Source organism: Hemitrygon akajei, chromosome 18 (genome assembly GCF_048418815.1).
Source record: "Hemitrygon akajei chromosome 18, sHemAka1.3, whole genome shotgun sequence".
Classification (NCBI taxonomy): domain Eukaryota; kingdom Metazoa; phylum Chordata; class Chondrichthyes; order Myliobatiformes; family Dasyatidae; genus Hemitrygon; species Hemitrygon akajei.
The window spans coordinates 5,286,092-5,430,270 of NC_133141.1; the positions used below are offsets into that span (position 1 = coordinate 5,286,092).

Genomic DNA, 144,179 nt, shown 5'->3' on the forward strand with positions numbered 1-144,179 from the left:
AAAGTTGAAACTCAGTCAGCGCCATCATCTTTGCATCAGTCTTCACTATGGAAGACTCTAGCAGTGTGCCAGAGGTCTGTGAGTGTCAGGGAGCAGGAGTGAGTGCCATTGTTATTACAAAGGAAAAAGTGCTGGGCAAACTCAAAGGTCTTAAGGTGGATAAATCACCTGGGCCAGATGAACTACATCCCAGAGTCCTGAGAGAGGTTGCTGAAGAGATAACGGATGCATTGGTCATGATCTTTCAAGAATCACTTGAATCTGGCATGGTCCCAGAAGGCTGGAAGATTGCAAATGTCACTCCACTCTTTAAGAGGGAAGGAAGGCAAAAGAAAGGGAATTACAGGCCAGTTAGCCTAACCTCAGTGGTTGGGAAAATGTTGGAGTCCATTATTAAGGATGAAGTTTCAGGGTACTTGGAGACGAATGATAAAATAAGTCAAAGTCAGCATGGTTTCTGTGAAGGGAAATCTTGCCTGACAAATCGGTTAGAGTTCTTCAAGAAAGTAACAAGCAGGGTGGGCAAAGGAGAGATAGTTGACATCATTAATTTGGATTTTCAGAAGGCCTTTGATAAGGTGCCACACATGAGGCTGCTTAACAAGATAAAATGCAGTGGCATTATAGGAAACATGCAGGCATGGTTAGCAGAATGGCTGACAGGCAGGAGACAGCAAGTTGGAATAAAGGGGGCCTTTTCTGGTTGGCTGCCAGTGACTAGTGGTATTCCTCAAGTATCAGCACTGGGAACTGCTGCTTTTCACATTGTTTGCCATTGATTTAGATAATGGAATTGTTGGCTTTGTGGCAACATTTGTGGATAATACGAATATAGGTGGAGGGGTAGGTGGTGCTGAGGAAGCAATGTGATTGAAGCAGGACTTAGACAAATTGGAAGAATGGGAAAAAAAGTGGCAGAAGGAATACAGTGTTGGGAAATGTATGATAATGCATTTTGATAAAAGGAACAGTTGTGTAGACAATTATCTAAATAGGGAAAAGGTTAAAACATCAGAGGTGCAGAGGAACTTAGGGGTCCTCATGCAGGACTTCCAGAAGGTTAATTTACAGGTTGAGTCTGTGGTAAAGAAGGCAAATGTAATGTTGGTATTTATTTCAAAGGGAATAGGATATAAAAGCAAGGAGATAATGCTGAGGCTTTATAAGACACTAGTCAGGCTGCACTTGGAGTATTGTCAACAGTTTTGGGCCTCATATCTCAGAAGGGATATGTTGTCATTGGAGAGAGTCCAGAGGAGGTTCACGAGGATGATTCCGAGAATGAAGGGGTTAACATATGAGGAGCGTTTGGCAGCTTTAGGCCTGTACTCACAGGAATTTAGAAGAATACGGGGTGATCTCATTGAAACCTAGCGAATGTTGAAATCACTAGTTAAGGTGGATGTGGAGTGGATGTTTCCTATGGTGGAGGTATCCAGAACTAGAGGGTACAGCCTCAAAATTGAGGGGTGACCATTTAGAATAAAGTTAAGGAGGAAATTATAGCCAGAAATTAGTGAATTTGTGGAATGCTCAACCGTAGACTGTGGTGGAGGCCATTTCATATTTAAGCCAGAAGTTGATTGTTTCCTAAATGGCAGAGCAGACTCAATGGGCTGAATGGCCTAATTCTGCTCCTATGTCTTACGGTCTCATGGTCTTATGATCATGGGCACTAGCCTGGACCCTCACCACTCAGGAAATGCTCTCTTCCTTCTGCTGTCATCAGGAAGAAGGTGCAGGAGCCTCAGGACCCACATCACCAGGTTCAGGAACAGTTATTACCCCTCAACCATCAGGCTTCAGAACCAGAGGGGAAAACTTCATTCAACTTTACTCGGTCCATCACTGAACTGTTCCCACTATTTAAGGACTCCCTTTCATGGACTTTTCATCCCACATTCTTAATATTTATTGCTTATTAATTTATTATTATTATGATTATTTCCTGTTTACCTTTCTTCTTGTATTTGCACTGTTTGTTGACTTTTGCACATTGTTTGTCTGTCCTGTTGGTGCGATCTTTCAAAGTTCTACGTACGTTTATTATCAAAAGATATATACAACCTTTAGATTCATCTCCGTACAGGCAGCCATAAAACAAGAATTTGCAACAGAACCCATTTTAAAAAATCCAACAAACACCCAATGTGCGGAGAGAGAGAAAAAAAGACAAATTGTGCAATCAATAAAAGCAAGCAAGGGCATTCAGGACCATAAACATGAAGTATGAAGCAGCCAGAACAGGCCCAGAGCCTCAGACTTAGTTCTGAACATAGCAGAGCAAATGTTATGGAGCAGCAAGCAAAACTGTCCTGACCCTTGTCTGCAGTCCTGACACCCTGCCTTTTCAATCCATCTGGCCCGGCGTTTAAATCGTCAAAACACTGGGCCATTCTTCACTCAAAGACCTGCACCCTAACACATCGATACACTTTGGGTCTGAACCCTGCCGCATCATTTTGGCCCAAATTGGCCCGGTACTCAGATTGATCAAACCTCACTCTCAGTTCAGGAGGACAGGCTCCAAAACTCCTCCACTCCACTCCCTCCAACTCCAACCACTTCTCCTTAAGCATGCCTTAACTTTCCAGTCAGCCTCACCTTGGGTTGCCTCTTCATTGTTTGTGGTGATGGCTTAGCATAATTATTTACAGAAAAAAAGTTATTAATAAAGTATTTACTTGTAATTCTTGTCTTGCGAATGCCAATAATTTGTTACCCACCTTCAGCCACACCACCTTACACCATGATTTTATTATGGGTATTGGATTTATTGTGCATGCCCGCAAGGAAATGAATCTCGGGGTTGTATGTGGCAACATATCCAAACTTGGATAATAAATTTACTTTGAACTACTTACTATATATATATATACATATGTATAGTATTTCTTACGTTAATCTATAGTTTTCTTTATAACATCTTGCACAGTACTGCTGCCGTGAAACAACAAATTTCATGACAGATGCCAGTGATGTTAAACCTGATTCTGATTGTGATACAGATATTGTTAGCAATGCCCAAAGCCTAAAAAGATTTCTCTTCAAATTACTCTTATCATTCATTCAAAGGATATTCGGTACCAAGAAGATGTTATCACTTTGGTGTGTATGGCATAATGTTAAAAAGGGCTCGTGATAGATGAGGTTTTTGCAGAGGATGCCTTTAGCTATGAACTCTTTGGTGCGATCCATATGCAAGCGCCACACGCTGATGGTGGGGCCAGAGACAAGGCCTCTCTGTTGCTTCCACCATTTGTGATGGAGACAACTCAAAGAAGTTGTCAGGTAGATTCACAACACTGAGCTTTTCAAGTCTGAGGCCATGCTGTTGGTGTCTTTAAACAGTGTATCATAGTTTCCAGACTTTCTCCACAGCTTTGAACCCCCATGACAATAAAAGGTCATTCTTTGAAATAACAGAAATATGATAACAGAATTGTTTTGAACTAATGGAAAAACAAAGTGTGGCTTTATCACAAGACAGGAAGTGGCTTACTGACAAAGCAGTGTGTTTTTAATAGGACAATGTCACAAAAGTTCTCCTTCTCTCTTAATATCCAACTGTTGTTAAAGTTGTGAATGTTACTCAGCACTGGTACCTGGTCTGCCTGGCCACAGTGAATGAGGGATGACATAGGACTAAAAGGTTTCTACCAGAAACAGGCCTAAAGGAACAAAGAGTGTGTGTGTGTGAATGTGTATTTATGCACACGTGCAACTCTGTATGTGTGTGTGCGCGTTCAAGTCTGTATGGCTGCCTGCATGCATATGTGTGTGTGACTAAGTGTATGTATGAGTGTGCATGTCAGTGTGGTTGTATGTTTGGGTGTTTGAGCATGTTTGATGGTTTGGATACATGACTGTGTGTGTGAATGTATGTGTGAGGGTTTGAGGGAGACTATGCATAAATTACACATCTTCTGATGCAGCCGCATAAATTAGATTGTCAATTATAACAATATTCCTCAGTGACAGCCTACCTCAAACCCTATCTCTACAATGAAGGATAACCTAAAGCAGTTTGAAGAAAAACTTTGGGCATTGGAACCATTTCCAAAAACATTCTGAACTGTTAATGTGCATCAGTGACGTTAAAAGCTTGCGTTCTAAAGAAGTGAAGTCACTTGGCGACGCAGGTCATTTCCCCAATATGGAGACACCAGTCACCACCACAAACACAGAGTCAGAGGTCACTCTCCATACACACAGAGTCAGAGGTCACTCACCATAAACACAGAGTCAGAGGTCACTCACCACAAACACAGAGTCAGAGGTCACTCCCCAAACAGACAGAGTCAGAGGTCACTCACCATAAACACAGAGTCAGAGGTCACTCACCATAAACACAGAGTCAGAGGTCACTCTCCATACACACAGAGTCAGAGGTCACTCACCATAAACACAGAGTCAGAGGTCACTCCCCAAACAGACAGAGTCAGAGGTCACTCACCATAAACACAGAGTCAGAGGTCACTCCCCAAACAGACAGAGTCAGAGGTCACTCACCATAAACACAGAGTCAGAGGTCACTCCCCAAACAGACAGAGTCAGAGGTCACTCTCCATACACACAGAGTCAGAGGTCACTCACCATAAACACAGAGTCAGAGGTCACTCCCCAAACAGACAGAGTCAGAGGTCACTCACCATAAACACAGAGTCAGAGGTCACTCCCCAAACAGACAGAGTCAGAGGTCACTCACCATAAACACAGAGTCAGAGGTCACTCCCCAAACAGACAGAGTCAGAGGTCACTCTCCATACACACAGAGTCAGAGGTCACTCACCATAAACACAGAGTCAGAGGTCACTCTCCATACACACAGAGTCAGAGGTCACTCACCATAAACACAGAGTCAGAGGTCACTCCCCAAACAGACAGAGTCAGAGGTCACTCTCCATACACACAGAGTCAGAGGTCACTCACCATAAACACAGAGTCAGAGGTCACTTACCATACACATGGGGTCAGAGGTCACTCCCCATAAATAGAGACAGCAGTCAGTTTCCAAGTTCACAGACATTCACTACTCACTGCAGACACACACACACAAAGGTCACTCTGCACACACAGAGATTACTGGTCACTCCTCTCTCACACATCAGACACTGGTCACTTTCAATGCACACAGACACTAATCACTCACCATACACATCCCTTTGCCCCCTACTCCCACAACACACAAACATGCTGGCCACCTCCCATGTACAGATCTCTGGTTTGAACATCTCTGATGTGCACTGTATTCCTGTGAGAATCTCTCACTCCACCTCCCTCTCCCCAGCACTAACAGTCATTGGTCAGTTTTACTGTGTTGCCATTCGTCATAACTTCACAAGGAGAATTCTGGCCCTATCCGACACATGAAATCTGGCTCTCCTCTGTCAGTGGGCTATCAGTGGCTCATGCCTGCCACCTGGTGGAATATAGAGGCATTAACCTGATAGTCGCACAGGATCAGAAGCAGTATAGTTGCAAGAAGTCTATCTCATCACTAACATAGGGAAGGATCACTCTGATAAATCTTCAGCAGTTCCAGGGGGGTTCTGAATGTATATGTCCCCCTCACTGCCCTCACCACCTTTTCTGGATGATGATGATTCTTTTCATCTCCATCCTCCGTGGCTAATGCCTTCCTCTGAGCTAATGACCCCGGTTCGACACACCACAGCCAAGGCAATCACCCTCTCTGCATCTACCCTGTCGGTTAATAACAGTTTTGTATGTTTCAATAAGATCTAAACTCAGGAAAGAAGAGTTCCAACTCGCTTCACCTCTCCTGTTAATTATTTTATTTTATTTATTGTGATACAGCACGGAACAGGCCCTTCTGGCCCTTTGAGCCTCGCTGCCCGGCAACCCCTGGTATAATCCTACTCTAATCACAGGACCGCTTACAATGACCATTTAACCTACTGATCAGTACATCTTCGAACTGTGGGAGGAAACCAGAGCACCGGAGAAAACCCACACATTTCACAGGGAGGAAGTACAGACTCCTTAGAGAAGAGGTCAGAACTGAACTCTGAACACCGATGCCCCGCACTGTAATAATGTTGCACTACCACTATGTCACTGTAATGATCATCTGTCAGACAGGGATCAGTCTGGTAAATCTTCACTGCAATCCCTCTATCACAGCTACAGCCTTGTGCAGAGAGATCTTACTTAAGCAGAATAATCAGGGCCAGTCTCATCAAAATAATTACAGGATATTTTTATTTACGAAAGGCTGCTTGACCATTTGCCTTCTGAATTGCCTGTTATACCTGCACTGTAAGTGATTTGTTCAAGTGTGCCTGGGTCCCTCAGAATAACAATGCATTCCATTCTCCTGTCCTTGAAAAATAGACCATGAATGTTGCGTGGTAGCTACCTACATGATAATCATACCAGTACGCAAGCCTGGGCAGGACGATATGGAGAGCAAGTGGTTGCCCATGTAGCAAGCTCCCCCTCTCCACACTTCTGATACAGTTCAGTACCAGCAGCATCACATCGGTTTCCAGTCAGCATTGAACTCAAAGTAGAACTGCCTTAAAGACTCCAGCTTTGGATTTTTTTATTCCCAAAGCCTTCCCCGTTAGTGGGTATAGCCGCAAGGTAGTGGAGGTTTGAGATCATAGAGTTTTCCTTCACCCAGGTGAGCTGCCAACCACAGCTGACGAGCCCCATCTACCCAAAGTGACTGGTTTTAAAGTGCCAGTAACCCGCCTTGGCCCCTTCTCCTGGGACCATTTAATAGGTAGTGGGAGCTTATCCCCACCATCCCGCCCCAGCTGTAATAACCTTAAGAAGCCCCTTGAAAAATAATGTTCTACTTTTCCAGTTTTTTTACGAAAAGGGAGCACCTCACAATCTGCCGCATTACACTCTATTACATTCTGAATCAGGTCCTCGCCATTCATGTCACTCGTCTCATCTCCCTGATTGTACGTGTTCAGCACTGTGCATGGCACTGGATGGAGTTCCAATCATTAATGCCAATCCACTCTTAAATCACTTGTTTTTGACATGATACAAACTGGCATAATAAAACTTACAGTGAACCCCATCAGTTCAAAGGGCATGCAGGAAAGGGGTTTGATGAGTTCATGGGAACTTGGGAAATAGAATCAGGGTGAGTGTAAAGTACTGATTGTACTGAAAATCCCATCAGATTAATATGGCAACAGAGCCCTGTTGTGTCAATGGAACCCGGGTCCCATTGTGTAGAGGGAACCTCAGGAGCTGGAGCCCCAGTATTTTTAAGGAAGGACAGGAAGTGGGGCTTTGGTGTGTAATGAGTGTGTGGGAATCAGGACCCTGATGTGTAGGAACCAATGGGTGTCAGTACCACATGGGACAGATTTCAAACTATCAGCATTTCTGAACAACTGGATGGCAGATTATCAGCTACGAGTTCCCTTAATCTCTCCAAAAAAAAAAGTTACCACTAACATTTATCTATTTACTACACAACTTACTGGGTGGAGATATGTCTCTCCCGAAGGAGGCGTAAAGCGCTCCTTCCCTCTGCTAGCCTGCAGGTCACCATTGAGCAAGTGTAGCACCTGCTTAGCCCCCCCACCCCCCGCCCCTGATGAGGGTCACGTGAAGCCGTGGTAGCAGGTAATGGATGGTCGTATGAGCAGCTGGCACACAACACAAGTCCTGGTTATGTGACCACTGACACCAGACAGACACGAGAATATCTGCAGATGCTGGAAATCCAAAGCAGCGTACACACAATCGACTGACCTGGGAGAAGCAACAGCGGCCGTGCTCAAAAGGATAAGAAACTGTAGAGGATGGCAGCAGTGATAGGGGACTCTATAGTCAGTGGGACAGATAGGCGATTCTGCGGACGCAAAGAAGAAACACAGATGGGCCAGGTGCCAGGGTCCACGAAGTTTCTGATCGCGTCAACAATATCCTGAAAAGGGAAAGTGAACAGCTGGAGGTTGTGGTACATATTGGTACCAACGATATAAGTTAGAAAAAGGGAGGAGGCCCTGAAAACAGACTACAGGGAATTAGGAAGGAAGCTAGGAAGCAGGACCTCAAGTGTAGTAATCTCGGGATTACTGCCTGTGCCATGCGACAGAGAGGATATGAATAGAGTGATGTGGCAGATAAATGCGTGGCTGAAGAATTGGACCAGGGCACAGGGATTCAGATTTCTGGATCATTGGGACCTCTTCCGGGGCAGGTGTGACCTGTACAAAAGGGGTGGATTGCACTTGAATCCAAGGGTGACAAATATTCTTGAGGGCAGATACACTAGAGCTATTGGGAGTGGTTTAAACTAATCTGGCAGGGGGATGGAAACCAGGATGATAGAGCTGAGAATAAGCTAGCAGGTTTACAAGTAGATGATGGGTGTAACATGAATGTAAGGAAGGACAAGCCAATGATTGGGTACAAATGCAAACAGAGCAAAGAGATAAATTGTACCACAGAGGCAAAATTCAAAAGGGTGAAGAACACAGGATTGAAGGTGCTTACTTAAATGTGTGTAGCATTTGGAATAAGGTGGATGTACTCGTGGCGCAGTTACAGATTGGTTGGTATGATGTTGTGGGCATCACTGAGTTGTGGCTGAAAGAAGGTCATAGATAAGAGCTTAACATCAATATACTTTGTATCGAAAGGACAGGCAGGAATGCATGGGCGGTGGTGTGGTTCTGTTGGTAAGAGATGGAATTACGTCTCTAGAAAGAAGTGATACAGGGTCAGAGAATGGTGAATCTTTATGGGTGGAGTTAAGAAAATGCAAGACTGAAAAAAACCATTATGGGAATTATATATAGGCCTCCAAATAGTAGCCATGATGTGGGGTTGAGATTGCAAAGGGAGCTGGAAAGGGCATGTAATAAGGGTAATGACACAATTGTAATGGGGAACTTCAATATGCAAGGGGACTGGGAAAATTACGTTGTTGTCAGATCACAAGAGAGGGAATTTTTTGAATGCCAGTAAGATGGCTTCTTAGATCAGCTTGTACTTGAGCCTATTAGGGGAAAAGCTATCTTAGATTGGGTGTTGTGTAATAATCCAAATTTTATTAGGGAGCTTAATGTAAAGGAACCCTTAGAAGACGGTGACCATAATATGATTGAATTCACACTGCAGAATGAGAGGGAGAAGCATAAGTCAGATGTAAGAGCATCACAATGGAATAAAGGGAATTACAGAGGCATGAGAGACGAGCTTGCCCAGGTAGATTGGGGGAGGATACTGGTGAGGATGATGACAGAACAGAGGTGGCCGAAGTTTCTGGGAATAGTTCACATGGCGCAGGATAGATTTCTCCCACAGAAGAAGCTGTTCTCAAATGGCAGGGGGTAGGCAACTGTGGCTGACAAAGGAAGTTAAGGACTGAATAAAAGCCAAGGAAAGGGCATAGAATGTAGCAAAAGTGAGTGGGAAATTGAATGATTGGGAAGCTTTTAAAATCCAACAGAAGTCAACTAAAAAAGCCATAAGAAGGAAAAAGATGAACTATGAGGGCAGACTAGCCGATAATATAAAGCAGGATACCAAACATTTTTTCAGTTATATAAAGAGTAAAAGGAAGGTGAGAGTTGATATTGGACCACTGAAAAATGATGCTGGTGAGGTAGTAATAGGGGACAAAGAAATGACAGATGAACTTAATGGGTATTTTGCATCTGTCTTCACTGTGGAAGACACTAGCAGTGTGCCAGAGGTCTGTGAGTGTCAGGGAGCAGGAGTGAGTGCCATTGCTATTACAAAGGAAAAAGTGCCAGGCAAACTCAAAGGTCTTAAGGTGGATCGGTCACCCACCTGGACCAGATGGACTACATCCCAGAGTTTTGAGAGAGGATGCTGAAGAGATAATGGATGCATTGGTTATGATCTTTCAAGAATCACTTGCTTCTAGCATGATCCCAAAGGACTGGGAGATTGCAAATGTCGCTCCACACTTTCAGGAGGGAGGAAGGCAAAAGAAAGGAAATTATAGGCCAGTTAGCCTAACCTCAGTGTTTGGGAAAGTGTTGGAGTCCATTATTAAGGATGAGGTTTTGGGTTAGTTGGAGACTATTGATAAAATAAGTCAAAGTCTGCATGGTTTCTGTAAAAGGAAATCTTGTCTGACAAATCTGTTAGAGTTCTTCAAGGAAGAACAAGCATGGTGAACGAAGTAGAGGTGGATGTCATTTACTTGGATTTTCAGAAGGCATTTGATAAGGTGCCACACATGAGGCCACTTAACAAGATAAAATCCCATGGCATTACAGGAAAGACACAGGCATAGATTGAGGAATGGCTGACAGGCAGGAGGCAATGAGTGGGAATAAAAGGGGCCTTTTCTGTTTGGCTACCAGTGGTGTTCCTCAGGGGTCAGTGTTGGGACCACTGCTTTTCACATTGTTTGCCAATGATTTAGATAATAGAATTGATGGCTTTGTGCAAAATTTGCTGATGATACAAAGATAGGTGGAGGGGTAGGTAGTGCTGAGGAAGCAATGCAATTGCAGCAGGACTTAGACATATTGGAAGAATGGGCAAAAAAGTGGCAGATGGAATACAGTGTTGGGAAATGTATGATAATGCATTTTGGTAAAAGGAACAATAGTGCAGATTATTACCTAATTGGGGAGAAAGTTCAAACATCAGAGGTGCGGAGGAACTTTGGAGTCTCCATACAAGACTTCCAGAAAGTTCATTTATAGGTTGCGTCTGTGGTAAAGAAGGCAAATGCAATGTTGGCATTTATTTGAAGGGGAATAGAATATAAAAGCAAGGAGATGATGCTGAGGCTTTATAAGATACTAGTCAGGCTGCACTTGGGAGTATTGTCAACAGTTTTAGGCCCTATATCTCAGAAAGGATGTGTTGTCATTGGAGAGAGTCCAGAGGAGGTTCACAAGGATGATTCCAGGAATGAAGGGGTTAACATACAAGGAGTATTTGGTAGCTTTGGGAATTTAGAAAAATATGGGGGGATCTCATTGAAATCTACCAAATGTTGAAAGGACTAGATAAGATGGATGTGGAGAGGATGTTTCCTCTGGTGGGGGTATCCAGAACTAGAGGGCACATACTCAAAATTGAGGGGTGGCCCTTTAGAACAGAGGAAAGGAGGAATTGTTTTAGCCAGAGAGTGGTAAATCTGTGGAATGCTCTGCCACAGACTGTGGTGGAGGCCAAATCTGTGAGTATATCTGAAGCGGAAGTTGATCATTTCCTGACCAGTCAGGGCATCAAAGGATATGGCGAAAAGGCAGGTGTATGGGTTGAGTGAGGTCTGGGATCAGCCATGATGGAATCGGCTGAATGGCCTAATTCTGCTCTTATGGTCTATAATGGTGGAGCAACTCAGCAGGGCAAGCAGCATCTGTGAAAAAGAGTAACCAAGACCCTTCTTTAAGACAAGCTCTGAAGAGTATTGATAATGGCTGGCTTGTAAAGATACTGCCCAGACGAAGGCAATTGTAAACCACTTCTGTAGAAATATCATGGTCATGAGACCTTCATCACCCACATAATATGGCGCGGCACATAATGATGATGATGACATAAATTACATCAAAGTTTTCTGCTGCTTGCACTTTCTTGGCTCCGCAAAAAGTTCTAATTTTTTGCTGAGCTAAGATCCCTTCCTACAATTCTTTACCTCAGACTCAGAAAAATTACCTCCTCCACTTTGCCTTCTCTTTTAAAAGTTGAGTTCCCTGGAACTTTTATTTCCCAAGCTTGTTAACTTTGTAACTATGCCTCCTTAATACCTATTATTTTGTACTTATTTCACTTTGTGCTCTTATTTCATCTGGTTCCTTTTGAAAGCTATGTCTAGTCAGAGAAAATGCCTTCTATTTTTATCTTTTTACCATGTTCAGGAAGCCTTTATGTTTAACCGGACCACACCTTCCTCCTCACTTGGTCTCATCTGTCACCTGCCAGCTTGTACTGCTTCCCCTGCCTCCACCTTCTTATTCTGGCTACTGCCCTCTTCCAGTCCTGTAGAAGGCTCTCAGCCAAAACATCGCCTGTTTATTCCACTCCACTGGTGCTGTCTGATTTGTTGAGTTCCTCCAGCATTGTGTGTTGCTCAAGATTTCCAGCATGTGTAGAATCCCCTGTGTTTGTGTATATACAACATTGTATGCCTTGTCTCTGAACAGTCTTTAGCCATTAATACCCACTTTGCAACAATCCCTACCACTTTGCGCTTTTTTATTACCTGTGTCTCGACCCAAAACGTTGACTTTCATTTCCCTCTGCTGCTGCTGCCTGACCCATTGAATTCCTCCAGCATTTTGTGTGCTGCTTAAGATTTTCAGCACCTGCAGGACCTCATGTCACTTGTTAGTACTTGCTGTGAGTTCATTAGTCACTGTACTTTCCAAAGCACAAAACTGCTTAATTCTGGATTGCACATTTTTGTAATCAAATCCTTTATTTTCTTTTATTTTGGCCAAAATGTCATTCAGTTACAAGCATTTAAAAGAATCTGCTTGATTGTCTTCTTTTGCATAAATATTCATTAACTGCAGGAAAAAAACATGAGCATTAAAAGGGTCGGATTAACTGTTTCCTTCAATTAAAGGTTATGATTAAATGCAGGTTGCTGTTGTTGATTTGATACAAATGGTGCATTCAGTCCAGCGATCAATGTTGCTCACAAAACAACATCAATCCTTTGCCAACTTTCTATGACTTCCCATGTTGCCATCAATTCAATCACCCATCTACACTAGTGTATTTACAATAGCCAATCAACTCAAAGCCCTTCAGATGTGGGGAAAAACCATATTGTCAGGCCTGCACAGGCAGGCACCTCCCAGTCTCCACTCAGCAAACAGGAGTCACCTGCCACTCATTTCCAGCTTGTCACCTGCAGCCTATTTAAACCTAGCTTTCATCCACAGTCCTTTTTCTCTCACTGAATCAGCCAGAGTATCCATTCTCTCAACATATTCAGCATCCAAAATCACTGCAACTGTGAGGTAGCTGTGGCACTATTGCTGCCCACATTCTTATAACTAAGCAAGAACATCCAGTGAAGATACACATTAGTTTTAGTGCTGTTATGATGTTTTTCCCCGGAATTTATTATTCCCACTGATAAGAGTTAGCTGAATGTAGCTTATGTGCAATATTGTGGGCTGCCTCACAATCACTTACTCAGCAGAGCTGCTGAAATAGTTTCCCTTAGCTTCTATCACTTCACATTTAATATCTTTTCAAAGATATAGCTGACAAAATTTCTAAGGCTGGCTTCATGGTGAAATTTACATCAGTATTTGGTTGCGAGAATAGAGACTGCAGGCCAAATTCCTCTGGCCCTTCCCAACTATTCCAAAGGGAAATGCTTACCATTGACTCATAGAGAGACACAGCATGGAAACAGGCCTGTCTGGTCACCAAGTCTGTGCTATTAACCATCCATTTGCAGTAATCCTCATTTTTATTCTCCCCATGCTGTCAGCAACCTTCCTCAGACTCTATCACCCATGTACATGCTAGGTGCTATTTTAAGTTGCTAATTAATCAACAAACCCACATACCTCACAGTGAGAGAAAACCAGAGCATCCAGAAGAAACCCATGGTCAGAGAGAGAGCAGATAACCCCCACACACTCTGCAATCGAACCCAGGTCTCTTGCACTCTGAAGCAGTGGTTCTAGCAGTTGTACTACAGTCTACAACCTAGACCCAGGAGTGAAAGAATGAAGATATATTTTCAAACCAGGGTGATGCATAAATTCCAGGGGAAAATACAATGGTGGTTTACCAATGAGTCTGACACCCTGGTATTTTCAGGTGGTCATTGGAGAGGTCCCATTGGTCACCCCCAGAAAATAACTGAAATGTGTTTTGCAGCCACTGGAGGGAGGGAGTGTTTTGGACGCATAGCAACTAGGCTGCTTTTCCCTTGATTGTGTTGAGCTTCTTAAGCACAGAGGCAGGGAGAAGGTGCATCATGATAAATGAAGGGAAGTATTTGAGGAGCCAGTTTCATTTTAGGTTCTGGCCGATGGTGAGAATGCTGTCAATGGAGAAGTAGATGGTCAATAAAATTATTATTTCCAAAGGATGTTGAGAAGCAGCTTCTTGGCCACTGGGAAAAGTGGTTGAGGAGAATCCTGGGTGATAAATTCCCCTGTGGCAGGAAGCAGAGACGCCCACAATTAAATGTTTTCTTTCCTGGGGTGCTCAATTTAAAAAATCTGGAGGTCCCCTGGCATGTCCTCCCCTGCTTAGCGTTGGAAGAGGAAGCTATTTGAAGTTTCTCTCCATCCAATTTTAGAATGTGAGCAGGGATGCCATCTTCTTTTGAGACCTTATTGCTTGTCAGTTGAATTTTTCAGCTAATATCAGTCTAAACTGGTGACAAGACTGGGGCAGATGGTACGCTGCGGCATTAAGTCAAGAACACTCAGGAATTCAGGAGGGCGAATTCTACCAGAGCACCAAACTTTACAACAAAACTTGACCTCAAATACCAGAGACAAAATGACAACATCTGATGTTGGCAAAAGCCATTTGATAACTATTTAACTTTACTTGTAAAGTCTCCATAATATTTGACTTTATTGGTGAATTCTGACATAACACTGAATACAAATTGCCCCAAGAACCTTTCTTTACAATGCACAGGTATCATAACATGAGCTCCAGAATGTTAATTATGCAAAAATATACTATGTTAGTAGATATTATGATGCCTGATTAAAACCCTTTCAAAATACAATTGTTTTACAGGTTGAGCACCCCTTATCCAAAAGGCTTGTATTTTGGGATTTAGGAATATATAAAGAGATAGTTTGGGATCGCCATCATTTCCAACTATGAATTTACGTGCTACCAGTAAGCAGTCTTTGTCTTACACTTGTTCATCACACGTATGTACTTAACAGTGTTCAGGGTGTTAGATTTTCATCACTGATGATCTTGGCAAACTTATCAATAAATTTCTCTGCTGCTCTGTGATTAGTAGATACTTTATCACCACAAATCTTTAAAAATTTAATGCCATGCTTATTCTTAAATTTTTGCAACCAGCCTGTGGAATATTCACAATTATCTTCGATTTTCAGTTCGTCGTGATAGCCTTTGCTTGTTTCTTGATCAGCAGACCATTAAGCGGCATGTGTTCACTCTGACAGTGATGAAACCAATCTTTCAATACATGATCGATATCTTCATTGTTTGCTCTATACAACATTTTTCTTTTTTTGTTTATTACACATGGGAGATCATTTCTCAGAATTGTCCATGGTGCGCAGAGATCTGTGCATTGCCTGGGAACTTTACCAGTGCCTGGTGGAACTTTCTATTTGTGACATCATGTCAGCAACTCAAAAAAAATTTGGATTCCAGAGGTTTTTAGATGTTGGAATTACGGAGGGGGTTACTCAACCTGCATCAAGATTTTACAAGCTGAAAGCAAGCAAGTTCTTAACCAAAGCTGCATAGAATATGGTATCAATTTATGCTTAATCATGCAAGGTTTAAGAGTAACTTTATGACATGGGCGGAAGATCACAATTTTGTTATTTGAGTTTTAATGCAAGTCTGTTAAATTAGAAAAGATAGATTTCATTAAAATGTGCAGGGCTCTTAAAAAACTGCAGATATTAGTGGGAGCTTGGAGAATTGGGAAGCTTTTAAAAACTAACAGAAGGCAACTAAAAATTAATTAAGAAGGTAAAGATGGAATATAAAAATAAGCTAGCTAATAATATTAAAGAGGATACCAAAAGTTTCTTCAGATACATAAAGTATAAACGAGAGGCAATGGTGAATATCGGACTGCTGGAAAATGATGCTGGAGCGGTCGTAATGGGGGATAAGGAAATGGTGGATGAACTGAATAAGTATTTTGCATCAGTCCTCACTGTGGAAGATACTGAGAATATGCTGGAAGTTCCAGGTGTCAGGGGTCATGAAGTGTGTGATGTTACAATTACTAGGGAGAAGGTTCTTGGGAAACTGAAAGGTCTGAAGGTAACTTCATCACCTGGACCAAATGGTGTACACCTCAGGGTCCTGAAAGAGGTGGCTTAAGAGATTGTGGAGGCATAAGTAACAATCTTTCAAGAATCACTAGATATTGGAATTGTACTGGAAGACTGGAAAATTGCAAATGTCACTCCACACTTCAAGAAGGGACAGAGGCAGAAGAAAGGAAATTATAGGCCTGTTAGTCTGACCTCAGTGGCTGGGAAGATGTTGGCGTTGATTGTTAAGGGTGTTGTTTCAGGGTATTTGGAGGCACATGATAAAATAGGCCGTAGTCAGCATGGTTTCTTCAGGGGAAAACCTTGCCTGACAAACCTGCTGGAATTCTTTGAGGAAATAACAAGCAGGATAGACAAAGGAGATTCAAATGATGTTGTATACTTGGATTTTCAGAAGACGTTTGACAAGGTGCCACACATGAGGCTGCTTAACAAGCTATGAGTCCATGGTATTACAGGAAAGATTCTAGCATGGATAAAGCAGTGGCTGATTGGCAGGAGGCAAAGAGTGGGAATAAAGGGAGACTTTTCTGGCTGGCTGTCAGTGACTAGTGGTGTTCCACAGGGGTCTGTGTTGGGACTGATTCATTTTACGTTATATGTCAATGATTTGGATGATAAAATTGATGGCTTTGTTGCAAAGTTTGCAGACGATATGAAGATAGGCGGAGGAGCAGGTAGTTTTGAGGAAGTAGAGAGGCTACAGAAGGACTTGGACAGATTAGGAGAATGGACAAAGAAATGGCAGTTGGAATACAGTATCAGGAAGTGTATTGAATCTGTGAAATTCTTTGCGACAGGCAGTTATGGAGGCCATGCCTTTATGTATATTTAAGGCAGAGGTTGATAAGTTCTTGATTGGCCATGGCATGAAGGGATACGGAGAGAAGGCAGGAGACTGGGTCTGAGAGAATAATTGGATCAGCCATGATGAAATTGCATTGCAGACTCAATGGGCCAAATGGCCTAATTCTGTTCCTATTTCTTATGGTCCTGTATGCTATGGAAAATCTGGGGGATCAGAATACAGAATTTTTAGAAATAGTGTTATTTCAATCTAGTAAGAGTAAAATGGAATTCGATGTTGAAAGGGAGCAGCATTGGGTGGTTACATTGTGGATAAGGAACCAGGAGCTGATCCAAAGAAATAATGGTACACAAGTAGACCCCTCAATTCTCCAAAAGCATACGAGGCTTTTCTCAGCAACCGTTAGAGAAAGAGAAACCTCTTTACTGCGGTTTTAAAGATACTAGGCATGTTGCAGACTCCAACGTACAGTAGATATGAAGTCTTCAGCTTATGGGAGCTATTGACTGGTGTCAGTGGTTAAAGATAAAGGCCAAGTTCTAACTGTTCAGAAACAGGATGATTATCTCATATTCTCATCTGCTATGGGGCTGCTGCAGGAAGTGACAGAGCCCAGCAGAGCCCACAACTTGTTGAGATTCCGGTGATGAGATCACTCTGCATAAACTGTTGCGGTATTTGAGTAAGGTTTAACCTTATGATTTCTTCACAGTCCTCTCTCATGTTTTGCCTTAATTTAAGCCATTTCTCTTCACCTTTCTGGATACAGATCTTCAGGCTGAAAGCCAGGTGCAGAGAGCGCCTGCACTAGGATAGACACTGCACACCTGCTTGCTTTTGCCACAACCTTTGCACTCTGCTCACCTAGGCTAAGATCAGGGACTAAACTAAACAGGATACACATCTAGTTTAAAGCAGTAAAAAATTAAAAACATAAAAAAACATTTAAAATGTCTTTTTTCAAAAGATGCATTAGTGCCTCTATGTTGTCCAAAGATGGACCACAGAAGCAGTTGTGTTCACTTTTACCATTTTATTCAATAACTGTTTAAAATATTTTGTGCCTAACTTTTGGAATCATGCCATCAAATGCTTAACCTTCAGCTTCTGTAAATCAAAGGTTAGAGGTGACACAGCAAGAATCTGGCTGCAAGGAACGAGTGAAATGGCTTGAAAGCCTGAAAAGTTAATCCTGTCTGCATTTAATGAGCTCTAATCATGGCTGAGAAACAGCTTATAAAGGCAGCCCTCACACTACAGTGCCTATTCATTCAACACAAACTAAGAACTGAGAAAGCTGAAAGTCTGATTTTCAATCCCTGAAATTTTCATGCTTTGCTGTGGTGTGTACATTGAGGGTCACACCCACCTAACAGTGTTTCCATAACAACCTCTCACCTAAGAGTAATGGTGGGCATTAAAAGTCACCTAGTTGCCTTCTGTCACTGATAACTGCTGCGTGCATTATGATACTGAGGACTGAGTTCTGGGTAGCTGACATATAGTACAATTGTTCATCTCTTGATGCCATGTTTCTATCTGCGATGGACCAGCTCCAGGGGGTAAACAATCAATCTGGCTGAACAAGTCTTCTCACCCAATGCATTCATTGCTTTGCATGTGTAATTCCCAGAGTCTTTCTGAGTGACATTCGTGATGATCAGTGAGCAGGTCCCATCCTCTTGATAGTCTATCTGATAATGTGACGACTCAGTGAGTGGATCTCCATTTTTGTACCAAATCACCTCAGGGTCAGGATAACCTGAATCAGAACAGAAATGGGCAGAGGATGACTTTCAAAGAACCTTTCCCCAGAACTTAATCCAAATGTTGGCGTCTAGTTTAAAGTTCAATCTATAATCACATTACAAAATATTTCTGAATCCCACCCACCCTTTATCTCCCTCCCTAAACCTAGAAGATGCATAAAGTCAAAAAAACTCCAGATGATGGAAATCTGAAGCAAAAACAAAAACAGCAAAAAACATCAAGTAAGTCAACATCTGCGGGGAGAGAAATCTAACATTTTAAATCTGCATACATGGTTAACAAATTGGTTCACTGCCAATTCCATCCAGATGAAGTGATATTATGTAACACAAGAAAAAGGAAACAAGTATTTTAGGAAACATCCCAGAGAATTGCAGCAACTGACGACTTATGAAACCCACTAACTTATGAGAAAAAAGGTGCTGCCATTTTGTGTAAAGTCCCTCTAAATAATGAGAGTTTTCACTTATAATTATGGAAGATAATTATCCAGATGAGCTTTCTGTCATTCTATGGAACAAGCAACAATCAGAATATATAAATAAAAATATCAATGCATTTTTTTGGTTTAAAGCATTAGTTCTTTAATCTGCTCTTTACTGGAATCTAATAGAGTGAAGCTATTTGTTACTTTATGTACAATGTACTGTGTATGTTAATCAAAATGGCTTCTTTGGTTTGCTAGAGTAGGAATGCTTTTATGTTTGATAAGTGTTTTCTCTCGCAGTTGTTTAGCTTTGGACTTGCTGATATGGGGACTGTATTCATTTGTTAACCAATGGGGAATGTTATTTTGTCTTGTGAGGCTGGGAGCTTGGGGGTTTCGCGGTCTTTTCAGGGGAGGCGGGAAGGAGACGCCGAGGAAGGTGGACGTGCGCTGCACTGCTCGGTCGACCACCAGGGGTGGTCCCAGGTGCAAGGACGTGGAGGTCGGAGGAAAGTGACGAGGGGTCGAATGGTTCAATGGTTGAGCTCCCACGATGTGCACTAAACTGACTGAACTTTGATAAGCTGGCGCCTTTTACTTTATTTTCTTTTCCTTCATATATAAAGTATTGCATAGTATTCTTTTAGTTTTAGTAAAATCTTTAAAGTGTATTCTATAACGGTATCTGGTGTGTGTGTGTGCACGCGGCATAAACTTGATTCTCACAGCACCTGCGTGTACGGGAGGTGGGGTTGGTGAGTGGCTGGATCTCCTTTTCCCCTAGACATATACCAGCCTGTTGGGTAAGTGTTACATTTAGAAAAAATAAAATGACTACCAATTTAAAAAGAACATTATATCATCAGCTTTAATCGGGCAGACCACAGTGAAAAGCTCAGAACTAATAAGAGGAAACCCTGAAACACACAGGAGGATTTTCAACTTGCCAGTCAGAATTTCCTAATTACTGAAAACAATGGGAAAGACATTCAGTGACAATTCACCAGTACTAGCTCTAAACCTAGTTAAAATTCTATCTCTATATAATAAAACAAAAAGAGTTCAGCCACAATATCCAATTTGTTTGCAAAAAGGTCTAAACTCGATTCGAGCAATAGCTGAATAGTTATAGAAAGTGAAAGAGTCAACCAAGGGTCAGATTTGTGCCTTCTCAAGATGTAAGAACAAGAAATAGGCACTGATGGTGTACGGAGGGAGGTGCATACTTCAGATGCATCTCATGGTACCATTTTGAAGAGCAAAGCAGTTCCTCTTGGTGTCCTGTTCCTATAGGACTTTCTGGTAATTGTCACATTATCACTTGTGGGTACACACTTTGAACAATTTGCTTGCAACCTTTACTATATCACAACATTAATTGCACATCACTTTCAGTATTTTCCCAATAGGGGAAGCTATGGTAGAGAAGGACTGAGGATATTGGGGATTTGGAGTATGACCCTGAAGGAGAAAGGGGAAGAAGTTAGAAGATTAAAGGAACTGAGAGGGTAGTGATAAGGAGGAAGTCTGAGGTTAGAAAGACAACCAAGAAGGACATCATCATGGAGTACCAATCACAGATTGAGCAGTCTCTACAGGTGTGATTGGGGGAGTTTTTCCAGATGTGGAGCCAACACTGGTGCATATCGTAAGGAATGGTATGATGTTCTGGATCTGTGACAGTACTCCCAGGGAAGGATGGGCCCTTTAATTGACAGGAGTAGGTTTAACCTTCCAGAGCTCTACCTCCTCGGAGCCCACACCATTCATCAGTCCATGTGCAAATTGTAACAATCATGTTGTAAGCACTGCTTGGGAACTGAGAGCTGAGATTGTGAGGGCCTTATATATTTCTTCATCTCTGGACTGCTAACTTTCCAACTGATTCAGCAGATCCAGTTGTGTCAATTACACAGAGGATGAAATTTATAGGTACACACCAAGTATGCACATATGCAGATGCCTTGAAGTGAAGCACCTTTCCTCTAAGTAGTACTACTGTCAACCCATAATTTTGATTTTGCATGGATAGATTTTAATTATCTTTAAGTGCAAGTGCTTAAGCAGTCTGAAGAATTACAACGTAATTGAAAGGGATAAGTTTCAATACAAATTCATCAGTGGTGTAAAGCACTTTCAACATCTTGATATCACAGAAGGTCCATATAAATGCAAGTCCCTCCTTTATACAACTGCAACATATGAACCATCTTCAAACTTGAAAAGAAGCACAAATAAGCTACTGAAGTCTCATCCGACAGAAAGAGGTAGTATCTGCAAATATCATTTGTCGTGAATAGAAACACAACAATACCAAGGCTCTTCTCTATAATTTAGAACTGATAGTTGAAGAAGCACTCACCCTCAATGTGACATTGTAAACAGGATGCGCTGCCTTCAAGCTCTTCCGAATCCTTCAGGGCTTTGGTGAACAATGGTTTCCTCTGAATTTGCTCATCCATGAGAGACAACACCTTCTCGTGTTGAGTTGGACTCAACACTGAAAAACAAAAACGAAAGACAGTGAAGGAAGGATGTTAAGTGACCTCCAGTGTACAATCACGGCCAATAATCACCTTTCCTTGATCCAGGGAGTGGGTGGACTCCTTTATTTTCACTGTCTCCAAGTACATCAGTCTTGGGTGGCGACAGTAAGTAGCAAGGTTAAAGGAACCCACCTAAAGGAAAGCAGGCTCCTTGGACCTTGATAATGGCCTAGGAGATTCTTACATAGATTCTACCCTAATCCCAATTTCCATTTCCAGTGTTTTGTCTATTTAAGTACCCATCCAAATATCCCTTGAAAATAGTAACTGTATCTAATTCCACAATCTTCTCTGGCAGTGTCTGTGTAAAATACATACCACTCAGAACTCCTTTTAAACTCTTTCCTCTCACCTTAAGGATATGCCCACTTGTTTTTGATACCTCAAGCATGGGAAAAAGATTGTGACTACTTTATTTTTGCCTTTCATAACCTTATATATCAGGTCACCTCTCAGCTGTCTCCTCTCTAGTGAAAATAAGTCTCACCTATCCAAACTCTCCCCATAACTGAAGTCTGGTATGGAAACACCAAGGCTCTTGAGTGGAAAATCCTATAAAAGGTAGTGATTACAGCTCAGTCCATCATGGATAGAGCCCTCCCCACCAATGAGCACATCCACAAGGAGTGTTGTTGCAGGAAAGCAGCATCCATCTTCAAGGACCCCCACCACCCAGATCATGCCCTCTCTTTGCCACTGCCATCGGGAAGAAGGTACAACAGCCTCGGGACTCCCACCACCAGGTTCAGTAACAGTTATTACCCCTCAGCCATCAGGTTCCTGAACCAGTGGGAATAACTTCACTCAACTTCACTTACCCCATCACTGAAATGTCCCCACAACCAATGGACTCGCTTTCAAGGACTCTTCTTCTCATGTTCTCGATATTTATTATTTATTTATTTATTTGTTTATTATTATTATTTCTTTCTTTTTGTATTTGCACAGTTTGCAGTCTTCTGCACATTGGCTGAACACTCAAGTTGGTGCAGTCTTTCATTCATCCTATTATGGTTATTATTCTATAGATTTATTGAGTATGCCCACAAGAAAATTAATCTTAGGGTTGTATATGGTGACATATATGTACTTTGATAATAAACTTGTTGTGAATTTTCAAGTCTGCTAATACAGGTAGCATGCTGGTGAATCTCCTCTCCATTTTCTCCAGCACAATCACATCCTTCCTATTGCATGACAACTGAAACTGTAACAGAATGCTATGTTCAACACTTGGGCATTTCACAGATAGAATTTTTCACAAACAAGGTGTTTGACACCACTGTATGTGCTCAATGACATTTTCTGCATTAATGCTTCACACACAAGTGTCAATAATAACCAAGGGGACAGCAAAGAATTGTTTTTCTGGCTATTATGGTCAGGTTTGAAAGTGTTCCCTAGTCTTGAGTTATATTTGGAGATACACGAGAACATACAAATTAGTAGCAGGGATGGACAATATTTTGGGTAACTTAAAAGCAGTTTAAAGTCAAAGTTGTCAATAAGATAAATGTCCTAATGAAGGAACTAAACTAAAGAGTGGAGTCACTGGGGCAGGGAACATCTGACTGATATCTTTTATCCTGGAAACCAGTTAGGAGTGATTGCAAAGACATTTGGTGGATGGATTCCCCACAGGTCCTTCCAAGAGAACCAAAACTTTATCATAGTTTGGAGGTTTGCATACCAATGACCCAGAGAACTATGTTGACTGGAGTCACAGCTTTATGCTTTGGCTCTTGGTAGGGTCACCCGTGCCAAATAGGTCAGAGGCCAGACTATGAGTGGTCCACCAGTCCTCCAGGTTTAGGGGTTCAGCTCAGGGCTAACAACCCCGACTGGTAAAACAAAATTGTTATGGAAATAACAATGAGGAATCCTTCTTCATCTGAGTGTGATGGTATTCCTGAGTCTCCATCAGGGATTGGCATGACTGACAGTAGTGAAAACGGAGCTACTGGCATGTTGAAGGAAACTCCATCGCCATCAGAGATGGAGGATCTTCATTACTGCCCTGAACGCCAGCGGTGTAACAGGCAGTAAGTAGGGAAGTATTCCCCACAGGTCACTGTGAGGTTAGATCATTGCTCAAAGGAGATCAGAAAATAAACAAGGATAAAGAACAAAGTGGTAGCTGCCCTACAGTATGATTGACTTTGAACTGAAACTCATTGGATTACCATTTTTGTCTGGAGAATCAGCCACAGATTCTGCATCATCATGCTTGTTTAATGGGAAAGCCAGTCTTTTGAGAGCAAGTAGTACCTTGCCTGCTTTCTGAAATGATAAAGAAATGCATAACACTTTAAACTTCTCTACAAATAAAAGCACCCTCTTTTTCTAAAAATAGCTACAAAAGCATGGCACAAAATATACCGTATTGAATGGTGCAGTCACAAACAGGAGAAAATCTGCAAATGCTGGAAAAGCAAGCAACACACACAAAATGCCGGGGGAACTCAGCAGGCCAGGCAGCATCTATGGAAATGAGTACAGACGATGTTTCAGGCTGAGGCCCTTTTTCGGGACTGGAGAGAAAAAATGAGATATCAGAGTAAAAAGGTGGGAGGGTGGGAGGAAGAGTACAAGGTAGTAGGTAATAGGTGAAACTGGGAGGGTGAGGGTTGAAGTAAAATTCTTGGAAGTTGATTGGTGAAAGAGATAAAGGTCTGGAGGAGGGGGAGTCTGATAGGCGAGGACAGAAGGCCACGTAGGAAAGGGAAGGGGGAGGAGCACCGGAGGGAGGTGATGGGCAGGTATGGAGATAAGGTGAGAGAGGGAAAAGGAGATAGAGAATTGTGGAACAGTGGGGGCGGGGGAACATTACCAAGAAATCAATGTTCATGCCATCAGGTTGAAGGCTACCCAGACAGAATATAAGGTGCTGTTCCTCCAACCTGAGTGGGGCCTCATCACAACAGTGGAGGAGGTCATGGATTGACATATGGAAAATGGAATTAAAATTCCACTAGGAGATCCCACTTTTTCTGGCAGAGGGAGCATAGGTTTTCGGCAAAGTGATCTCCCAATCTATGTCGGGTCTCATCGATATACAGAAGGCCACAGCACGAGCACCAGATACAGTAAATGACCCCAACAGACTCACAGGTGAAGTGTCGTCTCAGCTAGAAGGAATGTATGGGGCCCTGAATGTTAGTGAGCGAGGAGATGTTGGGGCAGGTACAGCGCCTTTTTTGCTTGCAAGAATAAGTGCCAATGGGGAGGAATGAATGGACAAGGGAGTTGCTAAGGGAGCAATCCCTGCAGAAAACAGAAAGTGGGAGGAGGGAAGGATGTGCTTGGTGTTGGGGTCCCATTGGAGATGGTGGAAATTACGGAGAATTATGTACTGGACATGGAAGCTGTTGGGTAGTAGGAAAGGACAAGAGGAACCCTGTCTCTAGTGGGATGGTGGGAGGATGGGGTGAGGCAGATGTGGGCAAAATGGAATAGATGGGGTTGAGGGCAGCATTAATGGTGGAGGAAGGGAAGCCCCTTTCTTTGAAGGAGGAGGACATCTCCTTAGTTCTGGAATGAAAAGCCTCATTCTAAGAGCAGATGCAGTGGAGACAAAGGAGTTGAGAGAAGGGGATGGCTTTGTTATATGTAACAGGGTCGGAAAATGTATAGTCCAGGTTAGCTGTGAGAGTCAGTGAGTTTATAAAAGACATCAGGAGATAAGCTGTTCCCAGAGGTAGAGACAGAGCGATCAAGAAAGGGGAGGGAGGTGTCGGAAATGGACCAAGTAAATTTGAGGGCAGGATGGAAGTTGGAGGCAAAGTTGATGAAGTTGACGAGCTCCACATGGGTGCAGGAAGCAGCACCAATGCAGTCGTCAATTCAGCATTGGAAAAGTGGGGGATGGACACCAGTGTAAGCTGGGAACATAGACTGTTCCACGTAGCCAACAAAAAGCAGGCATACCCAGGATCCACGCAAATGCCCATGGCTACACCTTTTGTTTGAAGGAAATGGGAGGAGCCAAAGGAGAAATTATTAAGAGTGAGGACCAGTTCTGCCAGACAGAAGAGATTGGTGGTTGAGGGGAACTGATTGGGTCTGATGTCCAAAAAGAAACAGAGAGCTTTGAGGCCTTCCTGGTGGGGGATGGAGGTGTGTAGGGACTGGACATCCATAGTGAACATAAGATGCTCAGGGCCAGGGAACCTGAAATCATTGAAAAGATCCAGAGCGTGTGAAGTGTCACGGATGTAGGTAGGAATGGACTGAACCGGGGGGATAAAACTGAGTCAAAGTCTGCTTCCGCATCCAGCACATTATTCTCCATAACTTCCACCATCTCCAACTGGATCCCATACCTTGTTCAATGGGACAGGGACAAGCTGAAACAATGGGTCTATCTGGACAGGCAGGTTTGTGGATCTTGGGTAGGAGGTAGAAATGGGAGGTGTGGGGTTTGAGAACTATGAGGTTGGTGGCAGTGGATGGGAGATCCCTAGAGTTAATAAGGTCAGTGATAGTGTCGGAGACAATGGCCCGGTGCTCTTTAGTGGGGTCCTGAGAAAGTGATTGCCTTCCAAAGAGTCCCTTCCTTTGTGTTTTCCCCATAACTATGCAAGTAGTTCCATTTTATGTTAGAATTAATTTGCCTTTATAACAGTATTTTTGAATCTGCTTCCTCTCTCCTAGGCATTGAATTTTAGTTGTAAAACCAGTTTTAAAAAAGCATTCTTTCCTTCATCCTATCTGCTTATTTTGCCAATGATCTTAAATGTATGCTTTTTGCTTATGGTTTGTTGCAAGGGAATAAAAAACTTCCTTCATTCCACTCAATCGAAGTCCCTTTTAATTCTAAACACTTTCATTAAATTAAAGAAGAAACCTAGAATAAGGCAGTGCATATTCCCAGATAATCAGGAAAGTAGCTGATGCATTAGAAAATGGTCTTCAGGTAGAATCCAAAAGCCTTTAGGCATGAGAGGGTGCTATCAGGGACATAGATTTCAGTAAGGGTTCTGCTGTAAGCTCTTTTGGAACCAGCAAGATAAAGTGATTACTGATTCCTTTACTTAGACCTTGGCATTACCCTTAAAAGGCAAAGTCAGTAGATCAGATTGATCCTTGGAGGAGTTTCAGGCCATGTTTGTAATTTATATCTCAACATCTGTTTTTTTTTGGTAACCTGTCCCACATTTCTTGCCAGCCTTCATATCAAATAGATTTCCCAAAACCTATTCAGCAGAAACATGGCACACCACACGGTGTTGTTGTTTCACAGCTCCAGGTTTGATCCTGACTTCGGTCACTTGAAAAGTCTCCTTCTTTAACCTTGCCACAGGCCCAGTTCTTTGGATCCATGTCTTATTTTCAATTGGAAGGGGAGCAAAGCAGCCTCCAAGTTACTGCTGAGGTCCTTACCCGCCATTTCTGCCTGGCTAGGAACCGTTTCATTCTCGCCTTTGACAGCATCTTGGCTGAACCTTTCTCCATGATCTGAAGCCATGGATGGTTTAGGCAGTCTCCACTGGTTAAACGTTTTCTAGATACAAGATAATGATCATAAAGTTAAATATACCAGGCACTTGCCAAATAAAACAGAGCTGTTGGCCAACTTATAATAACATTAAAGATACAGGAGACCAAATTGCTTTAGTTTACCTGAATCTTTGATACAGTGCTTACACTCCAGAGGCAACAACAAGGTTTAGATCAGGGCAATCAGTTTCATTGTGATAATCAACACCAATGCACCTCAGGGGTATGTGCTTAGCCCACTACTCTAGTCTATCTACACCCGTGACTGAGCCACAGCTCAAACACCATCTATAAGTTTGCTGACAGCGCTTCTATTGTTGGCAGAATTTCAGATGGTGATGAGAACATGTGTAGGAACAAGCTAGATCAGCTAGTTCAGTGGTGTCACAACAACAACCTGGCACTCAACATCAGTAAGACCGAAGAGCTGATTGTGGACTTCAGAAGGGTAAGATGAAGGAACACATACCAGTTTTCATCAAGGGATCAAAAGTGGAAAGGGTGAGCAGTTTCCAGTCCCTGGGTGTCAGTGGCTCTGAGGATCTATCCTGGGTCCAACATATCGATGCAGTTACAAAGAAGGCAAGACAGTGACTATACTTCATTAGGAGTTTGAAGAGATTTGGTATGTCGCTAAAACACTTGCAAATTTCTACAGATGTACGGTGCAGAGCATTCTAACTGGCTGCATCACGGTCTGGTTTGGGGGGGGGGGGCAAAGCACAGGATCGAAATAAACTGCAGGAAGTTGTGAACTCTGTCAGCTCCATCATGGGCACTAGCCTCCCCTGCAACCAGGACATCTTCAAGGAGCGATGCCTTAAAAAGGCGGCATCCATCATTAAGGATCCCCATCACCCAGGACATGCCCTCTTCGCATTGTTACTATCAGGATTGAGGAACAGGAGCCTGAAGGTATATACTCAGCATTCCAGTAATAGCTTCCTTCCCTCTGCTATCAGATTTCTAAATGGACATTGAACCCATGAGCACTACCTCACTACTTTTTTTTCTCTTTTTGCACTACTTATTTAATATAACTTTCTCATATATATATATATATATATATATATATATATATATATATATATATATATATATACATACACTTCCAGTTTTTATTGTTATGTATTGCAATGTACTAATGTACTGCTGTTGCATAACAAATTTTATGACATATGCCAGTGATGTTAAACCTGTAAGTCTGTAAGCATGCAAAACAAAATAGGGCCTAGGTAGTTTCAAATCAGTTTAGAAATCATTGTCTTCAGAGTGATAGATTCAATGACAGAATCCCCCCTCATGTCTGAATCATATGGGCGCACCGACTCCCTTTCCCTGAGATGGAGGTACAGGAGGAAATATGTACTTGAAGAGCAGTGAACCCACGGCACAGCAGTTCGGCCCTAACATGTCAGTGGTTTAATATCAACTGTAAAATTCTCAGAGTTTTACAGGAAGTTGCCAGAGAAATGAGACCTACCCATAATATCAGATATGGGAAGCTGTAGATCTAGAGAAGAGTTACAAAGGAACATTTGAGAAGTTTCTTTACCTCATATCCTTCTGTAACAAACAAGTGATAAAATTCTTTGCATTTTCAGAGATCTCAGCAAATGCGTCCTTATCAAATTCCCAAGAAGCAGCAGTAACATTACTCAGGGTCTCGGAGTCATTGTCACCTTGGAATGGAGACAAGCCACTCAGCCTGCAATTGAACAAGGTTCACACTCAAATTCTGATATCCAACGGCAGTTTACAACTCATGAAGTTCTTTAAATCTGTAGTCATTGCTGCAGAATGAAAAATACAACATCACTCTGTAAACAGCGTGTGGCAGGGCAGAAACTCTCTGCTTGTGAGATGGGCAATCGAATTGGAATTGGGTTTAGGATTATCACATGTCTTGCATTGCATGTATACACATCAATTAATTACAGTGCACTGAGGTGGCACTAGTGAATGAAATAACAGAATGGAGAATTAAGTAAAATAATTACAGATAAAATGGAGTGGAAGAGTATTGTGTTCAGTTCTAGTCGCCTCATGTGGTAGCTTCACGTGAATGTGGAAGCTTCAGAGAGGCTGCAGAGGAGATTTCCCAGGATGCTGTCTGGAAGAGAGAGCATGTCTTATGAGGGTAGGCTGAGTGAGCTAGGGCTTTTCTCTTTGGAGTGAAGGAGGATGAGAGGTGACTTGATAGAGTTGCATAAGATAAGAGACATAGATAGAATGGACAACCAGAGACTTATTCCCAGAGTCGCAATGGCTAATACACAAAGGCATAATTTCAAGGTGTTTGGAGGAAAGTATAGAGGGGGATGTCAGAAGTAGGTTTTTTTTCACACAGAGAATGGTAGATACATGGAATGCCCTACCAGGGATAGTGACAGAGGCGGACATACTCGGGATATTTACAAAACTCTTAGATAGATGCATCGATGAAAGAAAAATAAAGGACTATGTGAATGGTTAGATTAATCTTGGAGTAAGTTAAAAGGTCAGCATAACATTGTGGGCTGAAGGGCCTGTACTGTACTGTACTATTCTATGTTCTATGTTCTAGGTAGACAATAAGGTACAAGATCATAATGAGGTAGATGGAGAGGTGTCTGCATATTGGGCTCTGTATCTAAAACTTGCCTTCCAGTGACATTAATGGAGGCAAATTTCCAGCTTAGACTACAACGCCTGGTAGCTACTTTATTTCACTTTGACCCCATTAACAGAAGCAGATTTCAAGGAGAACTTGAGAACTAAGAAAAGATTGAATAGGTTAGGACTTTATTCCTTGGAATGGAGAAGATTGAGAGGAGATTTGATAGAGGTATACAAAATTATGAGGGGTATAGATAGGATAAATGCAAGCAGGCTTTTTCCACTGAGGTTGGGTGGGACTACAAATAAATTTGAGAGGAATATGAGAGGAAACCTCTTCACTCAGAGGATCGTGAGAGTGTGGAACAAGTTGTCAGCACAAATGGTGCATGGGAGCACAATTTCAATATTTGAGAGAAGTTTAGATAGGTACGTGAATAGTAGGGATATGGAGAGCTATGGTCCGGGTGCAGGTTGATGGGAGTAGGCAGTTTAAATGGTTTCAGCATGGAGTAGATGGGACAAAGGGCCTGTTTCTGTGCTGTGCTTTTCTATGACTCTAACTTGTTTTCACCAGTTTTATACACAGACACATGGGGATACAGGATGGAAACAGGCTCTTCAGTTCTCTGAATTCATATCAACCATAAAGGAATATTGACACAAATCCTACCCTAAACCTATTTTATTTTTCCACAATCTCATCATCACATCTCCCGACAGATCCCAGATTCTATCACTCACCTAAATAACTTAAAACAGCAAATGAAGGGAAGAAGGGAAAAGGAAGAAGATTATAGGCCATTTAGCCGAACTTCAGTGGGTGGGGAAGTGTTGGAGTCCATATTAAGGATGAGGTTTTGAGGTACTTGGAGATTAATCATAAAATAAGTCAAAGTCAGCATGGTTTCTGCAAAGGGAAATCTTGCCTGAAAAATCTGTTCGAGTTCTTCAAGGAAGTAACAAGTAGGGTGGACAAAGGAGAAGCAGTGGATGTCATTTACTTGGATTTTCAGGAGGCATTTGATAAGGTGCCACACATGAGGCTGCTTAACAAGATAAAGTCCTATGGCGTTACAGGAAAGATACAGGCATAGATAGAGAAATGGCTGACAGACAGGAGGTAGCAAGTGGGAATAGAGGGGGCCTTTTCTGGTTGGCTGCCAGTGACTAGTGGTGTTCCTCAGGGGTCAGTATTGGGACTGCTACTTTTCACATTGTTTGTCAGTGATTTAGATAATGGGATTGATGGCTTTGTGGCAAAGTTTACGGATGATATGAAGCTTGCGGATGATACAAGTGCTGAGGAAGCAATGTGATTGCAGCATGACTTATTAATTAGAAGAATGGGCAAAAAAGTGACAGATGGAATACAGTGTTGGGAAATGTATGATAATGCATTTTGGTAAAAGGAACAATACTGCAGACGATTATCTAAACGGGGAGAAGGTTCAAACATTAGCAGCCCAGAGGGACTTAGGGGTCCTCGTGCAAGACTCCCAGAAGGTTAATTTACAGGTTGAGTTTGTGGTAAAGAAGGAAAATGCAATGTTGACATTTACTTCAAGGAGAATAGCAAGCAAATAATTCCGAGCCTTTATAAGACACTAGTCAGGCTACACTTGGAGTATTGTCAACAGTTTTGGGCCCCATATCTCAGAAAGGTTGTGTTGTCATGGGAGAGAGTCCAGAGGAGGTTCGTGAGGATGATTCTGGGAATGAAAGGGTTAACATATGAGGAGTGTTTGGCAGCTTTGGGCCTGTACTCACGGGAATTTAGAAGACTGCAGGGGATCTCATTGAAACCTACCAAATGTTGAAAGGACTTAATAGGGTGGATGTGGAGAGGATGTTTCCTATGGTGGGGGTATCCAGAACTAGAGGGTACAGCCTCAAAATTGAGGGGAGACCCTTTAGAACAGAGGTAGGGGGATTTTTTTTAGCCAGAGGGCAGTAAATTTGTGGAACACCCTGCCACAGTCTGCGGTGGAGGCCAAGTCTGTGGGTATATTTAAGGCGGAGTTGTCTGTTTCCTGATCGGTCAGGGCATCAAAGGTTATGGTGAGAAGGCAGGTGTATGGGGTTGGGTGGATCCAGGATCAGCCACGATGGAATGGCAGAACAGACACAATGGGCTGAATAGCCTAATTCTGCTCCTATGTCTTATGGTCTTATGGAACCTCCCGACCTGTTTGCCCTGACATCAGGACAATGCCTTGCTTTCCTGCAAGACAGCATCGGATTATTTCTACATCCACCCAGTGGGAAACAAGGCTGACATCTAGCATTGCATCCAAAATTCAGCACGTCAGGATTGCAACAGGCAGAATTATTTGTTCTTTAGGTGGAAAATGGATCATCCGAATCTGTGACTGGGAGAGACTGAGCCACAGCTGGCGCCCAGATGTGTGGGACAACTCGGATGTCATTTTGACAACAATGTCCCCCAGTCCAGGCTCCTCCACGGCCCCATTTCCCTAGAGTTGCCAATAAACGTGTCGACCATGAAGCAACTTCAACACTACAAACGGACCTCACCGTAAGAATAATAAAAACACTACTGTGAAAAGGATCAAGGTTTGAAGCAACACACAGAAAATGCTGGAGGAGTTCAGCAGGTCAGTCAACATCCATTGAAATGAATAAACAGTCGATGTCTCAGGCTGAGACTCTTCTTCAGGACTGGAAAGGAAGGGGGAAGACACCAGAATAAAAAGGTGAGAGGAGGGGAAGGCAGCCAACTGCAAGGTGATATGTGGAGCCAGGTGGGTCGGAAAGGGAAAGGACTGGGGAAGAAGGAATCTGATAGGAGAGCAGAGTGGACCGTAAGGGAAAGGGAAGGTGGAGGGTCCCGGAGGAAGTGATAGGTAGGTAAGAAGAGTAAAAGGCCAGTGTAGGGAATAGAGTAAAAGAGGAGGGGGTTGAAATTTTTATTTTACTGAAAGGAGAAATTGATATTCATGCCATCAGGTTGGAGGCTACCAAGACAGAATATAAGGTGTTGCTCCTCCACCCTGAGGGTGGTCTCATCTTGGCACAAGAGGAGGCCATGGATCGACACATCAGGATGTGAATGGGAATTAGAATTAAGATGTTTACCCACAAGGTTTGAAGACCTTTTTCCCACCATGTGGCATTGCAGTGGAGGAGAAAGCTGTTCTCACCAAGGCCTGAAGACCAAAGTTATACATATTGCAAATGAGTGCTGGATCTCTCAGTAATACCTTGTTGAGAAGCTAGGTTGCCTCATCAGCCAAGTAACAAACCACAACAAGTGTATTAAATCAGTGGCTGTTACTAGTACAGGGAACCAGGTAAAAAATCAAGATTAAGTAGTTTTTAGAAGAAAACAAATCTGACAATGAAGAATAGAGCGAGCTATGTCTCGGTGGTGATGATGATTTGATCTTCTTTCTACAATAGCCATGTTCACTTACAGGATATAACAGATGACACCAATGCTCCAAATATCTGTGGGGAATCCTACTGGATCATAATTGATGACCTCTGGTGCCACAAACTCTGGTGTCCCAAACAAGACTTTCATCACGTCATTTGCATCTGCAGAGAAGGAGAGCAAAAGTAAGTAGTGTTCGGGGAATCTGCAATACCACACAATACCAGTATATGGAGCTGGATCACTGTCCAAGAAACTGAGCAGCAATGGCTTTGAACTCAGAACAGCGCAAGTTAGATATTAATTAAAAGTTAAAGGCCTAGGTTTTGTTCTTGTCATCTCAGTCCAAAGGTGGAATCGATCAAAACAGTATGGAGAAATATGTATTAAATACATTACTCTCCAAATCACCAGCATTCATGTTGTCCTGGGTTAATTTACCTGCATGGATCAAGGTCAACTCTACATAATTGCTAACATAACAGATAACGAAAAGCTCATAAAATAGCACTGACTTTCCTGGGAACACAAGAGTTTACATATCAAAACCAAAAAAAAATTAAGATAAAATTGAATAATACAAACTTACACAACTATGAAATGGTTCGGTGAAGATGAAAAAAACTAATTTTCAATGGTTTTAATTTTTTTTTAATTTTATTTAGAGATACAGCATGGAGTAGGCCATACTGACCCAACGAACCACACTGCCCAGCGACCCTCTTATTTAACCCTAGCCTAATTGCAGAACAATTTACAATGACCAATTAACCTAATAACTGGTACATCTTTGGAATGTGGGAGGAAACCTACATCCTCACAGGAAGATCATACATCATCGGAATTGAACCCTGAACTCTGATGCCCCAAGCTGTAATAGCATCGCGCTAACTGGAATGCCACTGTGGTAATTATTTTGTTTGCTGATGGAGTAATGGACACACTTATCAAGGATGGCACCAGAGTGTTGGCAGAGCTGAAGTTGCACTGGGGTGGCTCTTCAACTGCAGGCTGCCGCACAACATTTGACAGTGAATAGAGTCTTTCCATTAATGTGACATGATTGCTCAGATGTCTGGAAGGGAAATCCAGCCTTTGTGATCATTTCAATGGATTATTATTCATACTGCTACTTGTATATATGTTTATCGAGTTGAGATGCCAGAAAAGTACAACACAGGGGCTGGATTTTGAGGGTCCCTATAGGGAGGGAAGGATAGGGCACTCATTGTTATTGCTGAAACTTAACTAACTCAGCCCCAACATCGTGTGGCTGCGTGAGAAGGTCAGATGGATGTTCTGTGGTGACTCACCTGACACTTCAAACCATTTCCAACATTTACATACCACAAGTCAAGCGAATCCTCTGCATTTGCCTGAATAAGTGTATCTCAGTACTCAAGAAGCCCCATTTTTAATACTTCCCCGGCAGCTCACAGGAAGATTCACGAACAAAAATTAATAATGAGACACAAGATTAGAAAAAGTTGACTAAATAAATAATGAACATAAAGTGGCCGACCAACTATTTCTAGAAAACAGAAAGCAATGGTAGCACTCAGCAGGTCTGACAGCTTCCAGGGCAAGGAAAAACAAGAGCTGGTGTTTCAGATCAAAATATTAATTCTGATGCTAATCGCCACCCGTAAGCAGTTCTAGACTGTTTAAGGAGTTGCCCACGATTGCTGGTGGAACTTTTGACTTTTCTCAGTCCATCAGCATCAACAAGTTGTTCTAACCTTAACAAAACATCATGCTGTCACATGGGATGGGCTGGACTGAGCCCATTGAACACACCGAACAGCCAAGCCATAGGTTTAAATGGGCTTGTTATCTCAAGGATTTTCTAAGTTTCTAAATGCTAGTGGTCAAAAGATATATTTTAAAAATCAATAAAATGTTGTTAATGAAATTATTTTTTAAAGTTAAGAACAATTAACTAAACTCTACTTACTGAAATTAATAAATTATCTAATGTTCTCTCTTGCAGTCATTGCCCTCCTTTGAAAGTATCACACCAAGTTCACTCTGATGCAGTTTCAATGGACCGTTTCGGTGATGAAGTTCAACATTCACTCTCCACCACTGCAATACACATGGTACCTTCTGCAGATACTAATGATGATCTCACCATGGTCAGAATTCACTTCAACTACTTCAGAACTTACCGCTCTGACAAAAGAGTGAGCAATTTCAGATTCCTGGGCATCAACATCTCTGAGGATCTATCCTGGGCCTAATGATTCAATGCAGTTACTAAGAAGGCATGGCAGCAGCTATATTTCATTAGGAGTTTGAGGAATTTGGTATGTCACCAAAGACACTCACAAATTTCTACAGATGTACCATGGAGAGCATTCTAACTGGCTGCATCACCGTCTGGTATGGAGGGGTCACTGCACAGGATCAAAATAAGCTGCAGAAGTTGTGAACTCAGTCAGCTCCATCATGACTATTATCCTCTGTGGCATCGAGGACACCTTCAAGGAGTGATGCCTCAAAAAGGCGGCATCCATCATTAAGGACCCCCATCACCTAGGACGTGCCCTCTTCTCACTGCTACCAGGGAGGAGGTACAGGAGCTGAAGGCACTCACTCAATGATTCAGGAACAGCTTCTTCCCCTCTGCCATCCGATTTCTGAACGGACATTGAATGATGGACACTACCTCACTACTTATTTAATTAGCTATTATATATATTTACTGTAATTCATTTTATTGTTATTATGTATTGCATTGTAGTGCTCTCACAAAGACAACAAATTTCATGACATTTTCTGGTGATATTCAACCTAATTCTGATTTGGATTCAATCATCTTTTAAGTGCTGATAACTCTAAAATTCCCAGCGTAGCGTTCAGTGGTTGTGCACAGACATTCCTCAGGTAGTCAGGTTGGGATGAACGTACTCTCTCAGACAAGAAGGGCTCCTAGAGGTGAAGAGGAAGTCAGGACTGAGGCTGTGTGGCAGCGACTCTACTCACTACACCACATCAGACAGTTTACTCACCAAGTTTTCGGGCCAGTCCAAAGTCAATGATTTTGATACGCGTGCTGTCCTTGCTGACGCACACTACGTTCTCTGGCTTCAGGTCCAGGTGCACGATATTTTGCTGATGCATGAAGTGTACCCCTTGTAGGATCTGGCGGACGTACGAAACACATGTTGGCTCCGTGAGCTCAAAATCCTCATCCACGATTCGCTCAAAGAGCTCCCCTCCAGAGACACTGTGTAAGACAAGTCACATCAGAACACTGCAACCATTTGCTTTTCAAATGTAATTCAGAGCCTGGGCTGACACTGCTTTCTGAAATAGTCTTTATAAAATTCATCGAGTGAATCTATTTAACCTCAATGGCAGCAGTGCCAGAGTCTGCAGGCAAACACTCCTAACTTCCTGTCATTCCATTTCTCCTAACCTGAGCAAACATATCGAAACTCGATAAGACAGTCACGGTACATTTTGTCCCAGTGATTCCCAACCCCATCATATCTACCACTCTGATGTTTCTCTCTGCTGAAGATGTGTTACTTCTCCTCGCCATAACAATGACAGTGATCTTGACTAATACCTTTGTCAGAATGTTGTACAAATATGTTTATGGTCTGAACATGTCAAAGTGTTGGGTGTGCTCCCAAATTCCGATGCAGTTTAGGCATAGAAGCACTGACCTCTGCCCGTCTGAATGGCACAGAAAACGTAGGATGGAATGAACCGGTCATGAACTTGTCAGCTATGACTGTAAAAGAAGCTCTGTTTAGAGTATGTTGCGCCGTATGTGCATCACATTGATGATCTGGCCGGCTACCCAACATTAGGTCAAAATATCAGAAAAGGGGTATCATTGGTTTTGGATGACAGCTTTCAACACCCCCACCACATGGCTGTATAACTGCCCAGTTATCAAGGGAGGCCCACCCTGATGACCTCAGTCAAGGAGGCATTAGCCAACAAGACTGCGCTAGCTTTGACACAAACAAAGCAGACACTGATGCAGCTTTGTCGGAAATGGTAGCCATGAGGACAGAGACCCTACAAAATGTATTGGCAAAGGGAGGAGGTGCCTGCACCATAACAGGCCAGGGGTGTTGTACATACATCCCTCATGAATCAGAGAATACAACAGATCTGGCTGACCATATCCATTACATATAAAATATGTAATATAGGATTATAGTTCCATAACTGTTATACCCTGGGAGGGAGTTGGTGGTCATTTGAAATGCCAGGAGGCTGGTAGGGCAAGCATAGTGTGCTGGGGTATTATGATAGCCATTTTGCTTTTATGCTTAGTGGTTTTGCAATTTGTTTGTAATACAGTGATGCGTCCATGCAGGTTGTATTAAAGCCTACGGGTTTGAAGTTACGGGGCAGTGATACTCGAGGGGTGGAATGTATTGTAAAGGGTTACTCTTTGTGCTTGCCAAATGTCTTCACCACCATGGCCTTGGGTGCACGTGACTATGTGACTAGCTGGAGAAGTTTTGTTTATGACAGTAGGGGATGATGGGGATACAATACAACTGTGAGAACACGGAAGTCATCTGGACACAGGGGTGAGACTCGTGAAGTGTGGTGACAAGTGATGGTTGGTTTGGTGTTTTGAAGTGGCCCATTGACTGCAGCACTTTATATCAGAGGAGTGGGTATAAAGTAGAGTGGTTGGGAACTCAGTAGATTTTGGGGCTTCGCCACAGATCAGATAGAATAGGAGGTGTGCTGCAGTGTGAGGGGCTCACGCACACCTAGATACATGTTTTAATGCTTGCTAATCTGTCCTAGTAAACAAAAATAGCTAGTTATAAGGAGATCATTGGAGTTTGTGTCTTTCTGCCTTACCAAGCTAGATCGGTGAACCTCTCGGCATAATGTAACATGACTGTGAGTGGTTCAGAGAGAGAGAGATTAGAATGGGCCACATGGATGTTCAATGAGAGGCGAGTTTGGAGCAACACAAATTTAAACATTACACCAGTGACCCTGGTGAGGAAATGCCAGCAGTAAGTACTTGTTCTGTGCTCAAGGGCTGTGGCACCTAAGAGTCTCACATGCACAGCAGAATGATTTTCAATGAGCTGTCCCATTCTGATTGACATCACTGAACATGGCTTGGTGCCTCCAGGCACTTCCATATCATAAGCAGAGAGAAATGGAATTGAATGTCCAGAATTGTCTCCATTACACATCAGCTTTTAATAAAATTGATTTATTACACAGCAAGGAGAACCTTTTGGCCTTGGGACTTTAGCAACAATCTGGTAAAAACTCACAAATGATTGAATTTATTGAACAGTGGCAGGATCTGAGCAAAATTAAATCCTGATCTGTTGGTCCATCTGCATCACATCCATAAAACCTATAAAAGCAACAAAATAAATGCTAGAGGCTCTATTGTCTATTTTGTTGGGCCCCAGCTACTGAATCATATTGTTAAGATGAAATGCCTCCTAATACCCCTGCTCAGAAGCACTGAATTCACTCTATACTCAAAATTCAATGGAATGTATTTCGGAGGACTGTTTGACCAAAATGTATTCCAGAAATGTTACCACTGATATAAAGACTACCACACTTAATTCTTTATATATCATAGCAGCCTCTCATAAATTAGATTTGTTATATACATTATCTTACTTACTATTCCATCACCATGACAATCTCCGTCCGACTCTCAAAGGCATCAAGGCACTGCACCAACTTTGTGTGGTGTAGACAGTTCATAATCTCTATCTCATCACGAGCACTTTTCTTGTCTTTAAGACTGCGGGCTTTGTAAAATTTGCCTGCTCGGATCTTTCCACTGGATTTTTGCAACAACTTGTACACCTTACCAAACGCTCCTCTGGGGGCAGAAAAACTTCTTGGTTAGAAAATTACTTGGTTAGAGACCACTTGAAAGAAATTTGAGTCAGTCTGACATTTCGGTCAGCTCAGATGTTGTCAATTCGTATGCACCCAATACAACTTAAGTCAATGGTTGGCTGTTGTTTTGTGCTCTGCCAGTGCTACTACCTTGTTACCTGCAGATCACTGGGAAAGCAGGCAGGCAAGATCAAATGGTCTCTCATGGGTTAGCATTATTGTTTTGCCCATTATCTTTACTACTAAGCAGGCACCTCATTCATCTCTGATTGGCCCTGTCAAATAATATACCATTGGAGATACAAGTGACAATTCCAGATAATGAGGGAATTCAGCAGTACTTCAAATTGAATGTGGTGGCACTTACACATTATGTGCTTTCTCTTTGATAAAAGAGAAAGAATATTTCCTGTGACTAGATTTCTTTAGTCTCTGAATTTCACAGCAGAAACAGGCCCTGAGTTCACACCCACCATCAAACCATGCATCTACGTTAATCCCATTTTTACTCTCCTCTTGTTCTCAACTCCCTTCCCAGAGTATTTAATAAGCAATTTAATAAGCAATTTAATTTCTTTAATTTTAGATTTCTTTATTAACCACAAAAAATCCTTGATAATAGAGAATCAGCTTTTCTTACTATGAGATTTTGTTCAATAAAATCTCATGACCAAATAAAAAATGTTTGTTCCTCAGTATCCTGATGAAGAAGACTTACTATTCATCTCCAAACAGATCCAATTCACTGGCATGTCAAAATTAACAGGGCATCTCACACTAAATAAACACCACATCATCATGTAAATTAGAAAATTAAAAAATCTTGAAACAGAAGCTTGTGCAGCAATTTTAAACACAGATATAATGCATCTATGCTACTTCTTGGTACAAGTACTTAACTTGGAAAAAAGGACATTATATGCACCTAATTCCAGAGATCCCAGAAGTGCAAGGTTGCAGTGTCTGTGCCACTTTAGTAAGACAGATGGGCTGACGATGTTTGTACTTACACGCCAAGACATTCCTGTTGTACGTACAGATCAGTTAGCTTCTGAGAGGTATTAATTATCACATTAACTGCTACCTCTTCCTCCTCCTCCTCCTCTTCTTTTTCTTCAAAAAAAAGAAAACTGTATAAGATTTCATTTAAACATATCAAATATTAAAAGGCCTACATTGAGTGGATGTGGAGGTGATGCTTCCTGCAGTGGAGGAATCTAGGACCAGAGAGCACAGCCTCACAATAAAAGACATCCCTTTAAAATGGAGATGAGGAGGAATTTCTTTAGCCAGAGACTAGTGAATCTGTGGAATTCATTGCCACAGATGGCTGTGGAAGCCAAATTATTGGGTATATTTAAAGTAGAGTTTGATGGGTTCACGTTTAGTCAGGGCATCAAAGATTACATGGAGAAAGCAGGAGAATGGGGTTGAGAGGGATAATAAGTCAGCCACGAAGGAATGGCGGAACTGACTGGCCTAATTCTGCTCCTATGTTTTATGGTCAGTAAGAGGTGATGACAATTCCCACACCCATAGTAGATGTAATGGTTACTTGCAAACAAACCCAAACCACTGCGAGACTGAGTACGGGAGTTGACACTGTATGACGCGCTTCCAAATTACTGAGCTCCAACCTGAAAAAGTACAGTCGATCCTTTATTGCAAAACTAGCAAAGATGAACGATTTTATAGCAATAAAACTAATGAGATGTATGTTTCTCCCTTATTAGGAGAGAGAGACCCTGCAAGCATGTCAAATTATCGGGTGAACAATGTAGTCTTTGGGGTAACTGCAAGTCTGTGACTTTGCTATTGCTTTGCTTACACTTGAGTGCTGGTAGCAGGTGCCCTTTATTTTCACCTGGGGGAGGGGGATCATTGCTCGCTGCCGCTTATGCGCAGGAGGGAGGGGAGCTAGGGGGGTACTTTGGGGTTCTAACATTTAACGGCCGTTCGTTCTTGGGGCATTCCTCTGTTTTCATGGATGTTTGCGAAGAAAAAGCATTTCAGAATGTATATTGTATACATTTCTCTGACATTAAGTTGTACCTTTGAACCTTTGAAAATAAATTAGCGATATAGCGAAATAAGAGTAATTGGCGTTCAAGTTAGGGTAATTAAGCATAATAACAAAATAAGCAAACATTCTCTACTTCCTTAGAAATTTGCATAGATTCAGCATGACATCTAAAACTTCAATAGATGTGTGGTGAAGAGTACATTGACTGGCTGCATCACAGCCTGGTATAGAAACACTAATTGCCCTTGTCTGGAAAACCCTACAAAATGTAGTGGATACAGCCCAGTCCATCGCAGGTAAAGTCCTCCTCACCATGGAGCACATCTACACGAAGCGCTGTCACAGAAAGGCAACATCCATCATCAGGGACTCCCATCACCCAGGACATGCTCTCTTCTCGCTTCTCACACCACCAGGTTCAGGAACAGTTCTTAACCCTCAAACATCAGACACTTGAACCAGAAAGGACAACTTCACTCAACCCATCACTGAACTGTTCCCACAAACTGTGGACTCACTTTCAAGGAGATTGCATCTCATGTTCTCGATAGTTATTGCTTATTTATTCTTGTTTTGTATTTGCATATTGTTGTCTTTTGCACACTGGTTGAATACCCAAGTTGGGTGTGGCCTTTCATTGATTCTATTATGGTTATTGGATTTATTGAGTATACCTGCAAGAAAATGAATCTCTGTATTGTATATGGTGACAGACATGTATTTTCAGAATCAGAATCAGGTTTACTATCACTGACATGTCTTGAAATTTGTTAATTTTACAGCAGCAGTACAATGAAATACATGATAAATAAATAGAGAGGAAAAACTGGGTTACATTAAGTACATATGTGTCTATTAAATAGTTAAGTTAAAATAAGTAGTGAAAAATAGCAGGAAAAGAAGTAGTGGAGTAATGTTCATGGGTTCAATAACCATTTAAAAATCAGATGGCAGAGAAAAAGAAGCTGTTTCTAAATTGCTGAATGTCTGCCTTTGGGCTTCTGTACCTCCTGCCTGATGGTAACAGTGAGAAGAGGGCATGCCCTACGTGGTGGGGAGGGGAGGGTCCTCAATGATGGATGCCACTTTCCTAAGGCACCACTCCTTGCATAGGTCTTGGATACTATGGAGGCGAGTTCCCAAGATGGAGCTGACTAATTTTACAAGTTTCTGCAACTTACTTTGATCTTGTGTAGTAGTGACCCCCCCCCCCCGCATACTAGATGGTGATGTGGTCTTCCAGTTAGGAAGTCAAGGATCCAGTTGCACAGGAAGTTACAGAGGCATAGGTTCTGTAGCTTTTCGATCAGGACTACAGGGATGATGGAGCTAAATGCTGAGTTACATTCAATAAACCACATTCTGACATAGGTATTTGCAAAGTTCAGGTGATACAAGGCCACGTGGAGAGCCATTGAGATCACATCTGCTGTAGACCTAATGTGGTGATAGGCAAATTTCAGTGGGTCCAGGTACTTGCAGAGGCAGGAGTTGATTTTGGCCATGACCAACTCTCAAAGCATTTCATCACCATAGATGTGAGTGCTACTGGGCAATAGTCATTAAAGCAGCTCACACTGCTTTTCTTGGGCACTGGTATAATTGTTGCCCTTTTGAAGCAGATGGGAACTTCCGACTGCAGAAGTGAGAGATTGAAAGTGTCTTTGAACACCCCTGCCAGATGGTTGGTACAAGTTTTCAGAGCCTTATAAGGTACTCCATCAAGGCCAGCCACCTTGCAAGAGTTCACCCACCTGAAAGACAGTCTGACGTTGGCATCCAAGACAGAGATCACAAGGTCCACCGGATGCTGCAGGGACCCTCATAGCAAAAGCATAAAAAGCATTGACCTCGTCTGGTAGTGAAGCATTGCTGCCATTCATGATGTTGGGTTTTGTTTTGTAGGAAGTAATGTCTGCAAACTCTGCCAGAGCTGACATGCATCTGATGTTGCCTCTAACCTCACTCAGAATTGTTTCTTCACTCTCCGCAAGTTCTAACTGGTTTTCTTGTACGGACCTGGATCGCCAAACTTAAATGCCACAGATTTAGCACTCAGCAATCAGCAATTAATCCTCAATTCTCACAATAATCTTCAAGGGATCTTCAAGAACTCTGCACTAATTGACAGATGTAAACTGAAGCCTCACACTAACATTAAGGGTAGAGTTGACACAAAAATTATTAGTAGCCTAATTATTAGAACCTAAAGCCCACTTTCTTTGCTGTCATTGAGAATGGTAGTGCTTAGTGTCCAACAAGGCCACCATTGCAAATCACCATGGATGAACCAGGAGATTTGTAGTCTATTGAGTGCTAGACCTGTGGCATTCAAGACCAGTGATTCAGCACTATACAGGAAATCCAGGTACGACCTACGTAAGGGTATTTTAAGAGTGAGAAAACAATTCCAGTTGAAGTTAGAGGCCTTGGATCACCTGGATAATATTAATATATACATCAGGCTGCTTTTTTATTGATTACAGTCCAGCATTCAACACAATCCTATTCTCAGTTGTAATTAACAAACTCCAAAACCTGGGCCTCTGTACCTCCCTCTGCAGCTGGATCTTGACTTCCTCACGAGGAGACCAGAGTCAGTGCGAATTAGAAATAACATCTCCTCACTGACAATCAATAACGGCACTGCTCAAGGATGTGTGCTTAGCCCACTGCTCGACTCTCTCTAGACCCATAGCAATGGTGCTAGACGCAGCTCAAACACCACCTATAAATCTGCCAATGACACAACTATTGATGGCAGAATTTCAGATAGTGACGAGGAGATGTACAGGAGTGAGGTAGGTACAGGTTGAGTAATGTCGTAGCAACAACCTTGTACTCAACATCAGTAAGACCAAGGAATTGATTGTGGACTTCAGGAAGGGGAAGTCAAGGGAACTCTAACCAGTCCTCATCAAGGGATCAGCAGTGGAAAGGGTGAGCAGTTTCAAGTTCCTGGGTGTCAACATCTCTGAGGATCTATCCTGGGTCCAATATATTGATGCAATTGCAAAGAGGTAATGACAGTGGCTATATTTCATTAGGAATTTGAGGAAATTTGGAATGTCACCAAACACTCTCACAAATGTCTACAGGTGAACCATGGGGTACATTCTAACTGGTTGCATCACCAACTCTTATGGGTAGGGTGGGTGCTTTCCATCGCACAAGATCTGAAAAAGCTATACAAAGTTGTAAATTCAGCCAGCTCCATCATGAGCACTAGCCCCCCCATATCGAGAATGCCTTCAAAAGGTGATGCCTCAAGAAGGCGGACGCCATCTATCATTAAGGAACTCCCATCACCCAGGATATACACTCCTCTCATTGCTACCATTAAGGAGGCAGTACAGAAGCCTGAAGACATACATTCAATGTTTCAGGAACAGCTTCTTCCCCTCCACCATCAGATTTCTGAATGGACAATGAACCGACCCGTGAACACTAACTCACTATATTTTTTTAGACCAATCACAGACAAAAGAAAATCTGCAGTTGCTGGAAATCCAGAGCAACACACTCAAAATACTGGAGGAACTCAGCAGGCTAGGCAACAACTACGGAGAAGAGTACAGTCGACGTTTAGGGCCGAGACTTTTCAGCAGGACTTGAAGATTCTCAGCCCGAAACATCGACTGTACTCTTATTCATAGATGCTGCCTGGCTTGCTGAGTTCCTCCAGCATTTTGTGTGTGTTGCCTATATTTTGTTAGCTCTCATTTTGCACTATGTTCTCAATTTAATTTATATATGTATATATTTTGCATATTGTAATTTATAGTGTTTATTATTATGCATTGCATTGTACTGCTGCCGCAAAACAAATTTCACAACATATGTCGGTGATATTAAAGCTGATTCTGATTCTGATACAGTTCTCAAAGGCAACTATGGATGGGTAATTAAATGGTGGCTCAGCCTCTGAAGCCCAGTCTTGAATGAATAAAAATGTAAAAGATGTACCATTATAACTGTAAAAGCCATGTATCTAATTCTGTCTGTTTGTATTGTATTTTGTGTGGTTTTTTAAATTATTAGTTATGGTATTTTGTCACGTGAGTTTGGACATTGTAGAAGTAAATAAGTATAATCATGTATTCACCCTTTATGCTGTTTGCTTAGTTAGAGAGTAAGAAAGAGATATTTTTTGTTAACCACTAATTTTGCCTTCGCTACACTAATTTTGTTAGTATTTATCGCTATTTTTGATCATTTGTCTTTGCTAGCTTCAAATGTACTTTTCTTGACTTGGAACTCAGTAATTTGGAAGTGCGTCACACAGTGTTCATTCCCTCACCCAGTGTCTCAGTAGGTTTGATTTGTTTTACAAGTAGCCGCTACAATAACCATGGAAGATTGAATGAGATTAGCACATTAGCATTCTGGTGAGATCTGGATAAGGTCTGTACTATCTAGAACAAAGTTAAATCAATTTACAAATTTCATCCTCGTATATTTTCACAATTCCTTGCAATGCTCAAGTGGTTGGCTTGAGCACAGCAATGGCACAAGCCCTTGGAAGTGTAATTCTGATGGTTAAGACCAGGAAACTGACCGAGAGAAAATTTGAAACTTCACGTATTTATTTTAATAAATTTCACAAAGTGTCACCTGAAGTATACTTGAACATTTTTACAGCTGATGATGCAAAGCAAGGTGCTAGCAGTGGCTATGAAGAAGATTCAGATAAAGATGAAGACAATATCCCAAAATTAAGCAGTATTAATTTGTAATTTAATATTTTAATCCACGCAGAACTTGCAGGGTCCATATCCTTACCTTCAGTGGTAATCTTGATGGGCTTGGATTCTTCACCTACTTCACTAATGCCATATGAGTTTACTGCATAAACACGGAAGATGTACTCTACACCGGGTTTCAGTTTGTCCACATGATACGATGTGTCACAACAGGAATCGGTCAGTGTTTTCCATTCCTTATCACCAGATTGCTTCACCTCAATAACATAGTTCTTGATAGCACTGCCACCATCGTAACATGGGCCTGACCAGGACAGGTTGAGGGAATTCTTGCAGAGATCAGAGACACAAGGCCTCCCCACTGGAGGCTCTGGCCTGTCTAAGATAAAATAGAAACTGGTTTTAATCTATTTGCCAATTATTCCATTGTTGTTTACCTACCATATGACCCAGATGTATGAATTCCAATTGAACTTCAGTAATACAGCATACTTCCTGCCACAATGAGGTGAAGTTCCCAGATGAGCCATTGATTACATATTGAAACAAGTGGTTAGAGATTAGCTGAAGAGAGATGAGACAACAGCTGCTGGAATCTGGAGCAACACACAAAACACTGGAGGAACTCCGCAGGTCAGGCAGCATCTAGGAAGGGAAACAGTAAGTCGACATTTTGAGTTAAGACCATTCATCTGAATTCTGACTAATTATTTCTCTCCTGACCCACTGAGTTCCTCCAGCACTTTGTGTGTTACATTAGAAATTAGTTTGTGTATTGCTGTCTAATTTGCCAGGTCAACATCAATCCCTCCTGAATCTCAATCTGCTATTTTCCAATCCAACCTGCACACTTAATGTGATTACAAACACATTATAGGAAAAGACATCAACATTTCTTTTGGAGCATACAGGGGAAAATCCAAATTATCCAGTAATGACAATCATCAAATGTTCTGAGGAAATCTTGGTATTTACAGCACTATGCCATCAGATCCAGGACAAGTCACTGACTTAACTTCAATAACCTCTCAGCTCACAGTACAAACCACCCCCCCCCCCCGATCCACCAATCTCTTCTCATCCCACCATACCTCTGACCAAAGGCAAAAGCCTCAACCACCTCCAACCTCAGACCTCCTCACAATTCTATGACCCCTTGAAGACCTGACCAATCCAGCAAACCCATGGTGTCTCCAGCCTCAATGAGCAACTAATGTTCAAAGTCATCCAGCAGTCCCAACCCTTCCTGTAGCAGCTACTCACATGGTCACAGTCTCCAGCTCCCAGTGCCATCTGGACTACAAACACCAATCCCAATCCATCCACCATCTACTATCCACAACCTCCAGGACTCTAGTTTGTGACACAAAGGTTGGAGGTGTTGTGGACAGTGTGGAGGGCTGTCAGAGGTTACAGCAGGACATTGATAGGATGCAAAACTGGGCTGAGAAGTGGCAGATGGAGTTCAACCCAGATAAATGTGAAGTGGTTCATTTTGGTATGTCAAATATGATGGCAGAATATAGTATTAATGGTAAGACTCTTGGCAGTGTGGAGGATCAAAGGGATCTTGGGATCCGAGTCCATAGGACGCTCAAAGCTGCTGCTAAGGTTAAGAAGGCATACGGTGCATTAGCCTTCATCAATTGTGGGATTGAGTTTAGGAGCCAAGAGGTAATGTTGCAGCTACATAAGACCCTGGTCAGACCCCACTTGGAGTGTTGTGCTCAATTCTGGTCACCTCACTACAGGAAGGATGTGGAAACCATAGGAAGGGTGCAGAGGAGATTTACAAGGATGTTTAAAGAGCAAATACGAGGAAATCTGCAGATGCTGGAAATTCAAACAACACACACAAAATACTGGTGGAACACAGCAGGCCAGGCAGCATCTATAGGGAGAAGCACTGTCGACATGAGTCTCCCTATAGATGCTGCCTGGCCTGCCGTGTTCCACCAGCATTTTGTGTGTGTTGTTTACAAGGATGTTGCCTGGATTGGGGAGCATGCCTTATGAGAGTAGGTTGAGTGAACTTGGCCTTTTCTCCTTGGAGCGACAGAGGATGAGAAGTGACCTTATAGAGGTGTACAAGGTGATGAGAAGCATTGATCATGTGGATGGTCAGAGGCTTTTTCCCCAGGGCTGAAATAGCTAACACAAGAGGGCACTGTTTTAAGATGCTTGGAAGCTGGTACAGAGGAGATGTCAGGGGTAAGTTTTTTACGCAGAGAGTGGTGAGTGTGTGGAATGGGCTGCTGGCAACGGTGATGGAGGCAGATACGATAGGGTCTTTAAAGAGACTCCTGGATAGGTACATGGAGCTTATAAAAACAGAGGGCTATGGGTAACCCTAGGTAATTTCTAAGGTAAGGACATGTTTGGCACAGTTTTGTGGGTCGAAGGGCCTGTATTGTGCTGCTAGTTTTCTATGTTTCAATCATTTGTGACCGAGTAGGCTCTTAGGTTCTACTTGGGTTTCTGGTCATTAGTGGCATGTTGCTGCTACAAGCATCAAGAGCACTCCCTAGAGTGACTGCTTTCTCTCACTTGTCTCACATTCTTGGGTAATGACAAGCTTTCAAGTGGCAGAGCTTCAAGATGGGTGGATATCCCAGAACTCGAATTATCCGCAGTATGTCCTGTTAAGGCTTCCTTTGCTCAAACCTTTAAGTTCCTGAGTAGCATATTTGATGTCCACCTACCTACAACAGCCAAATGGATCTGATGTTGTACATTCCCATTTTGGTCTTTCACCACAAGTGTGTAAAGTCCAGCGTCACTCACTTCCACAGCTCTTATCACGAGCTTGGTCCCAGCTTTGGTCGTGTCCACAGAGATTTGAGAGCTATTCACAATCTAATGGAAACAAATGAGAAGAACCGGTGGTGCAGCTCCCAATTTCAGACCATGTTGATGTTATACCAACTTTCAAATCATTCCAACATTATACATGAATGTTTTTCTTAAAGCAGATAAAAATACAGAATTAAACAAAGTCGAGCATTTCTGTTTTAATCTCCACCAAGCAATCATCTACAGTATAATACCAATTATACTTTATTTGCCCCCACATTCCCATCAACTCCCCACAAGGGCATTTTTCCATGGCCAATTAACCCAACAAACCGCATGTCTTTGGGATGTGGGAGGAAAGCAGAGCACATGAAGGAAAGTCATACAGGCCGAGGGAGAATATGCATGCTCTACATAGACAGCACGTGAAGCCAGGACTGAACCAAGGTTACTGGAGCGGAGAGGCACCAGCTCTACTGGCTGAGCCATTGTGCCTTTCCTGAAAAACCGGGCTCCAGTTGTGGAATCTGTGCGAAATCCAGCAAGTGCACTGTGAGAGGTTCAGTCCAATAAGTCTTGGACATCAGACCAGCAGCACACGAGAGACTCCTAGACTTAGTCAAATTTTAACCGTGTGACAGTTCCAATTCATTGGTGTAAATCAGATTCGGGTCTCCAGTGAAAACATCCTGTCTTATCGCTTTCACATACCCCCAGGACTCACTTTGTAACAAGCTTCCATCAGCACCCTTTAACGTGCAGAAGGATATGTCGGATAAACCAAGAACTTTGCTTCTAGATGCCTTTAGAGAAGGAAAGAATAAACAGCCAATGCAAAGAGTTAGAATTTTGAGTTCTTGGAAAAATGGTGCCGCAATAAGTCTTCACCTCAATACAAATTTGAAGGTACATTAGATGAAACAGTTGGACAACAGATAGGCAGCTTGACATCAACGATGAGAGCAGAAATGTGGCACAGTCGGAGAGGTTTCAGTGCAATGGGAGAAGCGGGGTGAGTCAACAGAGTTGAATGGGAAATGATAAAGGTTGTAAATGAAATCAAAAACAGAATTTTATTTGCAATGGTTTACAGTTGTCTAAAAACTACCCACATTGGGATCAATGACCTAGTGGTGGTCAGATTTGTGTGGAAAGACTCTGAAAGAAAAAGTTTACATCAAAATATAAATATTGGATGGAGTATGCTCCTCTCTAAAGTAAATCAAATGTTGTTAATAGTACATGAAATGAGAATATCTCTACTCTGGTCTTCTGCATTTCTGCATTCACCGAGGCAGCATGGTAGCATAGTAGTTAATGTAATGCTTTACAGCGCCAGTGATCGGAAGATCAGCGTTCAATTGTCACCGCTGTCTGTAAGGAGCTTGTATGTTCTGTCTGTGACCACATGGGTTTTCCTCCAGGTGCTCTGGTTTCCTCTCACATTCCAAAAAGCATTACTGGTTTCAGTTAGTGAGTTGTGGGTGCTGGAAGCTTGGTGACACTTGCATGCTGCCCTCAGCATATCCTCGGACTGTGTTGGTCGTCGATGCAAATAATGCATTTCACTGCATGTTTCAGTGTACAGGTGACAAATAAAGTTAATCTTTAGCCTTTAATTTGCTAACAGAATCATAAAGCCTCACTTTCTACGCACCTGGGTTTTCCCCTTCAGCCATGTTGCAGCAATAGGAGGGGTTCCTACAATCCCAACAGTCAGCTCAGCTCGCTGCCCTGCCTTCACCTCCACATGAGTCTGCGGCGCCAACAATCGAGGCGGCCCTAAAGAAGATCAAATGTCAAACTTAACCATTACAACCACTCAAACATTTCAAGCAAATAAGAATTTTTTATTATGAACCATCTAATAACATTGTGTGATACAACTGCAAGCATGCCATCCCCCTTAAAAGTTACTTTATTATTTATTGAGATACAATATAGAATAGACCCTTTCAGCCCTTCAAGCCACGCTGCCCAACAACCCCTGATTTAACCCCAGCCTAGTCACCGGATAATTTACAATGACCAATTAACCTACTAACCTGTATGTCTTTGGACTGTGGGAGGAAACCAGAACATTTGGAGGTAATCCACACATTCCATGGGGAGAACATTATACAGGACACCAGGCTTGAACTCGGGAACGCCCTGAGCTTTAATAGCGTTGTTCAAACCACTACGTTACAGAGGCGCGTTTGCAGGGAATAGAACTGTGCTCATTATGAAAAGTTTAAAAAACACCTTTATTCAAGACATCAGGACTGTTCACTTCAACTGTGAACACACTGTCATGTAGACCAACCAAATGCACAGTATCTCTTCTCCATATCAATGATGACATGATGGGATAAAGCAAGTTGGGGCATGGGGCAAGCACACACTGAGCAGAACCTCTTGTCACTTCCCTGTAATCTGTTAAGGGCTGTGTATGAAATGAATTCAGACATTGTAAAATGCTAGCATCTAAAGCAGTTTACTCTTATAGCAGAACAGTCTCTACACAATGAATTACTTCAAAACATACAGGAACAAATGAAAATATGAGTAGTTAGCCCCTCAAACCAGCCCCGTCATTCAACCTGCTCATGGATGATTTATCCTGGCCTGAACTCTTCTTACATTAGAACATAAAAACATAAGAAATAGGAGCAGGAATAGGCCATCCAGCCCATCGAGCCTGCCCCGCCATTCAGTAAGATCATGGCTGATCTGTCTGTAAACTCAGCTCCATCAACCTGCCTTTTCCCCATAGCCCTTAATTCCCTTACTATGTAAAAACCTATCTAACTGTATCTTAAATATATTTAGTGAAGAAGCCTCAACTGCTTCCTTGGGCAGATAATTCCACAGATTCACCACTCTCTGGGAAAAACAGTTTCTCCTCATCTCCATCCTAAATCTTCTCCCCTGAATCTTGAGGCAATGTCTCCTAGTTCTAGTCTCATCTACCAATGGAAACAACTTTTCGACTTCTATCTTATCTATCCCTTTCAAAATTTTGTATGTTTCTATAAGATCCTCTCTTATATTTTTGAATTCCAGAGTGTATAGTCCCAGGTCACTCAATCTCTCCTCATTGGTTAACCCCTTCATCTCTGGAATCAACCTGGTGAACCTCCTCTGCACTGCCTCTAAAGCCAGTATATCCTTCCTCAAGTATGAAGACCATAACTGCACACAGTACTCCAGGTGCAGCCTCACCAGTACCCTGTATAGTTGCAGCATGACCTCCTTGCTCTTGAATTCAATCCCTCTAGCAATAAAGGACAACATTCCATTTGCCTTCTTAATAACCTGTTGTACCTGCAAGCCAACTTTTTGTGATTCATGAACAAGCACCACTCCCAAGTCCCTCTGCACAACAGCATGCTGCAATCTTTCAACATTTAAATAATAATCTGCTCTTCTATTATTCCTTCCAAAGTGGATAATCTCGCATTTACCAACATTGTATTGCATCTGCAAGATCTTGGCCCACTCACTTAACCTATCCATATCCCTCCGCAGACTCTCCACATCCTCTGTACCATTTGCTTTTCCACTCAGTTTAGTGCCATCAGCAAATTTTGCTACGCTACACTCAGTCCCCTCTTCCAAATCATCAATGTAAATGGTAAACAGCTGTGGGCCCAGCACCGACCCCTGCGGCACCCCACTCACTACTGACTGCCAACCGGAGAAACACCCATTTATACCAACTCTCTGCCTTCTATTGGTTAACCAATCCACTATCCATGCCAATACACTTCCTCCGACTCCATGCATCTGTATCTTATTTATAAGTCTCTTGTGCGGCACTTCTAGAAATCCTTCTAGAACGCCTTCTAGAAATCCAAGTATATGACATCCACCTGTTCCCCTCTATCCACTGCACTCATTATGTCCTCAAAGAACCATAGAACCATAGAACACTACAGCACAGTACAGGCCCTTCAGCCCTCCATGTTGTGCCGACCCATATAATCCTTAAAAAAAAGTACTAAACCCACACTACCCCATAACCCTCCATTTTTCTTTCATCCATGTGCCTGTCCAAGAGGCTCTTAAATACCCCTAATGTTTCAGCCTCCACCACCATCCCTGGCAAGTCATTCCAAGCACTCACAACCCTCTGTGTAAAAAACTTACCCCTGATGTCTCCCCTAAACTTCCTTCCCTTAATTTTGTACCTATGCCCTCTGGTGTTTGCTATTGGTGCCCTGGGAAACAGGTACTGACTATCCACCCTATCTATGCCTCTCATAATCTTGTAGACCTCTATCAAGGCCCCTCTCATTCTTCTACGCTCAAAAGAGAAAAGTCCCAGCTCTGCTAACCTTGCTCCATATGACTTGCTCTCCAATCCAGGCAACATCCTGGTAAATCCAGTAAGTTTGTCAAACAGGACCTGCCCTTTCTGAATCCATGCTGCGTCTGTCTAATAGAACCACTCCTTTCTGAATGTTTCGCTATTTCTTCCTTAATGAAAGCTTCAAGCATTATCCTGACTACAGATGTTAAGCTAACTGGCCTATAGTTGCCCGTCTTTTGCCTATATCCTTTTCAAAAGTGGTGTGACATTTGCTGTCTTCCAATCCGCCGGTTCCTGCCCAAAGTCTAGAGAATTTTGGTAAATGATTACCAACACGTCTGCTCTAACCTCCGCCAATTCCCTCAGCACCCTGGGATGCATCCCATCAGGACCAGGGATCAAGCCCTCTAGTTTGCTTATCTCTATCTCTTTACCGACAGTGATTTCATTGAGGTCTTCACCTCCCATTTCATCCATAGTATCATTCATTGGCATATTAGGCATGTCCTTCACCGTGAAGACCGAAACAAAATAGTCATTCAATGCCTCAGCCATTTCCTTATCAACCAATATCAATTTCCTCTTCTCGTCTTCCAAGGGACCGACGTTGACCTTAGCCATCCTATTCCGCTTTATATATTTATAAAAACTTTTGCTATCTGTTTTTATATTTTGTGCTAATTTACTTTCATACTCTATCTTCCCTTTCCTTATTTCTTGTTTAGTTGTTCTCTGTTGCTTTTTGAAGTTTTCCCAATCCTCCAGTCTCCCACTACTCTTTGTGACTTTGTACACGTGAGCTTTTAATTTGATACTATCTTTTATTTCCTTAGTTATCCAACGCTGGCTCTCCCCACACTTACTGTCCTTACTTTTAACTGGAATATACTTCTGCTGAGCACTGTGAAAAATCTCTTTGAAAGTATTCCACTGTTCATCAACTGTCCTACCAAATAGCCTGTGCTCCCAATCCACATTAGGCAACTCCTCCCTCATCCTGTTGTAGTCTCTTTTGTTCAAGCATAATACACTAGTTTTAGATCTAACAATTTCATCATCCATCTGATTGCGAAATTCAGTCATACTATGATCACTCTTTCCAAGAGGATCCCTGACTACGAGATCGTTAATCTTACCTGTCTCATTGCACAGGACTAGATCTAAGATAGTATTTTCCCTTGTAGGTTCACTAACACGCTGCTCAAGAAAGCCATCACGGATGCATTCTATGAAGTCCTCCTCAAGACTTCCTTGACCAACCTGATTCACCCAATCTATGTGGAAGTTAAAATCCCCCATGACAACTGCCGTTCCATTCTTACAAGCCTCAGTTATTTCTTGGTTAATCGTCTCTGCCACTGCAATATTTTTATTAGGTGGCCTATAGACAACTCCCACCAGTGATTTTTTCCTCTTTACTATTCTTAATCTCCACCCAGATGGACTCAACATTCTGCTCCATAGATCTTATATCGTCTCTCACAATCGCCCTGATCTCATCCTTAATTAAGAGCGCCACCCCACCTCCTTTGCCTTCCTGCCTATCTTTCCGTATTACCTCAAAACCTTGGATATTTAATTCCCAGTCATCTCCACCTTGCAACCAGGTTTCTGTAATGGCCACTGAATCATATGGCTTGGTACTGATCTGTGCCACAAGTTCACCAACCTTGTTTCTAATACTATGGGCATTTAGATAAAGTGCCCTTATTCTCCTTGTCCTTTTAGAATCTAGTGACCTATGGGATTTTTGCTGTTTACTTTTATGCACTCTACTCTTACTTTTTTCTTCACTAACTCTAGCTTTGGTCTCTGCATCACTTCCCTCTTCTTTTCTGTGTGGGTTCCCATCCCCCTGCCATGCTAGTTTAAAACCTCCCCAACAGCACTAGCAAACAATCTCTCTTGGACTTTGATCCCAGTCCTGCCCAGATGTAGACCATCCGGACGGTAATGGTCCCACCTCCCCCAGAAGTGGTTCCGATGCCTCCCTCCTGCACCACTGCTCAAGCCACATATTCATTCTAGCCATCCTGCTATTCCAACCCTGGCTAGCTCGTGGCACCGGTAATAATCCTGAGATTACTACCTTTGAGGTCCTACTCTTTAATTTATCTCCTAGCTCCCTAAATTCAGCTTGTAGGACCTCATCCCCCTTCCTTCCTATATCGTTAGTACCTACATGCACCACGACAGTGAGGCAGCAGCCCACAGTGCTGGCCCTGTACTGTTGTAAAGCTACTAGAAATTCCTGCATTCTTTCAGGGTGGCATGCTGGAGCATCAGTTCATGCTGCTGTCTGACCACTTCATGGGCCCAGGTTCAATCCTGATCCCCGGTGCTCTCTGTGTGGAGTTTGCGCATTCTCCCAATGAATGCCCAGATTTCCCACAAGCACTTCTTGTTTCCCGCCACATCCTATTGACCCGCTGATAAGTTAATTGCCTACTCTGAATTACCTCCATGTGGGCAAGTTACAAAAGAATCAAAGGGAAGTTGGTGGGCAGTTAAGAGGGAATAAGTTGCAGTTAAATATAACTGATGGCAAAGCTCTGCTAAAAGCCACCCTGAATGTCCAAATGGCCTCCTTCTGTGTAATTGAGAGATTCAAAGGATGGAGAAATGGAAATATCTGAGATATTTCTGGAATTGTTAGGTAAGGCATTTGGATGGAAAAACCAGGTAGTTCAAAAGATCCTTGAAGACTATTCTTTTAAACAAGATCTGGAATTCAGTGTGTGCTGTTAAAAAAAACCCTAAAACTTAAAAGCAAACTAAGAGGAAGAAAGCAAAACCTCAAATTAAACACAGCACATTGGTTGTAGAAAATGCATCATAGATATACATGATGTTGTCTACGGGATAGATTATTATCATAGATAATTTCCCTAGATGTTGAGATATAATAAACTTGCTGATCTGAGGAACGAAGGGATGTGTTCCATGCAAGAATGCAGCTGGGAGTGTCCCTACCCCCACTGCCAGTCAGGCTTGACCCAATGAAAATTGGGAAGTCTTCGTGCTGGTGGTTGACAATATTAACCTATTGCAACATAATTTAGAAACATTTCCTCATGTTTCAGAGAGAGATTGAGAAGCCTGTTTTTTTTAAAAAAATCAAGCATGCAAGAGCAAGAGTGCCCATATGTTCTGGGTAACGTTGAATGTTAAGCTGCTGCACTCCACCTACCAGCTCAGGATCAGGCTTAGCCAAATCTGCAACTCCCTACATTTATCCATTTGGCCCTTCTGGGCTAGCAGTGCAGCTAGACTCCAATGACAAACACAACTACCGTCTCTAACTGAGCTGTAAACAAGAAGAATCACCTGATTTTGAAGACGGCTTCCTCTTCAAAGGGGATAAATCTGTAAAAAGAAAATGAGGTGTTAAAGAGGTGAATGAAGGATGCATGCTGATAAATGACTATGAAGAAATACCAATGCAACCCTCAGGTAATCAAGCAATCATTCTGTGCAGATACCGGTGGCTCAATCCCTGTTATGGAATCTGACTCTTGAATATATTTTTGTAACACAACTGGAGTTATATCTTTCAAACTCTGAAGAGGTTCCCTTTCATTTCTTCCAGGGGTATAACTATTCAATCTGTTCTCTCCTTCCCTTATGTCCAGTGTTTGCAGCGTTTAGTGGATGTATGATTTGCCTTGTGTCTGGGTTCACAGTGCCCGAGTGTATGGCAACAGCACCAGAACACATTATTGATTTGGAAATGTAGGTCACCATGTTTGATTGAATTCTGCTTCAGCACAAGGTCGCAGGTCTCTTTTAGTAAACTCCCCACCATCATCAGTCTGCATGCAAATTTTACTGGCTTCGCTGTTCTTTGCCTTTCCATGTAAATCAATGGGGTGCCACGGCAGCGTAGCGGTTAGCGTGATGCTATTACAGCTTGGGGCATTGGAGTTCAGAGTTCAATTCTGATGTCATCTGCATAGAAACTGTACATACTCCCCATGGAAGGCCAGTTTCCTTCCACAATCCAAAGACGTACCACTTAGTAGTTTAATTGGTCATTGTAAATTGTCCCATGATTAGGCTAGGATTAAATTGGGCGTTGCTGGGGCAGCATGGCTCGAAAGGCCGGAAGGGTCTACTCCAGGATGTATTCTCTAAATAAATAAATAAAATAAATACAAATAAATTGCCTGACTGTCTTTTTTAAGTCATAGAGTCATAAGGTCAAGTGTGAATCTGAAAAGAGACATTAGTTCTGAATCCAGACATGACTTTTGAAGAAGTTGCAGGAAGAGCAGTAGAATAAATGACACTGTATTTTGCTTTAGTGGCTTTGTTTGGTTGAAACACAAGACAATTCAATTCTTCCTTGAATGCTGTTTTACACCAACTACAATCCATCCTGAAATATGAACCTTCCTTTCACATCACCATCTTGCACTCATAATGAACTAGGGAAACATACAGTAGTCATGGGAAGCAGTTTTGTGGTTCAAATGTGCCGTGGTGATTGTGGAGCAGATGTTGTTGCCAATCCGTAGTGGGATCAGCAAGTGAGAAAGTTGAGGATCCAGTTGCACAAGGAGGCATTGAGGCCAAGCTTTTGGAACTTCAGGAGGGGTTTTGAGGGGATGATTGTGTTGAATGCTGAGTGTATGCATCTTCATTGTCCAGGTGTTCCAGAGCTGAGTGAAGAGCCAATGAAATAGCACCTGCTTTTGACCTGGTATGGAAACACCAATGCCCTTGAATGGAAAATCTTACAAAATGTAGTGGATATGGACCAGTCCATCACAGATAAACCCCTCCCCACCATTGAGCACATCTACATGAAATACTGTTGCAGGAAAGCAGCATCCATTATCAGGGACCCCAACCACCCAAGACATACTCTTTACTTGCTGATGTCATCAGGTAAAAGGTACAGGAGCCTCAGGACTCTCACCACCAGGTTCAGGAACAGTTATTACCCCTCAACCATCAGGCTGTTGAACCAAAGGGAATAACTTCACCTGCCCCATCATTAAAATGTTCCTACAACCAACGGACTCTTCATCTCATGTTCTCATTATTTATTGTGTATTTATTATTATTGCTATTTATTTCTTTTTGTATTTGCACAGCTTGTTGTCTTTTGCACACCAACACTCAAGTTGGTGTGACCTTTTATTGATACTGTTATGGTCATTATTCTACGAATTTGTTGAGAATGCCCACTAGAAAATGAATCTCAGGGATGTATATGGTGACATATATGTATTTTGATAATACATTTACTTTGAACTTTGACCTTGTCATTATGGTAGGCAAATTGGAGCAGCTCCAATTCACTCCTTGGGCAGGAGTTGATATGCTTCATGACCAGCCTCTTGAAGCTCCTCATCACAGTGGATGTAAGTACTACTGGACAATAGTCATTAAGGCAAGTTACCACATTCTTCTTGGGAGTCGGCATGATTGAAGCCTGCTTGAATCAGCTGGAGTAAGCAACCATTTTGCTGAGAACCTGTGCTCTGTCTGCAACTGGTATCTTGAGCTTCCAGTTGTATGTCACTTCAACTCCCCTTCCCACTCTCACCTTAACCAGTCTGTCTTTGGCATTCTTCACCTCCACCATGAGGCTAAAGACAAAGTAGAATAACAACACCTCATACTCCACTTGAGTAGCCTATATCTCAATGGTATGAATATTGAATTTTTCAGTTTCAGGTAACCCACAGCCAGTGTCACTTTCCTAGACCTGTCAGTCTGATGAGGTTTGCTCTGCATTTACACTCCTTTCTTATTTCCTACTGCTCAGCACTGCACGTACCTATCCAGCTGGGCTTCTTTTCCTCTGGCCTACCCTCCCTCTCCTCTCCCTTACCTGGTTCCAAGTGCCCATTGCTTTTCTTTTTCTTATCCATTTCAACCTATCACCCAGCAGCCCCCATCTCTAAACGCCCCCTCCTGTCTCCCTCTACCCATCATCTACCAGCCTGCCTCTGTCCTCCCTCCTAACACTTTTACCAGCTACCTTCCCTCAATGTTCTGAGTCCCAATGCAGAATCTTGACCTGAAACATCTTTTTCTCTGCAGATACTGTTCACCTGCTTAGTTCTTCAAGCAATTTGTTTTCTTGCTGCAGATTACAGCATTTCTTGACTTGAAATGAGAATCTAGCTTTCTTTGTCTGACAGCACGGTGTATTGCAGGTCTTTTTACTTTAGGAATTTGACATTATAGAAGGACTGATACCACAACATAAACATGAAGAATCTGCAGATGCTGGAAGTCCAGAGCAACACATGCAAAATCTGGAGGAACTCAACAGGTTAGGCAGCATCTATGGAAATGAATAAACAGTCGACATTTTGGTCTCGGCCCAAAACATCGACTGCTTATTTATTTCCATACGTGCTGCCTGACCAGCTGGGTTCCTCCAACATTTTGTGAGTGTTGCTTGTGACTGACACCAAGAAATTTGAAATGAGCAACACAAGCTAGTATCTCTAAGCTTCAATAAGATTTTGCCTTCAAGGGCACTTGAGTTGTTGATATGGAGATTGCAGACTGGTTGGTTTGAACATAAGCCAGCAATTTTACCTGGTGTTGTGGAAGAAGAACCCAACGTCTGAACTCCCTGGCACACATGCAAAGCAAGTACCAACAGTCATTTGCAAGACTGATTAGCATCAATAGATTTGCACAGCAGTCAAGAAAGGATTTCACAAACCATTGACTCTTCTAGGAAAGAATCCTGGCTGGGATCAAAATATCTTTGAATTTAGTGCAGCAAAGTGAAAGATCAAATAGGAAAAACCACAAAGCTGGGAAGTTTGGTGTGACGCTGACCAGAGCTGCCTGGGGCAAACTAGTCCAGACACCCATCGTCCCGTTTCAGTTCAGTAAGGTTGAACACTCTAATGGAGTCAAGGTTTGGGTAAGACACTATTTTGAGGTCATTTACAGAAGGAGAGTGGGTAGATTCTCACCAATAAAAAGGCGCCAACAAAAATCCTACTGTACAGTTGGAGTTGAATTCCCTCTCAGAAACTAACAGAGAAATCTGACCAAAGATCCTCTTCTCAGAAATAAGCCCACTCTCAACTGCACAGCACCCATTCAGCAAAAGGATTCTTTGGCTAAAGTGTCCGCACTTATACAAAGCATACAAAATGAATATAACGTTGGAAAATAAATAAATAATTCAAGGGCGGAAGAAGTGAAGAGGTATCTCTGGCTGGTTTTAATTGTAGGTGTATTCGAAAGTACAGCTGAACTAAAGTAGATCAAATATTAATCATTACCTTTAGGAAAGCTTCTGTTCCTAGTATTTTGATTCACATCATCTGGACACAAAAGATCAGTTGAAAATTGACTTGGTTCATCCTGGGACTGCAAACTGTAACTTTTTGTTCCGTGTTCTGAACGGGTCTCACCAAGCCCTCCATCACCATCTGTACTTCTCATCTGTTTGGGCAAATGCTTTGAACGCTGAAGAGTTTCAAAGTCTATTAAGCAAAGGACATATTTTAGTTATCATCTCAATCTGTTCTTACAACCCTAAGCAAAGAGAATATACTAGGCTTTCCCTATCTAAAGCCACTACACCACCTCCTTTGTGAATGGCTGTTAACAGTTTTGGGCCCCTTATCACAGAAAGGATGTATTGTCATTGGAGAGAGTCCAGAGGAGGTTCAAGAGATTGATTTTGGGAATGAAGGGGTTAACATATGAGGAGGGTTTGGCAGCTTTGGGCCTGTACTCACTGGAATTTAGAAGAATGTGGAGGGGGGGTGGATTTCATTGAAATCTACCAAATGTTGAAAGACTTGATAAGGTGAAAGTGGAGGTGGGGGTATCCAGAACGAGACAGCACAGCTTCAAAATTGAGGGGCAGCCTTTTAGAACAGAGATAAGGAGGATTTTTTTTCACCAAAGAGCGGTGAATTTGTGGAATTCTCTGCCACAGACTGTGGTGGAGGCCATCCATGGGTATATTTAAGGCAGAAGTTGATAGATTCCTGATTGGTCGGAACATCAAGGGACATGATGAGAGGGCAGGTGTGTGGGTTTGATGGGATCCAGGATCAGCTATGGTGAAATAGCAGAGCAGACTTGATGGGCTGAATGGCCTAATTTTGCTCCAGTGTCTCACGGTCTTATGGTCTTATTATTGTATGCTATTTTGGTTTACTGTAGATTACTGTCTGCATTGATGAACCGGCTATGCATTTATGAGGATCACACATACGGCGATTAGAGGATTGCTGAGCTTTTTTTTGTGCTCCATCTGTTCAGAAAGAGAAACTGAATGAAATAAGGCAGCAGCAAGTCAGTATCAAACAAGTGACAGAGACAAATGATTAAAATAGTGGTAAAAACGAATGAAACTAGTGTATTAGCGAAATTAGCAGTTTTAATGAAATGAGCAATATTAATAGTCAACAAAAAATATCCAAGTCCTTACTAAGTCTCTAACTAAAACTAACAACACAAAGGGCAAATACGTGAATATACTCATTTAATTCTACCACACCCAAACCCATGTAACAAATTATTGTAACCCATAATAAAACTGTGCAACACAAAATACAATACAGACAGAAGATACCAGATACGTGTCTCCTGCAGGCAATAGAGGTGGTCCAGGAGAGGTTAAGCACAATGAGAATTTATTATAGTTGCTGTAGAAGACCAGTCGAAGGTGTGACGAATAAAAATGGTTTTAGATGACACACAATACACATGACAGATTTAAGGCTGAGATTTGAGCATTTAGACTGAGATGGGAGACTAAGAAACACATATGGAGTGTGGTATGAACATAGACAAGCCACAGCTCGTAAGGGTGAGCAATTGGAAAACAAGCTGAGTTTGAGGCTCAACTGGGTCAAAGTTGCACAATATTGTATCAAATGGGGATTATGTTGAGTTACAAGAATGAGAATGAGTGTTATGTAAGACTAAAGCACACAGATTTAATGGACCAAGTATGCTCTAATATTAAATGTTGAACAGTTCAGATTATTGAAAAAGAGTTGAACATTGATAAACTGGAACAGCTAGTGGTCAAATTTTATTTTACTTCTCAACCACAGTCACAAAGATTAGGTTACAGTTCCTCTCTAGATTGCGTATGTCCAATTTATGGACACCCCAACGTACCAACAAGCTCCCATAGTATTATTAAAATTCAAAAGTCCAACACACATACTCATTCCTGAGAATGGCAGAACTCTCCATCTTTAGCAAAATTGTTCTTTCCTATCAGCCTTTTGTGTTTTTTTTTAGCTCACATTCATTACAATACTGTGTATGGTTACTATATCAAGTGACTTCTGTGAATTTTGTAACTTACAGACAAAGTTGACTTAAGGACGTCTGTAAAAGCAAAACCCATTCATTACCCAGAGATAGCCTGTATGGCTTATAATTCCCTATCATTCACTTAACATCGATCATTGGAATAAGCACATCCACATTCTTCAATCACCTCGAATTGTTACTGTTGCACTGCTTGAAGCTTTTCCCAAGGCATTTTCTGCAACACACATGTACGTGCCTGCATCTTCAGGCAAACAGTCCTCAATCACCCATTGGGCAACACCATTGTTGAACGAAGCTTGGCCAAATTTTGCAGCTTTACCTGAAACAAACCAGAAAGCCATCAGAAATAATGTCTATTGGAGTATTATGTAACATGCAGTTCACTGACAATACCATTTAAAATTAATATAGCTTATCAATGTTCAAATATGAGAAGAATTGGAAATTTACTGCTTACTATGTTTGTAGGAAAACAACAGTGTGGGGCTGTTCTCAAACTGAGTGGCTGCATTTGCAATGCCACCAAATCTGTGACTGGTACTTGTGACCTTAATGTGACATTAGCTCCATTCCTTTCCCCACTCCATTCCTTTGGAGGTAGTCAGCATTATTTTACATTGGTATTCGAGCTTATTCCAGCTGAATGCACTGTGTAATGATTTGATGTGTATCTTGGTACGTGTGACAATAATAAAGCAACACCAAACCAAACCATAATGACCTACTAAGGTCCACAATGCTGCTGCTCACCAATGTCTCATCAAGAGTAGGGTAGGCCAATAAATATTGTCCTTCACAGTGATACCCACATCTCAAAATATTAATTAAAGAAAATTAGGTAATTATTCCTTAGGCAAAATAGGAGAGTGCAGTCATAGAAGGAGTGAGGGAATTCAACCATTTACAAAGAAGTTATGGGTTATCAGCCAATCACCAATTCAGGCATTTAATATGCAAACATTCTGATTGAAGCCATTTCATGGGTTCAGCATTCAAACCGAGGCTGTCCTTTTACATTAACTAATGACCCTTGTGACTCCTGGTCACTACAGCCTTGAGTGCTTATAGCCAGTCTCTAAAATAAGCATTGCAATTGAGTTTTTCAACACTTATTTAACCAGGGATCAACCTCACCATTTACAAACCAGGAGATGGTAATTGGACTCTTTCCAGCAACTGTGCCCCACAGTAAAATGGTGCTGCTTTCATCTGCAGTGACATCTGTCAGGAGCTTTGTGAAAACAGGACGCTCTGCAAGCACATAAGGGTCAGTCAGTAAAGGTACACAAAACCAGTCATACAAAACTAAAATGGAACTTTGCACCAGGGTTCCTGGAACTGACTGAGATCATCAGTGAGGCCTATTGATGTTGTTAGGTCTTTCCTTTTAGAATCCAAAAGATAGTAGTAGTGGAGAGTGGAAACTTCAACCCATCAATACGGAAGACACTTGTCCCATGATGAAGGGTAACATTTAATTTTATTTAGAGACACAACGAGGAACAGGCCTATCTGACCCACTGAGCCACACTGCCATCAACCCACCCATTTAACCCAAGCCTAATCACGGGGAAATTTACAACGACCAATTAACCTGCTAACTGGTATGTCTTTGAACTGTGGGAGGAAACACACACATTCCACAGAGAGACCATTCAAACTCCTTACAGAGGATGGCAGACTGAACTCTGATGCCCCAAGCTGTAATAGTGTGATGATAACCTACCTTCTGAATTACTGTTGCCAATAATTTCATTGAAAGCCATTTTTTTATACACACATTGTACATAAGTTAATATTTATAAACATTATAATGTTTACCATTATAAGAATTCCAAATGTATACATGAAGTGACCGAAATGAAGAAACAGGAACAATTGAAGTTTAATTGTGGACAAAATGATTGGGTGAGGATAGTCATGTACCAAAAGGTAGGAGAGCATGTGGCAGTGTGAAATCAGTTGCCAACACTGGCTGGATTTATTCTTAGGAGGTTTCATCTTGTGGCATTCAATCACATGACATAGTCACATTTTGCTAACCTTACATCACCTGAATTCCTTATTCTCCCCATACCTTACAAAAATCTATCATCACAGAAACAGTCCCAAAACACCCAAGTAACGTACGAGATATCTAATGCACAGGTACTTATAAACAGAGGCTGCACACTGTCTAATTGGTCAATATGGAAATAGCAAGGAATTAAGTAAACACTTTTTGCCTGTCTCTATGGAAGAAAATACACAAAACCTGGCAGAAATATTAGAGGATGTACGCTCTTGTGAAAATGGGTAACTGAAGGAACTATTTATTAATCAAAAAATATTACACGAGAAGCTAGCCTTATCCCAAGGCCAATAAATCCTTGTGATTTGCAGAACTTGAATGCCAATAATTACATCTCAGAGTTTTGGAAGAGGTTCAAAGTAAATTTATTTGAAGGTACATATATGTCACTACATACAACCATTTTCTTGTGGGTATATACAGAAAATACAGAGCCATAATAGAATCAATGAAAGTCTGCACCCAACAGGACAATGTGCCAAGAAAACAAACTGTGCAAATACAAAAAGAAAGAAAAAAAAGCAATAATAATAATAATAAATAAATAAGCAATAACTATTGAGAACATGAGATGAAGAGTCCTTGAAAATGAGTCCATAGGTTGTGGGAACAGTTCAGTGATGGGGCAAGTGAAGTTGATTGAAGTTATCTTGTATTCACTGGTTCAAGAGCCAGTGATAAAGACAGCGAATCCTCTGGTTACCATCTTCTAAAGTTATAAAGATTCTGGAACTGTTCCTGTGGGTTACAGGGAAGGAAATGAGAGCCCACCATTTAAGAATGGAAGGGGAGAGACAACAATGAATTGATAACACATTATCACAATGTCAGTGGCAACAGAATTAAGGAGATGATAATGGTACTAAGCAGAGAGAACATGCATTTATGAAAGGAAAAATCATGTTTGACTAATAAGCCACAGTATTTTTGTTTAGGCTGTGACAGGTAGAACAGACAAGGGAAACCAGTGGATGAGATTTGTTTGGATTTTCATAAGGCATTCAATAAAGTCCCACACAGGAAGCTGATGAACATTACGTTATCAAACAGGGACAAAGACTGGGTATATCAGATGGCTCTTGGGTGGGCAGGCTTTGAATAGTGGTGCAATATAGGGACACACACAAAATACTGGAGGAACTCCGCAAGCCAGGCAGATCTATGGAAAAGAGTATGGTCGATGTTTCAGTCCAAGACCCTTCAGCAGGACTGGAGAAAAAAGACAGCTGCTGTAGGGTCTCAGCCCAAAACGTCGACTGCAATCTTTTCCATAGATGCTGCCTGGCCTGCTGAGTTCCTCCAGAATTTTGTATGTGTTATCTTATTTCCATGTTTGCTGACAACGAACTCTACATTGGGTGAAATTATGAGCACAAAGGCCGATGTAAAGAGGCTGAGTGTACAGATGGGATAGAATCGGAATACAAGTGGTGCTACCCACATACTGTATCATAGAAAAATGAAGTACATAGAACGTAGAACAGTATAGCACAGGACAGACCATTCAGCCCACAATGTTGTGCCAAGCCAATTAAATTAGTGATCAAAAAACCAAATAAACTAATCTCTTCTACCTACACAATGTCAATATCCTTCCATTTTCCTCACGTCCATATGCCTATCTAAATGTCTCTTCAAAGTCTCTGATGTATCTGCCTCTACAGCACCCCAAGCAGCGCTTTACAGACACCCACCTCTCTCTATTTGATAACATTTGCCCCTCACATCTCCCCTGAAATTACCCCCTCCTACCTTAAATGCATACCCTCTGGTATTAGACATTTCAACCCTGGGAAAAAGATACTGTCTGTCTACTCTATCTATACCTCTCATGATCTTATAAACCTTTCTCAGATCTCCCCAAGCCTCTGCCACTCCAGAGAAAACAACCCACATTTGTCCAACCTCTCATTAGAGTATATGCCTTCAAATCCAGGCAGCATCCTTGTAAGCATCATTGGTACCCTCTCCAGAGCTTCAACACTCTTCCCATAGTGGGGTGCCCAGAACTGTGTACAATACTCCAAATGCAGCATGTAGCCTAATTAGAGTTTTATAAAGCTGCAACATCTGCCCATTCACCTCCATTCAGGGCCCCAGGCAGTCCTTCCAGGTGAGACAATACTTCACCTGTGAATCTGCTGGGGTTAACTATTGTGTCTGGTGCTCCCGACGCAGACTCCTCTTCATTGGTGAGACTCATTGTAAATTAGAGGGGGCATTTTGTTGAACACCTCTGCACCACCTGCCACAAGTAGGACTTCCTGGTGGCCAAACATTTTAATTCCCACTCACATTCTGAAGTGTTGGTCTATGGCCTCCTCTTATGTCAAGATTAGGCCACCCTCAGAGTTTGAGGAGCAACTCCTTCCAGTAAAAAAATTCTCCCCCTTTCCTCCATTCCTTACTCTGACCTTTTACCTCTTGTCATCTGCCTAGTACTTCCTCCTGAGACCCTCCTCCTCCCCTTCCTTCTATGGTCCACTCGCCTCTCCTATCAGATTCCTTCCTCTCCAGCCCTTTACCTTTCCACCCATCTGGCTTCACCTGTCTCCTTCTAGTTAGTCTCCTTCCCCCTCCCCCAACCTTTTTATTCTGGCATCTTCCCCCTTCCTTCCCAGTCCTGAAGAAGGGTCTCGGCCCAAAACCTCGACTGTTTATTCATTCCCACAGATGCTGCCTGACCTGCTGAGTTCCTCCAGTATTGTGTGTGTGGGGGAATTCCAGCATCTGCAGACTTTCTCGCATTTATGATTTCCATCATAGCTTACTGACTTTTGAATTCAAAGCCTCAATTAATAAAGGCAAGCATGCCACATGCCTTTTCACCACCCTAACAATCTGTGTAGTCACTTTCCAGGAGCTATGAACTTGGACCCCAAGATCCCTGTGCTCATCCACACTGTTCAGTGTCTGGCCTTGAACAGTGTACCGTCTCTTTACATTTGACCTACCAAAATACAACACTTCACATTTGGTTGGGTTAAACTTTATCTTCCATTTTTCCGTCCATATCTGCAACTGATCTACATCCTGTTCTATTTTTTGTCAGTCATCCATGGTATCCACAACATCTGCAAACTTACTAACCCACCCATCTACACTTTCATCCAGGTCATTTATATACATCATAAACTGCAGAGGTCCCAGTACAGATCCCTGCAGAACACCACTGATCACAGACCTCCACAGACCACTAACCTCTGTCTTCTATGGACAAGCCAGTTCTCAATCCAAACAGCCAATTCAAAGTATTTATAAAATTGTGAGTGATTTGATCATGATGATGCTGAAAGAGACCAAGCATGCTTGTGCACATACCAAAGCACTAAGTGATTAATAGTATGAATGGTATATTAATTTTAATTAGAAGATTTGAATACAAGAGTAAGTAAGTCTTATTTTAGTTCTATATGTCCTTGGTGAGACTGCACCTGGTGTATGATGTTGATTTTGTCTCCTTACTTAACCAAGGTTCCTGCTGTAAAGAGAGTGCTATGGTTCCCAGGATGGCAGCTTTGCTGAAGGAGGACTGATTGAGTAGCGTGGAACTGCATTCGCTGAAGTTTTTAAGTCTGAGACAGGATGTCATTGGACCATCCAAAACACTTGACAGGAATGAGCCATTTAGGACAGAGAGGGGAGAAAATTCTTCAGAGTTGGCTGAATACTTAGAATTCTCTACCGCAGAGAGCTCTGGAGGCTCAGAATTCATAACATAGATTGATAAATTTTTAGGCACTGAGGGCAAAAGATATGGAAATAGTGCAAGAAAATGGCAGTGAGTTAGAAAAGCAGCTGTCAACTTAACAAATGGTGGAGCAGGCTGGAAGGGCCGAGTGGCCTGCTCCTTCTTGTGACATGTAAACATGTTCAAGATCAAATAGACCAGCTGAAAGGGAATTGAAAAATTCTCATTCCACAGTTAACTCATGATGCTTTGACTGTGCTATTGCATCAGCCAATTGTCACATCTAGAAATCCGAATTTTATTTGTCTGTCATAGAGTCATTCAGCACGGGAACAGGCCCTTCACCCCAACTAGTCCATGCCAAACCAATAATCTACCTAGTCCCATCAACCTGAACCTGGACCATACCCCATCCATCCATGTCAAACCGTAAAAAGTCCTGAAATCATACTTAGGCAGTGTGGTTCAAAACTTTCATCATTTTGGAGCTAGAATTTCAATGAGGAAGCTGGAGCAGTTTAGGAGACTGGATTGCCTTTTGCAGGTATTGGAAATTTCCACGACTTCACTTACTCACTCCAAACATCGCAAGGAACACAAGTAGAAAGCATAGTCATAGAAACACCGGCAACTAGCCATCAGAACGCTCCTGACTTTGATGATTCTGCCACTAATGTAGGGAATCACAGATTGCTGGCACTTGCCCAGGGAAATTCTGTGTTTACGCATGAACTGTTAGTGTTTCCTACAAAGCAGGGTGATTGTCTGCAGTGACAGTAATTGGTACTTGATCTCCAGCCACAGCTAGAATTGAACTTCAGGGGAAAAAAATACAAGAGTGTGATATTTATGGAGCAGGTTGTCATGTGAATATTGATCGAAGCTGGATGACCAGCCAGATTAAAACTCTTTCAGGGCCAAATAAGGAAAAAGAACAAGGTTCATAAACAGCAAATAGCATGTGGCAAAGTTAACAGGTCAAGTCTGTTCTTCTTTCTGCACATTTGATCATATTTAAGCCCAATTTTTTAGCATTTTCAATGGATAGTTGTGACATCAAGAATAAAATGAAGAACAAGTCATTGTGAAATAGAAGAGACACTCCAAATGCAATATCATATTGAACGCAACAATTTACAATCAAATTCTAAACAAATCATTCACCCAGAAATGGGTACACGCCGGAAGGCACATGCTAGAAATTATTTAGTTAACTTCCTACGCTTTGTGTGCAACTATAGAAAAGCGAAAAATTTGAAATCAAAAGTCTATCTTTGCAGATTGGACTTTATGAACATCCTAAAGGTAATGACAGGTTTCAAGAGGTCAAGTATGTGATTGCAGCAGAGGTGCAGATTTGTCACTTGTAAGGGAGAAATGATGGGTTATGTTAGCACGTCTCTTCTGGACTCTTCATTTGTTTCCATACTTCCCCAGTATTTTTATATATATTACAAATTGACTGGTGCCTACAAAGATGCACTATGGCAGGAGTTCCCAACCTGGAGTCCACGGACCCCTTGCTTAATGGTATTGGTCCATGCCGGTGCACAGAAAGCCTACTTCAGTCTGAATGGAGGCCATGCACACTCGTAGGGTGAGATGGAGTACCATGACAAACTGCTGCACAGCTGCAGTCACTTATTTTGTTTTTAAATTCCATTATTCAATGAAAAAGGGGTGTTTCGAGCACCTAAAAATGGCACAGTGCAATCCAGATTCTGGCCAATGTTATTTTGGGCACACACGCCAAACATCATAACAAATGCTGGTTAACTTACACAGATTTTCCATATTTTTTCTTTTTTTAACTTTTTCCATATTTGTTACTGTTAATTGAAGATCAGAACCAACAAGCAGATAATTTTACTACTTAATAGAAGGTTAAACATATTATGTTTTAATCCCAAATATTTGATCAATTTATCACACAGATCCTTCAACTAAAAAAAGAATCACATATTCATTCTCACACAAATGACCTTCACACCTCACATTAATTGCCAAAATACCAGGCACCTTCCAAAGCTTTGTGTTGTGTGTAAATAAACCTTCATCTTTTCAAACATCATTGAATTAAATTTAGATATTGAAAGCATAAATTTAACAAAGAAACAACTATAGTTTTCTTGGTAGATTGGTTTGCTTGTTAAGTATAGTGTGCCCACCAAGTGCACAATAAGTCACCACACGATATTATAACAACCATTTTGGTTCCTCGTCTATTACTGTGAACTTTAATAGCATGCAAGGCCTTTATATATATATTACCACTACCAGACAAACATTGCAAACCTTTGCAATAAAAGCCCTAGGATAGGCCAAGCCAGGTCTGGGAGTACAGGAAGGTGGTAGAGTTTGGAAGTTTGGGAGGTGATGGCAGCACAGTGGCAAATCTGGTGGAGCTAGTGCCTCATGGCACTGAAGGCTCCAGTTCAATTTTGACCTCAGCTCCTGTCTCTGTGGAGTTTGTACAATCTCTTTATGACTGCATGGTTTCCCCCGGTCTTCCAGTTTCCTCCCACATCCCAAAGTCCATTAATTGGCCATTGTGAATTGCCCTTGATGTGTAGGTGACTGGTAGAATCTAGCAGGAAATTGATGGAATGTGGAAAGAATAAATAAAAATGGACTCAATGTAGGATTAGTACAAATGTTAGTTGATGGTGGGCACAGACACTGTGGGAAAAAAGGCCTGTTACTGTGTTGAATGACTCTCTGGTGAGAGCCTGGGCCATCAAAACACTATGAGACAGGCCACAATGAGCAGGCCTCAGGGTGACACAGTTAATCCCACTCTGATGGAAATGACATCTCTTGCACCAGAGCCACTCAGACTGTAAAGTGGCCGGTCAAATTTACAGAACAGCTCAAAAAAAACCTAGATGTCATCTCCACATTAATTACAGTGTGTAGCTTTGAAATAAGCAGCAACATGCAGTCTAATTTCAACCAGTTCAATGTTCTCAACCCCTCAGGCACGGAATATGCAGTAAACAAATGCACGTCACTGGTGATAAACACTCCACATTGCACTTGGAGGGTCACACTTGACTTTGACATGGGAAAAGTGAGTAATGCTAAGAGAATTTGCTACAGCAGTTTTCACACAACAATATGTGGATGTCTGTGTTCATTAATGAATATATGAAGCTTGTTATTTCTCAGTCCCAGAGCTGGAATCATTTTCTGCTGTTTCTCCCTTCTGGTACTCTACCACTCATTCAAGTACCATAAGCAGAGTCTCACTGACATATCATCACTCTTAGCCTTCTCAGTCCTGCTTCAGACGAGTTCTCATCCTCAGTCCCCATCTCTGAGCAGAGTTTAATGCTATCATTGTGAACTCCCTATGACCATTCTGTGAAATATCTTGTGTACATACTGTCTCAGTCATCTGATCCCAGAATTGATTACCAGGGAACCACATGAATGGAGGGATATAAACTTTGTACAGTCAGATGGGATTGGTTTACAGAGACACAAGAGATTCTGCGGACGCAGGAAATCTTGAGCAACACATGCAAAATGTTGGACAAACTCAGTAGGTCAGGCAGCATCTGTGGAGGGAAATGAGCAGTCGACGTTTCAGCCTATTGACTGTTTATTCCCATCAAATAGTTGCTGTTATGTTTTGTAACCCCAAATCTAACCGAAAGGAAAACACAAGGAGTCCGGGGATAAACATATCTACTTTGGTCCTACTTTAGTGAGGCATGCACACATGACATAGTGGCATAATGATATATGACAACAAAGAATGCTGAATGAAACAATAAATTCTGCATAAGATGTTCTCAAGCTTCCAGCTGGGTACAGGGTGTCAATTTTAACAGACGTTTTGATGACAAACTCTGCCATCTTCATCAGGGATGATGCCTGGGTATGCCTAGTCTACTGGTACATATAACCCATCCTCCATCCCTCCTGATTGGTTAGTCCTCAACTAATCAGATTTTCACATCTCATCTTGATTAAAATCGTATTCCAGCTCTTACCTAGAATGAGGCCTTCATCTTTGTCTAATTCCCGTCAGTCCATTGAGCTCATGCACACCATCAACCACCGATTTGCACTAATTCTATAATAATCCCATTTTATTTCATCTCCATGGGATCACATCCTGTTGTGGGCCAAAGGGCCTGTTCCTGTGCTGTACTATTCTGTGTTCCCTCAACCCTACTAACCCAACTTGGGGTGTCAGAGTTCAGGCGGCCTCTGTAAGAAAGTTTCTAAGTTCTTCCCATGTGCACAGGGGATTCCTGCAAGTGCTCTAGTTTCCCCCCATAGTCCAAAGATGTACCGGTTAGTAGGTTAATTGATCATTGTAAATTGTCCTAGGCTAGAGATGAAATAGTGAGTTGCTGGGCAGCACCCAGTTGGTGGGCCTGGAACCTGTTCCGCACTGTATCTCTAAATAAAATTTTTAAAAATAAATAAAACCTCAACTCCTATAGGTCATAATCTAAGCTTTGCATTAATACTTCTACAAAATGCTTTGTGAACCTTTGTTACATTAAAGCAGCCATAAATGGATTTTATTGTACTTGTAAGAACACTTTTACTTTTGCTAATTAACTTTTTTTGTTGTTAGAGCAATCATAATGAAGTAAGAACATAACTCAAAGGCATGAGTAAGTAGATAAAACTATGAATAAACTTGGTAGAATAAGAATGACTGGAAACAGAACTGTATCTCTTCAGTTTAAAAGGTGTGAACAATGAGGTGAACCACTCCAATAATTATTCACAAGCGCATCAGTAATAAGCAGTAGAAACTGAAAGACTTTTCACAAAGTACGCCCAAGGTTTAAACATACTTAACCAGATTTCCTTTTAAACTAACTTCTAACAAAAATGTGAAGACGAAGTTGGTACTACCGTCCGCCTTCCACTCAGTCAACTAGTCTACTCTACAAGGGGTACTGATGGCAAACATGTAATCATTTGGAAAGTAACTCGTATACAGTGCTGGAGGAAGAAGGGTCTCAGCCTGAAAAGTCAACTGTTTATTCATTCTCATAGATGCTGCCTGACCTGCTGAGTTCATTCAACATTTTGTGTGCTTTGCACCTACAGAATTTGTCGTGTTTATAATAATTTGTTTCATGGCTGTTCCTTGTTTGGTTACTACACCCTCTTATAATATTTATAAGTGCTGAAACAAAAAAGCAGTACAAGGTACAAGAAAGTTTGAATACAATAAAGAAAGAAAATTGTTTGAAAAGAATTACAATTGGACAATTTGAGAAAACCAAATTAAAATTTTTGCTGAGCTGAACATAGGGAAGAAATAGAAAGAAAGATCCCAGAACATCTCATGCAAGCCAACAAAGTCCCCAGTGGCCAATTCTACATTCAGAACATTAAAGATGTTTTCAATTCTCACACGCCAAGACAACTGTTTTCAACTTTGCTACTTGTATATACTTAGAAGCTGATGTCAACACTAACTTAACAAGGGACGATGATACACATGTACAACAAGCTTGATCCCTCTGCATCTGCCTTATCAGTGATCTTTCTTCATTTCAGTAATAATCTGCCATTAAATTCCTCTAAACAAAGTTTTCTCATAATTTCCCCACATTAAACTCTCTGGAATTCTCCACTCTCAAGGGAGATCACTCAATGTGTTTAAGGCGGAGATAGATATTTAAAAGATTGGGGAATTGAGGGATTTGGAGAACTGGTACAGAAGAGGAGTTGAGGCCAGTATAGTACAGGAGTGAGATATGCCAACTAGTGGAATGGTACCACAGCAACAACCTGGCACTCAACGTCAGTAAGATGAAAGAGCTGATTATGGACTTCAGGAAGGGTAAGACGAAGGAACACATACCAATCTTCATAGAGGGATCAGAAGTGGAGAGAGTGAGCAGCTTCAAGTTCCTGGGTGTCAAGATCTCTGAGGATCTAACCTGGTCCCAACATATCGATATAGTTATAAAGGAGGCAAGACGGCTATACTTTATTAGGAGTTTGAAGAGATTTGGCATGTCAACAAATACACTGAAAACGTCTATAGTTGTACCGTGGAGAGCATTCTGACAGGCTGCATCACTGTCTGGTATGGAGGGGCTACTGCACAGGACTGAAAGAGGCTGCAGGAGGTTGTAAATCTAGTCAGCTCCATTTTGGGTACTAGCCTACAAAGTACCCAGGACATCTTTAGGGACTGGTGTCTCAAAAAGGTGGTATCCATTATTAAGGACCTCCAGCACCCAGGACATGCTCTTTTCTCACTGTTACCATCAGGTAGGAGATACAGAAGCCTGAAGGCACACACTCAGCGATTCAGGAACAGCTTCTTCCCTTCTGCCATCCGATTCCTAAATGGACATTGAATCTTTGGGCATTAACTCACTTTTTAAAAATCTATTCAATATACGTAATTGATTTACTTGTTTATTTATTTTATTTATTTATTATTATTATTTTTTTCTCTCTGCTAGATTACATATTGCATTGAACTGCTGCTGCTAAGTTAACAAATTTCATGTCACATGCCGGTGATAATAAACCTGATTCTGATTCTGATCCATGATCATATTGAATGAACGACCAAGTGTGAGCGGCCTGCTCCTCCTCCTATATTTTTGTGTATCTACCAAGTATTTGCCCACTCAGTCCTTTCGTATTTGCCTTGCTCTATTCTCGCTGCTGCTCAAGATGGAGGTCCAGGTTCACACTACCAGGTTCAGGAACAGTCGTCACCATTCAACCATCAGGCTCTTGATCCAGAGTGGATAACTTCACTCAATTTCACTCAACCCAATACTAAACTGTTTCCATAACCTATAGACTCACTTTCAAGGACTTACATTCATATTTACTGCTTACTTATAGTCACCTTGTGTACAGACACTCCTGTGCCTCGTGTCACTTTACGGACATACAATCTGTATACACAAGCTATCTTATATATTGATATTTATTATGCTTTTTATTATTGTGTTCTTTATCTTATTGTGTTTTGTTTTTGTGCTACATCGGATCCAGAGTAACAATTATTTCATTCTCTTTTACGCTTATGTACTAGAGATGACATTAAACAATCTTGAACCTTATTATTATTATTTTGTTGGCTTCTTTTTTCTCTTTGTATTTGCAGTTTGTTGTCTTTTGTGCATTGGCTGTTTGTCCATCTTGTGTGTGATTTTCATTGATTCTATTATGTTTCTTTGTATTTACTGTGTACGCCCACAAGAAGATGAATCTCGGGGTTGTAAATGGTGACATATATGTACTTTGATAATAAATTTACTTTGAACTTTGAATTGACTCAACCTTTATGCATTCATCTGCAGAGTCCTATTATCCCTATTGCCTTCCTATCTATTTTTACAACACTTAGTTCTTCATTAATCCCCGCCGAAGAATGACTTTTTGATTCCTGATGATACATTGGAAGCTGCAACTACACTCAGAGAGTAATGGCAGTTAAGAAAATAAAGGCAGTTTTTTCTTTAGAAAGAAAAATGGAAAGCTACGTAGGAGAGAAAGGTTGGACTGATATTGGAGAAGGTTGCTGCATCAACACAACATCGTGCGCTCTAGTGTTCTATGTTCTATGCTCTGTTACTATCTCTAACCTAGCTTGATAATTAACTTACTGCGGTGAACAATACTACAGTGTTACTGCATTTAGTTCAGTTAGTGCAGCTATTTCACAGCTCTAAGACTCTGGGTTTGATCCTGTAACTGTCTATGTGAAATTTGCATATTCTCTATGACTATATTGGTTGCCTTTGGCTCCTTTGGCTTCCTCCCGCATCTGAATGATTTGTTAGTTGGTAGGTGAAGTGGCCACTTTGTGATGGGTGCCTGAAGAATTTGGGGGTTGGGGTGAGGTGGTGTGTTAATGGATGTGAAACAGAGAAAAGCTTATAGGTGAATGAGATTCCTTTAAGAGCTGGCATAGACTTGTTGAGCTGAATGGCCTCTTTTATAAGAGAAATATGAGAACTTGAAGGCCCAATTAATAACCTATTTATCCAATAAACTAAATTTCCTTTTACAACACAGAATTATGGTAAACAGAAGTGATCTCAATTAAAGTAACTTCCTTCCAATAAGGAATCTAGACAGCAAATTACAAACTATTTATACAATATTAGTAGCTTGCATGTCCACAAAAAGTCAACAAAATTAGTAGAGTTTGAAGGACAGACCTTATTTTTGTCATCTTTTAAACTACAATGGATGTTCGTCAGTATATTACTGCTCAACTCCCTTCAACAACAGTTACCCTGAAATTGTTTCTTTGCTTTCTCATTGATTCACACTTATATCATAATTGCAAATTTTAACCTGATTACTTGGAAGATGCACTGACCTGTTGCAAAAGTCATATTGCACACATTTTGCAAACTGCTCAAAATGTCTTTTGTTTTTACAGAGACAGTTTCAGGAACCTCTGCAGAATTTGGACTCTCAGCTGGTAGAGTTTGACTTTAGTGACATTCCCTTTCTGCATCTGTTATAAGCCACTGAACGAAGCCCAATTTTAAGAAGAAGGCGGTTTACAAGCAACCTGCTCCAAAGCCTCAACTTCCTGCCAGGATTGGTCACTTCTGCAAATCTTGCCCTCACACTATACTGTACATGGGGCAAATGAAGGAGGAAATACTTAAATTCTAGTCTGAACTTCCTTCTGAAGCTATCAATAAAATTTATTTCAAGTATGCAATGTGGGAAAGTGGTTACATTACTGTATATTTAATCTTTGCGGTGCGTCCACCACTCAGTTGGCTGGTCACACTTGCAACCCAGCTTGTTGTGCTTGTAGTCCAATCATCGCACTGTGTCTGCACCAGTAATGGCTCATTGCTCCCTAATTGGTCAATGATACCACTGTTTCCCCAGCATCACATTACTGTTCAACTATTTATCCATTTGAATTTACTCCTTATAGTTAAAATTATTCTTTCTTTCTTTTTGTATTTGCACAGTTTGGCGTTTTCTACAATCTGGTTCAATATCTAGTTGGGTGGTCGTTTGTTGATTTTCTTATGGTTATTATTCTGTAGATTTATTGAGTATGCCCTCAAGAAAATGAATCCCAGACAAGAGAAAATCTGCAGATGCTGGAAATCCAAAGCAACACACACAAAATGCTGGAGGAACTCAGCAGGCCAGGCAGCATCTATGGAAAAGAGTACAGTCAACATTTCGGGCCGAGAATCTCAGGAGTGTATATGGTGACACACATGTACTTGGAAAATAAATTTACTTTGAACTTTGAACATTCTTCATTAAGTTGGAGAGTTTCATGATATATTCTGAAACTACAGTCCCGAAACTAAATAAAGAAGTGACTCTGTGATCAGTTCAGAATGCAAAAAAAGAGGACCAAGGGATTAAGAGGAAAATAGACTATTACAGTCATCATGTAATCAATAATAATTATAAACAATTCTTTAGAGGTGCAAGGAGAAAAAGATTGACAAAGACAAATTGAAATCTCTTACAGGCAGAAATAGAACTTATAATAGGGAACAAAATTTGCAAACTAATTGAATGCATACTCTGGGTCTAACTTCACAATGGAGGAACTCAAATAAATAAACTCATAAATTTTAGGGAATCTAGAGTCTAGTAAGACAGAGGTAATGAAGGAAGTCAATATTAGTAACGAAATGGAGTTCGTTAAATTAAAAAAATTTCAGGTTAATAAACCCCCACAGCCCGATGGCTTGCATCTCAGAATACATCAGCAAGTGATCCTAAAACCAATGGCAGAATATTGGAAAGCAGTGACGGGGATCAATCAAAATCATCATGAAATTATGATTTGTATTATACTTGGCAAATTTACTGGAATTTTGAGGATATGACTAAGTAGGTTCAGAGAACAAACCAATGTGGTTTATTTAAAGCTTCTGAAGGGTTTTGATAAAACTATAAGTGATTAACATGCAGAATTAAAACATATGGGATTGGTGCTAACGTACACAAATTCATGGTCATCCACATACTTAGTATCTACGTATCTGTGCAGGGTTCACCATCTATTACAGGAATTTGGTAAACATCATGATCCACCAGATCCCTCCTCTGTGGTGTCCGTTGACTCCTGTTCGCCATGAAATGGAGTGCATTTGATGTCATGTTTTGACAAACTGAAACAATGAACCTGAAACTTGCGTGGAGAGTTAGTGTACTGTCATGGATAGAGAGATGGGTGGCAAACAGGAAAGAAAGAAGAGCAATAAGCAGGTTCTTTTCCAAGCAGCAGGCAATGGCCTGTTACACAGTACAAGGTTCAGTGCCTGCATTCTAGCTATTTACAGTGATTTAGTCAAGCAAGTTAACTGTAATATTTTAACTCTGTAGAAGCGTGAGCTATGAGGAGGATGCAGAGAGGTTCCTAAATGATTTGGGCTGGTTGAGTGAATGAACAAATGGATGGCAGATAATGTGGATAAGGTAATCATCTTCGATGGTCAAAATAGGATGATGGATTATGATCTGAGCAGCAAGCAATTAGGGGTAAGTACAGTGGCAGTTGGCAGTCCTCATGCACCAGCCAATAGAATTAAACATGCAGGTGAGGCAGGCAGATTGTTTATCAGCCTTCACAGCAAAAGGATTTGAGTATAAGAGCAAAGATTCTTGATTGGTCAGGACATGAAGGGATACAGGGAGAAGGCATGAGATTGGATCTGAGAGGAAAATTGATAATAAATTTACTTTGAACTTTGAATCAAACCTAGCTTCTTAATTTCCTCCACATGACCAAAGTCTCTCATCTCTGAAACCATTACAGTAAGTTCTTTCTGCAATTTTTCAAGCACTTTGAAAATATGATGGCTAAATTGACCAAGCATCTCCAACTGATGTTACAGCTTGACAGTACTCTAGATCTATCAATAAAGACAAGAAACCTGTACACCATTCAGTAGGCTGTTGAACTTATCTTCCTGCTGTCAAACATTTCCAGCTTCCCCACCCCTGCTATTTAATTCTCAATAAAACTCTCTCATTTTATTATACTGCCGCTCTATATTTCCCAACCCAGATGTTTATAGCGAAGTATGAAGTAATACATCTCCTGCCAGGTCTGATTGTTTTCTGTACCCTGATGTCTACTAGTCGCCTCGTTAATTACTTCTGCCTGCAATTTCTACAATGCATTGATACGTGTAGCAACCAATTTCTGTATATGCCTGCAAGTTAAAATTACTGAGGGAAAGGGGTACTGGAGCTAGATATGCAGGTGAGTGTCTAGGGAAATGGGATAGCTGTGGGTGAGTGGGAGCAGAGATAGTAGGATGGGAGTAATTTATCAGAGCTGCTGTGCTGAGGCAGAAAATGCCAAGTGTAGGGGTTTAACTAATGATTTAGGAATGTTTCACACTTAACCATAAGTCTCTGAGAGATTAAAAGTACATACTCCTGGCAGTGCTTGACAAAAGACACTATTCCTCCCTTCCACTATCCACCCCTAGATGCACTTCCCCTGTAATGCCCCAAAAGTTGTGTTACACAGCATATCTCATCATATCATGTCAAAAGCATGATAGAATGGCAAGGGTTAAGTGCCTAATCAAATTTCACAAAAGATATTGTACAATCAAATTTCAATCTAGTCACTTTCTGTAGTATATGTGAAGTGAAGGATGTATTGAAAATCTAAGGTCTTTAATATCAATATACCTTAATTCTTCAAATGTAACCTGGGTAATACTGCTATGTAATCCTGTCCAGCAGTAATCTCTGCTTTCTGTTCCTCGGTCAGTTTTGTATCTACATTCTTCCTGATTCTTTAAAGACAAGTTTCAATTTTGGTTACACATCTTTGTTCTTAGTCAAATAACACTAAAATAGGTAGTGTCGTAGAGAGTGAAGGCAGGTTATCAGGAATTACAGAGGGATTCTGTCTCACTGAGTAAGAAGGCCAAAGAATGGCAAAAGGAGTTTAATTTGTTTAACGTGATGTGTTGCATTTTTAAAAGACAATTCAAGGTAGGACTTTCTCAATGAGCAGGAGGGCCCTCTAAGAAGAGAGGGGCCTTGGAATACAAGTAGATAGTTTACTGAAAGTGGTATAGGTAAACAGGGTGGAGAAGGCAGCCATTGACACATTTGTCTTCAACAATTAGGTCTTGAGTACAGAAGATGGGATGTCATGTTGCATCTGTGCAAGGTGATGGAGAGACTACATTTGGACCATTGTGCTCAGTCTTGGTCACCCCATTAGAGGAAAGATACCATTGAGCCAGAAAGATGCAGAGGAGATTTATGAGGATGTTGCTGAGAATAAGGGACTGAGATGTGGAGCAAGATTGAGCAGGCTGAGATTTTTTCATTGCAGCATGGGAGAATGAAAGGTGATCTTAGAGGTGCATCTTTTTAACCAGGGTTGTAGAAATTGAAAACTAGAGAACATAGGTTTAGAGTGAGAGGAGAGAGATTTAATAGGAACCCAGCAGTCAAATTTTTCACCCAGAGGGATGGAATCAGCTGCCAGAGGAAGTGCTTGAGGTAGATATATTAACAACTTTTTAAAAGCACTTGGAAGAAGAGGGATACAGATGGAACCCAGGCCAACAGGACTAGCTTGGATGGGAATATTCATCAAAATGGAACATTTGGACCAAGGAATCTAATCCAGTGCTTTATGACACCATGGAAGTCCATATACACACTACATACTAGACTATCCTCAATTCCCCACCTTCATCCAAGAACACAAGTCAAGCATAAATTGTACTTAACAAATTCTGACTTGAATTAATGAAGCATATAGAAGGGAGATTGAGCCAGTGAGCCAGTCCTCATCAGAGGATCAGTGGTGGAGGGGGTCAACAACTTTAAATTCCTTGGTGTTATTATTTCGGAAGACATGCCATGGGCCCAGCATGTAAGTGCAATTATGAAGAAAGCAAGGCAGTACCTCTGCTTCCTTAGGAGTTTGCGAAAATTCGACATGTCATCTAAAACTTTGACAAACTTCTATAAATGTGTAGTGGAGAGTGTACTGACTGGCTGCATCACAGCCTGGTATGGAAACACCAATGCCCTTGTACGGAAAACCATACAAAAATTAGTGGATACGGTCCAGTCCATCGTGGGTAAAGCCCTCCCAACCATTGAGCACAGTGTTGGTGCAGGCATCCATCATCGGGGACCCCATCCACTCAGGAAGAACCTCTCCTCTCACTGCTGCCATTAGGAAGAAGGTACAGGAGCCTTAGGACTTACAGCACCTGGTTCAGAAATAGTTATTAACCCTCGACCATCAGGTTCTTGAACTAGGGGGCATAACTTTACTCAATTTCACTCCCCCCAACAGTGGATTTTCAAGGACTTTCAAGTTGGCGCAGTCTTTCATTGATTATGGTTATTATTCTAATATGGCTTTATTGAAAAAGCCCGCATGAAAATCAGAATCAGAATCAGATTTATTCTCACCGGCATGTGATGTGAAATGTGTTAACTTAGCAGCAGCAGTTCAATGCAATACATAATGTAGAAGAAAAATATAATAATAATAATTAAATCAATTACAGTATACATATATTGAATAGATTAAAAATCATGCAAAAAACAAAAATAATATATTTAAAAAGTGAGGTAGTGTCCAAGGGTTCAATGTCCATTTAGGAATCTGATGGCAGAGGGGAAGAAGCTGTTCCTGAATTGCTGAGTGTGTGCCTTCAGGCTTCTGTACCTCCTACCTGATGGTAACAGTGAGAAAAGGGCATGTCCTGGGTGCTGGAGGTCACCACCTGAGATTCTACCAACAATGTTTGTATCGTCAGCAAATTTATAGATGGTATTTGTGCTATACCTACCCACACAGTCACGTGTATAGAGAGAGTAGAGCAGTGGGCTAAGCACACACCCCTGAAATGCACCAGTGTTGATTGTCTTGGGTTGCATATGGTAACATATACTTTCATAATAAATTTACTTTGAACCTTGAGACTAAATTTACCAAATGGCATGTAACTTTGTCTAGCATTGTTTCTCCTTCAGGTAGCATGAAACTGGCACTAGATGATAGTTTACTGAATTCGCAGCCATGCTCTTGAATACCATGAGGGGTAACAATTGCGATCTGTTTGAGCGAGATTATGGATTAACTGTAACCTGTGGATCTGAATTCCAGCAAGAAATGAGAAAATTGGGAATGGGAATGTAAGACCTCAACATCCACATACTCACCTTTATTCCATACCCCATGGTATTCTTCTCAACAAGAAGCTATCAATCTCAGGCTTCAAGCGGCAGGTCAAAGATCAATTAGGTCACCATAAAAACCTAATGATTTAGATTATCTTTACTTGTGGGTCAAAAATCCACATGTAGTTTAATTCACCTTTTATAACCCCAGGAATGACTTAAATCTTCTGCAATTAATAAGCTACTTTCAACTTGGCCTTGATGCAGCTTTCCGACCTACAGAGACAGCGGCTATATTTCGTTAGGAGTTTGAGAATATTTGGCATGTCACCAAAGACACTCACAAATTTCTACAGGTGTATCGTGGAGAGCATTCTGACTGGCTGCATCACTGTCTGTATGGGGGGTGGGTGTGACTACTGTACAGGATTGAAATAAGCTGCAGAGAGTTGTAAACTTAGTCAACTCCATCATGGGCACTGGCGTCTGTAGTATTCAGGACATTTTCAATCCTCAAAAAGGTGGTGTCCATCATTAAGGATCCCCACCATGCCCTCTTCCCATTGCTACCATCAGGGAGAAGGTCGAGAAGCCTGAATGATTCAGAAACAGCTTGTTTCCCTCTGCAATCCAATTTCTGAATGGACACTGAACCCATGAACACCACCTCACTACTTTTTAATTTTTATTTTTGCACAACTTATTTAATTTAACTTTTTAATATATACATATACTTCCAGTAATTTGCAGTTTTATTTTCTCTACTATTAGGTAATGCATTGTACTGTTGCGGCAAAGTTAACAAATCTCATGTCATATGCTGGCGATGTTAAATCTGATTCTGATTCTGATCCTGACCCAAAACATCAGCAATTCCTTTGCTCCCATAGATGATGCTTGACTCACTGAGATCTAGCAGGGTTCAAACAATATAATTACCCTTTTCTTACAGTTTGCATATCATAACTGTCTTCTAATTACACTTTATCTTGGCAGGAGTTTATTTGTATTTTGGTTTAAACTAACATTAGTTCAAAGGGTAAAACAGATTAAGGATAAGCCAAAAGCCTGGCTCTGAATTCTGTTGCCTGTTTGTTTTCAAAATAAATTTCTCAGAATCTTAATGATGAAGTAAGCAAATAAATGGAATAAAGCAAAATTCTTATTTTATTAATCAGATGTTTCCATTGATCCTCCAAGAGGGCCACAGCCTTGTCATGGTTTGAAGGCTTGCGTGCCTCAGTGAACCGGAGAGCTATGCTGGCTGGAGTCAGGGCTTTGGCTCTAGGTGGGGTCATCTGTACCAAACAGGTGGTCCACCGGTCCTCCAGGTCTGGGGGTTCAACTCAGGGCTAACAACATTGACAAGTAAAGCAAAATTGTTTCAGAAACAGCAATGAAGAATCCTTCTACATCTGAGTATAAATGTATTCCTGAGTCTCCACCCAGGACGTGCATGACTGACAGTAGTGAAAACCGAGAGGAAGATACTGACACGATGAAGGAAGCCTTGAGCACCACCAGAGATAGAGGACCTTCATTGCTGCCCTAAACACCAGCAGCTTAACAGGCCGGTGCAGTTTCCACTGATGGGGATTTTTATTTGAGTTTTAGCTAATCCTACTAAATCACTTTAGCACTAAACTGAATAGATGCAACACTACCATTCAACAATGTACAAATGGGTAGTTTATGTGTAGTTCTAATGCACTCCAATTCTTGCAAACCTTTCCTTATGTAACTAGCTTATATCTGCATCTCAGTGATGGCAACCTTGCCGCCAAATCAAAAGATTGTAGGGTTAAGATTTCAGCTCTCAGTCCAGGCCAAGAGCTCAGCCCAGCACAGAGATGTGATGCCTAACAATGCTGTTGTTACACTACAAATCCTCCCATGTGGATACAAAATTCTTCATGATGATAGCTCAATGAGCTGTGAGTTCTTCACTGTGGCTACACAATATTTATCCCTAAATGGAAATATGAAAAAGTTAAGTGTTTATTAGTATACAACACAAACTATCACAACTCTCTCAAGAAATGTTTCAAGAAATATTTCAGTAGCTGCAGAGTGTTTTGATACGTGTCTGAAGAATAGAAAAGGTAGTGTATAAACACTGGGCTCTCTTCTATGCATTTCAGGGTACATTTATCACATTGTCTGTCATCATTCAAAACAAGGTGTAACCAATTCAGAACAGTAATTAGTGACAGACAATAACTGCTGGTCTTAACAGTAACATTCACATCCCAACCCTGAACCCCCAAGTCCAGGTCAACAATATATCGATTATAGAAAGATCCTCTATTCATAGAGAACTCCAAATAAAGTAAAAACAACATTTAGTAAAAATGCTGGAAGTTTGTGGTAAAACCAGAAAATTATTATTCCCAATTTACTGAGATCAGTAGAGATTTTTCTTTTAAATTTTGTTTTACTGTTTTCAAATTTAAGAAAATATTTTGTTGTCAAAAACAGCAATGCATCTTTCCTCATCATACAGCACAGAAATGGAGGCGTCATCCCAATTTCTCCATACCAAGCAAGATGCCTACCCAAGCAAGCCCAATGCACACCTTTGGAATTAATCCCTCCAAACCTTACCTATCCCAGCATTTGTCAAAATGACTTTTACACTTCTAACACTGGTATACTTACCATCCACTTCCCTCTAAAATTTAAATACTTCCCCCTCACCTTAAACCTATGACCTTTAGTCTAAGACTCCCTACCCTGGGAAGAGTACTATATCTAGCTTATCTATACCCCTCATGATTTTATAAACCTCTGTAAGGTCATCCCTCAGTCTCTTTCACTCTGGGGAAAACAGTCCCAGCCTGTCCAATCTCTTCTTGTTGCTCAACCCCTCCTGTCCTGGCAACATTCCTCTTAATCTTTTCTAACTTAATTTCATCCTTTTTTTCTTTTTTTATTTTGTATTTGCAAAGTTTGTTGTCTTTTGCACATTGGTTGTTTGTCTGTCCTGTTGGGTGTGGTCATTCATTGATTCTATCATGGTTCTTGGATTTTCTGTGTCTGTCCTCAAGAAAATGAATGAAATAGGATGTATATGGTGACATATATGTACTTTAATAATACATTTACTTTGAACATTGAACTACAAGTCGACCCTCTCTGAAATACTGTGCACATTCTGCTTTATGACAGAAAAATAAGAACAATGCATTTGATATTTTAATAACATCTGTAAAAAGTTTTCACACAACTAGGAAATTTTTAAAAATTGTCAAATCAAAAATGCAACTTCAGATAGGGACCAATATGTTGTGTATAAATGTATATTCATATATAAATTAAAATACATTCTTGTTCCTTTTAACAATCTCTGGAATGTACTCAATTCAAAATACAAATTAAGTTGTAACATTTCCATGTTCCAGTTATCTAGCATTCATTCTTTATGTGCTGTGTTGTATGACGTGGGCGATCATGGTCTTTTGACCATGATTGTTCTTGTCAATTTTTTCTACAGAAGTGGTTTACCATTGATTTCTTCTGGGCAGTGTCTCTACAAGGCGAGTGACCCCAGCCATTATCAATGCTCTTCAGAGATTGTCTGCCTGGCGTTAGTGGTCACATAACCAGGACTTGTGATATGCACCAGCTACTCATACTACCATCCACCACCTACTCCTTTGGCTTTACATGACCCTGAATGGGGGCCTAAGCAGGTGCTACACCTTGCCCAAGGGTGACCTGCAGGCTAGCGGAGGGACGGAGCGCCTTACACCTCCTTTGGTAGAGACGTATCTCCACCCTGTCACCCTTACATTGAGTAATTCAAATAGCAGCGAATTTCAGGATTAAAATATAGGAACGTGTGTGAAATTGAACCAAGTTAAACTTCTGTTGTGGAGATTATTGCACACAGATGCACAGATGTGCATTATGATCTCCACAGCAGCTCCTGCACCAGAGAAGACTCTGTTACACACACACACACACACACACACACACACACACACACACACACACACACACACACACACACACACACACACACACACACACACACACACACACACACACACACACACTTCTCACCTGCCGGGGCTTTCTCAGAGACCTGTCTCTGAGTTCCAGTTTCAGGCTCTGCTGGCGATGTAACCCTGCCGGCTGGATCCCGCCTGTTGTCCGGTGGCTGAGAAGGTTTCTGCAGTCTGACGTGAAGAGTAGAAACGTAATTCATTGCTTTCTCGCTTTCTCTCTCTAGTTCACAATTCAATCATCTTTATCCCCATCCAGTTCAACTTCTTCTAAGATACGTTTCAAACACTGTCTTGTCAGAACTCATCCCCGCAAATGAAGCCGATCAATATTTTAATATTCCGCCTCCACTACGGGAAACGCATTGGCTCTCTGTATCTGATCTTGCGTATTTACAAGTGCCGAAGCTCGGCTTTTATTCGCAGCTTTGGCCAGGCTCCAGGAGAGTCCTCACGATCTTGAAAAGACAGACGTGTGATCGCACAGTGAACAACACATCCGATCGGGAAACTCCTCCAACATGGATCTCTGTCAAAATCTAACGTATGCGTGACCCATGCTTTTAAAAACAAAGGTCAGAGCAGTTTCTGCCAGTAATCCGATTAAATAGCGATTTGTGTGCGATAAAAAACCTTTCAGCATTGTAACAAGCTACTGGTTGTGTTCAAACCGACCATTCTCTATGAATGGCTGATTTGTACATCGGATACAAGGCTGGCGCACAGTCCCAGTGTACACGTGAGGCCCCAATAACTGAAATGCAGGCAAGAAACTTATAAATGCAGAGCAATGCAGAAGTACCCAATGATGGGACATATTTTTCATTCGGATATTTATTTGTTACTTTTCACGTTTCATAGTCATTTGGACAACTAACACTGATGCAAGCCTCCACAAAACCGAACCTGTCCCCCTCCCAAAGTGATAGCACCACCACCCAGTAAGCATTGAGCACCATTGATGAGATCATTTGTCATTCATGATCCTAATGTGGTGGGGAAGGCAGAAGGTTCTCCAAGGCAGCCCACTCATTACACTCTCCTAGCTTCCATCTGCCACAGAGATGGTGGATCTGGTTCTCCAACATGTATTTAACCTCCAGGACTTCCCTCCTTACATTATGTCAGACTGGAGTCCACAATTCATCTCCTGCTTCTGGCGAGACCTCTGCTCCCTCCTCCTCACCTCAGCGCGTTTGTCCTCTGGCTATCATACACAGACCAATGGACAGTCGGAAAGAGCCAATCAGCAAGGGGAGAAGTTGTTGCGATGCTTCGCTGCCTCTAACCCTTCCATGTGGAAGAAGTATCTGCTCTGGGCTGAGCTGTCCCACAATCTACACTCCTCCTCTGCCACAGGTATGTCACCCTTTGAAGTGTTTCATAGCTACCAAACCCCGCCGTTCCCCACGGCAGAGCCAATGGTGAAGGTCCCATCCTCCAAGCCCCTGTGTCACCGATGCCAGAATGCTTAGAAGAAGGCACGAAGGGCCATCCTAGCTGCCAATTGCACCTACTGCCACCAGGCTAACTGCCATTGGAGCCCAGCCAGACTACTCTGATCTGGGGAAAGTCTCCAGCTGTCCACCCGAGATCTGCCCCTGCACACCAACTTTCACCCTGGTTTATTGGTCCCTTCAAGATTACCTATCGCATCAGTCACACCTACCTTTCATGTTCTCGTTTTCAAGCCCGTTATCCACCAACCACTCAACCCACCTGAACCTGAACCTCCAGAATCTAAGATGGTGGAAAGTGGCCCAGTGTACACTGTTCGCTGGTTGATGGATTTGCATCACCGTGGATGGTGTGTGCAATTCTTGGTCATCTGGGATGGGTATGGCCCAGAAGAGAGGTCTTTGATGTTGTCCTGCTTCATCTTGAATCTACCACTCATTGAGAAGTTCCACTTCATCTGGAGTGGTGGGTGGGGGAGGGGGTTCCCATCAGACCTACACAGAAAGGCTCCTCCCAGTCTCCACTCAGTTAACAGCAGTCACCTGCCACTCGTTTCCAACTCATCACCTGCAGCCTATTTAAACCCAGCTCTCATCCACAGTCCTTGTTTACCAATATGAACCAGTCAATCTCAACCAGTTGCTCCTAGCCTTTAGTTACCTTAAACACGTACAAACCAGCTGGATGAACTCAGCAGGTCGGGCAGCATCCGTTGAAAGGAGCAGTCAGTGTTTCGGGCCAAGACCCTTCGTCAGGACTTTAGTTACCTTGTTGCCTGATCATGTTGACTATCTGTTCTCTGTTGTTTTGTAGCCCCTTGTGGCTTGTTATTTTGCAGTTTAGTATTAAAGCTATCACTCACCACTAAATTGTCTCCACTGCTCTGAATTTGGTTCAAGTCTCGTCTATATTTCCTGACATCCTGCTAACAACATATTGTTATTACTTTCAGGAGTTACAACAGTGGCCATATATCTTTGGTCAAAGATCATGTTAAGATACTTGGGACACTAAACAGGTTCTTCATAGCTGCCCACTCAGCCAACTGGGAGCTTTGAGAACAGGAACTTATATCAGTCTTAACTGGTGTACCTACCACAATAAATACATATACTGTAGATCAGGGACCAATTTCATTAAGCAAGGAGTCCATGGACACCAGGTTGGGAACCCCTACTCTAGATAATGTCTCCTGCATTTCTGTGAGCGACTGAAATGGTGATTGGATTCTAAAGGAGCTTGATCATGTAAAGTAAATAATAAAGAAAGTTTCACACCACTCCCACCTGTCACAAAGATATCTGCAGATCCTCAGGTCACTTTCAGTGGCTACAGTGTTTGTGCAATGGCAACATTGATCTTTGACCTCTATCTATAACTCCTGCCAGTCATTGTTAACAGGTAAACAAATGGAGAGGTCAGTAACAATGTGCAAACATCTCAAAATGACCTTTGCTTCAGAAGTAGTGGGAGGTTAGGACAACAACATTTTTTAGTACTTAGCTTCTTGTGTTCAACGTGGCATGTATGGTGGGATGTCAGTAATTAAAAGAACAGTGGAAAAAGTAATAGTACAAAAAAAATTTGGAGTTCTGTTGTAAAAGATTAATGGTGCTACCCATGCATATCATTAGATCAATGCATCTATTAGAAAACCTCTTTATTGCTCCTTTGTAGTAACACTCCTGTCTCTGGGCTCACAGGCCACTCCAGAGCTCAGAGCACAAAATCAGAGTCATATTGAGGGATTGGTACTTTGTCTGAAGTTCTGTCTTCCAAATTATATTTTAAACCAAAGTTTGTCTCTTCAATGACACTTTTCTGAAGAGGAGTTCTCTTCAAATTTATCAGTCCACAAAACATTGCTTAAAGGCAGATTTTCTCAACATTGATCCTCTGGTGCTTGAGAAGGTATTTGTGCCCAAATTTGTCATTGTATTCCTGTGTTACAACAGCAGTTATACTTGGTAAAGTACCTCACTGAATGTAAAACCCTTAAACTCATCTCATGGTAGGCATCAGCTGGATTTAAATCTCTCACACTTAAAAACTTATCAGAGCTCATTTCATGCATAAGTTATCTAGAGTCCTTAAAATTTACAGAAGAACAACTCCAACTCAAGGTTCTAGGTCACATGACATGTTTCCAAAGGTGGCACGATATCTGAATTTTACTTTGTTAAAGATATTAGATCACAGTGGGCTGATGCTCCTTTTGCCTTCTGCCAGCAATTCCGTCAACATGGATAGACCCCCAGTCTGCCTATGGTTGACTATAACTCTCCAACAATAGAATATGGAAAGAGTTGCCTCCTGGGCAGTTCCTCTGGACTGACAAAGAGTTGCCTTTACTCTGGTTCTGAAGAGTAGAAGATACCTCTGTGTGTTCTCTTTCAATGTGGGGTGGCAGGCTCACACCAGCAATTAAATGCACCAACAGAGTAGGGACTTGGTCCATTCATAGGAAGGTCAGAGCAGTTAGAGACCAGGCACTGATGCATATACCTGGCACACAGGCATTCTAAGTATACACAATCACCCTCTGACCAAATCCACAGAGATGCAAATGCACAGTATCACACACCCTTTACTCCAGTACCACTTCCTCACACCCCTGCACCTCAGTCCCCTCACTTCATCAACCCCTTCCCTCAATCACTCTATCAAGTCTACTAATTGCTGCCTTCACACCTTGGTTCTCCATCCTCTCAGATGTCTCCCACATTACTCACATTCTTTGTTCTTGTTCTTTCCCTCTTCCATTACCTGCAGATGCTCATGACTTGCTCACATTCTCTTGCTCTTCTCATTCTGTCCATTAGTGAAGCTGCTACCTGTCCTCTTCCCTAGTGCTATTCAACCGCCTGATCAGGGAATCCTAAGACAGTCTGGACTAAGCTACCTTTTGCAGTTACCTTCAAGGCCTCTCTCTCTGTAATAGTTGTCTTTGCAATGTTGAATTCCAATATTAGGGTGTGTAAAAGAGGTGAACCTTTATGTTTATAAGTGAAGGAGGTGTCACCACCACAGACTCTGCCATGGGGTCTGTGCACCCTTACAGGCTGGCTGCAGAATGAGTCCAGCAATCACGTTCACGAGTATGGATGTTTCAGCCAATTAGTGTTTCACTGTGCTGGTATTTAACTCCCTTCCTCTCATTTCAGTCTTGTCAAGACTCAGCCAAAAGCAGGGCAATGTCAAGGCTCTATGCTTAACTTATCCTGGTTCCGGGAAAGAAGACGACCATTTAAGCTGACTCTGTTAAGAAGTTGAATTTATTTAGCAGTATGCTACCACTGCCAGGCTGCTGTATCAATGTTAGCTTTAGTTTGAAAGTTCTAGCTAATGGCCCTGTTCACCTAGCATTTATTGTTTTTCCTTTATTTCTTCACAATTCCTATTTGTGGTGAACTAGATATACCTGTCTGGACTGCTCTTGTGGCTCCTCCCACAGACCCCTGCTGACTCCTCCTGTGGCTCCTCCCACAGACCCCTGCTGACTCCTCCTGTGGCTCCTCCCACAGACCCCTGCGGCTCCTCCCACAGACCCCTGCTGACTGCTCCTGTGGCTCCTCCCACTGACCCCCGCTGACTGCTCCTGTGGCTCCTCCCACAGACCCCTGCTGACTGCTCCTGTGGCTCCTCCCACTGACCCCTGCTGACTGCTCCTGTGGCTCCTCCCACAGACCCCTGCGGCTTCTCCCACAGACCCCTGCTGACTGCTCCTGTGGCTCCTCCCACAGACCCCTGCTGACTGCTCCTGTGGCTCCTCCCACTGACCCCTGCTGACTGCTCCTGTGGCTCCTCCCACAGACCCCTGCGGCTTCTCCCACAGACCCCTGCTGACTGCTCCTGTGGCTCCTCCCACAGACCCCTGCTGACTGCTCCTGTGGCTCCTCCCACTGACCCCTGCTGACTGCTCCTGTGGCTCCTCCCACAGACCCCTGCTGACTGCTCCTGTGGCTCCTCCCACAGACCCCTACTGACAGCTCCTGTGGCTCCTCCCACAGACCCCCTGCTGACTGCTCCTGTGGCTCCTCCCACAGACCCCCGCTGACTGCTCCTGTGGCTCCTCCCACAGACCCCTGCTGACTGCTCCTGTGGCTCCTCCCACAGACCCCTGCTGACTGCTCCTGTGGCTCCTCCCACTGACCCCTGCTGACTGCTCCTGTGGCTCCTCCCACAGACCCCCGCTGACTGCTCCTGTGGCTCCTCCCACAGACCCCTGCTGACTGCTCCTGTGGCTCCTCCCACAGACCCCCGCTGACTGCTCCTGTGGCTCCTCCCACAGACCCCTGTATAAAGGCGACTGTGGGCTGCTGCTCTCCCTCATTTTCCCCAGGATGTAGTGTTGTTTATTCTTCCAGTCAATAAAAGCCGATATCTCGCTTCCTAAGTCTCAGCGTGAGTTATTGATGGTGCATCACTATTAAAAGTCAATAAACTGTTGATCAGCTTCAGTGTCTCTCTCTTGGCACTTGGGCCATAATGTACATCCCTGTAAGGAGGCCTCTAGTAGTTTCTTAGCATGCTAAAGAGGGGCAAGGTATGCAGATGTTTCCAATGAATGGACAGTCGCAAAGCTACTGGACTGGACAGCATCCCAGGGTGAGTATCCACGATGTGCGCAGCACAACTGGCAGATGCGTTTACTGACATTTTAAATCTCTCCCTCTCTCCCAGTGTAGAGTGCCCTCCTGCTTCAAATTATCCACCATTGTCCCTGTACCAAAAAAGACCAAGGTAACATGTCTGAATGACTGGTGTCCTGTCGCACTCACCTCAACAATAAGCAAATGCTTTGAGAGGCTGGTCAAGGACTACAGCTGCAGCTTGCTACCACCCACACTGGACCCCCTACAATTTGCCTACCAACACAACCAATCAACAGATGATGCAATAGCCACAGCTCTACACACCATCCTTACACATCTGGAGAAGAAGGATGCTTATGTGAGAATGCTGTTCTTGGACCACAGTTCAGCATTCAACACCATAATTCCCTCCAGGCTCGACAGCAAGCTGAGACCTCAGCCTTGACCCTGCCTTGTGCAGCTGGATCCTGGACTTCCTGTCAGATCGCTGGCAGGTGGTAAGAGGGAGCTCCCTAGGAGCCCATCAGGGCTGCGTACTGAGTCCCCTCCTTTATTCCCTGTATACCCATGACTGTGTCACCACCCACAGCTCTAACCTGCTAATTAAATTTGCCAACAACACTACATTAATTGGCCTGATCTCAAACAATAATGAGGTGGCCTATAGGGAAGAAGTCATCTCTCTGACACAGTGGTGTCAAGAAAACAACCTCTCCCTCAATGTCGCAAAAACAAAGGAGCTGGTTGTGGATTACAGGAGGAATGGAGACGGGCTAACCCCTATTGACATCAATGGATCTGGGGTTGAGAGGGTAAACAGCTTCAGCTTCCTCGGCATCCACATCACCGAGGACCTCATGTGGTCTGTACACACCAGCTGTGTGGTGAAAAAGGCACAACAGCACCTCTTTCACCTCAGACAGTTGAGGAAGTTTGGTATGGGCCCCCAAATCCTAAGAACTTTCTACAGGGGCACAATTGAGAGCATCCTGACTGGTTGCATCACTGCCTGGTATGGGAATTGTACCTTCCTTAATCGCAGAATTCTGCAGAGAGTGGTACGGACAGCCCAGTGCATCTATAGTTGTGAACTTCCCATGATTCAGGACATTTACAGAGACAGGTGTGTAAAAAGTGTCTGTAGGATCATTGGGGACCCGAGTCACCCCAACCACAATCAATTCCAGCTGCTACCATCTGGGAAGCAGTACCGCAGCATAAAAACCAGGACCAACAGGCTCCGTGACAGCTTCTTCCACCAGGCCATCAGAGTGATGAACTCACACTGATCTGAGTGCATTTCTATGTTACATTGACTGTTCTATTTATTATAAATTATTATAAATTACTATGATTGTGCATTGCACATTTAGATGGAGATGTAACAGAGATTTTTACTTCTCATGTATATGAAGGATGTAAGAAATAAAGTCAATTCAATTCTTGGTTGAGTGGATTCTATCCCAGAAAACGAGACTTTTATTGCTTTATTTGTTGCAGTTTTATGTTCCGTTTATTTGTGTATGCATATTTCGTCATGTGAAAGAATTGAACCCCACTGACCTAAAACAGAAACCAGGCCAGTACTAGGAAACTGATAAAATAATGCGTTTATTACATTTTTTACCCTTTGTTTATCAGTGAGTCACCCATCTTTCACTCATCCTTTAAAACTAATTTAACCAAACAAGTCCAGCTTGTTATTTTCCCAATAAGGGAATCAAGTTGTACAGGGTTTGTGCAGGAGAGTGACACTAACACAGAGAAGAGTTGGTTTCTTAGTGGGCTATTCCTACTTCACTCTCTATTGTTCTTATTTTTCAGATTTTTTTCTCTTTTTAAGCATGTTTATGTTGATAACAAAATAACTAATTTCTGCTGTTCTTTTGCTGTACAGTTTCATAAATCAATCGCCAGCACATGTTGGGAGCTTTATTTGGGCTAAACAAATTGAAAGGGAAATCTCCAAATAATTTGAAGGAAGATAATAAAAATAGTATGTACAGTGTATGTTTGTAGACAAGAACAGTTTGTGGCACATTAATGTTCAGTCCAGACTGCCTTGTGTCATTTTGTGGTTCTCTGCTTCCAGAGCCAAAAGCTGATGTAATTTCTCGGTTCCTAAAAGGAAGGGTTTGTCCTTCCATACTGTGCTCAAGGAAGCATTTTTCTCAGGCCTGGAACAAAATGGTTTACAAGACTCGGTTACTTGATAATCTGTTTTAAAAGGGATTAAATTAACTGAGCACTTCTACCATATCTGGTCTATTTAAACATGCAATTTTTGTTCTCAATATGTAGGCAAAGAAAAATAAAAGGATTGGCCATTTGTCATTGCCCTATGGTGATAGCTTGGGATTACAGGACAGAACATTCATCTCACAGCTCCAGTTTACACAGGTTCAACACCGACCCCTGCTGCTATCCACATGGACATAGTCACAGAAAGTTACTTGAAAAGATTAATTCAATGGAACAAATGTGATTTGAGGTGCGCAGGATTGGTTTTGTTCATTGTAGCCTCTTCCATTGATTGGCAAAGTCAATAGATCTGAAACACTACTAGAGGCAAATGTATCCCTAATCAGCAAGGCAAAACACACACTTACCAGTTTTGAATTAGGCCACTGAATTCAATGGAACTGAATTTTTCCTTGAAGTTCCAGTCAACCATAATGTTTACTCTGGGGAATTCCAACCATATTAGATACCATCCCACTGCATAAAGTTAGGATTTGATATTCGAGGGGAGCCAGCAGTTGGAATTGGAAATCGTTAGTTGCTGGGTTGTCAGGTGAGTACAGGACTGGGTGAGGGATTAAGACCATAAGACCATTATACATAGGAGCAAAATTAGGCCACTTGGCCCATCAAGTCTGCTCTGCTGTTTTATAATGGCTGATGCACTTTCCCTCTCAGCCCCAATCTTCTGCCTTCTCCCTGTGTCTCTTCATGCCCTGACCAATCAAGAACCTATCAACCTCTGCTTTAAATATACATAAAGACTTGACCTCCATAGCTGCCTGTGGCAACATATTCCATAGATTCACCACTCTCTGGCTAAAGAAACTCCTCCTTATCTCTGTTCTAAATGGACATCCCTCTATTCTGAGGCTTTATCCTCTGGTCTTAGACTCCCCCACCATAGGAAACATCCTCTGCACATCCACTCTATCGAGGCCTTTCAACAGTCAATAGGTTTCAATGAAGTCACAACTGAATTCCAGTGAGTAGAGGCCTAGAGCCATCAAACACTCCTCATATGACAAGTCTTTCAAAACTGGAATAATTTTCATGAACCTCCTTTGAACACTTTCCAATGTCAGTGCTTCCTTTCTTAGATTGAGTCAACTACAATAGTGGAAGGGGCCTCGGATTGGCAGATCAGTGGGGAAGGCTGGAAATGGACAAGTCTCTATGGTGGTTGCATACAGTTGGGGGTGGAAGGGAGAGGATAAAGGGGCTCCAAGTGAGTAGACACTACTTAAACAGGCTTTGAAGTGGAGTCATGTAAGTACATTAATGCGGACCTACCCGGATACAGTTCCCAGCACTGGCTCAGTCATTTGACACTGAGCCATGCTTCTGGTGCACCACGAAAGGTTATTGTGACACAAGCAGCCTTGCAGGACATGCAGCCATAACTGCAGTTATGGAAATAACATCTGAATTCATGTTGCTCTTTGTTGGACCCCACTGCAAATGTGTAGTCCACTCTTCAGCTGCATTTTTTATTTCATTCAAATCGAATAGTATGGAATGCAACATCTTGGTACTGGGTAATCCAAGCCCTAGGTAGGCTACTCTGAGGGACTGAGTTTCAGAACAACGCATAGTGGGCAGTGCCTAAAGGTGCTGTCTCACAACTCCAGAGGGAAGGATTCAATCCTGACCTCAATTGCTATCCATGTGGTTTCCATGGTCTCATTGGAACTATATTGGATTCTCTACATGTTCCTGTTCCCTGCAATGTTCCAAAGATGTGCAGGTTGTTTGGTTAATTGGCCATTGTAAACTATCCCCAGAGTGTGGGGAGGCATGGTGACTTGATGGGAATGTGGGAAGAATTAGTGGTGGATTGGGATTAGGCTACATGAACATACAGTAGATTCCTTGGTACTTAATGGTCTTTTATATGTCATTGGAAATATTTATTTATTTATTGAGATACAGTGTGGAACAGGCCCTCCTGCCATTCGAGCCACAATTCCCAGCAATCTCCTGATTTAACACTCATCTAACCACAGGACAATTTACAATGACCACTTAACCTACCAAATGTAACATTTTAGGACTGTGGAAGTAAACCAGAGCACCTGGAGGAAACCCACGCATTCCACAGGAAGAACATGCAAACTCCTTACAGGCAGTGATGGGAATTGAACCTGGGTCACCTGTACTATAAGGCATTGTGCTAAATGTGTCACCCACACTTTCATAAGGGCATGCTTCCACATGCAAATACAGAAGGTGACAAAAATAAGAGATTAGTGCAGGAAGAAGGAGAATATCCCTCACTTTTACATAGGTTTCTGAAACAGGGTGATACATTGTTAGAAATGCTGAAAAAGCCATGAGAAGCCATTCTATTACATGTACATAACTGCACAATTTCTTCCATCTTCCTGCTTCACTCTATTTGTATGCATGCTCCAGCATTGGGTGGAATCCTGAAATGTGATATCATGATAATCTGTGTATATCAGATCAATGAGGGAACTGAATAAATTAAATGAAGTTTTTTGGTGTAAAGAATTCAAAGTCCTGAACTCTTGGAGATAGCAGTGAGAAAGCTCTGCACTGTCAGATATTCAGTACAGAGGCAGATTTGAACTCTCTACTTTCTGGGAAAAACGCCACCCCTGTCATCTAATCTACTTCTGTCTTAACCTCATTTAAGATCATGATTTAATCTAATTAACTGAAATAACTCTTCTTCATGAATGCAACCTGATCCCTTAATCAATCCACAAAACTTGGTTAGGTTGGCGATTAACACAAAGATTATGTCATCTTTAATATAGTAATAGATTAGCCAGATAGGTAAAGAAAAGAGAAGAACTGATAAAGAAAAGATTAAAGGTGTTCTTGGGTGCAATATACAATGCAGCAAGATGAATATAGTGGAATGGAAGTGCATTGGAATTGAGGATGGTTTCTCAAAGTGGTTTGAAGTAGACATGGATGCATTGTTCTCTTTTGTAGACTCTTCAATTGACTGTGCACATCAATCACTTGGAAAAGGGACAAAAGGCAAGGGTCATCAACCTGAAACCTTACCTCTGTTTCTCTTTCCACAGAATCTACCTGACCTGGAGGGTGTTTCTAGCTTTGTTTGGTTTTAATCTTAAAACCTGCAAACAGGTTATTTTCAAGTGTTTAAAACATCATTATTCACATGTCGCATAGCAGTTAGTGCAACGCTATTACAGCACGGGATGTCAGAGAACATCCTCCCCATGGAATGTGCTGGTTTCATCTAGGTGCACTGGCTTCCTCCCACAGTCCAAAGATGTACCAGTTAGTAGGTTAATTCGTCATTGTAAATTGTCTCATAATTAGGCTAGGGTTAAATTGGGGGTTGCTGGACGGCTTGGCTCAAAGGGCCAGAGGGCCTATTCCACATGTATCTCAATAATAAATAAATATTGGAATCCTGGCAATGTGCTGGACCATCCCACCTGACAGCTGTGGGAGTAATTCAGAAGTTTCCTGCCTCTCCCATCAGCTGGTGGGCACTTTGTTAAAGGCACCATCTCATCTTCCACTGCTCGAGCCCATTCCTCGCTGTGTGTCTGATGGAGCTGAGAAGCTCCCAGTGTTGGACAGCCACTACTACACACAATCCAGCCAGTAGCAGGTGTTGAATGGCAGGAGGCCTCTGCCTGAGGGACAGCCCCAAGTGCAGGGGTGGTGCTGCAGTGAGATTTGCAATGCACAGAACTGCACCATGAAGACCCTGCTATAGTAATGACCTTACCTTCCCCCCCCCCCCCCAAACCCCAACCCCAGCTGTCCACAGTTACCCTAGTTTCTACCTTGGACTGCAGCATACATGTTCTGCTGTCTTTTTAAAATTATATAGTATATACATAACTTATTCAATGACTATAAGATCATAGCAATATATTATACAAGGTCTGAGAGACAGAGAGAGGCCCTCTTTTGGTCCCAGCTCTCTACATGATACGCAAGCCAGGTCAGTATGACATGGAGAGCATGCTGTTGCCTATGCAGCAGGCTCCTCCTCATCATGCATCTGATGAATCCAAAGCAACAGCAGAGACTGATACAGTTGGGCTCCAGCAGTGTTGCTGGAGTTGCCAGTCAGTGTTGAACTCAATGTGGGACTGTCTTAGGGACTCCAGCTCCTTTGCCCCTGCTTTTGCCCCTTCTACTGTCAGTAGAAATCGTTCTGCTGGGCTTAGTAGCTAAGACACATGTGAAGGCCAGAAGCTGGACTTGGCTGTCAGAGGCTATTTGAGACACACGTCATTGGGAGCATTTAATAGGTAGTGGGAGCTTATCCCCATTACCATCCCCGACTATAACAACCTTAAGGAACCATACAATAATCAGGACTTCATAAAACACACTATTCACAGTTTCAAAGTAAAATATGATTATTGCTATCTACAACGTGCTTGAGGTCCTGAGGGGCAATGGGACAAGATTAAATGTTTTTATTCTCATGTTCCAGCCCAAAAAAAGGCAGAGTAAATACATGTCACCCAGCATCTCCATGGAAATTACATCATCGGCACATGCGAGAACCAGTCACCATATGAAGATGTCGGTAGGGAAAGGGACTTGATGCTGGCAAGTTTGGTGAGGTTTTGCCACGTGGTGCATGCTTCATTTTCAAGTTTATTGACATTGGCATGAATACCCACGATATAAATGCCATGAACATTTGTTGTTTTTTTACAGTAGCAGCACAGTACATTACAAGATTAGGAGAAACATCAGTTAACATAAATTATAGACTGTGACTTCAGATGCTGATGCTTTGTTGGAAAGGAGATCAAGCAGCGTACCTTTTCTGCCAACATGCGTAGTGCTTTACCTTCAGTCACTGAGGTATAACAAACCTGTTTACTGGCATTACTAGATACACTGATATTGGAGGCAGTCCAAAGGAAATACAAGTCTCGTCAAGTCTACTGTCACATCAACCAGTATCCATGTGTGCACGGAGGCAATGAAAAACATACCTACAGCAGCAGCACAGGCACACAGCATCAGATATACAATATTCACAAGAAAAATGTATATAACATCAGAACTGTGTAAGAAGGAACACAATTAGAACAAAGAGTTGCAAATTTCATTGTAGTCCAAAATGATCATAGTGTTATTATACCGAGGTAGTTAATCGAGTTGTGCAGATTGCTTTAAGAACTGAACAGTTGATGGGAAGCAGCTGTTCTTGAACCTGGTGGTGTGGGGCTTTGAGCCTCCATGCCTGCTGTCCGATGGTAGCTATAAGAAAATGAACACAAAATGCCGGAGGAAGTTAGCAGGCCAGGCAGCATCTAAGGAGAGGAACAAAGAATCAACTTTTCAGACCGAGACTCTTTGTCAGGACCATCATTGATTATTAATGGCCTGAAGCATCGACTGTTTATTCCTCTCCATAGATGCTGCCTGGCCTGTTGGGTTACTGGCTAGCATTTTGGGTGTGTTACTCGGTGTTATGTTTTATAATTCCAGTAACTAATCAAAAGAAAATCACAGGAGACCAGAGATGTTTTATCTACTTAGTGAGGTGCTCACAGAAGACGTGGTGGTGTCAACAAAGAATGCTTAATCAGAATCAGGTTTATTCTCACCCGCATGTGACGTGAAATTTGTTGAGTTAGCAGCAGCAGTTCAATGCAATACATAATGTAGAACAAAAAAAAAGTAAATCAATTACAGTATACATAGATTGAATAGATTAAAAATCATGCAAAAAGCAGAACTAATTGTATATTAAAAAAGTGAGGTAGTGTCCAAGGATTCAATGTCCATTTAGGAATCAGATGGCAGAGGGGAAGAATCTGTTCCTGAATCGCTGAGTGTGTGCCTTCAGGCTGCTGTATCTCCTGCCTGATGGTAACAGTGAGAAAAGGACATGCCCTGGGTGCTGGAAGCCCTTAATAATGGACACTGCCTTTCTGAGACACTGCTCCCTAAGGATATCCTGGGTACTTAGTAGGCTAGTACCCAAGATGGAGCTGACTAGATTTACAACCTTCTGCAGCTTCTTTTGGTTTTGTGCAGTAGCCCCTCCATACCAGAAAGTGATGCAGCCTGTTAGAATGCTCTCCACGGTACAACTACAGAAGTTTTTGAGTGTATTTGTTGACAGAGGCCCAGGTTCTGCAACTTCTCAATCAGGATTGTGGGAATAATGGTATTAAATGCTGAGCTATAGTCGATGAACAGCATCCTGACATTAGTATTTGTGTTGTCCAGGTGGTCTAAGGCCATGTGAAGAGTCACTGAGATTGCATCTGCTGTTGAGCTATTGTGGCCATAGGCAAATTGCAATAGGTCCAGGTCCTTGCTGAGGCAGGAGTTCAGTCTAGTCATGACCAAGCTCTCAAAACATTTCATCACTGTAGATGTGAGTGCTACCAGGTGATAGTCATTAAGGCAGCACACATTATTCTTCTTAGGCACTGGTATAATTGTTGCCTTTTTGAAGCAAGTGGGAACTTCCACCCATAGCAGTGAGATGTTGAAAATGTCCTTGAAGACACCCACCAGTTGGTTGGCACAGGTTTTCAGAGCCTTACCAAGAACTCCATCGGGAGCTTCCACCTTGTTAGGGTTCACTCTCTTTAAAGACAGCCTAACATTGGCCTCTGAGACAGAGATCACAGGGTCATCAGGTGCAGCAGGGATCTTCACAGCTGTAGTTATATTCTCCCTTTCAAAGCAGGAATAGAAGGCGTTGAGTTCATCTGGTGCCATTCATACTATTGGGTTTCGCTTTGTAGGAAGTAATGTCTTCCTGACCCTGCCACAGTTGCCGTGCATCTGATATCGCCTCCAACCTCATTCAAAATTGTCTCTTCGCTCTTGAAATAGCCCCCCGCAAATCATACCTAGTTTTCTGGTACAGGTCTGGGTCATCAGACTTGAATGCCACAGATCTAGCCTTCAGCAGACGACGTACCCTCTAGTTCATCCACAGTTTTTGGTTTGGGAATGTACAGTAAGTCTTTGTAGGCACACACTCATCCACACAGGTTTTAATGAAGTCGGTAACAACTGCAGTATACTCATCCAAACAATGTATTTACAATATTAGTCAAATATTAAATAGACAACATTCTTCCCTGCTGAGCTATAAACTCCAACTCAATGGAGAATGCATCTCAACTACATACACATTGTACTATACTGTATATTATATCCTCAGCAAGGTAAATTTTAAAATGTCCTATTCAGACCTAAAGATTTAAATCTGTGGAAGCCTTCTTACTCTTGTAGGATAACAGCTTTCCTGACCGGGGGGGGTGGGGGGGATGTTGCTCTGTCACTCTGTTTGGCAGCTGAGACTTGTGGCTGTGAAACTCTTTCAGGTTCTGGTCCCTCCTCTGTGGTGGTTGTAGGAGCTGACTCTGGGACTGTAGGAAGTGGTTCTGACAGCTCTGGACACGTCTGTTGTCCCTCACTAGGACTATTTGTCCAGGAGTGAAACAATAAACCTCCTTGTTTGAGGAGCCCTTCAGCTGTTTGTCCTGCATCCTCCTTCTGAAATTGTGTTTGAGGAGATCCAAGTGTGAGCGCAAAGGACGATCCAGGAACAGCATAGCTGGTGAGTTGTTGACTGTGGAGTGTGCTGCACTGCAATATGCAAGGAGGAAGTTGGCGAGCTTCTGATTCAGTGTTAGTTTAGTGTATTCTGCTGACATTGCTCGTAATGTATTCTTAGGCTCTGGACTAACTTCTCCACCAAGCCATTTGGAGCTGGGTGGTCGGTGCAGATATCTTTGGAATGACTGAAACTGTTCCACAACAAACTGTGGTCTACTGTCACTGACTAAGTGTTCTGGAACACCAGTTCTTGAGAAGAAGCTTCTCAACACATCAACAGTGTGTGAGGCTGTAGTGGAGGCTATTGGGAGCACTTCTGGCCACTTTGTAGCTACATCCACTACTACTAAGAAATAGTCTAGTAAAATCCAACATGACTCCTCCGCCAGCAGGCCATTGCCAGGGATGGAGAGCCACTGCTCTTCGCACCTTCTGCATGTGTTGGCATCCTGAACAGTGCATGGCAATCTGCTGATCTACCCCAGGCCACCAGACAAAGCTTTAAGCCAATGCTTTAATTTTAACCACACCTAAATGACTGGTATGTAGCTCCTCCAAGGCTCTAGCTTTCAGTTTGGATGGTACAACATCTCTCAATCCCCACATAAGGAAACCTCCATCAAAGGCAGTTCATCTGGTGCTTGAAAAAATGGGGCAACTGGGATTTCTGCTGCACATTTCAATGCCATATACACAATTACTAACCATACCATTGTTCTTCTGTTGTTGTACTAATCACAAATGATAATAAGTCAGCATTCAGGAGTGAGATAGGACGGCTGGTTGAATGGTGCCACAACAACAATCTTTAGCTCTACACCAATAAAACTAAAGTAGTGTTTACGGACTTCAGAAAGGGGAAGGAGGACAGACATGCATCAGTCTACATTAGTGAATCAGCAGTGGAGAGGGTTAGCAGCTTTAACTCTTGGGCATTAACATATCAGGTGACCTGTCCTGGGCCCAGCACATAGGTGCTGTCACAAGGAAGGAGTGCCAGTGTTTCTCATTTCTTAGAAGGTCAAGAAGGTTTGTTATGTCACCGAACTTTCTAACAAACTACAATTGATGTACTGTTGAAAGTATCCTGGAAGTATCCATTGGACCAAGATTTTTGCTCCACCCAGGGGCAGCTCATCCACCTTTGGTCCCCACCTGCCACCCAGCTCTCACCTGTGGCTTCAAGTAACTGTTTGCATGCAACAGTGGCTACTCCTCGGTACACCTCTCCAACAGATGGGCTAAACCAGGTGAGGGCAACCAGGATATTCCTATCCCAGCTGGCAAAGCCAGTTCTGGCAGACTGGGCAGATGAGATCAACTAAAGAGATCCAACGGCCAAGAAGGAGTGCTGCAAAGCTTCATGGAGACCGAAGGGCATGACAAGGCACGGAAGGCGTCATTGCAGCTGAGGAAGTCTCCTGCCATGACGATGTTTTGTACCATTGGACCAAGATTTTTGAGGCTGAGAGAGTGGAACTGCCCCAGTGCAACAGCTTTCTCACTACAAAAGTCCTTCCGCACAGGTTACGTCATCGTCGGAAACAACGGACAACCAACATGTCTGTATAGAGAGTAGTACAGGGGCGGAGCACACAGCCTTGAGTTTCACCTGTGCTGATGATCAGTGAGAAGGAGATGCTATTAGCAATCCTCATTGACTAAAATTTGCCAATGAGGAAGTCGATGAGCCAGTTGCAGAAAGAGGTACGTAGGCCCATTTCTTGAAGCTTGGTGATGTTTGGAGGGAATGACTATGTTGAACATCCTGGTGCAGTCAGTGAACAGCAGACTGAGCAGAACTGAGCAGTATGAGTTCCTGTTGTGCACTGGGCTAATTGCTAGGATGACAGGGTTGTCATATCATGATAAGCTAAAGAAATTAGATCAACATATTTTAAAATTCAGAAGAATAATGAGTCAGACATTGTAGGATAGATATTGAAATGTTTCCACCAATGGGAGAATCTCAAACAAGGGGGGATAGTTACAAGCTTAGTGGGTGGTCATTTAAAATGAAGGTTTGCAGGGTCTTCTGACAGAGGGTGGTAACTCTCTGCAATACCTTTCCTGGGTTGTTCTAAGTTCAAGTTCAAGTTCATGTTCAACTGTACACATGTTTACGGATAAATGAGACAATGTTCTTCCCCACCAAGGTGCACAACGCAATACATATAACTCACGCACACAACACATAAGGTAATATTACCACAAATACATTAACAAATAAAAAGGTGCATACACGCTAGAAGTTAAGAAGACACTATATTGCACTACTGGCATTTCATACGTAATGAGACCTGGGTGGTGACAGGCAGTACAGTAGTCTCACAGCCTGGGGGAAGAAGCTGAGTCCCATCCTAACAGTTCTTGTGCTAACGTTACTGATTGATGGTAGGGGTCAAAGAGATTGTTGAATGGATGAGACGGTTCATGCTAAGGGCCCTGCGAATGTAGCGCCCCTGATAAGTATCTCTAATGGGTGGAAGACAGATCTCGATGATACTGTCAGCAGTCCTCACAATCCTTTGCAAGGATATGCATCATATGCCTTGCAATTCCCACACCAGACGGTGATGCAGCTGTTATGGACATTCACGATTGTACTCCTGCAAAAGGTGGTTAACATTGGTGGGGAGAGGTAGTGGGAAGCCTCTCTTGCCTCAATATCCTCAAGAAGTGGAGATGCTGCTGTACTTTATTAACCAAAGAGGTGGTGTTGAGGGACCAGGTGAGGTCTAGAGACTAGATCATTGAGAGCATTTTTTTTTTTAAAGTGAGCTTTTGAAAGATCAGAATACTTTGGGCCTTTGGGGAAGTGTTGGCATAGAAGAGGAGATGAGACCTAGGGCAGATCAGTCATGATCATATCGAATGGTGGAGCAGGCTTGAGGGACTGAATAGCCTAATTCTCCCCGTTTTCTTGTGTTCATACACTATACAGTGTATATAATTCAAGAAATTACCTTTGAACAGCATCTTGGTGGTTAAGTAATGTCACATGAAAATAAACAGAAGTACTTCACAAAAATATGCAAAGCAAGTGTGCCTACATTTCAGGTGAGAGGAGAAGGTGGCACGGTAACGTAATGGTTAGCACAGCACTTTATGATACAGGTTCAATTCCTGGGGAGTTTGTATATTCTCCCCATGACCATGTAGGTTTCCTCTAGGTGCTCCAGTTTCCTTCCACAGTCCAAAAATATACTAGTTAGTAGGTTCATTGGTCATTGTAAATAGTCCTGTGACTAGGCTAGGGTTAACCAGGTAGGTTGTTGGGCTGCGTGGCCTGGAAGGGCCTATTCCATGCTGTATCCCAATATCTTCAAAGAAGATATGCAGGGCAAGTTTTTTACACAGAGAATAGTGGGTACCTGGAATGTGCTGCCAAGTGGGATGGTGGAAGCAGATATGACAATGGGATTTAAGTGTTTCTTAAATTAGCACATGAATATGCAGTGATTGAAGGGACGTGGACTATGTGCAGGGAGGTGGGATTAGTGTAATTAAGCATCATTAGCTTAAATGGGTTTTGCAACATCATTGGCCAAAGGGCCTGTTCCTGTGCTGTACTGTTCTACGGTCAATGGTTCATAAATAGCACAGAATAAGGCAGAAGGTCCATCACAGCTCCAACATACATGCTCTTCCATTCAGCACAGACTTGAATGTATTCCAGGATATAGGGGAATTACCGTAGATTCCGGATTTTAAGCCGCTACTTTTTTCCCACATTTTGAACAGCTTTGAACTCTGCGGCCTTTAATACGGAGCGGCTAATACATGATTTTTTTTCATGCCGCCGAAAACATTTTGCCTCGTAACAGTAGACCAATAAAATTGATGAGTAGTTCACAGAGGTCCAATGAAATTGTACGATAAATCAAGCGCACTTTCACAATTAAATTATTGTAAATCAGTCATTTGTACTCACCCTCATCAACATGGAAAACACTCGAAGAAAAGCATTGTGCTGCCTTTATGGCAGTTATTTAGTTTATAATATTTTCGCTTAGTAATTCATTTTCTAGTTAAAGTTAGAAGAGTTTTAACTATATTTGTTTTCTGTACTACATCGCGGGATGCTATGACGTCACACCCGGTTTCGCCGCGTCTTGTGGGATACCGGTTTGCGACAAACGGGACGGCGGGGGGGGGGAGCGGCGGAGCGGCGGAGCAAAAACGCTGCTTTTAAGTTAAAGGCGATCAATAACTTTTCCTGGTAGGCTGCAGTATATATATTTTTTACCAGTCGTTAGGAGATATTGGAATGTTGTTCAGTAAAGAAGTATACGCAACGTATATTTAAAAGTAGCCGCGTTACGGGCACGGTTCGAAAAAAAACATTTGCAATATGTATTTGTTTTTGTTACCATATGGATTTAATTAAAAGTTAAAAAATCCTCACGTGTAATATCTTTCTGTGTAAATATCTCATATTACAACGTGGGACACCTGCGGCCGAAAATCCGGTGCGGCCTAAAATCCGGTGCGGCCTTTACAAGTAAAAAATTGATTTTATTTCTAAAATTAGAGCCAGTGGCTTTTAATCAGGTGCGCTCTGTAGTCCGGAATCTACGGTAATGTGGGTGGATGCTCATGCAGTCCAGTTCCACTTGGAAAGTTCTCAAATGGGTCAGATGATTTAGCTTACTGATCTATTTGCATGTTTTAAGTCAGATATAATCCTATGCAAACAGAGCCTACAGTCCATAAGAGAAGGTATAATCTGTGCTGTATTAACTGAGCCACATTACTGCACATTCTGACCCTACCTGTACTAACCCTCTCTTAAACTCCAAGAACACCTCATATTTAAAATTATTTTTCTCCTTAAAATTCCTGGTATCAGGCTCTGAAAAAGGACAAATTCAGGGACTGATGTGTATACACTTTTCTGTTAATGTCCAGGGCTTTAGGATTAGAAATCTTAATATAAGACCCTAGACATCTTATCTTTTATAGGTATACAAAATTATGAGGGGTATAGACAGGGTAAATGCAAGCAAACATTTTCCACTGAGGTTGGGTGGGACTACAACCAGAGGTCATGGGTGAAGGGTGAAAGATGAGAAGTTTAAGGAGAACATGAGGGGAATTTCTTCGCTCAGAGGGGGGTGAGAGTGTGGAATGAGCTGCCAGCACAAGTGGTGGATGTGAGCTCGATTTCAACATTTAAGAGAAGTTTGGATAGGTACATGGATGGTAGGGGTATAAAGGGCTATGGTCCCAGTGCAGGTTGATGTGACTAGGCAGTTATATAGTTCAGTACAGACTAGATAGATGAGCCAAATGGCCTGTTCCCATGCTGTAGTTTTCTATGATTCTATGACTAAGAAGAATGTATCTAACTCATTAAGTGTTTAGAGGCTTTGCAAGGGAACCATTCGTATATTTCCTGTTGTTTGGCAGGTTCAAGGCATTCAATTTGCTTCTCTGTACTTTACCCACCATCTAAAGTGGTCAGGATTTCCTGTTGTAATATGAGAGAATACTTGGTGGTTGGGGGCTCTACATTTATACTCTTTCCTTACCAATTCAAATGTCATATTTCAGTCTCGTTGGCTGCAGGTCATCTGACCGACCTATATTGCCTTCTTATTGGCTCTGGTCCATTCCAGACACAGATCCCACCATTCACAAATCTGCATGTTATGTTAAACCAAAGCACACCTTGCAAATAACTTCTTATTTGGAAATTACCTCTAGTCCAGCAAATTACCTGAAGCTCCATTGTGTCTCCTTTAAAACACTGATGCAGCAAAGCAAAACCAGTTCACAAAATGAAGGATGCAGAGCAGCTTCACAAAATGGCAGCCTCCATTCCTTCAACCTCATGGCAAGAACAAAGACAACTGATGCATCTGCATCCACTGTCTTTGATTCTTTCAGATTCACTGATTTGTAGACTGTAGTTCTTTCTGGCCGACAGCCTCTATATTTATGGCCACATCTTCAAAACTTTTGAATGTAGATAATAAGCTCCAGAATCAGAATCAGAACCAGGTTTATTATCACTAACATATGCTGTGAAATTTGTTACCTTGTGGCAGCAGTTCATTGCAATGCACAGAAATATCTGCAAGTTACAAAAATAAATAAATGGAGCAAAAGATGAATAATGTGTCATATAACATTCAAAATCTGATGGTGGAGGGGAAGAAGCTCTTCTTAAAGCATTGATTGTTGGACTTTAGGCTCTTGAACCTCACCCCCTGTGATATTTGCTAAAAGAGGGCATATCCTGGATGGTGAGGTTCTTTAATGGTGGATGCTGCCTTCTTGAGGCAATGCCTCTTGAAAGTAAGGAGAACACAAACAAGTTCTCATTGAGGAGTCAGTGGTGGAAAGGCTGAACTGCTTCACATTCATGTGTATTAACATTTGGGAGGATTTATCATGGACACCACACATTGATGCAATCATGAAGAAGGCATAACAGTCACTCTATTTCATTAGGAGTTTGAAGAGATTTGGTATGTCACCACATACTTGTGTTGAACTACATATACCTGTCTGGACTGCTCCTGTGGCTCCTCCCACAGACCCCCTGCTGACTGCTCCTGTGACTCCTCCCACAGACCCCTGCTGACTGCTCCTGTGGCTCCTCCCACAGACCCCCCGCTGACTGCTCCTGTGGCTCCTCCCACAGACCCCCCGCTGACTGCTCCTGTGGCTCCTCCCACAGACCCCCTGCTGACTGCTCCTGTGGCTCCTCCCACAGACCCCTGCTGACTGCTCCTGTGGCCCCTCCCACTGACCCCCGCTGACTGCTCCTATGGCTCCTCCCACAGACCCCTGCTGACTGCTCCTGTGGCTCCTCCCACAGACCCACAGCTCCTGTGGCTCCTCCCACAGACCCCTGCTGACTGCTCCTGTGGCTCCTCCCACAGACCCCCTGCTGACTGCTCCTGTGGCTCCTCCCACTGACCCCTGCTGACTGCTCCTGTGGCACCTCCCACTGACCCCCTGCTGACTGCTCCTGTGGCTCCTCCCACAGACCCCCTGCTGACTGCTCCTGTGGCTCCTCCCACAGACCCCCGCTGACTGCTCCTGTGGCTCCTCCCACAGACCCCCTGCTGACTGCTCCTGTGGCTCCTCCCACTGACCCCTGTCTGACTGCTCCTGTGGCTCCTCCCACAGACCCCCGCTGACTGCTCCTGTGGCTCCTCCCACTGACCCCCTGCTGACTGCTCCTGTGGCTCCTCCCACTGACCCCTGTCTGACTGCTCCTGTGGCTCCTCCCACAGACCCCCGCTGACTGCTCCTGTGGCTCCTCCCACTGACCCCTGCTGACTGCTCCTGTGGCTCCTCCCACAGACCCCCTGCTGACTGCTCCTGTGGCTCCTCCCACAGACCCCCGCTGACTGCTCCTGTGGCTCCTCCCACAGACCCCCGCTGACTGCTCCTGTGGCTCCTCCCACAGACCCCCCGCTGACTGCTCCTGTGGCTCCTCCCACAGACCCCTGCTGACTGTTCCTGTGGCTCCTCCCACAGACCCCTGCTGACTGCTCCTGTGGCTCCTCCCACAGACCCCCGCTGACTGCTCCTGTGGCTCCTCCCACTGACCCCCACTGACTGCTCCTGTGACTCCTCCCACAGACCCCTGCTGACAGCTCCTGTGGCTCCTCCCACAGACCCCTGCTGACTGCTCCTGTGGCTCCTCCCACAGACCCTGCTGACTGCTCCTGTGGCTCCTCCCACAGACCCCTGCTGACTGCTCCTGTGGCTCCTCCCACAGACCCCCGCTGACTGCTCCTGTGGCTCCTCCCACAGACCCTGCTGACTGCTCCTGTGGCTCCTCCCACTGACCCCTGCTGACTGCTCCTGTGGCTCCTCCCACAGACCCCTGCTGACTGCTCCTGTGGCTCCTCCCACAGACCCCTGTATAAAGGCGATTGAGGCCTGAGCCCGGCCTCATTCTCCAGGAAGTAGTGTTGTTCATTCTTCCAGTCAATAAAAGCCGATATCTCGCTTCTTACGTGTCAGAGTGAGTTATTGATGGTGCATCAATACTGTTGCAAATTTCTACAGGCATTCTGACTAGTTGCATCACAGCCTGGGCTGGAGCCTCTAATGCACAAGATTGCAAGAGGTTGCAAAGAGTTGTAAACACAATCATTTTCCTCACAGACACCAATGCCTTGGTCTTGCTGACGTTGAGCGTGAGGTTGTTGATAGGGTTTATCAGCTTTAAGGTTCATTAAGGTTTCTAGTAGTTTTACTTTACAAAGTCCTTTCATTACGACACAATGGGAATACTTTCAGATCTACTGTGAAGGCAGACACAATGTTATAATTTAACTATTCTGCTTCATTGGTGCTCTGATAGTTGAATGGAGGCACATTGTCGAAGCCACACAATTCACAGCCAGAGGAACCTATTGTGGTGTAATTTAGCAAGGAAATCATCATCATCACGTTCCATGTCAGCAGGATCTGATTTACATGGGTGCACTGATGAACACGATTGTGCTAAATGTATAAATTTCTCAGCCTAGATATCCATATATGTACTTTTAAAGTGTTCTTTTCTTCCTGCTTCAAATAAAACTCACTGCAATGCTGACATGAGGAGTCTGTGGACATGTAGAAAATATATCATAGTACTGCTGCTAATTAGAGATTTTAAATAGAAAAGCAAGTGAAACAAAGACTGCAGTTTGAGCTACAACCATACTGGGTCTTTCATTAAGGTAAGTGCAGAGCCTGCTTTGTTCTAAGAAGACTGGTCAAAAGAACTCATTAAGTAGCTTTAATTTAAGGAAAGGAAATTATAGGGAGTGAGGTTAACCATGCCCACTAAAATCTATTGATGTAAGGACAGGAAGGGAATCTGTGCACATTTTGGTTTCCTTTTTTATCGTGTATTTGCATTTAACACAAATAACAGTGTAAAAGTAGTAGAAAATTCCTTTCCTACTTTTCAACAGACTTACCCTCTAATGTGTTCACCAATTTTAAATTTTAATCATTGCAGGTAAATAAAGCTACATGGCTAACTGTGGAGTGTAATGGCATCAATTAGGGATGATCGTACAACTTACACGCTAAAACGTTGTCTAACAACTGTGACATAGGTAGACATATCTGAATGGGTTGGCACGGTAGCATAGCAGTTAGCATAACACTAATACAGTGACGGGGACCCAGGTTCAATTCTGCCGCTGTCTGTAAAGGGTTTGTATGTTCTCACTGTGACTGCGTGGGTTTCCTCCCACATTCCATACTGGTGTGGTTTAGTAGGTTAATTGGTCACATGGGTGTAATTGGGCAACATCGGGCTGGTTAAGCTGGAAGGGCCTGTTACCACACTGTTTCTCTAATTAAAATAAAATTTAAATGTAAAAAAATGTCAGCCCTGGTTAGTAGGTAACAACAATCTGAGTTTTAAAGTGGACAGGACAAAAGAAGTGATCGTGGACTCAGGAAGACTCTCCATTGTGCTGAGCAGAGAGTGAAGAGCCTCTGAGACTCACAACACCTCCTCACAGCATCTATACTTTCTGAGGAGACTGAGGCACACAATGTTCCCTGCTCCCATTCTAACAACTTTCTACAGGAGCATCATAGAGAGTGTCCAGTCTGGTTGCATCATTTTGTGGTATGGAAGCTGTTAGTCATTGAACCACAAGACCCTACAGAGGACAGTAAAAACTGCTGAGAGGATCCCTGGTGTGTTCCTCTACCAGGACCCCCCCCCCCCCCCCACACACACACACCTGTGATGTTTATCAGGGGCATTGTAGCCTAAAGGATTGTTGAGGATCCCTACCATCCATCCCACAATCTCTTTGAATTACTGCTGTCAGGAAGGGGGTACAAGAGCATCAGGACTAGGACTGTCAGACTGGATAATAGCTTCGTCCCTCAGACTGTGAGACAAATGAATACCCTGCCTCTATCGATGTCTCACACTGTTTACTCTTCACCTGTGCTGGGCTTTACTACATGCATTTTGAATTACATTTATGAATTTATTTGTTGTAATATTTTGTATTATGTGCTGAGTGTGATGTATGATTTGCGGGTGCACTGTTGTCCAGAAGAACATTGTTTCATTTGGTTGTATATATGCACAGTCAGTTGACAATAAGTTTGAACTTGGCCTCTGAACCAGTGGGATCCAGGTTTAATTCAGTAGTTTAAGAGGTGACTAATGCGAAACTGAGGGATTGCTGTCCTGTCTAGCAAAACTCTAAATCAAGCTTCCCTCTGCCTCATCAGGTCTTGTGGTGCTATAACAATGAAGAACAGTTTAATGTGTTGCATGTTTTTGCAATGGTGCACATTTCAACACAGTGTGGCACAGGAAACCCAACATCTCTGTTCAGTGAACCTTGCAAATAATGTGCTTAATCTCTGTGTGAGTTCCACAAACTGCTTGAACCACATTACTGTTTTAATACCAAAAAAGGGATGTGGAGCAATTTTTAAACCAAATTATTTATTTCCACAGAGGAATAGTCTGTCTAAGCTAGTTAGATTAAAAGTAACATCCTACCAGAGGACTGACCACATATCTGGTTCAAAGTACAGTGAAGGATAAACAAAAAATAGGCTTATCAAGGGAATAAGTAATGACACATATTAAGAGCAGTTTAAGGTCAGGATCTAGTGACAAATATGAAATGAGTGCGATGGGATGGACTATAGTACTGTGAAAGGAAAACAAAATAAATCATATAAAATAAAGCTAGAAGAGTATTTCATGACCAGTACAGATGGCAGTACCAAAAGAATGTGGATGCACATGAGCGACATATAGATTTAAACAGATAGATTAGAAAAGTCTATCCTGAATTACTGGAGGGATTCTATAATGAGTGATTAGCGAAAGCTCACAAAGCAGCAGTGTGCTGGAAGATGTTATGATTTCTCTAGTGCAGGGACGCCCAACCTTTTTTATGCCATTAAGTAAGGGGTCTTTGGGCCCCAGGCTGGGAACCCCTGCTATAATGCCTCTCCTGATCTTCTGTAAATATGAAGGCAGATTTGTGTGAGTCCAATAAAAATTCTTTCCCTTTCATATTGAAAACTAAATAAATGATGCAATAATTTATCAGTCTGGATCACGGTCAATGAGTTCAAACTGCAGTGAGGTAGTGAATTAAGCGCTTCAACAGGACAGATCTCTACTCAATGAAATTTTCCCATTTTTCTAGAACTTCTGGTATCATGCTCCAACCATCACACACACACACTGCCTCAGTGTTGCAGGAAGCCTTTATAAAGTTGTCTGGCTCATGGTGACCTGTGCTCAACAGAACACTCCCCCTCTCCAGCTGACCAAATCTCCCACACCCCAACAGGTCCAAATCACTAGAGTCATCGGCAGATTAATACCCTCCCACCGCGTGCTACAGAAGGACACATGACACCCTCCTACAGAGGTGGGCATTTGGTTCAATGGGGTAGTCACTCCATTGGCATCACTTCCACCTCATGAAAAATTTCTGATCAGTTTTACAAACATAGTTACAAAGCTCCGCAGTAGCATAGCAGTTAGCACAATGCTATTACAGCTTATGGCGGCTTGTTTCCAGCGTCCTCTGTAAGCAAATTTGTACATTACTTCCTGTGCCTTAAAAAATCTCTAAGATTGGTTAGACAAGGCCTACCACATACAAGGTCACATTAACTATCCATAATCAGCTCCTGTCTATCTAAATACTTATATATCCTGAAACTTAGAATTCTTTCCTGTGATTTATCCACTACTGACACCAGGCTCACCGGCCTATCATTTTCCACTTTATCCTTAGAGCCTTCCTTGAACATCAAAGTATCAATAGCTCTCCTCCCATCCTCTGGCACCTCACCTGTGGCTCAGGGCATATAATCATATTGTCAAAGAAGGAATCACATTGCCAAGTTCACTGATAACACAACAATGGTGGGGCTCATTACCAACAATGAAGAACAGTCTGCAGAGTGCCAAACAAATAACTTCTTCCTTAATGTTAGTAAGACAAAGGAAGTGATTATCAACTTGCACCTCTTACACCCCTCTTTACATTGGGGCACAACAGTGGAAACCGTGAACAGTTTCAAACAAAAAACTGTGGTAGGGGATTCCATGGTAAGCAGAATAGAGAGGAGCTTCTGTGGCCACAAATGAGACTCCCGTATGGTGTGTTGCCTCCCGGGTGGAAGGGTCAGAGATGCCTCAGAGAGGCTGCAGGGCATTCTGAAAGGGGAGGGTGAGCAGCCAGCTGTTGTGGTGCATGTAGGTACTAATGATATAGGAAGGAAGGGGGATGAGGTCCTACAAGCTGAATTTAGGGAGCTAGGAGATAAATTAAAGAGTAGGACCTCAAAGGTAGTAATCTCAGGATTATTACTGGTGCCACGAGCTAGCCAGAGTTGGAATAGCAGGATAGCTAGAATGAATATGTGGCTTGAGCGGTGGTGCAGGAGGGGGGGTTTCAGATTCTTGGGGCATCAGAACCACTTCTGGGGGAGGTGGGACCATTACCGTCCGGATGGTCTACATCTGGTCAGGGCCGGGATCAAAGTCCAAGAGAGATTGTTTGCTAGTGCTGTTGGGGAGGTTTTAAACTAGCATGGCAGGGGGATGGGAACCCACACAGAAAAGAAGAGGGAAGTGATGCAGAGACCAAAGCTAGAGTTAGTGAAGAAAAAAGTAAGAGTAGGGTGCATAAAAGTAAACAGCAAAAATCCCATAGGTCACTAGATTCTAAAAGGACAAGGAGAATAAGGGCACTTTATCTAAATGCCCATAGTATTAGAAACAAGGTTGGTGAACTTGTGGCACAGATCAGTACCAAGCCATATGATTCAGTGGCCATTACAGAAACCTGGTTGCAAGGTGGAGATGACTGGGAATTAAATATCCAAGGTTTTGAGGTAATACGGAAAGATAGGCAGAAAGGCAAAGGAGGTGGGGTGGCGCTCTTAATTAAGGATGAGATCAGGGCGATTGTGAGAGACGATATAAGATCTATGGAGCAGAATGTTGAGTCCATCTGGGTGGAGATTAAGAATAGTAAAGAGGAAAAAATCACTGGTGGGTGTTATCTATAGGCCTCCTAATAAAAATATTGCAGTGGCAGAGGCGATTAACCAAGAAATAACTGAGGCTTGTAAGAATGGAACAGCAGTTGTCATGGGGGATTTTAACTTCCACATAGATTGGGTGAGTCAGGTTGGTCAAGGAAGTCCTGAGGAGGACTTCATAGAATGCATCCGTGATGGCTTTCTTGAGCAGCGTGTTAGTGAACCTACAAGGGAAAATACTATCTTAGATCTAGTTCTGTGCAATGAGACAGGTAAGATTAACGATCTTGTAGTCAGGATCCCCTTGGAAAGAGTGATCATAGTATGACTGAATTTCGCAATCAGATGGATGATGAAATAGTTAGATCTAAAACTAGTGTATTACGCTTGAACAAAAGAGACTACAACGGGATGAGGGAGGAGTTGCCTAATGTGGATTGGGAGCACAGGCTATTTGGTAGGACAGTGGAGGAACAGTGGAATACTTTCAAAGAGATTTTTCACAGTGCTCAACAAAAGTATATTCCAGTTAAAAGTAAGGACAGTAAGTGTGGGGAGAGCCAGCCTTGGATAACTAAGGAAATAAAAGATAGTATCAAATTAAAAGCTCATGTGTACAAAGTCACAAAGAGTAGTGGGAGACTGGAGGATTGGGAAAACTTCAAAAAGCAACAGAGAACAACTAAACAAGAAATAAGGAAAGGGAAGATAGAGTATGAAAGTAAATTAGCACAAAATATAAAAACAGATAGCAAAAGTTTTTATAAATATATAAATCAGAAGAGGATGGCTAAAGTCAACGTTGGTCCCTTGGAAGACGAGAAGGGGAAATTGATATTGGGTGATAAGGAAATGGCTGAGGCATTGAACGACTATTTTGTGTTGATCTTCACGGTGGAGGACACGACTAATATGCCAAAGAAGGATGTTATGGACGAAATGGGAGGTGAGGACCTCAATACAATCACTGTCGGTAAAGAGATAGTGATGGGCAAACTAGAGGGCCTGAAGGTAGGTAAATCCCCTGGTCCTGATGGGATGCATCCCAGGGTGCTGAAGGAATTGGCAGAGGTTATAGTAGACGTGTTGATAATCATTTACCAAAACTCTCTAGACTCTGGGCAGGTCCTGGCAGATTGGAAGACAGCAAATGTCATGCCACTTTTAAAAAAAGGATGTAGGCAAAAGACGGGCAACTATAGGCCAGTTAGCTTAACATCTGTAGTCGGGAAAATGCCTGAAGCTGTCATTAAGGAAGAAATAGCAAAACATTTAGAAAGGAGTGGTTCCATTAGACAGACGCAGCATGGATTCAGAAAGGGCAGGTCCTGTTTGACAATCTTACTGGAGTTCTTTGAGGACATAATGAGTGCAGTGGATAGAGGGAAACAGGTGGATGTCGTATACTTGGATTTCCAGAAGATGTTCGATAAGGTGCCGCACAAGAGACTTATAAATAAGATACAGATGCATGGAGTCGGAGGAAGTGTATTGGCATGGGTAGTGGATTGGTTAACCAATAGAAGGCAGAGAGTTGGTATAAATGGGTGTTTCTCCGGTTGGCAGTCAGTGGTGAGTGGGGTGCCACAGGGGTCGGTGCTGGGCCCACAGCTGTTTGTCATTTACATTGATGATTTGGAAGAGGGGACTGAGTGTAACGTAGCAAAATTTGCTGATGACACTAAACTGAGTGGAAAAGCAAATGGTACAGAGGATGTGGAGAGTCTGCGGAGGGATATGGATAGGTTAAGTGAGTGGGCCAAGGTCTAGCAGATGGAATACAATGTTGGTAAATGTGAGAGCATCCACTTCGGAAGGAATAATAGAAGAGCAGATTATTACTTAAATGTTGAAAGATTGCAGCATGCTGTTGTGCAGAGGGACTTGGGAGTGGTGCTTGTTCATGAATCGGAAAAAGTTGGCTTGTAGGTACAACAGGTTATTAAGAAGGCAAACGGAGTGTTGGCCTTCATTGCCAGAGGGATTGAGTTCAAGAGCAGGGAGATCATGCTGCAACTATACAGGGTACTGGTGAGGCCGCACCTGGAGTACTATGTGCAGTTCTGGTGTCCATACTTGAGGAAGGATACACTGGCTTTGGAGGCAGTGCAGAGGAGGGTCACCAGGTTGATTCCAGGGATGAAGGGGTTAACCTATGAGGAGAGATTGAGTCACCTGGGACTATACTCTCTGGAATTCAGAAGAATGAGAGAGGATCTTGTAGAAACATAGAAAATTTTGAAAGGGATAGATAAGATAGAAGTAGGAAAGATGTTTCCATTGGTAGGTGAGACTAGAACTAGGGGACATTGCTTCAAGATTCAGGGGAGAAGATTTAGGACAAAGATGAGGAGAAACTGTTTATCCTAGAGAGTGGTGAATCTGTGGAATTCTCTGCCCAGGGAAGCCGTTGACTCTTCTTCACTAAATATATTTAAGATACAATTAGATAGGTTTTTACATAGTAGGGGAATTAAGGGTTATGGGGAAAAGGCAGGTAGATGGAGCTGAGTTTATGGACAGATCAGCCATGATCTTATTGAATGGTGGGGCAGGCTCAATGGGCCAGATGGCCTACTCCTGCTCCTATTTCTTATGTAAAATCCTGAAGGAACTCAGCAGGCCAGGAAACCTGAAGGGTCTCAGCCCAAATCGTCGACTGTACTCTATTCCATAGATGCTGCCTGGCCTGCTGAGTTCCTCCAGCATTTTGTGTGTGCTGCTTTGGATTTCCAGCATCTGCAGATTTTTCTTGTTAGTAGCTTCAAACTCATGGGAGTGCACATCTCGCACAGCCTCTCATGATCCCAAAATACATTCCACAGAATAGGAAAGCTCACCAATGCCTCTCCTTTCTGAGGAGGCTGAAGAGAGCTGGACTTTGCACATCTGTACTCATGACCATCTGCAGATGTGCAGTAGAGAGCGTCCTGACAAGCTCCATCACTGCATGGTACGGAAACTGCACTGCAGTGGACAGGAAGCCTCTCCAACGGGTAGTCAAAACTGCCCAACGCATCACCGGCACCAGCCTGCCCACCATCAAGGACGTACATACGGAAAGGTGCCAGAAAAGGGCCAGTAACATTCCCAAGTAGACTGATCAACACCTCCACCCACTAACCCACCTCTCCACACCCCCCCATCACCACTACTTTATCATTTCCTGTCAGTCACTTTATGTACCGACACTCCTGTGTCTAGTATCACTTTATGGAGATTCAATCAATCTATGTATATAAACTATCTTATGGATTTATATTTATTGTGTTTTTTATTATTGTGTTCTTTATCATATTGTGTTTTTTTGTGCTGCATCAGATCTGGATTAACAATTATTTTGTTCTACTTTGCACTTCTGTACTGGAAATGACATTAAACTATCTTGAACATCTTACTGCAATTTCACTCATTGTTTCCGATCAGTGATAATTCTGTCTAGTGAGTCTTTTTTTGTCTAAGTGTGAGGTTGGTAGTTACTTTCCGATAACAGAATGCAATGTGCTGTGTAAACATTCTTGTGTATTTTTGGGCTTCAGACCTTATGTGTTTAAACAAAGTGAGAATTTATTTTACTGACTGTGAATTTGTCTAATTGGTGATAGTTTTCAAATTAATGATACTCAGTAGTGTTTTGCCAAATTGATCATGATGACTTTAATTAATTAGCACTTTTAATTTATTAGTGTATTTTCTACTTACAGAACTTACTGCATGTGTGAATGCAAGGATGAAGGATTCTCCTGACCCTAGTGGTATATCAGTTGCTGAGGGATTAGGTGACAATCATATAGTGAAACTTTCCAGGGGCTCAGAGCTCTGTGAGGAAAGGTGCTGACTGTACGGAATTCATTTCCTGTAACATAACACCATAAGATATAGGAGCAGAAGTAGACCATTTGGCCCATTGACTCCGCTCCGCCATTCAATCATGGGCGGATCCAATTCTTCCAGTCATCCCCACTCCCCTGCCTTCACCCCACACTTGTTGCCCTGGCTAATCAAGAACCTATCTATCTTAATTATGCCCAGTGACTTGGCTTCCACAGCCACTCATGGCAACAAATTCCACAGATTTACCACCCTCTGACTAATGTAATTTCTCTGCATCTCAGTTCTAAGAGGATGTCCTTCAATCCTGAAGTCGTGCCCTCTTGTCCTAGACTCCCCTACCATGGGAAATAACTGCCAAATGTTCCTCATATGATAACCCTTTCATTCCTGGAATCATTCTCGTGAATCTTCCCTGAACCATCTCCAATGTCAGTATATCCTTTCTAAAATAAGGAGCCCAAAACTGCACACAATACTCCAAGTGTGGTTTCACAAGTGCCTTATAGAGCCTCAACATCACATCCCTGCTCTTATATTCTATACCTCTAGAAATGAATGCCAACATTGCATTTGCCTTCTTCACAACCGACTTAACCTGGAGGTTAACCTTTAAGGTGTCTTGCACAAGGACTCCCAAGTCCCTTTGCATCTCTGCACTCTGAATTCTCTCCCTATCTAAATAATAGTCTGCCCATTTATTTCTTCCACCAAAGTGCATGACCATACACTTTCCAACATTGTACTTCATTTGCCACTTCTTTGCCCATTCCCCTAAACTATCTAAGTCTCTCTGCAGGCTCTCTGTTTCCTCAACACTACCTGTTCCTCCACATATCTTTGTATTATTGGCAAATTTAGCCACAAATCCATTAATACCATAGTCCAAATCATAGACATACATTGTAAAAAGCAGCAGTACCAACACCGACCCCTGTGGAACTCCACTGGTAACCAGCAGCCAGCCAGAATCAGATCCGTTTTTTCCCGCTCTCTGTTTTCTGCCGACCAGCTAATGCTCCACCCATGCTAGTAACTTCCCTGTAATTCCATGGGCTCTTATCTTGCTAAGCAGCCTCATGTGCGGCACCTTGTCAAAGGCCTTCTGAAAATCCAAGTACACCACATCTACTACATCTCCTTTGTCTACCCTGCCTGTAGTTTCCTCAAAGAATTGCAGTAGGTTTGTCAGGCAGAATTTTCCTTTCAGGAAACCATGTTGGCTTTGGCCTATACAGTCATGTGCCTCCAGGTACTCCGTAATCTCATCCCTGACAATCGATTCCAACAACTTCCCAACCACTGATGTCAGGCTAACAGGTCTATAGTTTCCTTTCTGCTGCCTCCCACCCTTCTTAAATAGCAGGGTAACATTTACAATTTTCCAGTCATCCGGTACAATGCCAGAATCTATCGATTCTTGAAAGATCATTGTTAATGCCTACGCAATCTCTCCAGCTACTTCCTTCAGAAACCAAGGTTGTATTCCATCAGCTCCAGGAGTATCTCCTGCTGTAATTTGTAATCCACATTCTGGCTGCTGTTTGGAAGCCTGTATGCACCTGCCATTAGGGTCCTTTTACCCTTGCCATTTCTTAACTCCACCCATAGAGACTCTACACCTTTTGATCCTATGCCATCTCTTTCCAATGTTTTAATATTATTTCTTATGCACAGAGCCACACCACCCCCTCTGCCTACTAACCTATCTTTCCAATATACCGTATATCCCAATGACAGCCATCCTTTAATGAAGTTTCAGAGATGGCCACAATGTCATATTTGCCAATCAGTAGCTGAATTTCAAGATTGTCCATTTAAGTCCTTATGCTGCGTGCATTCAAACACAACACTCGCAGTCCGTATTTGTTGCTTTCTGTTTTAACTGCACCACACCTCTATTGCCCTGTAGCTCATGCCATTGGCTTTGATTAAGCCTCATCTCCTGCCTGTTCTTTCTATAATCTCTGTTGCACGCTATCTTTGATTTAATTTTGTTTTTCCCTTCCTCAGCCCTATCACTCCAGTTAGTCAAAGCACTGCTCATCTGCCAGTTTGTGGATTGCAATGCCCATAATTTATTAATTGGCTGGATGTATATTGGTTATATTGTTCTTTGCAGCCAGATTATAAGGCAGCAGTGATAAAATATTAGCACTTGTTCCCATGTGGTAGAATTATCACGTGAATGTCAACAGCAACCTTCATCGAGCTTCTTTCACTGCTGCTGACCCATTGCACAGATCCTTGAATGACACATTCCCATTCTCCAGTTATCCAACCTTTGCCATCAGTGGCCTTAAAGGGAGCAATCCTGATTGTGTTCTGAAGGATTAAGCCAAATTTGAAGATTTTAAATTGACAGAGTCATGAATCAAATCCAGGAGATGCATGAGAGAAAGTAAATATTGTCCCTTGGTGTTCTTTGGACTGGTTGGAATGTGGCTGAAGGGAGTCAATGAGTTTAATCCTCGGTTTAGTACATTTATTATCAAAGAATATATAAATTATACAACCATGAGATTTGCTTGCTCACAGGTAGCCTCAAAGCACGAATCCACAAAATATCCAATTAAAGAAAAAAAGAATAAAAATAAAAAGCCAAACCCCAATGAACAAAAGAAAGAAAAAAAATCACAAAATCATGCAAACAATTGAAGCAATCAACAAGATTCTGAATCAAAATTGAGTTCTCAATTTCATCGAACGTCTTGCTTGCTGGCTTTTCCGTGGTTAACAAGGTTGTGTAAGAGACTGTACATCCTAGGTCCAATTAAGCTAAGAAGTGTGGGGTCTTTCTTTTGTTCCTCCACTTTGTCCGTGTTACAGTACAGTTCCGCCCTCTCGATATACGACTCTCATTGTTCATTAGCACTATCAAATTCATCACCCTTCCCAACTGAAGACATCGCCACGCTATTTTCACTTTAACTTTGCTAGTTGTGTCTTTCACTGTGTACTATGCAGTTAAACATGGGCCCCTTTGCTAGCACCCATGATGGCCTTCATGCTGTTTAACTCTCGCTGTTTCATCCCGTAACTGTCAGTGCAGTTTGTGACATTTTCTAACATTCAGGTTCGTACTCATCACCAATTTGTTGTGTCTGTGCAAAACTACATATCAATTAAATAAAAGCACACATGTGGGAGATGGCTTTAACTGGTATATTCACATTACAGTGAGAGAGAGAGAGAGAGAGAGAGAGAGCAATGTGTATGCATTGACAATAGATCATGCATAGTGCTAAGAGAGTCATTGCTCTAAAAGAAATAGATCCATACAATACTCCAAGTACAGTCTGACCAGTGCCTTATAAAGCCTCAGCATTACAACCTTGCTTTTGTATTTCAGTCCTCTTGAAATGACTGCTAACATTGCATTTGCCTTCCTTAACACTGACTCAATCTGCAAATTGACCCAAATCCCAAATCCCTTTGCACATTTGATTTCTGAAATTTCTCTCCATTTAGTAAATAGTCTGTACCTTTATTCCTTCTACCAAAGTGAATGATCATACACTCCCTACACTATATTCCAACTGCCACATCTTTGTCCATTCTCCCAATCTGTCTAAGTCCTTCTGCAGACTCCCTACTTCCTCAATATTACCTGTCCCTCCACTCTTAGTATCGTCTGCAAATTTGGCCATAAATCCATCAATTCCATCATCCAAATCATTGACATATAATGTGAACAGAAGTGGTGCCAACACTGACCCTGTGGAATACCACTAGTCAACAGCAGCCAACCAGAAAAGGTCTCCTTTATTCCCACTCTTTGCCGCCTGCATGTCAGCCAAGTTTCGATCTATGCTAGTATCTTTCCTGTAATACCATGGCCTCTTATCTTGTTAAGCAGCTTCATGTGTGGCACCTTGTCAAAGGCCTTCTGAAAATCCAAGTACACAACATCCACTGATTCCCCTTTGTTTATCCTGTCTGTAATTTCCTCAAAAAACAGATTTGACCGCTGAGATTTTCCCTAAAGGAAACCATGCTGACTTTGTCCTATCTCATCCTGTGTCACCAAGTACTGCAAAACCTCATCCTTAATTATGGACTCCAACATCTTCCCAACCACTGATGTCAGGCTAACTAGCTGATAATTTCCTTTCTTATGCTCCCTCCCTTCATAAAGAGTGGAGTGACATTTGTAATTTTCCAGTCCTCTGGAACCATTCCAGAAACTAGTGATTCTTGAAAGATAATTGCTGTTGGCTCCATAATCTCTTCAGCCACCTCTTTCAGAACCGTCATTTAAGTTTTTATTGATTAGCAACAGAGGAAAAAGTCAGCCTGGCAAGTGTAGTTGTTGTGGTGATCTCATACTGGATGAAATCCCCTACTTGTACCACAGTTGCTAGGTTGTCAGCATAGATAAAATAACACAAGTTTGGTCACTCATGAAAGTGGTAAATTGTAGAGGAAGCAAAGAAGTTTCTTGGAGTAGTCTGTGGAGTTTCAAAAGATAGAAGCAACATTTTTGACTCAGGTTGATGTAAAAGCCTTGATGAAATGTTCCTATTGTGTTTGATGCACGTGTCTTATTGAACATAGAACATCAAACAGTACAGGACAGAAACAGGCCCTCAAGCCAATAATGCCTGTGCCAACCATCATGCCAAATTTAAATTTACATCTGTCCATATTCCACAATTCACTGCCTGCTTACTTGCCTCTCTAAATGCCTCTTATTGTTATAAATCTCCAAAGAAAAGTTTAAAAATTAAAGGAACAAAGTGACAGATCAGATTCTTCTTATTTCTTCAACCAGCTCCCATTCATCTGTAAAAGATTTGACTTGATCCAGCGTAAACTCAATTTATTGGGAAAAAATGGAATAGAAGCAAAAATTAGTGTGTATTTTCCTTTTTGGAAGTTATGCACTTTTCAGCAAGAGTAGCATTCAGTCAAAATTACATTAAAATTAAAAAACATAAAGACAACTTAATCCTTTAAGTAGTTCCTCATTACTCTGGGCACTGCACTCGTGATGACAAAATTAACATGGAGTTTATATTTTGCTCTACTTCCTGTTTGTAATGTCCATTGCTGAAGAGGTAATCTAAATATGCAGACCCAGTTGTAATTGGGCTTCTTCCTGTTCCAATAAAAGCAAAACTCTGCACGTAGAAGAACGTACTCAGATCATCAACATTGCCATAACCTATCTAGCTTTCCACTCTTCACAAGTTGCAATTTTGACAATAAATTAAAATTGTTAAAATTATTTGACTAATGCATTATAGTGAAAACTGGTATGATCACCACAGCCAAGAGCCTTTCATAATCCTTAAAAATCTGAGTCACATTTATTCAAAGTTTCAAGAGGTTTCAAATGGCTGATCAGGACTCTGCTCTCAGGCACTACAGTACCAACTCTTAACATTAATCTTGGGAACACAATATGGTCACAGCATTAGGTATGGTTTGTAGTAGTTCGGAGGCCAACTTCTCTCAATGACCTGGAGCGCTGTTGGCTGGAGTCAGAGCTTTGTGCTTTGGCTCTTGGTAGAGTCACCCATGCCAAACAGGTCGAAGGGTAGAGGCCAGACTAAGAATGGTCTACTGGTCCACCAGGCTCGGGTGCTCAGCTCAGGGTGAACAACCATGACTGGTAAAACATAGTCAAACCATGATGAATTGTTCTGTGTGCAGCCAAGGACAGACAGAGTTGGAGGACCTTCACTGTTGCCCTAACTGCCAGTGGCGAACAGGCAGTAGTAATAGACTGCACAAAGGTGATATTGTTTACTCAAAAGCATTTTGCTGTCATTGGCTGCTTAGACATCAATCTGTTTGCTTTTTAGGTCACAGCACTGCAATAATTGTACCCCACCCCTTTGTCATTCTACTTAACCATTTCAGCAATATTCATAGAGTATACATTTCCAAATGTACCCCTTTCCTATTACACACTTCCAAATAATGCTCCCTCCAGCAAATGCTCAATGCTGGCTCTCTGAGTACCTCAGGCCCTCGACCCTTAAGAGAGGTCCAATCTCCAAACATACTTGAGTCCTAGCCCCTTGCTGATCTTCACCCTCTCAAAACTCTATTGCGTTTCTTGTACTTACTGTGTATGCCTGCAAGAAAATAAATATAGTGACATTTATGTACTTTGTTAACGAATTTACTTTGAACTTTGAACAGACCCAGGCCTCAATCTGGGCCATTGTTACATATTCAAATATATCAATAGCCTCCCCATCACCACCTCTTTTCCATTCAGCACTGATAGTTTGTACAGTCTAAATTCTGTTATTAAAATCATTTTGAAAGGGCCCCTAGAAAATTTGCCTTGAAATAAGATTTGTACTGTGCACAAAAATCACAAATCCTGGGCGTTAACCACACATGTCTAGCCCACAGCAGTAACAAGAGCCATAGGGCATTAACTTTATGTTCTCTCAGTATGTCAGGAGCTCTTAAGGTAGTGACCACTGCTTCATCCAGCCATGAGGCTTCAGAACAGATCCATCTCTATGTGGCAGGACGTTGTAGCAATACTGTCAGCCACGTTCCTGCTGTGAATGCCAGCAGGATCTGGCACCAGTGAAAGTTGGCAGCCCAGGGATGGATCCTGGTGGTGAAGAAGTGCAGCTCAAATGATCGATTCACTTACAATGAGATGGCTCACCTTAAGCATATGTTGCACCAATACTAAGCATGGAATGGAGACACAAGAGTCTGCAAAGTTCAAAGTTCAAAGAAAATTTATTATCAAATACATATATGAGATTCATTTTATTGTGGACATTCTCAAAAAATCCATAATTTAGCTAATAACCATAAAGAAATCAATGAAAGACTTTACCAACTTGTACATTCAACCAGTTTGCAAAAGACAACAAACTGTGTAAATACAAAAATAAATAAATAAATAAGCAATAAATATTGAGAACATGAGATGAAGACTTCTTGAAGGTGAATTCATAGAATATGGGAACATTTCAAAGTTGAATTAAGTTATCCCCTTTGGTCCAAGTGCCTGATGGTTGAGAGGTAATAACTGTTCCTGAACCTGGTGATGTCAGTCCTGAAGCTCCTGTACTTCTTCCTGATGGCAGCAGCGAGAAGAGAGCATGACTTGGATGCTGGAGGTCCCTGATGATGGATGCTGCTTTCCTGCGATAACTGTACGTAAAGATGTGCCCAATGGTTGAAAGGGATTTATCCACGATGGACTTGGCTGTATCCACTACTTTTTGTAGAATCTGCCATTCAAGGGCATTGGTGTCTCAATACCAGGCTGTGATGCAGTCAGTCAATATACTCTCCACCATAGATCTATAGAAGTTTGTCAAAATTTTAGATGACATGCTGAATATTCAGAAACTCCTAAGGAAGTAGAGGCACTGCTGTGCTATCTTCATAATTGCACTTACATGATGGGGCCAGACCAGGTCCCCTGAAATAATAACAGCAAGGGACTTAAAGTTGGTGACCCTCTCCACCTCTGATTGCCCGATGAGGACTGGCTCATGGACCTCTGGGTTCCTCCACCTGAAGTCAATAATTAGCTCCTTGGTCTTGCTGATGCTGAGTAAAAGGCTGTTGTTGTTGCGCCCTCACACCCAAATTTTCAATCTCACTCCTGAAATCCACATGCTGGAATCCAGAGCAAAAAACAACAACAATCTGCCTTGTGCATCAGGCAGGGTTTTGCCTGAAAAGCTGACAATTAACTTCCCCCTCAGATGCTGCCCACCCCGTGAGTCGTCCTGCAGATTGATTGTGGCACTGAGCATGAAATATTGGATTTAATAAACATAGGAAGTAAGGAACTATTAAAGCACTCAATATTTTTGAAAGATTTAGAAATTTTTTAAAGATTTTGAAAATGACCAAACTACATCACTTGGTGCTGTGAGGCACTGTGGTCCAAATGGCCTCCTTCTTTGTAAATATAGTATGGTGCTAAAATTGGCATAATTAATCCAGCTAACATAAGGCATCAGGCGAGGTAAGGAATTTCAATGCTGGTTGTCACTGTCCCTGAATTTCTGCAAAAGATTTGTGTAAGTGATAACTGGCTGCTGACTGCTCACTCATTGACATTAATGCACACACTCTACTGTTCATTTCCTGAACTGCCACAAAATAAAATATATAGTACATAAGTAATAAGGACATGCAAGCTGGCGAGTTGATTGGCTACTATACATTGTCCCTAATGTGAATAGAAATGTAGGAAGAATAAAATGAAATTAGTGCAGGGTTAGTGTAAATAGCTGTTTGATGGTCAAAAGTTCAAAGATCAAAGTGCATTTATTATCAAAGTATGTACATGATGCACCATCAATAACTCACTCTGAGACGTAAGAAGCGAGATATCGGCTTTTATTGACTGGAAGAATGAACAACACTACATCCTGGAGAATGAGGCCGGGCATCAGGCCTCAATCGCCTTTATACAGGGGTCTGTGGGAGGAGCCACAGGAGCAGTCCAGACAGGTATATGTAGTTCACCACAGTACACATTATACAACCATGAGATTTGTCTCTTTACAGGCAGCTACCAAACAAGCAACCCAAAAGAATCTATTAAAAAATATCCAACAAGCACACAATGTGCAGAGAGAGAGAAAAAATACAAATCAGGCAAACAATAAAAGCAAGCAACAGCATTCAGAATGAAAGTGAGTCCATAGACATGAAGTCCAGAGCAGCCGTTGTAGGCCCACACCCTCAGCGATGCAGCGGAGAGCAGAACCTCGTCTCTTGCCCTAACACTCTGCCTTGTCAATCCATCTGGCCCGGAGTTTAAACTATTCAGTCACTGGGTCATGCCTTGCTCTCAGATCCGGGCCCTGTCGCATCGATACATAATGAAGACTCCGTGGGTTGGAGGGCCTGTTTCCATGCTCCATACCTCTGTCTGGAGTCTGAAGAAAATCACAGAATTTGTGGGCGTCCTACATAACAAAGATTTGCCAATCTCCTAAAGTTTCCAGTACTTATAAAATAAAACTCCCACACAAAGCAGTAGGTTAAAAAGTCATTCTCAAATTTAAGTTAATTGCCATTGACACAAGTATGTATATGCACTGAAAAAACCTACATGCAGTAGCATCAGAGGCACATAGCATCATGTAAGCAGTATTCACAGTAAAAAAAAATAAATTAAACATGTTTTAGAAGAAAACACAATTAGAACAAAAAACTATTTTAGGGCATAAGTGGTCAAGGTGTTCGGAGTGTTGCTGAACTGTAGTGATTAGGATTGTGCTGGTTGGTTCAAGAATTGAATGGTGAATGGTGAATTGAATGGTGGTAGCTGTTCTTGAAACTGGTGGTGTGGGACTTCAGACTTTGGTACTTTCGGCCCGATGGTCACTACGAAAAGATGGCACGGCCTGAAGGTTGGATCTTTGAAGAAAGATGTTGCCTTCTTGAGGCAGCACATCAAGCCTATACTTTTGATAGTGCACAGGGATGTGCCTATAATGTATTGGGCAGAGTCCACCATGCCCTGCAGCTTCTTATGTTCCTACATGGTGTAATTGCAATACCAGACTCTTTAAGGAAGGAGGAAAGCAGCAGAAAGGAATTTATAGACCAGTTAGCCTGACCTCAGTGGTTGGGTAGATGTTGAAGTCAATTGTTAAGGATGAGGTTATGGAGTCACTTGTCCTGTCACTTGGTGACACAGGACAAGATAGGACAAAGTCAGCATGGTTTCCTTCAGCGAAAATCCTGCCTGACAAACCTTTTGGAATTCTTTGAGGAGATTACAAGTTGGATAGATAAAGGGGATGCAGTGGATGTTGTATATTTGGACTTTCAGAAGGCCTTTGACAAGGTGCACACATGAGGCTGCTTACCAAGTTAAGAGCCCATGGTACTACAGGAAAGTTACCAACATGTGGCTCAGAAGGGCAGGGAAAGGAAGAGGATGGCATCAGTGATAAGGGATTCTATAGTTAGGGAATCATACAGGCAATTCTGTGGACCCAGGAAAGTAACACTGATGGTAGTTTGCCTCCCAGGTGCCAGGATCTGAGATGTTTCTGATCACATCTACAATATCATGAAACTGGAAGGAGAACAGCCAGAGGTCATGGTGCATATTGGTACCAATGACATAGGTAAGAAAAGGGAGGAGGTCCTGAAAACAGACTGTATGGTGCATTGGCCATCATCAACCGTGGGATTGAGTTTAAGAGCTGAGAGGTAATGATACAGCTATATAGGATCCTGGTCAGATCCCACTTGGAGTACTATGCTCAGTTCTGGTCACCTCACCACAGGAAGGATGTGGAAACTATAGAAAGGGTGCAGAGGAGAATTACAGGGATGTTCCCTGGATTGGGGAGCATGTCTTATGAGAATAGTTTGAGTGAACTCGGCCTTTTCTTCTTGGAGTGACAGAGGATGAGAGGTGACCTGATAGAGGTGTGTAAGATGATGAGAGGCATTGACCATGTGGATAGTCAGGGGCTTTTTCCCAGGGATGAAATGGCTAACATGGGAGAGCATAGTTTTAAGGTGCTTGAAAGTAGGTACAGAGGAGATGTCAGGGGTAAGTTTTTTACGTGGAGAGTAGTGAGTGTGTGGAATGCGCTGCTGGCGACTGTGGTGGAGGTGGATACGATAGGTTCTTTTAAGAGGCTCCTGGATAGGTACATGGAGCTTAGAAAAATAGAGAGCTGTGGGTAACCCTAGGTAATTTCTAAGGTAAGTACATGTTCAGCACAGCATTGTGGGCTGAAGGGCCTGTATTGTGCTGTAAGATTTTCTATGTTTCTATGTAACTACCTGTGTCCATTTTCAAATATCCTGGGTATATAAAACCGCAGTGGAAGAGGCTTGCTCTTATTTCTTTGCTTAAGGCAAAACCATTGGAAAGGTCTGCTCTGCGCGCACTTTTAACTAAGTATGTTTGCTGAATCTATGTATGTCTATTGAGTACTCGGCTTTGTAGCATCTGTAACTTGGGGGACATGAATGTTTGGTCAAATTTTTACTGTTTGTAAGTAAATGATTAACATAGCTATTCATAGAGTGTTTTCTGTATCACTTGCCAGACCCACAAACCTGATTCAACATGTTGGATTGTTTCTGGCATTTTTTGCATTTACCAAAAAATTTTGCAATTTTTTGTGTTAACCACTTGGTCATATATTGAAAAGGAACCCTTCTGATTCTGGGAAGAGATCTCAAACTCTGAGCCAGGCATTCGATGCTTCCTTGTCAACATCTAGTCTGCTCAGATCATGGGGATGTCTTCCATGGAAGGTCATGCTCTTCCATTGGTTTATTATTAATATTATTATTACTGGTTTATTAATGTCAGCTGTACCAAGGTACAGTGAAAAGCTTGTCCTGGAAACTGTTTACACAGATCAAATCATTACATAGTGAATTGAGCAAGAACAAGGAAAACAGTAACAAAGCAGAATAAAGTGTAGAAGCTACAGAAAGGTAAGGTGCAGTGCAAGTAAATGATAAAGTGCAGGTTCATAACAAAGTACCGTGACCACACATTTACCTGTTTATTAAAGACGTTTATTTTATTTCCATGTGTATTTGGTTCTGAAGTGAAGAGAACTGCACAGCTATCTCCTGAAGTATAGCTGCATTCTTATTTGAATAGATTGTTCATTTAGTTGGAATCTTATCCATCAAGTATAATCACTGCACTACTGCTCTCCACAATGAACCAAGATTTCTTCCGTAACCTCTCCAAAAAATATATCCTTGAACAATAGAGAATATTAGTATAATGTCAACTGTGTCATCTCCTCCAGCCTCTGGAAGTTGACCTTATCTGATGCTATGTGCCTGTGATACTGCTGCAAGGAGTGTCACGGTAGTGTAGTGGTTAGTGCAATGCTGTTACAGCTCAGGGCATCAGAATTTGGAGTTCAATTCTGATGTCGTCTGTAAAGAGTCTGTACGTCCTCCCCATGGAACGTGTGAGTTTTCTCCGGGTGCTCCAATTTCCTCCCATGGTCCAAAGACAAGCCGGTTAGTAGGTTAATTGATCAGTATAAATTGTCCCATAATTAGACCAGTGTAAAATCAAGGTTGTTGGGAGTTGCTAGTTAAAAGACCAGAGGGGCCTATTCTGCGATGTATCTCTAGATAAATAAAATAAACTTCAACTTTGACTTTGAAAAAAATAAATAGGTAAGGGATTATTGGGCTAGGAGTTCCAGGTAGAGGTGAGGGCAAGAATAAATATCTCTCAGTTTCTTTCCTCATCACCACCCATTCCATCTGCCCATCACACAGATAGTCCTCCCATTGGGTCCCCTCCTCCAACGTTCGCATCCACCCTACTCACCTCCCTTATTTGGTTTTATGCTCCAATTTCCTTTCCAATGAGATTCTGCCATCTGCAGCCCTTTCACCTCCAGCTATCACCTCCCAGTCTCTCTCACTATTTCTGCTCTTCCCTCCTCACCTGGATTCACCTATCATTTGCTAGAACTTGCTGCACCCCGTCCCTCCACTACCTTTTATTGGCTATTTCCCCACTGTCTTTCAGTCTTAAGGGCCTTGATCCAAAACATCAACCATCTATTTCCCTCCATAGATGCTGCTTGATCCATTGGATTGCTCCTACAGTTTGTGTGTTGCTTCAGATTACGACATCTGCAGTCTTTTGTGTCTTATTAAATATTCTGAGCCTGGAATCCTATTTGGTATTGGATTTTTGCACTCAGCATGCTGCCCACAAACATATACATTGCCACTATCAGTACATTTATTTTGAGTCCAAAAGATTCAATGCTTTTACTGCCAGTCTCCAGCCTAATCTCTTTTTCACACTATCTGACTCTTAATCATCCATATCCATAGCTTAGCAACACGTATCCACAAAACCTGTGGAATCTTTTAGCCACCATGGCTACACTTCCTCCTCTGTACAAACATTCAATCCCCAAGCTTCTAAATCTATTCTATGAGGATCACTGGCCCCTCAGGTTGGAGGTCAGAGGTCCATGCAAGTTTGGGGTTTGAGGCCCAGAGTTCAAATTCCATGATTCGTGTGCCCTGGTGCTGCTACCAAAGATTGAACCCCGAAAGTAGAGGACTGAAGTTGGCGAATCCAGAAGTCGATGTCTGTTGGTCAAAGCCCTCGGTTTGGCATATCCGGGAGTTGGAGGCCCAATGTATGCAAGTCTGGGCCAGGTTCCAAACCTTTTTTATGCCATTAAGCAAACCACTGGACTAGAGGTGGTCTATCCTAGGGTTGGATGCCAGTCTGTATGTGTGAGTGGGTGGTGGATGGTAGAGAGGAAAGGGGCTCGTTTTGCTGCTGTTATTGTGTTGTTGCTTGTGTTCCGCAAACAAGGTGGGTATGATATGTTAGCGCCAGAATGTGTGGCAACACTTGCAGGTTGCCCCCAGCACATCCTGAATGTTTCAATGTACACGTGATAAATCAATAAATCTGAATCTGAGAACGTGAAGAGAATGAAAAATTAGATTAACAAAGAATTCATGTAAATCGGGGTTCCCAACCTGGGATTCATGGAGCCCTCAGGTAATAGTACGGTTCACGACATATAAAAGGTTAGGAACCCCTGGTGTAAAGGGAAGGTTGATGACTAGTGTGAGCCATGGGGCCGATTTCCTTGTTTTATCTTGCTTTGGCTACGTAACTTTAAAGAACACTTTGATCAATCCACAGAGTTGGTCCTGAGTTTCCAGCTGTCTGTCACTTTAATTTTCCATCCCACTCTCACTCTGATTCTTTGTCTGTGACTTCAGGCATTATTCCAAACAAAAAACTCAATGTGAAACCCAGGAAATACCTTCAGACTTCTGTTCTCAACACCAAGTTCAATAATTTCATATAATTAGCCATTCCAGTCTTGCATCTCAAATTCATTTCCTTTAGGTGTTTCTTATCACTCTCTCCTCTCCTGGTAATTTCATGAAAGGAAGGCAAGTAACAAAATCTGGGTGAGTTTTGTGGAGCACAAGGAATCCATGGTGAATGAAAGGACTGTGGGAATCTGAGGCATTGCACATAACAAAGGGCCATGGTGTTAATAAAGTTCCGTCAGTGTAACTGGAGCAGGAAGTAAATTAATAGCACTTTAATTGTATTCTTCCTAACAGGTGCATCAATGTAATAAATTGCGAGATGGCAGGGTGTGGAATATCTATCCTGTAATTTGTGGAACTCTGAGATGATATTAATTTTTTGGACAAATAGATGAGCAGGAAGTGTTGAACTGCAGGGGTCAGTGTTGGAACGCTTGTAGAATCATTGTAGATTTGGATTCAAATGCACAAGGCTTGATCAGAAAGTTTGCAGATGACACAAAATTTGAAAACGTTGTTGATAGTGAAGAAGGTCATCATCAGTTACAAGAGGATCTTGATCAGTTAGGGAAATAGGCTGAGGAGTGGCAAATCGATTTCATTATACATAAGTGTGAGGTGATTTGATGCATTTTGGAAAATAAAACCAGAGTTGGACTTATACTCTGAATGGTAGGGCATTAGGGAGTGTAATGGAACAGAAGAACTCGAGTGTACAAGTGCATAGTTCATTGAGAGGGGTGTCACAGGTAGTCAAAAAGGCATTTAACACACTGGCCTTCATCAGTCAGGGTACTGAGTGTACCAGCCGGGATATTATGTTGCAGTTGTATAAATTGTTGTTGGGCCACACTTGGCGTTCCGTGTACAGTTTTGTTCATCTTGTTCAAAGTTCAAAGTAATTTTTTAAATCAAAATATATACATGCCACCATATACAACCCTGAGATTTATTTTCCTACAGGCATATTCAGCAAATCTATTGAATAATAACTGTAAACACGATCAATGAAAGAGCAAGTGCATCGAAGACAACAAACTATGAAAATGCAAATATAAATAAATAGCAATAAATAACGAGATCATGAGATAACAAGAGAAAGAGTCCTTAAGTGAGATTGTTGGTTGGAGGAACATCTCAATTAATGGGCAAATGAGTGTAGTTATCCCCTCTGTTCAAGAGCCTGATAATTGTGGGGTAGAAGCTGTTCCTGAACTTGGTGGACCCTGTTATAGGAAAGATATGGTTAAAGTAGAAAGAGCGTCAATAGGATTTATAAGGATTTTGCCAGGACTGAAGAGCCTGATTTACAGAGAAGTTGGCCAGTTTATGTCTTTATTCGTTGGAACTTGGGAAAATGAGGTGTAACCTTTTAGAAATGCTTAAAATTATGAGAGGCAAGATAAGGAGGATGGTAACAGTCTTTTCCCTGGATTAGAATCCAAAACTAGGGGGTATAGATTTAGGGTGAGAGGAGAAAGATTTAAAAGGACGGTGACATTTTTTCACACAAAGGGTGGAATGAACTGCCAGAGGAAGTCATTGAGGCAGGTACAATAGTATCATTTAAAAAGTATTTAGATAGGTACATGGTGGGAGAGGGCTTAGAGGGATGAGGGCCAAATGAAGGAAATTGGGACTAGTTGGGTGACCACATGGTCATTGGACGAAGACCCTATATCTGTGCGGTATTGTCTATGAATCTGAGTAATGTGATTGGGAGACTGGGCTGCTAGATTTGAAGCTTGAGCATCAGCTGATGTCATCTGAGAGACAGTGTTCTACAAATAACACATTTCAGGTGATGGTTACCCTGTAGCTGGGTGACTGCAAAGCAGATGAAAAAGTAGTAAGCAATTAATCCAGAGAGGTAGCATCCATTATTAAGGACCTCCAGCACCCAGGGCATGCCCTTTTCTCACTGTTACCATCAGGTAGGAAGTACAGGAGCCTGAAGACACACACTCAGCGATTCAGGGACAGCTTCTTCCCCTCTGCCATCCGATCCCTAAATGGACATTGAACCCTTGGACACTACCTCACTTTTATTAAAAATATACAGTATTTCTGTTGTTGCACATCTTTTTAAAATCTATTCAATATACATAATTGATTTACTTGTTTATTTATTATTATGCTTTATTTTATTTATTATTTTTTTTCTCTCTCTCTCTCTCTGCTAGATTATGTATTGCATAAACTGCTGCTGTTAAATTAACAAATATCACGTCACATGCCGGTGATAATAAACCTGATTCTGAAACTGAGGACATTTCCCTCTGCAATCAGAATTCAGTACTGGGTACTGATGGGGTGGGGGGGGGGAGGCATGGAGTTTCCCCAGGAAGTGCAACCAGAGACAAAAAGCTACTCAGCTATAGAGGGAGACAAGACAACAGTCAAGAGTGTGTTAGCATTGGGAGATCCTGTAGTCAGAGGAACAGGAAGGAGGTTCTGTGACTGCAGATGTGACTCCAGTATGTGTCACCCAGGTGCAGAATAATCTGGTGTGGTGGGTAAGGGTGAGGTAGGGGACAAGATGGTAAACAAGAAAAGCTCAACACACACAAAATGCAGGAGGAACTCAGCAAGTCAGGCAACATCTATAGAGGGGAATAAAGAATTGGCATTTCAGGCCAAACCCTTTATCAAGACCTCCAGATTTCAAGCACAGATTTCCATGCTCAAGATTTGCAGCATCGTCAGAATATCCTGTGAATAGATGAGGTTATTGTCCATATTGATATCAAGACCATAAGACATAGGAGCAGAATTAGGCCATTTGGCCCATCAAGTGTGCTCTGTCATTCAATCATGGCCGATCCTTTTTTTCTCTCCACCTCAACCCCAGTTCCTGGCCTTCTCCCCATAACCTTTGATGCCATGTCCAATCATGTCCATCTTCTCAACCACTGAGGTCAGGCTAATTAGTCTATAATTGCTTTTCTGCTGCCTTCCTCCTTTCTTAAAGAGTGGAGTGACATTTGCAATTTTCCAGTCCTCTGGCACCATGCCAGAGTCCAATTATTTTTGCAAGATCATTTCTAATGCCACCACAATCTTTAACACTACGTTTTTCAGAACCCTCGTGTGCAGTTCATCTGGTCCAGGTGATTTATGTGCTTTTAGCTCTTTCAAGTTTTTTGAGCACCTTCTCTTTTGTAACAGTAACTGCACCCACTTCTCTTCCTTCACACACTACAACATCAGGCACACTGCTAGTGTCTTCCACAGTGAAAACTGATGCAAAATACTCATTTAGTTCATCAGCCATCTCCTTGTCCCCCGTTATTATTTCTCCTGCTTCATTTTCTAGCGGTCCTATATCTACTCTCATCTCCCTTTTATTCTTAACATACAAGTGGTGATTGATAAGTTTGTGGCCTAGGGTAGAAGGATTCAATTTTAGAAAATGTAGCACATTTATTTTTCCTACATTTACACACTTAGTCCAGCGGTCGTGGAGCATACGGATCCCTTCTTTGTAGAAGTCGGCATCTTGGACCTCCAGAAGTGGTCCACAGCATGGGGTGATTGTTAAGTTCGTGGCCTAAGGTAGAAGGAGATGAGTTATTAACTTCAAACTTTCTGCAGTTTCACTCAAAGAGTTGAACTGCACGTGCATGTAATCAGAGCTGTATAACTCATCTCCTTCTACCTTAGGCCACGAACTTATCAATCACCCCTGCCGTGGACCACCTAGAGGTCCAAGATGCTCTTATTACATGCACGCGCAGTTCAACTCTGAGTGATAATGCAGTAAGTTTGAAGTTAATAACTCATCAGTTAATAACTCATCTTCTACCGTAGGCCACGAACTTATCAATCACCTCTGCTGTGGACCACTTCTACAAAGAAGGGATCCGTATGCGCCATAACCACTGGACTAAGTGTGTACATGTAGGAGGGGTCAATGTTGAAAAATAAATTACGCTTAGTTTTCTAAAATTGACTCCTTCTACCTTAGGCCTCGTTCTTGAAAAAGCTTTTACTATCCACTTTCATATTATTTGCTTACTTGCTTTCATATTTCATCTTTTCCCTTCTATTGATTCTTTTAGTTGCTCTCTGTAGGTCTTTAAAAACTTCCCAATCATCCATCCACCCACTAATTTTTGCTTTGTTGTATGCCTTCTCTTTTGTTTTTACATTAGCTTTGACTTCCCTTGTCAGCCACAGTTGTACTATTTTGCCATTTGAGTATTTCTTCATTTTTGGAATAACACATTGTCCTGCACCTTCCTCACTTTTCCCAGATATGCACGCTATTGCTGCTCTGCTGACATCCCTGCCAGCAGCTCCTTCCAATTTACTTTGGCCAACTCCTCTCTCATACCACTGTCATTTCCTTTACTCCACTGAAATACTGCTACATCAGACTTTACTTTCTCCCTATCAAATTTCCAAGTTGAACTCAATCATATTGTGATCACTGGTTCCTAAGGGTTATTTTATCTTAAGCTCCCTAATCGCCTCTGGTTCATTACATAACACTCAATCCAGTATAGCTGATCCCCTAGTAGGCTCAACGACAAACTGCTCTAAAAAGCCATCTCTTAGGCATTCAACAAACTCACTCTCTTGAGATCCATTACCAACCTGATTTTCCTAATCGACCTGCGTGTTAAAATCTCCCATGACTATCATAACATTGCGCTTTTGACACATCTTTTCTATTTCCTGTTGTAATTTGTGGTCCACCTCGCTCCACTGTTGGGAAGCTTGTATAAAAATGCCATCAGGGTCCTTTTACCCTTGCAATTCTGAGCTCATCCCACAAGGATTCAATGTCTTCTGATCCTATGTCACATCTTTCTACTGATTTGATGCCATTCTTTACCACTAGAGCCACACTACCCCCACTGCCTGCCTTCCTATCCCTCTGATATAACGTGTACCTTTGGACATTCAGCTCCCAGCTACAACCATCCTTCAGCCACAATTCAGTGATGACCACAACATCATACCTGGCAATCTGTAGTAGTGCAACAAGATCACCCACCTTATTTCTTATACTCCATGCACTGAGATACAACACCTTGAGTACCTTATTTGCTACCCTTTCTGATTCTGCATCCCTAATACACTGATGCCCACCCTGTTCGTTGTGACTATGTCCCATCTCCTGCCTACCCTTCCTGACAGTCTGACTGCATGCTATCTTGACTTTTTTACCATACGTCTGATACTGATCCCATCTCTCTAGTTCCCACCCCCCTGCCAAATTAGTTTAAACCCTCCCCAACAGCTCTAACAAACCTGCCCACTAGAATATTGGTCCCTCTCAGGTTCAGGTGCAACCCGTCACTTTTGAACAGGTCATACCTCCCCCAGAAGAGATCCCAATGATCCAAGAACCTGAAGCCCTGCCCCCTGCACCATCTTCTCAGCTACACATTTATTTGCCAAATCATCCTGTTTCTACCCTCACTGGTGCGTGGCACAGGCAGCAATCCAGAAATGACTACCTGGGAGGTCCTGCTTTTCTGCTTTCTACCTAGCTCTCCAAAATCTCTTTTCAGGACCTCATTTCTTTTCCTTCCTATTTCATTGGTACCAATATGTACCAAGACATCTGGCTGCTCCCTCTCCCTCTCCAAAATGTTGTGGATGTGATCTGAGATGTCCCTGACCCTGGCACCTGGGAGGCAACATATCATCAGGGTGTCCCATTCAGGTCCACAGAACCTCCTGTCTGTTCGTCTAACTATTGAGTCCCCTATCACTACCATTCCCCTCTTCTCCCTCTTTCCCTTCTGCACCACAGACCCATGCTCAGTGCCTGTTACCCGATCACTGTGGCATTCCTCTGGGAGGTCATTCCCTACAACAGTATCCAAAACGGTATACTTACTATTGAGGGGAATGGCCACAAGAGAGCACTGCTCTAACTGCCTATTCACATTTCCATTTCTCCTGACAGTCACCCAGCTACTTGCTTCCTGCAACTTCGGGGTGACTGCTTCCCTGTAACTCTGATCGATGATCTCCTCACTCTCCTGTACAAGCTGAAGGTCATCCAGCTGCTGCTCCAGATCCCTAACACGGTCTTCAAGGAGCTGCAGCTGGATGCACTTCATGCAGATGTAGTTGCCCGGGTGACCCTGGGTCTCCCAGGACTCCAGCTTCCAGCAAGAAGAACACACAACCACCATTTACTAAACCAGGGACAGTAAGAGAAAAACAAAAACAGAAGCTTACCCAGAGCCAACACCCAGAGACAACACCTCATCCGAGCTGAAGCCTCCTTTGAGCCAAAGCCTGACGCTTCTACTCTTGCCACTGGCCTTCTCCCAGCATTGGCTGCCCCGCTTATCCCTCCTGTACTTTTATTTAGTTTGCAGTGCTCTGCTCCCACCGCCGATAGGGCCTCTGCAATGGCCAAATGCCCATGAAGCTCTCTTTTTAAACCAGCGTTGCCAACCTGGGAGAGACCTCTTTGCAGTGCTCTGCTCACGTTCCTGTCAGGGCCTCTGCAATGACAGGTAGAAGATGGGATAGACTCTTGCAAGCAGAGGTTAAAAATATTAGGAAGCCAAGCCTTAAAAACAAACATTTACATTACTCCTCATAGGACATAGGCTAGAGAGATGGTGCAGGAGGGTGGGCTTTAGATTTCTGAGGCATTGAAACAACTTCTAGGGGAGATGAGACCTATTCAGGCTGGATGGATTGCAGTTCAACAGAACTGGGACCAATGTCTTTCTGGAAAATTTTGGTGCTTTGGGAGAAGTGTAAAGCAATAACACGGGGAGGTAGCATTGTAAAGGAGAAAAATGACATAAAAAGAGTTGTGACAGATAAAAAGCATCACAGTAAGAAACTGCAAGATTTTAGAAAGGATCAATCTAAGAAAGTGTACATGAAAGTCTAAGATAATTTTACAATATATGCACCTAGTCACAGAAGCCACGGGAACAAGTTTGATGAACATTTGGAGGCTTTATAAGGCATTGGTCAGACCATGTTTGGAGTATTGTAAGCAGTTTTGGGCCCCTAATCTAAGAAAGGACGAGCTGGCATTGAAGAGGGCCCAAAGGAGGTTTAGAAAAATGAGGTGGATCTCATTGAAACCTGCTGAATATTGAAAGCCTAGATAGAGTGGATGTGGAGAGGATGTTTCCTATATTGGGGGAGTCCAGGAGCAGAGGGCACAAGTTCAGAATAGAGAGATGTCCATTTAGAGCAGAGATGAGGAGGAATTGCTTCAGCTTGAGGGTACTGAATCTGTGGAACTAATTGATCCATACTGCTGTAGACGCCAACTCATTGGGTATACAATATTTAGATCAGAGGTTGGTAGGTTCTTGATTAGTAAGGACATCAAAGGTTACCTTGTACAACCTCTCCTTGTCACTAATACTTTTCAATTCAAGCAGCATCCTGGTAAACCTCGCCTACACATTCATCCTTCACATCCTTCCTGTAGTGTAGTCACACACAGTACTCCAAATGTGGCTGAATCAATTTTGTACATATATAGCTGCAGCATAATTTTTCATCTTTTAAACTCAGTGCCCTGATCAAAAAGGACAAGCATATCATGTGCCTTCTTAATCACACTCTTCATTGGTATTACCACTTTGAGATCTCTAGAGTTGCTTCCAAGGTCACTCCAGGCATCCTTTCTCCTAAGGGTCCTGCCATTTACTGCGTACTTCCTTCTTGCATTTCACCACCCTAAATGCAGATCTCACACTTCTCTGGGTTAAATTCCATCTTCCATTTCTTTATCCAAATTTTTAGCTAAGCTCTTTTCTGCTATGTCCTTCGACATCTTCCACCATTATCCACAAGACACTAATTTTCATGTCATCTGCAAAATTACTAATCAGATTATCTGCATCTTCATCCAAATCAGGAGTTTCCAACCTGGGGACCACGGACCCTTCAGATTATGGTAGGGGTCCATGGAATTAAAAAAGTTGGGAACCCCTGATCAAAATCCTTAATAGATTACAAACAATAGGGGTCCCAGTGCAACTTAAGTACCTGCAATAGGAAAACACCATTCTACATTACCATCTGTCTTCTGTGACCAAACCAGTTATAGATCCAACTCACCAACACACCGTGGATCCCATCTTAACCTAATTTTCTGGATCAACCTACGTGAGGGCCCTCATAGAATTCATGCATACAACACAAACTATCGTATCTTCATCAATTATTTTTGCCACTTCCTCAAATTCAATCCAATTTGTGAAACAGGATCTGCACCGCACAACTCCATGCTAACTATACCTAAAGGGTCCATGCTTTTCTAAGTGTGAGTAAATCCTGCCCCTTCTTTACTCTTCTCCAATGATTTCCCTACCACTGATGTAAGGCACAGCAGCCTCTAATTTCCTGGTTTATTACCATTGCCCTTTTCAAACACAGAAACAACATTAGCTACTTTCCAGTCATCTGGAACCTTGCCTGTGGCTAAAGAGGATAAAAAGACCTTTGTCGAGGCCCTAGCAATCTCCTCCCTTGCTTCCCTCAGTATCCTGAGATCCAATCAGGTCTTGGGGACTTACTTATATTAACATTTTTAAGACAACCTATCCTTCCTTCTTCCTAATATCAACATGCCCTGGAATATCAACATAACCCTCCTTAATCTCATGATTACCTATGTCCTTCTCCGTGGTGAATACCAATGTAAAGTGCTCATTAAAGACCTCAGCCACTTCTCACTCCACACGTAAATCTCCTCCTTTGTCCTTGAATGGATCTACCATTTTCCTAGCTACCCTTTTGTTCCTAATATACACATAAAGTTTCTTGAGATTCGCTTTAGTTCAACTTGATAAAGACATCCCATGGCCCATTTTAGCCCTCTTAATTTCTTGTTTAATTTATTTCCTGCTTCATTTGTATTCCTCAAGAGCTTTGCCCACTTTTCAGTTCTCTGAACCTTACATGTGCTACCCTTGATTTTTTTTTTTGTTAAACTTGTAATATCTCTTGTCTTTCAAGGTTCCTGAATCCTGCCATCTTGACCTTCCATTCTTACATCCTGAGTTCTGACCAGATAGCCTTAAAACTATCACATATCAAAAGTAGATTTCAAAACATAGAAACATAGAAAACCTACAGCACAATAAAGGCCCTTCGGCCCATGATGCTGTGCCAAACATGTACTTACTTTAGAAATTACCTAGGGTTACCCATAGCCCTCTATTTTTCTTAAGTTTCTGAAAAGACCCTATCATATCCGTGCCCGCCACAGTCGCCAGTAGCCAATTCCACGCACTCACCGCTCTCTGCATAAATAAATTACCCCTGACATCTCCTCTATATCTACTTTCAAGCACTTTAAAATTGTGCCCTCTTGTGTTAGTCATTTCAACCCTGGGAAAAAGCCTCTGGCTATCCACACAATAAATGTTATCTTATACACATCATCTTATACACCTCTATCAGTTCACCTCTCATCTTCTGTTGCTGCAAGGAGAAAAGGCCAAGTTCACTCAACTTATTCTCATAAGGCATGCTCCCCAATCTAGGCAACATCCTTGTAAATCTCCTCTGCACCCTTTCTATAGTTTCCACATCCTTCCTGTAGTGAGGTGACCAGAACTGAGCACAGTACTCGAAGTGGGGTCTGACCAGGGTCCTATATAGCTGTAACCATACCTCTTGCCTCTTAAACTCAATCCCATGGTTGATGAAGACCAATGCACTGTATGCCTTCTTAACCACAGAGTCAACCTGCGCAGCAGCTTTGAGTGTCCTATGGACTCAGACCCTCTGATCCTTCACACTGCCAAGTTTTACCATTAATACGATATCCTGCCATCATATTTGACCTACCAAAATTAACAACTTCACACTTATCTGGGTTGAACTCCACCTGCCAGTTCTCAGCTCAGTTTTCCATCCTCTCAATGTCCTGCTGTAACCTCTGAAAGCCCTCCACATGATCCACAACACCCCCAACCTTTGTGTCATCCACAAATGTACTAACCCATCCCTCCACTTCTTCCTCCAGGTCATTTATAAAAATCATGGAGAAGGGGTCACAAAACAGATCCCTGTGGCACACCACTGGTCACTGACCTCCATGCAGAATATGACCTGTCTACAACCACATTTTGCCTTCTGTGGACAAGCCATTTCTGGATTCACAGAGCAAGGTCCCCTTGGATCCCATGCCTCCTTACTTTCTCATTAATCCTTGCATGGGGTACCTTATCAAATGCCTTGCTGAAATCCATATACACTACACCTACTGCTCTACCTTCATCAATGTGTTTAGTCAGATCCTCAAAAAATTCAATCAGGCTCATAAGGCACGACCTGCCTTTGTCAAAGCCAGGCAGACTATTCCTAATCACATTATGACTCTCCAAATGTTCATAAATCCTGCCTCTCAGGATCTTCTCCATCAATTTACCACCACTGAAGTAAGACTCACTGGTCTATAATTTCCTGGACTATCTCTACTCCCTTTCTTGAAAAAGGGAACAACATTTGCAACCCTCTGATCCTCTGGAACCTCTCCTGTCTGCATTGATTATGCAAAGATCATTACCAGAGGCTCAGCAATCTCCTCCTTTACCTCCCAGAGTAACCTGGTGTATATCTCTTCCGATTCCAGTGACTTATCCAATTTGATGCCTTCCAAAAGCTCCAGCACATCCTCTTCCTTAATGTCTATATGCTCAAGCTTTTCAGTCTGTTAAAAATCATCCCTACAATCACCAAGGTCTTTTTCCATAGTGAATACTGAAGCAAAGTACTCATTAAGTATCTCTGCTATCTCCTTTGGTTCCATACTCACTTTTCCACTGTCACACTTGATTGGTCCTATTCTCTCATGACTTATGCTCTCGCTCTTCACATACTTGTAGAATGTCTTCCGGTTTTCCTTAATCCTGCTCGCCAAGGTCTTCTCATGGCCCCTTCTGGCTCTCCTAATTTCATTCTTAGGCTCCTTCATGCTAGCCTTATAATTTTCTGGATCTCTATCATTACCTAGTTTTTTGAACCTTCTGTAAGCTTTTCTTTTCTTCTTGACTAGATTTTCAACAGCCATTGTACACTATGGTTCCGGTACCCTACCATTCTTTCCCTGTCTCATTGAAACGTACCTATGCAGAACACCACGCAAATATCCCCTGATCATTTGCTACATTTCTGCCATACATTTCCCTGAGAACATCTGCTCCCAATTTATGCTTCCAAGTTCCTGCCTGATAGCTTCATATTTCCCCTTACTCCAATTAAACGCTTACCTAACTTGTGTGTTCCTATCCCTCTCCAATGCTATGGTAAAGGAGATAGAGTTGTGATCACCATCTCCAAAATGCTCTCCCACTGAGAGATCGGACACCTGACCAGGTCCATTTCCCAATACCAGATCAAGTACAGCCTCTGCTCTTGTAGGCTTACCTACACATTGTGTGAGGAAACCTTCCTGATCACACCTAACAAACTCCACCCCATCTGAACCCCTCACTCCAGGGAGATGCCAATCAATATTGGGGAAATTAAAATCCCCCCATCACGACAACCCTGTTCTTATTGCACTATTCCAGAATCTGTCTCCCTGTCTGCTCCTTGATATCTCTGTTACTATTGGGTGGTCTATGAAAAAAAAAACACCCAGTGGAGTTACTGACTCCTTGTTTCTAACTTCCACCACAGAGACTCAGTAGACAATTCCTTCATGACTTCCTCCTTTTCTGCAGCCATGACACTATCTCTGATCAACAGTGCCACATCCCCAGCTCTTTTGCCTCCCTCCCTGTCCTTTCTGAAACATCTACAACCTGGCATTCTAAGTAGCCATTCCTA

The 144,179-nt window shown here is 42.3% G+C and overlaps 1 protein-coding gene across 1 annotated transcript; it reads right to left on the minus strand.

Moving 5' to 3' along the window:
- Positions 1-14,483: 14,483 nt before the first annotated feature.
- On the minus strand, positions 14,484-86,555 carry LOC140741041 (myosin light chain kinase, smooth muscle-like). The gene is made up of 17 exons (XM_073070699.1): positions 85,952-86,555; positions 63,126-63,242; positions 62,158-62,310; positions 59,969-60,172; positions 56,031-56,069; positions 50,067-50,191; positions 48,319-48,472; positions 45,696-45,995; positions 39,901-40,003; positions 38,667-38,870; positions 36,037-36,254; positions 33,066-33,189; positions 28,586-28,738; positions 26,914-27,034; positions 23,715-23,811; positions 21,348-21,485; positions 14,484-18,550 (listed from the first exon to the last, which is right to left on the minus strand). Exons 1-17 carry the CDS (start codon positions 86,094-86,096, stop codon positions 18,324-18,326), a joined length of 2,622 nt encoding a protein of 873 aa, XP_072926800.1. The 5' UTR covers positions 86,097-86,555; the 3' UTR covers positions 14,484-18,323.
- Positions 86,556-144,179: the final 57,624 nt, after the last annotated feature.

Excerpts from the sequence above, each read along its gene's own strand:
- LOC140741041 (XM_073070699.1), bottom strand. The coding sequence starts at position 86,096 with ATGAATTACGTTTCTACTCTTCACGTCAGACTGCAGAAACCTTCTCAG. Across the intron at positions 40,004-45,695 it reads CATCAAGATTACCACTGAAG|AAAAAGAAGAGGAGGAGGAG; the intron begins GTAAGGATATGG and ends TTTTTTTTGAAG. Across the intron at positions 23,812-26,913 it reads TAGCCAGGCAGAAATGGCGG|AAAGCAGGCAAGGTACTACT; the intron begins GTAAGGACCTCA and ends TTATCATTTCAG.